This window comes from Phytophthora cinnamomi (genome assembly GCF_018691715.1).
Source record: "Phytophthora cinnamomi strain GKB4 chromosome Unknown Contig128, whole genome shotgun sequence".
NCBI lineage: Eukaryota > Oomycota > Peronosporomycetes > Peronosporales > Peronosporaceae > Phytophthora > Phytophthora cinnamomi.
Window position 1 is genome coordinate 1 of NW_027151061.1, and position 108,889 is coordinate 108,889.

Below are 108,889 nucleotides of genomic sequence, written 5' to 3' on the forward strand. Positions count from 1 at the left end.
GGCGGCGCTGAGAGTCGTCGCCAAGCTGGGCCGCCAGAGAATTCGTCGAGGTTCGTCGAGGTCAGTGTGACATATCTGATTACGTCATCACTGATTACGCCACTGGATTCTGGACGCCTGACCTGACGACTGGTCGCCACTGGATTTTCCGTTGTCACATGAGGGTCCCGAGTTGCCGAATCAGGTCTGAATGCGAATGGTCGCGGAGGCGTCTGGGCGGATGTTGCACGAAGGTCGCGCAACTGTCCAGTCAGAAACGTCTGGACATTCTTGGCCGCCTCTCGCTCCTGGGCCCGCCCCGCGCGCATGTCTTCTAGCTCGCGCTGCAAGGACTCCATCATGGCTGCCACGCGCTGCGCTTCTTCGGCCTGACATGCCTCCGTCTGGGCACGATACTGTGCCAAGAGTGCATCCGCTCGCTCACGTTCCAGACGCGCGGCTTCCAGTCGAGCGGCTTCCCGGGTCTCCGCTTCGCGGCGTGTCCAAGTGTCGTCGGCCGGGCTCTGGGTGAACTCCACCTTCGCAGGTGTGTCCCGAGCCGGCGGTCCGAACCTCCGAGCGACTTCCAAGTCCAGCTTGGTGTTCAGCTTCTCGAGCGCGGAGTCCTGGTGCCTCTCCATTCGGGCGACCGCCTCCTGCACCTGGAACATGGCGTTCAAGGCGACTTGCGTGCTTCCAGAACTGGCTGAATCATGGGATCGTCCCGAGCGGTACGAACGTTCAGACTGGGAGCGTCGGCTGGACCTGCGGCGTCGGCTATCATCGTCGCTGCTGGAACTCTCGGATGGCGACGGACTTCGACGCTTGGAGCGACGTCGGAATGCCTTCGACCCCTGTCCCCGGGCGTGCGATCGTTCGGACTCCGACATAACGACATCGTCCTGATCCACGCGAACCGGGTTCGGGGGAGAGCTTCCTGGGTGACGTAAATGGCCATCGCGGATTCGACCGGAGCCACTCCACCAAGCGTCTGGGCAGTCATCGCCATCGGAACGGCCGGCATGTGCGATCCAGCGTCCTGCCCCCAGTTCAGTCCCGAAGACCTGAACGAGCTGTCCCTCGAGGCTCGCAATCCGGACGAGGCGCTAGCAAGCGACTCGTCCGAGCAACTTGACGTCACGAAGAGGCTTGACGATGCTCGAGACTCCGACTTCACCGAGGCATCCGGACCGGACGTCACACTGCCAGGTCGAGCGCCTTCCAGACTTCAGAAAGCGGACGACGACACAGACTGCGGGGACTCAGGCGTCGGGATGGACGACGGAGGTGCGAGCGCCGGCACACGTTGGACGCGCTTGGGTCCAGGCTCACCGCGGGGCTCCTCGGACTTCGCGGCGTCTGAAGTCCAGACACCTTGAGCATCTGGATGTAGCCGCGTCCCAGCAACTCGACTTCGTGGTCGGTCACCTCCGCGTCAAGCTCCGGTACAGCCGAGTCTGGACGCGATCGTTCGGGGCGAGCCATCTGCGCCTGGACTTCGGATGCCTTGGTCATCAGCTGCTTCAGCTCGGCCATCTCGATGGACAGCAACAGGAGCATCTCTTCGACGACGTGACGGACCAAGTCCGGGTGCGCCTGGTTAGCTCGTGTCCGGAACCAGCCAGGAACCAAGTTCAGAAAACTGAAGCCGGACTCGAACAGTTGCGTCTGAAGGACCGCAACACACTCGCGTGGGGAGAAGAGTCCGACCGGAATCGCCGCAGCCGTCCAGTTTCGGGTGACCCCAAACGTCCGACGTGTCAGCTCCATCTCGGCGATCCAAGCGTCCGCCTCCACGGCCATCGACGTCCGCTTCCGTAAGTACTCAGAGGTAGTCAGGACATATAAGCCGTTGAATCCAAATGAACTTGAGGCCATTCGTACTCGATGTTCGGAGGAACACTTCTTTCGGAGACGTCCCTCTCCCATCGTCGCACTTGGTCAGCCACATACGCCTTCACTTGATCTTCCGATGGAGACACCGGTGTCGGTCGGACTTGAGTCGGCATTCGGGCAGAAGCCGTTGCGGAGGACTTCGGCGAAGACACTTCTGTGTCCTCGAGCACTTGGTCTTCCTGAACCGTAGACAGGTGAACTTCCTTCTTGACCGCCGGTTCGACCTTCACCAGCTGCACTTCGTCGTCCGGCTCGGAGTCGACTTCGACAACTTCGACGTCGTCAGCCGGACCTTCCAAAGGCTTCTTCGTTCCAACGTATTGGACTTCGTCGTCGACGTCCGAAGCCTCGACCTCATGTTCCGGTTGGGGGGAGTCCGAAACTCGACCACCCACCGGGGGCTCAACCACACCGGCGCCTCCCGCAGACGCCTTGGCGGACATATCCGGAGCGGACTTGTCCTCGTCGTCCGGACTCAGCTTCGAGTCCGCCGACATGGAAGTGTCAGCATCTTCCAGAGCCGACTCCTGGTCGCCGTTCTTGGACACTTGGTGCGCGTCTAGAACAGCGGGTCCAGAAGTAGTCTCGTCTGGAGCCGACGCTTCCTTCGCTTTTTTTTGGCAGCCTTGCGTTTTGCCGCGTTAGCCTTCCGGGCGTCACGTTCGACGTCTTCCAGAGGCCGATGCGGCTCGACTCCCAAGTTCGCGACTCGGCGCGACTGCCGGCTTGGTTCAGACTCCGCCGACTGCCGTCGCCCTTCCTTCTTCCTGCTTCCACTTCCAGCCATATCAACCACGGTTAGAAGATCGTTAGCAGTCAACACCCTAGATCTCAATCAATATAATATAAAAAACAAACTCGGTGAAATTCCACGGACTACCAAATCCGGGCACGCGCACCAGCTGTGGCGAGGCGGGTGAGCGCCTTTACCGCCCAGGTGTATAGCACGATGCCACGGGGCCGCCCGTCCGGAGAATTACTCCTCCTTCCAGATTTCCCAATGGGGTCAGACTCCGAAATCAACACTTGGTGCTCCAAACGGAGGTGGCGTGTGACCTTGTGAATCCCTGTAGGTGTCGTTTATCTTCGATAGAACGAACTTCACCTGGTGAGTTGTCGTCACAATGATAAGGTCTTGGGTGTAGAGCGCTTACGTTACTTCAAACGTAGGTCTCCACGACTGGGGTTGAGATCACAAGCAGATCCTTCCAGCCAAACCTTCAAAATCAGAGAGTTAATATGCAAATATACAAATATACAGCCGCTACTTATTCTATGGGGGTCCTTGAGCGGGGGGACCGTACCCGGTCTACTGGAGTTTCTTCCGGACCACCGGTCGAGTCCAAAAGCACCCTTCACTCACGCGCACCAGCTCCCGCAAGGAGATAATTAGCTCCAGGCGGAAGACTTTCCAAACGTTCAACTCCCAAAAGGAGAGCAACCTCCGGTCAGACAATATACAATCCTATCACACAGTAGTCAATCAATCGGATCTAGGGGTGACTACACACAACCTCCTAGAAACGCAGTTAATATGAAATGGGACCTCCGAACGAAGGACCAACAACTGGAATATGAAATAGGACAGGTCACTTCGGAGCGCGCGTCGCCCGATCACCGCCTAACTTGGTCTTAGCCTTTGGGAGAGTTCCACGGCGGTATTCGCGGTCACGACGCATCCAAACGCAGGTCTCGTAGCTTAGGGCCGCCGGCAGGGTTAATCCCTCCGGTCGAGGCTTGTTCCTCTCGCTTACTTGACAGCACACCTCATCCCTGGGGAAGCACTTGCGCCCTTCTTGGCAAATTGAACTCTCTGATTATCTTTTCTTAGGCTTCTGTATCCACTGTTCTCTCTGGAATCAGCTCTTTTATCTTGGTTTCACTATAGTCGGGGCGTGGCGTAATCACGTCGCATGTCGATCAGGTCATGGATAGGGCAGGAGTCTGATCCGTGCATAACACATCATGGTCGGTCGTCTTGGTCGGTCGTTAACATCTTGGTCGGAGTATACTTGAAACTTGGAAGGCCTTTCTGGGTACAAATCAGGCAGGGACAGGGCGCGACCGGTCGCCCATCGAAGATCTTCGTCCGGAGCCTGGCGTCTGGAATCCTGCGTCCGGGGTCCGGAGACCAATGAGTCTGGAGTTTGACTTGACGTTACTATGGCGGGAGTCTGGACGATCTTGAGCAATCTTCTTCGGCTCTCTGTCTGGACTTGCTTGAGTCTTCTTTCTCGCTTGTGTCTTCGCTCTTCTCTTGTGCTCTTCCGTCGCATGTCTTACGGGCCTGTCGCTGGCCGGGTCACTGAGCAGAGACTTGGGTAAATTTTCTGGAGCCGCTTCGTGTCAGAATACTCTACAAGCTATGCCTCTCGGGCGCTAACGACTGACATAATCCAGCCCGCGCAGGGACTTACCGGACTGTAGTGGCTCTAACTTGACTCACTACTTTAGCTTACACGTTGCGATACGTGTATGACGAAGCGTAAGTACTTCGTAATTACTTGAGTTAATTATATTTGAATACACAAATATAATTTAAATCAGATAAGACTCCAAGTGACTTAGATTAGGTAAAGTGAGAACTGTATTGTTTGTAAGTTGATCTTCCTCCTAAATCTGCTAAAACTGTTTATCATCTATGAAAGGGGTTGACAGCGGCTGGCTGTCAGAGTCCCGCTAATATGCACGTCTCTAATTGGTAGAAAGATGCTGCTTTCTACCAATAGGATCTTTGGGTAGGTGTGGACCACTCATTGTGGTGGCCCACTTCAATGTATCCATTGGTGTGTCTTACACTAAGGTGAGGAAGTATCCAAAACTTTTAACAGATAACCTATCTGTTAAATTCACAAGTGGCTTGCAGCCACTTGTACGTGTAACCCCGTTACACCATCCCCCCTTAAGGTTAGACGCGCGGGGTCTCCGCACATCAATCTTCTGAATTGATCATTCGTCAATTCTCCGCGTTTGGAGAAGAAATCCGCGCTCATTCAACGATGAGCGCGCCCCAGAAGAAGAACCCGAAGGCGGTGGAGAGTCATCTCTCCATCGATGACTACTTCGAGCGCCAGAAGGCGAAGTATGGCGACGTCGTCGACTTCGACGACGACGATGAAGATATGGAGGGCGAGGAGGACTCGCCCTCAAAGCGTAAAGACTAAGTGTCGAGCGAATCGCTCGACCCTCACGCCAAGAACATTCGCCCGCGTGAAGGGGACGAATCGGACGCTTCGAGCTCGAAGCGTTCGCGAACTGAAAGTGGTACCCCACTCGCTTCCGCTGGGGCTCTCAGTACTCCGCGCTGGGTTCCCTGCGCGCTGTGCCTGCAGCGCGCGATCCATGGATGCCGTCCACGTCCGAGATCGCGGATCGGTATGGGAACTCGGTACCTCCGAATGAGGTGCCGCTGTACGTATGCAGCGCCATCAAAGATGACGTTGTGGCTGCCGAGCTGCACTTTGAAGCGGAAAAGCATCAAAGGCGCGATTACTACATCGGACGCTTTCATGAGCTCCGATGGTTTCAAAGCAAGAAGACCTCTTCTCGCAGCAAAGTGCCCGAATGGCAGGCACTTTGTCAAAGCTGGAATGCATTTGTTGAGAACTTCAACAAGAGGCCGAGTGCTTACCGTGATCGGATTAAGCAAGCGCGTGATCGCTTCGAGACGTACTCGAAGCGTGGAAAGCTGGAGCAACTTCATGTTGCTGCTGAGGAGGCGAATGTGCCGTGCGCTGTGCCCGAGGGCTTTCAGTGCACGAAGTGCTTCCCAGGCGCGGTCCGCTTGAGCGACCTCGACCTGAACGGGTACACGTCGTTCCGTGTGCCCGAGAGTCTCAAAGAGCTCCGTGCTAAATTCTTAGCACGTGAGGGTTCGGGCGCTAGTGATGACCGCAGCGCTCGCACTACTTCCGCTGTGCCAGCGCGTACTGCTCCTCGTACGCCCTCACCATTTCCTGAACGTCCTCCAGCAAGACATTCCGCGGCTCCCATGTATCTTGATGGGGAGGAAATCCTCTCCAACGAATACGAAAACGAGCCCCTTGAGGGTTCGTTTTCGGGATACTATGGTCAACAATCCGCTCAACAATCCAGTGGGTTGAGCCGCGGGCGTCACGGATCGGCGGTGGCGGTGGTGGGAACACGCCCCGGGTATGATCGGCCCCAGTACGCGTCTCTCCACGACCGGGTGACCGCCGTGGAGCGTTTGCAGGGCGCTGAGTTCGCCGCCCTGAAGCAGGAGCCGGCGAACCAGAAAGCCCAAGTCGCGGCGGTCTCGCAGACCGCCTCGAATATCCAGGTCGAGTTGGGGGCCCCGATGAAGGGGTTGCTCCAGCGCGTCCGCGTGCTGGAGGAGAGGTTGCTCGTCGCCGAGGCCAAGTCCTCCGCTTCTGCCTCGGCTCCTGCCGAGGCTTCGGGTCAGCCGAGCTAAATGGCTCGTGCTGCAGGTATGGCTTGAACCGCCCGACAAAAAATGTCGGGTGGAGGCGCATGCTAGACGGTATGTCTAGCGTGCAAGCGTTGCCGTGCCGTGCCAACACAGTGAACGGCCCGATGAAGCGCGGAGCAAGCTTGCTTGCCCCGAAATCCGAAACTGCATGTTTAGGCAGGTTTTGAGTAGCTAACAAAACCAATGAACTAACTTTGAATTCATTTGTGTTGCCTCTGCCCACATTGTCTGCGTTCAGCTTCTGTTGATCAACAGAAGCTGCTATTGCATCTTGGACAAATCGAATTACGGCTTGTCTTTTGGTAAGGAAGTTGATTGCATCCGAGCTGAAGTCATTCAGCTCGCTCTCCGCTAGAGGCCCGGCCTCTGCGTGGTTCTTCGCGGTGTCTGCGCCCTGCGCAGACCCGTGGTCGTTGTCCTTGTTGTTGGAGGAGTCTGCCTCATGTGGTTTGTTCGTTGTTGCAGCTGACACTGGGCAAGTCTCAGCGGTTTTCTGCGGCTGCTGTGTTGGAGTCGTAGATCATCCCCCACTTAAAGTGGGAGCCATCACTCCGAGTAAACTCGGTAGACGTAGATGCCGCATGGCATTCACTTAGAACGGTGTATGCCCGGTCGAGGCAGGCACTGAGTTGTTGATGGCAAACTCTGCCATCGATAAGCACTCGCTCCAGTATTGGAACGAGTGAGCGTAGCTCTTCAAAATATCGACGAGCACGCGATTCACGCGCTCGGTTTGACCGTCCGTCTGCGGATGATCCGCAGTCGACAATGAAAGTTGGCTCCCAAGAAGTGTAAACACTTCTTGCCACAGGTGCGCTGTGAAGCGCGAGTCTCTGTCCGACACGATGTCGGTCGGCATGCCATGGTGTTTGAACACCATGTCGACGAACAGACGGGCCGTCTGCTTCGCGGTCACCTCTGCCAGCACCGCAGCAAGATGTACCATCTTGCTGGAGCGGTCGACGAAGACCACAACAACGGTATTCCCTCCGCTGTCCGGGGGGAAGACCAAAGATGAAGTCCAAAGACATGGACTTCAAACACTTCCGACGGAGTCGGTAGTGATTGTAACGGAGCCTGCGCGAATGGCGCAGGCTTTACGCGTTGGCACACCTCGCAAGCACGGACGTACTTGCGCACGCACTTATACTGGTGGTGCCAGTAGAAGTCGCGCGTGAGAAGGACGTATGTCTTCACGTCCGAGATGTCCCGCAGACGGGGCATCGTGATGATCCTGAGGCGCAGGTCATGGTGTTTGGCACGACAACGCGGTCCGCGTTGTCGTCGACTGCATTATTAAGAAGCAGTCCGTCGTGCACCCGATATCGGTGTGCACGCACACGAAGGTGTTTGGGCAACATCTGACGAGCCTTGTCAGAAGGTGTTGTGCCATAGGCCAGCAAGAGTTTCGCGTCCGCGTTGTGCGCGTACAGGGCCATCGCTCTCTGCTCCGCTGTCGCGACCGAAGTGCACGAGCGTGCGCTTCTTCCAGTCTATCACCGGATCATGCCGTGCACGCCACGGCATGCCCATTACCACGTCGAACTTATCGTCCAGGTCCTGGACGATAAAGTGTTCAACAAACACCCGTTGTTTGTACGAGAAGCGCACGTTCACGACGCGCTTCTCGGTCTTCACGATGGCGCCAGTTGCCAATCGCACTTCCAGAAGACTTCGAGGTACCTTTACCTCCTCGAAGTCAAGTATCGGCAGGCTCCGTAGTCGAACAAAGTTGTTCGACGTGCCTGAATCTACCAATGTTCTAAGAGAGTCACTCGCTCTCTTCGACGTTACCTTCAAGATGACCAGGTTCGGCCTGTCATCGTGCTTCTTGCAGCAAGATCTGGTCTCACTGGGGGCTGCAGTCCTCAGTGTCGCGTGCCCGATGTCGGCACGCGTGACTGCATCACCAGCAGGGCACTTCGCGCCTACTGGATGTTCACGTTTTTTTTGTTTGTTCGCGGCGATGCCTAGCATCGCCACGACAGCCTCGTCCAGGGGGCATGGGAGCTGTGCACTCTCTGGCAAAGTGACCGATCCTTCCGCAACGGAAGCATCGCACATTACTTAGGTGCTGCTGATGACCAACAACCGTTGCATTCGAGAGGTCCATTGGTTCCGGACCTCCCGTGCTCACTACCGGGCGCGGTTGCGACCTCGGCACGTTCGCATGTAGTTTAGCCTGCCGCAGGCTAAACGCTTCTTGCATTGCGAGAGTAATCGCAGGTTCGAGAGTACTCGGGTACTCTCGGAAGAGATAGGTCTTCACGGGCCCATCGCTTAGTCCCTTCATGAACGTGACGACCTTAGTCGCCTCGTCTATCGGGTTGGTCACGATGTTCGAGACCAAGTACCGTGCACGCTGCGCGTAAGCATGGACGTCATGCTTACCCTGCTGTAGGTCGAGGAACTCTGCCCTCGACCGGAACTCGTTTTGCGGAGGCTCAAACGCTTGTCTGCGCGCCTCTTTGAATACTTCATACGTGCTCAAGCACGTAGGATCAGAGAGTCGGCGTCCATACGCCCAACTTCTTGCGCGTCCGCCAAGGCAGGGCATGGCGAACGCGAGCTTCGACAGCGGGTCGACGATGCGTCGAGCCGCTATGGCTGTGTCGAGCTCGACAAGCCACCGGAGGAGAGGCTCGCCCTCTCTTCCCACATAATTGCTTACGCTCAATTTTAATGATTGAGCACGCGGTGCAGTCTCTGACGACGCCGTCACTGAGGAATCAGCATCACGCTGCTCCTTCATGATGAATCCTAGAGCAACACCATGTTGCTCCGTCGGCGATAGCGTACGCAGCATCGTAGCTACCGCCGCTTCTCCAATGACTGTTGACAGTCGTTGGAGGGCTTCCCACTCTGGGTCAGACGGGCGGGGGCAGTCGGCGCGTGCAACATGCGTTGCAGGCGTGTTGGAGCTCTCCACGGGCACCTCCGTGCTCATGTGGTTCTCGGCTTCGTGTTGGTACACCTCATACGAACGTCAAGTAGCCAGTCGTTGGACGGACTACAAAGTGCTACTAGGTGTAGTGGGTATAACTTGACTCACTACTTTTGCTTACACGTCGCGCTACATGTATGAGGAAGCGTAAGTACTTCGTAATTACTTGAGTTAATTATATTTGAATACACAAATATAATTTAAATCAGATAAGACTCCAAGTGACTTAGATTAGGTAAAATGAGAACTGTATTGTTTGTAAATTGATCTTCCTCCTAAATCTGCTAAAACTGTTTGTCATCTATGAAAGGGGTTGACGGCGGCTGGCTGTCAGAGCCCCGCCAATATGCACGTCTCTAATTAGTAGAAAGATGCTGCTTTCTACCAATAGGATCTGTGGGTGGGTGTGGATCACTCATTGTGGTGGCCCACTTCAATGTATCAATTGGTGTGACTTACACCAATGTGAGGAAGTATCTAAAACTTTTAACAGATATCTTATCTGTTAAATCCACAAGTGGCTTGTAGCCACTTGTACGTGTAACCCCGTTACAGGACCGTGTACGCTTGTCTTGGACTTCGAAGATTCTGCTCTGTTTGTGTGTTATCTCTCCGAAGAGCCACTAGGGCTCTATCGATCTATACAAATATCTAATGAAATGAGGGGGTTTCCAATCTCAACGGACCCCTCACTGAGTCCCGATGTAACTATCTTGAGATCCTCGCTGACTTCGGTACTCGGCGAGAATTACCGTGACAGCTCCCACTCTGAGACACCTGGCAAGACGTACCGTGGTCGCTCTGACGCTGCAACACTGGACCGCTCTGACTTGTTCGCTCGCCCAGGCTGCTGCCGCCGGACGTCGGTGTCGGGTCACATACTGGTCACCGAATTTTGATGCGGCACTACACCACACGATCTTGTTCAATCCGTTCGAAACCATTTACCCTTTCAGTTAGAACGGTGTGTCGAACCTGATGAATCTCACGTCCGACCCACCAGTGAACTTAGCAACGGATCTCACACTGCTACAACAATCTATTTCTTGTAAACGAAAGATTTACACGAGCACCGCCCGAATTTGATATTCCCAGCATGTCTTTAATGTGTGTTTGGTGGTACTGGTGCTGTGGCGACCCATCTGGACAAGTTGGGCCGTACCGCATTTTTCAATGGTGCGACCTCACCACCAGTAAGAAGCGAATAACATTATCGAACTATCGCTGTATGATGATCGACGTACAAGACAAAATACCCAGAAGTTCCTGGATAGCAACACCTAGCGTTCAACAAGCACGCGAGGTGCTTCAGGGTGTGATGGTAGAGCTTCCGATCAGCGATGTCACACCAAAAAATCGTCAAAGGCTCAATGATCAGCTCAAATGGTCTAGTACCGTGAATGAAATCCGACAACATCGCCGCAGATTAAGTCGCGACACATAGTTTAGCAACAGCTTTACTCAATATGTAGACAGGGGTGAATCGAATTAGGCTTACCTATCGAGACCATTTTGCTGCTTGGTTGTGCTAGACGCCGTATATGCATTTCTACCAGCGCGGATTGCTAACATCGTAACCTCGTTGAGGTTATGCAGGTGCCATGGACAAGGATGTCGATGTTCGTCCTTGACTCCCTGCTGTCACGCGCACCGCTTACTCAATTCAGTAGCGTTTAATCTGATGCTGCTCGTCAAGCAGCATTAGAGCAGTGCTCGTGCCCGCTTCGTTTGCGTAGTGTCTGTAACAGAGCTCGCAACGGGTACCTGAGAGTAGGGTACCCGACCGACCCGACCCGCCTGAAAGCATTACGGACGGGTACGGGTACCCAATTGAAATTGCGGGCGGGTTAAATATATTTTTTTATATTTATTTATTATTATTGATACTTCGGGTACGGGTAGGGTTGTCGCACTTTTCCAACTCACTATTAGCGATCTGGAAGAGTGTATCATATCCCAGTAGCAATCGGCCGTTCGGGAAGTGCTCAGAACGTAAAATACAGGTACGAACACACCAGATGCGCGATCATGTACCATGAACACGACGCATTGCGCGTAGCCACTCGGAACACAACGAAACGTCCCATCGACGAATAGCGTCGTGCCATGGTAGCGTAAGAGTGCCACCAAGGCAGGGTGCGCCGAACCTAGAAGACGCGTAGGCTTAGTCAGGTCGTCACGGTTCGGTGTAATACAGTGAAATTGGAAAAACGTAACTGCCTCGTTGAGCGCTAGCGAAAGCGGTGGGATCTCGATAGAGCCGTGTACGTTGCCCGAATAATGCTGGTTTCTTGCATGGTGCACGCGCCGTATTACTTGCTGCTCCGACAGGCCACGCACGACATCAGGATTGTCCGCTGAGTAGAAGCGGCGCTGGAGCTCCTCCCAGACTCGACGCACAGGCCATGCAACATGCTCAATCGCTAATAGGTCAGTTTGTGCCTTCACTTCAGCTTCTACGTTGGCGGCGGAGCTAGCTACAACTGTCTCGCTGCAAGTATGCGTTCGGACGCACGAGTAGCCCATTGATGTAATCGTAAACTCCATTTTGCCACAGCAGCCCGCTCGATACTTAGAACACCGATAAACTATCTTCCTCGAAGAAGCCCAAGCGCGAGTGTACTTGTACCCCTTGAAGAAACACGTCGTACGCTCAGCACGTCTCGAGGCGCTGCTGCCGGTGAGTTCAGCTGGCCGGGCCGCTTGCCCGTCGCCATCTTCAGGTACTTTTGCTATGTTTTCAGCTCGAGAGGCACCCTCGCTATCCACCACCGCGGCCCCCACCTCCTCGTCCTTCCCGACCGCACTAGCACCTTCCTCCATGTCACGTGAGCCCTTTGACGCAACTTCCTGACTGATTCAGCACCCAGCACTGCCTGCCCTAAGCCACTCTCCATCCCTAGTTTACCGATCCCACACCCGATCATCAGTGCGACATCCGTCGGATCATAAAATCGATCAGTTCCGTATACGACCCGTTTGGGAGGTAACCACTCGCATCACTCCGAGCTGCTGGTGGCGTCACGTTATTCACCCCACCGCTCCTGGCGCCACCCTGTCCCATAGCCGGGTTCTGCTGTGCAGCTGACGATCCAGTTGACCACGAAGGTGCTGCTGGAGGTGGCTGCTTCGGTGTTTGTGCCCGTGTGGCTGGTGTTGGTGAAGGCTGAGTTGCTCCTTGAGGCATGCGATGAGCGTCTTGAGCTACTTGTTGCACTCGGTTCAGTCCTTCTGCGAGCTGACTCATAGTTTGCACCAAGCCCGCGACCGTCTGGTTTAACGCGGCGATGTCCGTGCTGATCCCGGTGCTCAGATTGCTGATAGTCGCATTGATATTGTTGCCAAAGGCACGAATACCGTCGTGGGTCTCGTCCAGCCTTGCTTCCAGGCGGTCGATCCTCACATGTTCGGCGCTGCGCTGAGTACCATCCAGCTGCTGCCGTTCCGGGGCGGTGTCACTCCGCAACACTCTGCGCGCGGTGTTTCTTGCTTGCATCGTCTCAAGTTCTACTATGTCGCACTTTTCCAACTCACTATCAGTGAGCTGGAAGAGTGTATGGTAGCACTTGAACAGAGGAAGTCATTTGTTGTTGTTTGTAGAGATGCCCGAGCTCACGTCTTGAAAGCACTCCGATGATTACTGCTAAGGTGTCCGAGATTTGCTCTCGAGATCACCAAGATGAGAGCCCACCTTACTTGGCCAGAGCAGGTTGACTTTATTCTCTGTTGATACCGGAATGAGCCTACCGCTCATTCACTGCTTCATACTCTAACTCTGTTTTTACATGCATTCCTAGGTCTCGATGGGTTCACTGTGCTGGTTGCTCGTAAAGAGCACCGACCCTTCGGCTGACTGCGGGTAGTGTTGCTGAAACCGCACCATCTTGACGCTACTGTAATATTTACAGTAACAAGCCTTGTGTGGTATTTCGATCAGCTCGCGAGATACCACGAGAATATCGTGACAAGGGTACCTGATCTTCACGGAAGAACCTACAGGACGGGTGCGGATGCCCGATACCAGATCAACACACCAGTCGGACGGGTAGGGTGATTCGTGAACCTCTGTTTGTGAGTACTGTAATACGGGGTGGTATTGAGTTTCGTGTTTACGGCAGCTATCTGACGCCAACAAATTCGTGAGAACTCTGGATTGTTGCTCAGAATAACAGTGGTTGTATCGAAAAGTCGCCAGGAGTAAAACGAATTCGTGTGCGCACAAACGCACAAGAAACGCAAAAGTTTTCGTACAAAATGGACGTCAGACGCCATCGAATTCAAGAGAATCATTAATAGTTAGTCGGGCATAAAAAATAAAGTGACTGCATTTTTTACTAGTTACTTTTTGCACGTCGGGTTGTCGCTAGTAACTTGTTGAAAATGATGAAGTAACTAGTCGAAACATTATTGTCGCACAATATTGAAAGTGACTATTTTAAATATGCACTGGAATGTATTGTGGGAGCCTAAGAGCTCATTCAACATATCGAACCTGTCAGTACTGAATGATTTTCGCAGTGTGTGACTAGCATAGCGCGATCGATGTGCTATGTAGAAAACGACTTGAGGCAGAGCAATACCTACGCGGAAGAACTCAAACTTGAGTTCAAGGCACCGTCATACACATCGTCGGTGCTAAAGTAGGTGGCCTGGTACTCGATTGGGAGCGTCAGATTGAACGCAGGCATTTCTTCAATGCACGACTTGTCCAGACCTTTCAAGCTGCCTTTGTTAGTAACAAACGAAGCCAGAATCTTCGTGCCGCAAGTCGGCGTCCAACCTTCACTTGAATCGAGCTGAGTCGACATTACGACACAGTGAACTGAACTGTTAAAAGTAACGAGCTCCTTGTTGTCTCCATCAAGAGCTTCTAGCAAATATTCGGCGTATTCGTCCGGTGTTTGAGCGTCCAGTTTGCTACTTAGAAGCAGAACGCTTGCGTGGCTGGGGATCTTAGCGGACTTGTTCCAGTACTCATCGTGCTCGTAGATGATGCCGTTTGCCGCATAGTTACCGTGATTGAATTCATTGCAAGCCGTCGACTTTTCTTTGGAGAAGGCGCAATACAGCGGAGACAACCAAAATGCGGTAGTGGATAGAAGAGCGCTGTTAAAACGTTTTTCCATCTCGGCCTTCGAGGGCTGCGGAGTCTCATACATCTCCGAGAAAGCGATGAGATTTAAGAGAAGCGGAGAGTAAAAGGCGTCGTCTTGCGTGGCTGCACCAGCGTTGAAGTTATTGATGAATTGACTGAGAACGTCGACGTCCATGGCCTCGCAGCGTTTCAGGCGGTAAACAATGGGGGGAATTAATTTTCGCATCTCCGGGTCCGTCAGCAATGTGCCAAGCGTAATCGAAAGTGTTGCCGAAGGAGGGAACTCGCCGAAATTCTTGACGCTGTTCAGAAGAGTTGCACACGTCGAGTTTGGATCTTTGGCAAAGTCTGTCTTCAAGCCTCGAAGTGTCTTCGGCAACGTGTTGGGCTTCTTGAAGCGACTGCTGCAGATAGCGTCCTGCGAGCACAGCTCCAGGAAGCGGTCGCCCACTACACCAAAGTCAACATCACGCTTAGACATAGACATAAATTTGTCCGCGGATGACCCCGACGAAGTCGCAATGCCGTCCAAAACGTATCCGGTAACGTGAGGAGGGTTCAGGTGGATCAAACGTTCCACCAGCACCGTTCCATAACTGGTGCCGTACACAATGGTACTGGCGCCGTTTGTGTACTTCGAGATGAAGCTCACCAAATCTGTGGCGGCACTTGTCGTCGAGAACGAGGCAAGACTGCCGTACTCGTTTTCTAGTTCTTGAGCACAGGCGGGAACTTCCGATAGATCGATATCTCTACCGCTTGGAGAACCGCTAGTAGTAACTTGCGCTGCTACGCAGTCCAGAAATGTGCTGCGCCCGGTTCCACGATAGTCCATCGTGTACACGTTTACTGTCCCATCGAGGTAAGTGTACAAATCAAGCATCGATGATTCCACTGGAATCGATAGCCACACCATAATAAAATTAGAATATGGCGGAGCGTGCACGCCAAGAACCGAGAGGTAAAACTAAGGATATGCTGAAAGCTTTTACTTACAGGAAGAGGAGGAATATCCGGGTCCTCCCTGTAGGAACCAGACATTCGTAGCGATTTTGGGATTACCATTGGTGGCCACCACCCGCTTCACGAAGATGTCGATCATCGGGTCGGCGAACTGTGGCGTCTCGCAAACGCCGGGGTAACACAGCGGCGCTTTGAACGTAGCACACTCCGAGTCATGTCCACTTGAGCTACCTTCATCGGAGAAGGTGTAGTCAGAGCACTTGTACCAGCCATTCAACCGGGTCTTGGCGGTAGTTTTGGTTGCTGCCGAGGTCCGCGAGAGTATCGCCGCCAATGCGAATAGTTGATAAAAGCGCATTTGCCACTTCACTGGAAATTTTGGAAATGCCGAACAATAAATTCGTGCCGTATAGGAATAGTGCAATACATACATGCGTAACGTAGGTTATCATCCTGCTGTTACTATGTTGCTCATCGTTGAACCTCCGTTGCCAATGAATCCTTGGCGGAGCTTTGAACTTTGACTGAACTGTACTACATCTGTGTAGACTAGAGTATTATACTTCGTACCTACTGTTCACGCATTACAAATTACATAAACAGTACTTATACTTCACAGGCCTCTCAAAATTAGGCAGAAATACCTACCTACCTAATTTGACCTCGATTAGGCATTTTGGGAAAAGTCTGAATAGGTAGTGCTTAAGTAGTTCGATACAAATGGTTCAAAACCCAAGTTAAGCAAGCAGGTGGTATACTTTATTCAAGTGAATTGTCATTGTCTTAGCTACGTGGACTCCTAGCGACGCGGTCAGCTAGATCGAGCAAAGAGAAGTACTGCAGCGACTGGAGTTGGCCTTCCATTGCATAGTTGGTTAGAGCTGTTCTCTGCGGGTTCTTGACTTGCTTCAAGGCGCTGAACTCACTCTCAACTGAGTGAGTGCCAGGTGATATCGCCGCCACTCCAGCGACGAATGCGAACAGTAACGTGTAATTGCCCTCGCAGTCCACATCTGCAACATGTGTGTGAGAATGTTGTCGCGCCTGGAAGATGAGAACGACTTGATATTTGTGGTCTTGGGGGGCGTTTTTTTTTCTCAGTCAGCCTCGTAAATGCAGTGCGCTCTTAACCAGGTGAAATTTCGCGGCCAAACGCTTGACAGAATTAGCACCATGCCTCGGTAATTTCACCATCAACAACACTTGCACTCAAAGGCAGAAGGCCAAGCTCAGCCTCGTATTTGGGGATCCATTTTTGTCGTTGCTGCAGAGGGGTGATTATAGTTTGCACAAGGGCAGTGTTGACACAGCGGTTTGCACTAGTGACTTTAGGATGTGGTGCGTTCTGTTGGTCTCCACGAGCAACCCTTCTTAGACCCTCGCCTTTATCCTTTTGTCTTCCACATTCGTGCTAGAAGGTGGAGAGCGCCGAAAGGTGGAATGCACAGGCAACGACGCGAATAGACTGGGAGCTAAGGTGGTTTCAGGCATGTCCCCAATGAGGTATTTTGAAAAAATAGGATTAGGCATTTTGCACTTTCCCTTCACACACTACCTAATTTTGAGAGGCCTGTTGTCTATATGTATTAATACCAATGGTACTATCACGACGTCCCCTCAAACGACCGTCGCTTTTCAATACCCTGCGATTTCTGCTAGTGTTTATGCAGAATTAATAGAGTCTGGTTACCAGAAAGTTCCCTCTTGATTTGATACCTGTGTAATCACTATTGCAATTGTACCCTAAACCACGCGGCCATACTGTAGCACTGAATATGAATGTTCTGTATCGATTAAGTGTCACATTGTCGAAATCATACGATGGGCTCGCTAGTGTTAGGAAGCTGCAACATAATACGCTGTCCTGCATTGTTTATGACTACATACCATCTCTGAACAGTGTTAGCAGCTGGTTTTTGCAACCACTGGTTTTTCCAACACTGCTCTGAATCTGTACAGTTTGTCTGGATGTGACATAAGCATATTACTACATATTATATAGTACATATTAGTAACACTGCTCTGAATCACTTGATACATGTACAGTTTGTCTGGATGTGACATAAACATATTACTAGATAATATGTACTACATAATAAATAGTACATGTATCAAGTGATTCAGAGCAGTGTTACTATATGATATGTATAATATTATATAATAATATATTATATTATACATATCATATGTGTATGCTCAGATGTACCTAGATTTCTGCTTCGGCTGGAATTTTACTGAACCCTGGCTATTAATAGGGTGGTTTTGAAAAGGGCAAAATGAAGAGCACTGTTCATTTCAAAGTGACATTGTAACTTAAAGTCCGTACTCGCGGCCAGCTACTCACTTCACGAGAGTGGCTACGTGCTCCCCGTCTTAGAAAGGGCAGAGGTCAGTTCAAACGCCCCCAAAACCATTTTTTCTATCAATCCACTGTCGAGGAGTTCGCCTGTAGTTCCGGCCTGGGACCTTATCGGCCTGCAATTCCTCAGCCCCCAGAAAGTGGAGATCCTTACGCACCCGTAAGTGATCTCTACGTTTGCTCAGGTGCCTGCAACGCGCGAGAAACCCATTATTCTGGAGGGTACCAGTATTGGTGAACCAGGCCCGTGATTTCTCCAATTCAAAAATCAAACAAATCGAAAAGTACAACAAGTGAAATTGTATGCATCTCTGTTACTAAATGTCGCAAGACGGAGCTCGGCTCACTTCACGGCCACTCGTTGTTGAATGCAACTGTTAGTTGACGGGTCGTCCCGTAAGTCATCCCGTAAGTCGTCCCGTAAGCCGTAATAGTATCATAGGTTACCCCATAGCTGCTGCTGCGGACATGTATTATTGCTGGATAAAAGGTTTGACGGTCCTATACTGCCTACTGTATCAGTTTGACAGGCGAAGGATGACCTCGTCAGGGGATCTTCATACAGCTGGGGGGAGGGGGGCTCCTGTTTTTGAGCTACCGGACGGGCTTACCCCTTATTTTTGAACTGCCAGATGACCTACCCCCCCCCTATTTTTGGTCTGCCCCCCCTCCCCCCTCAGATTTTGATTCGGGCTGCGCCCCTGGACCTCGTCTACGTCGCGTTTCTAGCTAAGGCGAGGTTATTTCGCTTGGCTTAATAATACACTGGTTTTCTTGGCCGTACGTAATGCTCATGATGGTTGGCGCGTTCGCCTTGCTGTCATTGACTGTATTGGAGCGGGTTTGGGGCGCAAGTCGAAGAGCTTCGCCACCCACGCTGTCAGCTCCACTTGCGTTATGGACGGACAGGCCGCGGATTTTTTTGTATGATGGCTCTCTTGTAACCAATTTAAAGCCAGCCACCCATCGTGCCTTTCGGACTTAGTCTGCTTTAAAGTGAGCGCCAATGCATTGCGAGCGCGAGTGAGCAGTCATCCGGACCTACCATTTTTGAGGAATTATCTGAAGTGAGTGGAAGTCCACTCACTCGTTTCCTGGACGGGAGTTCTGTTCCTTAACCAATGGCCACCATTTGGTGCTGTGAAATTTCACACTACCGCAGTTTAGGGCTTAATGGAGTATTAATGGTCACTGGCTTAGCTATGGGAAAACAAGACGAAGCTTGACTGCCCTTGGTTCTAGATGCAGCCGATTTGACCGCAGCACGATCGTTCGGGCTACTTGACGATGCTGCACCCGTGAATACGACTGACTCGAAGTCTTCTCTGTACGGTGTTGCTCACAACAAAACATACGGAACATTAGTGAAGACGAATTTGAATCACAACAAGCTATTCAACAACGATGCGAGGATTTTGCAAGTTCGTGCGGCTTTCAGCTGATTGTACATGGCAGCAGCTAAGCAAACGCCAAATATACGTGCAAGCTCCTACACGGACAGCAATTTTTCGATCCCTATATTAACGAGGAACGTGTGCAATGCCATTTTTCCTAAACACATTGATTTGTACGAGAAATTACCGGAAAAAAGCCTGCTCTTCATGGTTTTTCTCCACCGCTCTTATTTTCCGATACGTTTGCGTTTTCTAGCTGAGCTCATTTGCATATTCTAGCTGAGCTAGCCATTAAAGTGCAGCGTGGTAGCGAGCAATATCCCGTTTGCTCGGAAACATGGTTTGCAACCAAAGGAGGGGGGGGTCAGAGAACCTCTATTTTGTTAGGAATTAACTATAGAGTCCTGGAATTTCTGTAGGCTTTGCCTAATTGATGCGTTATCCGGTGGCCATCTTGGGCTAGATTCTCGAATACAACGCCGACTTAATGTTTCCTTAAGCCTTGGAGGTAAGCTGTTGAACTCATACATCCCTGGGGTAATTGTACCTCGTCGCGACAGTTTGATTAAGTTCGCCGGGCCTGACACCTCTTGAATTCTGGTTGTTTCCCACATATATGAGTTGAACTTGTTGAAAATGCTTGGATCATCTGGGCGTTGGGTCGCCGGTGCAGCACCTTGAATCATGACATGTACTGTGCTGGAGAGTGTGATTTGACGGAGCTTCTGCAGGGCTACTTGAAGGATTTCTCCTATCCACTCCTGAGTCGAACAGTAAACACGTCGTTCTTGTATTCCAATGACTTCGATTGTGATCCTGTTCACTTGGCTGGGTCCTAGGAGTATCCAGGCCCCCGATATTCATTCGGCTGTTTTACTATGTGATATTGAATGATCCATGTTTGTAGAAATATCGCTTGCTGCAAAGGTGACACTCCCTTGAATACACTGTAGCATTGGGCAAGTCTAAATCCTTGATTATAGGTTGCCGTATTGGATGTCCACGCCAGAATTACGGCTGTTGTCTGAAAGTCTGCTGCGTTCCACACTATTTTTTCGGCTTCTTTCTGATGTATCTGGACATTTTCAAAGATTTCCTTGTTACGTATTCTCCATAACATGCATTGTTTGCTTGTCGTCCAAATACGCCACAGAGTTTGCATCGCCTCGGTAAGCTCATGTGACCATTCAGAGATTGAGCTTCTTGCAGCTGCCAAAAAGTCTGGAGTGGTTGATGGGGTCGATCTATCTGCTGTAAAGCTTCGCAACTCGGTCATCTCCTGATGCGTTGGATGGTAGTCAAGCCATGATGGAATCCAAGCTAGCCAAACGCCTTGCGCTCTTGTACAATCCCAGAGGATGTGTTCGATAGTCTCCGGTGATGTTGTGCAGTGTTCATACGAACAACGTCGATTACTGGGCCATCCGGCATGAAAGAAGTTCAAAGTTCTAGTGCAAATTCTGTAGATCGTCCATCGCTGGTAGTCTGTCAAGATACCATCATGTTTCCAAATTGCGGCTGGGCTTTGTCGCTGTGTAGCTTCTATCCATGGGGTTTTTCTGCGGCATCTTTCATTCGATTGAGGATATGTTGTACAGAGAATTTGGGTTTTCGCCGAAGGCGTTTAGCTCGGATTTTTCGGATAGTTTGACGTAGATTTCGTGCCAAGGTTTTTGGCGGGGCCGCCCATGGTGTTGAATACAGACTTGGGTTGTCTTGGAAGGCAATCCCGCTAGTTCTTTCGACATACAGCAGCGTTGCAAAATCTTCATCAAATCGAGTGTCATGGTTTCGCTCTGTGATTTTCCATGTCCATCCATCGTTGTATTGACTAAGTTTAAAAGCTTCTTCTCGTGGTACTGTGAGAGAAAATGCCGTCACCTTATGATACCACGTTGATACCCATTGATACTCTTTTTTCAAAGTGGGGAGATACCATGGGGTTACTGGATTTGGCAGTTGGGACCAAACCTTATCGGGAATACTCGAAAATATGCTTGCACACCACTTCCGTATTTGACGATGGTGCTGTATCTTGAATAGGCGGAAGCGAATAGGCGGAATCAGAATAAATTCGCCAGGTCCTAAGCTTGATATTTGGAGATGTAATAATGAGCATGGATATATCAGCGGAAAATCTCTCGCTTGCAGTGGTTTTCCTTTGTGATCAACAACACACCCATTGTCGCACCAGCTTCCTGCTCGTAGAAACCCGACAGTCCCGCCTTCCGGTTCCCCTGGAGTAGGTGCCTGTAGCGCACATTGGAGAGATCCGCTGTGATGCCAATAGCAGATCATAGTATCTTTGTTGCTTGCGACTCTATCAGCAGTTCCTGAAGATGGATAAAGTTGCAGCCGTTCTGTTTGATCTGCCCAAACCTCATATCGTCCCAGTTCTTGGACAGTTGTTCTTGTTCCTTTATTCCTTTTTCTTGGACAAGAACGTATCCGATTCCTCAACGTAGGTGTAAATATACAGCAGTCAGGCGAGTTGATTTGGTCGGGATGAGCAAGGGAGTGCCACGCCGCTGTGTAGCTATCTGGTGTAGATTGCATCCAATATTCTGCCTGATTCATACGTGTGATTTGGAGCGCCAATTCGATGTTTTATAGACCCAAACCGCCTTGTTCTTCAGGAGCAAATACCAATCCGGGGGCTAACTTATTTCGAGCTTGTTCCTCTCCAATTGTTCCTTTCCAAATGAATCGTTTCTGTAGCTGTTCTAATTGGCGAAGCATTTTTGAAGTGATCAAAATGTGCTGGCCTGTAAATTGGATCACTGGCAGTACTATCGTGTTAAATAAAACCACTCGTTGTTTAACAGAATTGGTTACTTGTGTTGCCACTTGCAGTCGTTTTTTAATGTTTTCCACTCGAAGCTCCCAATTTAGGTCAGTAGTATCTTTTACTCCGAAATGGTACCCCAATATTCGTGTTGTAGCCGTTTGAGCCAATACTGGATATCCGTGACATTTAGTCTGATGCCAAGCTGTATTGAGCGGTATCAATATACTTTTGCTCGGACTTTCAACCCCGAGAGCTGACCAAAACGATTTAAAATTGCGTTGACAGGTGCTAATTCTCTCGTTGCCGAAAGAAATATTGTACTGTCATCTACAAATCCGCTGAATATATGTCGTCTTCCTCCTGATCCCGGAATTTCCACTCCTTTGATTGCAGGATGTGCTTGGATTGCTCGCCCTAGAAAATCAACAGCAAGGACGAAAAGTAAAGGTGCTAACGGACAACCCTGTCGTATGCCGGAGTTCACAGCCCATTTACTTGATTCTTCTCCATTTACTAAATAGCTAGCCATGGTTCCATTGTGAAGATTATGAAATACATCAAGCAATTGCTGGGGGAATCCATATTGCTCCAGCGCAGCCGCCATAAAGTTTCTGCATAGTGTGTCGTACGCCTTCTGGAGATCAACACAAAGAATCGCAGGGGAATCTGCCCAATCAGTAGTAGGATCATCTATTACTGTTCGTAACAGCGCTTGAACCATTGTTACACTCCTTGTTAGTAATCTTCCCCTCACAAATCCCTGTTGCCCACTACTAATTATTCGTGGTTAGAAGGGGTGAATTCGATTAGCGTAAATTCTTCCCAATATCTTGTATGCTGTGTTCAACAGAGATATTGGTCTATAGTCCATTGCGCTTTTTGAATCACCTTTTTTTCGAAGCGGTACTACCACCGCATCCAGGAACGATTTCGGGACTGCGGCACCGTTCTGAATATCCTGGTAAACCGCTGTGAGGATTCCTACCAGTTCGTCTTCGAAATCCTTGAAGAAATCGTGAGATAGTCCTGAGGAGCCTCCGGATTTATCCCGTGGAAGCTGATCTATTGCGGTTAGAACTTCCTGATCTTCAATTGGTCTTGTCAATTTCGTTTGTTCCTCTGGCTGTAGTCGGTTTTGTTCAGGTACTTCGTGGAATTTTTTCAGAGCATCTTGAATGTTATCGGGACTAACTTTTGCATGAGATGCTCCTAATATATCGTTCCATTCTGATGCCATTCTTTCTGCTGTAGACATATTCTCAGTATAGAAGTGTCCCGGAGATGGATCAATCCCTGTTACGTATTGGTCCCGCTGCCAGTTAGCGTGTTTCTTGTAAAAATTCTTTAAATTAGAAGCAGTAGGTTGTATAGATCGACCAAAAGATCGACTACTCTGTCGTACTCGGCGATGCTGTGTTTTTAGTAGTATTTCAGTTCTTGTTGATGGTGGCGATCGGAGATTTGTCTGTAAACGGTCATAATAATGTTCGGTGTGTTCACGGTCCATACGGGCTACTTCACCAATCATTAACGAAAATTGCCTCGCAAAAGTATCCCAGGCTACGGCGGGACTACTTTGGCGCTGGAATTCAGTGGTCAAACTTTTTAGTCGCTTTTGTATTTGAGTTCGCACCCATTCTGGCCTCGAACTACTGAATGGATATCGCGTAACCCCTTTGCGTTTTCGACTCTGTGAATTTTGCATCGTTAGCCACAACCGGAGCTCCTGATGGTCGGAGTAGCCAACTGGTTCACGTGCTTCAACCCACTGCGCTGTTCCGGCAATATCACTGCTAACGTAGAACCGATCGATCCTGCTAGCTGAGCGCTTTCGCCAGTATGTGTAGTGAGTAAGGGGTCTAATGTAATGTATTGTCTTCATCTGCGTGAGATGAAAGTGTCACGGCATCCATCAAATTAAGATTATCAATTAGATGATTGAGTTCTTTGCTTTCACAGGCACCTAAACTCGGTAGTCCATCAACAAGACGATCCACCCGAGGATTTAGTACCGCATTGAAGTCCCCACCAAGTAATGTCGATATATTTGAGTCCATCCAATCGTTCAAGTCAGAGAAGAAATCATTTCTTTTGATTCTATTTGTCGGTGCGTATATGTTTGCTAAGCACCAATCATCAAATTGAACCGCAATTCTTCTGTCATTCCAATCATTCTGTTTCGATGGATGAATTCGTGCGGCAATGTGTGGTAGTAATAGTATCCCTACTCTTCCTGAGTTGGTTGCTGTAGTTGTCCAGTAACTAAGAGGATGAGGCGGTTGTTTTGCTCCACAAACGCGATTCCACATTTCGGTCATCTCTGCAATGTCTGCCTTCGTCTTCAAATGTGTGTCCTGAACAAAATAATTTCTGCGGGAGCTACGTCGGTGCGTAGTGGCCACCCGCGCAGCCATGCCTCCCGACGCTTGCTAATAAATCCTTGTAAATTTTGTGTAATAACCTGAAGTGCTGTTCTCCCTTTATTCCATTTCGCTTCAAATGTCCTGGAGTGTAAAACATTTCCGCAACGTTATGCAGGTCTGCATACAGATCCGGGTATAAGTCTGTTGCCGTCTTGGTTGACTGAGCTGGAATAATTATTGGATGTTCGGGGTTTGTTGCGGTGGGTCAATTGACCTATGCGCTAACATCGATTCCAAGCTAGCTAGGTCACCGTCGGAATCTTGCCCATATAATGCCTTTTTAGTCTGGGATCCTGTTTGAGTGCACCCTGCAAGATTTTGATCAAGGGTACTACCATGGCATTTGTAGGGAATGGCCTCCCACTGATTCTAGCTAGCTCAGGACCGTAAGCGATGGCTGCAATTATCAATCGAGTAAGGTGGGCTGCCTGAGCTTTTTTGCAGATCTTGAGTAGTTCATTTTTGTCAGCGTCATACTTTCGAAGCTTGATCCAGTAGTCTCGCCCATGAATATAGAAATCATTTATCATTTCGTCGCGTTCCGTCTTCAGATAATTAATCTCATTGCCTAGTTCAGTCTGTGCCAGTTCGTCATGTTGAGCAGTGCGAACCTCGATTAGGCCTTGAATTAGACAGTCGATTCGAAATCCTCTCGTCCAGTCTTGTAGAACGCTTGCATTTATTGAGCGAATAGTATATTCGGGTGAGTCTACTGCTTGCAAGCTTTGCAATAGTTTCACAGGGTGAGCTTTAACCGCATTCTTCCATGTGGTAGTGTTTGCTGGAAGACCCGGGAAATTCAGGATGCTTATCTGTTTCCAATCAGGTTCCAGCGCATTCCATTACTCCCGTTGGCTAATCTCCCCCCGCCGACCAGCAGAAGCCGTTTTCTGATGGCTTGTAAATCTTCCTCCTCTTGGAGTGGTTAAATCGTCTCAGTGTATATCTGGAGGGACTGGGTCGTGCTTTGCGTCGCTTCTTGCCATCTCCGGTGGGGGCGACCATGATGATTCTTGAGATTCATCCATTTCAACGTCGCTATCCCCTGGTGTGCTGGCGCTAGATATTCCGTTGGCATGAAGTTGTTGTTGCCAGTGTTGTAAAGTTTCAGCGTTGGCCCCCGTCATTGTTTCCAAAGCCTGTCTCTGTGACGTGTTATTCCAGTCAAGTTGTAGCAGTAACTTTCGTACTACTGGAGCAAGGCAAAACGCTCCCACATTCGAGAACTCTAGCGATTCTTTTGTTCGTGGTCCACCTGGTTCATTAATTTTCTTCGACTCTTGTCGACCACTCTCTGGAGGACCTGTCTGGTTTAAAACAGCAATTGGCTGGGCATCTGTGTTGCTCGTTGGTGCTTTAATGTTTTCTAGTGGGTTCAGCTGCGTCCTCGGTTTTACTTTCTTCTTCACCAAGTTCTGGGGGCATGTCGAGACATGATGACTCCTCCTCTGTCTGAGGTTGGTTAACCGGACGGTTTCCGAATTGTAGCCACTGGTAGTGCTCCGCACCATACTTTAGTACAATAGGCAGATGCTCTTTTCCTCTGGGATTTAGGCATTCTGCTTGAAGGCGTTCCAGTCACAACTGTGCCTCTGGTTCAGCGATCATTACTTCTTTAGCTGATTCCCAAATGAAGTTCGCTGTTTTAGCTGTGTACGGATCGAAGATCTGGTAGCTTGGCTTCGTAAGTCCATTCCGTGCTACTACTACAAAGATCGGTCGTTGTAGCAACTTGGCAGCTAGACGTAGCGTAAAATCAGAGCCCCAGAAGCTTCTAGCGATGAAAGCTGCACTCTTTGAGCTCGTTTGAGCTATATCTTCCATGTACTCCATCAGTAATTGCTTCGATTCCATTTCCGATAAGTTACTCGTATTTTTCATGCAAGCTAGTAATCGTAACTTACGTTCGTCGTGCTGGTACTCCTCGTCAAACCCATGCATCATAGCAATTTGCAAACCTTTCTTTAGTTTTGCGGTTAAGTTCTCGATAGCTTTCTGGTTTTCGGCTGTCGTGAAATCTGTGTTGAGTAGAGCCATGGCGATAGCGTAGTATTGGCAATTTCCTGTTCCTGGTGTGGCTACGTCCTTTAGACCACAGTATTCAATGACTTGGTGGCCTGTTGTCGTTGCCCATTCCAGGTCATCAATGACAAGATTGCGTAATTGTTCAGTGTCCTCCCACTTCGGTTCCGGGTTGCTGCGACTTATCGCTTCCATGATTAATCTCTGTTGTTTGGACAGTGCTGCTGGTCGACGAATTTGTCGAGGGCCACTATTTGTCGGCTTTGCAGCTTCCTTTTCTGGTCGACCTTGCGATTCCTGCTGGGATCCGTCTTCGCTGACTAGATCTATCACGTTCTGTTGATGGTTGTCTGTGGACACTTGCAGTTCTGATGATGACAAACTCTTGCTCTGTATGTGACTGTAGCTGGCATTACTGCGTTTTCCTCGCGACTTCGGTGTGATTCACGTTGAGATAGGCGCTGGTACCGCTCTTGGGACTTCCGCTTGAGATTCGTCTTGGTTTCCGTCGTTATTGTTCGTGGCTAGCGAAGTAATATGATGCTCAGTTACATCGCGGCGATGCTGTAGACTCGTCCACATACCTTCAAGCTCTTCAAAGCTAGTTATCGTTGATTTTTGCTTGATAAGTGTGGTGAGATCTTGTGCATTTACTGTAATGCAGTTTGCTGTAGATTTCCATTGATCTGTTGAAGCTCGGCATTGAACAACCGTGTGGCCAGGCTTACCGCAATTGTAGCACGGAGAAGCCGGACTGCTACCAACGTGATGGACTAATAGTTTGGTTCCCAGCCAGTTAATAAATCTGATCCCCTCCAAAAAGGGCGGGCATCCTGGGGATCGAAAGAAAATTTCCCACGCTCCGGTTTGTAGTGTCTGGCGTCCCGAGGTAGGTTCTTGATACGTCCTGAATTCTCCATCAAATCTCGATCGTAGAAATGCATCAACGGCTGCTTTATCTGTGAATCGCGAGATATTGAGTAGTTTGATTTTGTAGCGATCATGTTGACGTTCATTGGTGATACCATCTCTCCCTATCTGGATCGTCCAAACTCGTGCAGCGTTGTCACTTGGTGTTCCATCTCCAGAAGCGACTTCAGGGTGTAAATTTGTTAATACAAACCGCCTGCTTCGAAATGGGATGGACTTGTAAATTTTACCTTGATCTCACTTTCTTTCAAAGAAATACCATCCAGTAGAGTTCGCCTACTGTCGAAAATGGATGTAGCAAGACCCTTGAGTCGTCGCAGCCATATTTGCGCCGTACCATCGTGCTGCACCACTTCTAACTTGAAGAGCCGGATCAGACCTCGAAGTTCTTCTTGTTGGAGAATGGGATAATGCGATTTTTCTTCTGACAGCTCCTTTTGGTCTTGTTGCTTGAACGCCATCGTGAACATTTGCTGCATGACTTGATTGCGTGTGTGTTCTTCTTGCTCATTCATCTGTTCACCTTGATCAAATGTTCTCTCCATCTCGACCACCAGTTCACTGAAGGGGCTTGTTTCTCTGGTATCCCTTCCGGGTTCTGGCTCTTGTTCTCGGAGGGCTCAGCTTCCGGCTCGATTTCTCCAACTGGTGGTGGTGTAGCTGGTGGTTGTCGCTCCGTTGATTCAATTGCCTCCTGATGCATTGTCTTCACAACCTCTTCTTGTCCACTCTGATCTTCAACCTTCTCTGGTTCCTTTGGTAGCTTTGTCGCCGTTGTTTTGTCTTGGTGGAGGGCGCCAGGGTCCGGTGGGTGATTTCGGGCCTCCATGGTGCACTGAGATGGCAAGATCGTAGTGCTCCCAATTGAAAACCTTATAGTTTAACAAAGCTTAAACTTCAAGGGTCGCTCGAATGCTGCTCCTTTTGGTGTCGGTTGGCTAGGTGGTGTACTGCCACGCACCACAGGTTGATTCTTGTGCGGCTGGTCGGTCTGCGCGACTGGTCGCAAAAACGGAAGTGGTTTGCAACCAAAGGAATTCCAAGCTTCTTTCGCGCATAGTAGCTTTTGCTCGCAACGCGGCGAGACTCCTTCCGGGTAGCAGCACGAGCGACGACGGAGCGACGATCATGCTTAACTTCTTTGCAAGACGCTTTTTGAGGCCCTGCGACGTCTTTAACTTGCGCCGGCCCGTGCCGCTGGCCTTCTTGGTGCCAACTACGGCGCCAAGCTGCGTAAAAAGCTATACCAGGTCTGCGACGTTTGAGAATATTGATATTTAACCTAGTCCTACAAAAATGAGTGCTTCTTGCGCGAGCTGAACTCCCACTCACTTAAGATAATTCCTCACCATTTTCCGCCGAATACCTTTATAAAATGATTTTCGGATTTATATAATGTGGAACAGGTTATAGGCATACCCCCGTGTCGGAAGTGACCGCGCTGACTGTATTCTCAAACTGATCACCAAGATTGGTGCTTCAACTAGACGTCGTAGCCAGGGATTCCTTGAACCTTCACATCCATGTCTCAACCAATCACCTTCCTCGTCCACGCGAATAGCTATTCTGAATGGAGGCAACCGATATTAGTGCTGCGATTCTATCATTACTTCGTTGCACTACAACGGAGCACTGTGCGGGGACTTCGATTCCCGCACTGGTCCTGCTTTGCCACGACTTTCAAAGAAGTCGTCGATCGCTTTTACTTGTTCTCGCGGCAGTGGCCACTGCCGCGTGACACAGTACTTCGTGCCCGGCACGAGATCAATCTCGTGCTGAATGCCCTTATCCTGCGGAAGCTCCGCAGGAATCTCTTCCGGGAGTACGTCTTTGTACTCCCTCAACAGTTCGTAATAGGGACTCGACTTTAACGAGTCCCAACCTTGTTCCTCGAAGCGCTCTCGCTTCGTCTTCGCACTGAGAGTGTCTTCACTCTCAGTGGTACTTCCCATGAAGAGCTGTCTCAGCTCTTCGCTCTCGCTCTCAGTTCTTTCGCTGTTCGAAAGAACGCAGACCTGCTCGATGCGTCCATCGTGCAAGTCGCGCGTGAAGCGCTTCCAGCTCATGGCTGGAAGCGAAGTCACCTCCGACGCCGTCGTCGGAGGATTAGCGAGTTCCATCACACGATACTGGAATCCAGTATCGGCGCGCGTCAAGACGCTTAGCGTCTCGACATCCGGCGTCACCGCCTTAGTCTGCCCAGCAGACTGCTCTTGTTGCGTCTCGGTCCCGGACCGAGACTTGCGCAGCGTTCTCCGCATGCGCTGTCTTCTTGTTGTGTGGAGCCGGGCTCCGCACAGTTGTTCTTTTGGTCCAGGCCCGGCCGTGGACACTTGTTCGCCGGCGGACCCTGTCCGCGGGCGCGCGGTATCAAGCCCGGCTTGACCGCGTGTTCCTTCGTGCAGCTCGGGTGCACGGTAATGTGTCCTTTCGCCGGCAGACCCTGTCCGCGGGCGCGCGGTATCAAGCCCGGCTTGATCGCATGCCGCTTCGTCGTGCAGCCCGGCTGCACGACAGCATACAAATTGCGCCAGTGCGGTACGTTTGCAATCGTCCGCACTGTTTGCAGCGTCAACTCCCGGAGTCAACACGCCATCGCCACCTCGACGCTATTCACTGGCGGAGCCCCTCATGACCGAGGGTGCGTCGGCTCCCGGAGCCGACGCGTCGTTGTCGACCTGACCTCTTCGGGTCAGGGACTGTTCCTTACACACTTGAACGCGAGTGTTGGTTCCCAGAACCGACACATCCTCATCTTCCGACGTCGGCAGCATTGCCGACGTGGGTCTCACTTGTGCGCGCACTTCTTGGGCACTCCGGGACAGCAGCATTAAGCGCTGTCTCGACTGGTGAGCCGCGCGCACCTGCTGGTGCGTGCGCTGCGGTAACGGGGCCATCGCTCTATGTTCCGCTGTCGCGGTCGAAGCGCACGATCGTGCGCTTCTTCCAGTCTATCACCGGATCATGCCGTGCAAGCCACGGCATGCCCATCACCACGTCGAACTTATCGTCCAGGTCCAGGACGATAATAAGTGTTCGACAAACACCCGTTGTTTGTACGAGAAGCGCACGTTCACGACGCGCTTCTCGGTCTTCACGATGGCACCTGTTGCCAGTCGTACCTCCAGAAGACTTCGAGGTACATTTACCTCCTCGAAGTCAAGACTAGGCAGGCTCCGCAGTCGAACAAAGTTGTTCGACGTGCCCGAATCTACCAAAGCGCGAAGAGAGTCGCTCGCTCTCTTCGACGTTACCTTCAAGATTACCAGGTTCGGCCTGTCATCTTGTTTCTTGCAGCGAGATCTGGTCTCACTGGGGGCTGCAGTCCTCAGTGTCACGTGCCGACATTGCGCGACTGCATTACCAGTAGGGCGCCCTGCGCCTACTTCACCAGTCAATATCAAAAGTGCACTTCTGTGACGTACAGAAGTACGCGAGTGGCACAGAGAGGCATCTATGGTCCGAATATCTGAATGCAAACACGGAGAGTAGCCGTGAAGTATCATACGATGAGTACTATCTACGTGCAGCATGGTCGTGCAGGTGCTTCGGCTTTGCACACCAGGTATTACGGATTTTCCGGAGACAAGACGTGAAATGAAAAGGCCTCGGAACTATCGGAACTATCATCAAGAAGTGAGATCGCACCAGTGCTCCCTGGACATCCATCCGGTTGGGAGTCACATCAAATAATCACGTCGAGATCTTGCATCGATGTTAGATCCAGAGTGTCGTATAGGTTAGCATTTCTGTTGAATGAAGAGGCGCACAGCGCGCACCCCGCTCGTAGAATGTCGAGTGATTGAATAATGAAAGAAAAACCTCGTTAAGTTGTTAATGTTTATATTAGCAAGTACGAGAGGATAATGTTCAGATCGCCAGCTGCGATCTGGATAGTACAGGCAGAGAGCTGCCTGCTATCCATAGTGCGATGACGACAAGAGGCCGAGGAGTGAGCTGTCGAGGACGCAGTCCGAAGACGAGCTCACTTCCTCTTTTGCCTCCAGGTACCGGGTACGGACCTAGAGTAGTAGGCATAGGAATATGAGGTTAAGAGTAATATATTGTTGAGAGTTACCTACAGTATTCTGTTCATTTTAACCGTTTCAAATCTTTCTCACTGGATCTATCAACTTCTTGGGAAAATTTTGTCTCCAATTTTTCACGAAATCAATCACTTGTTGGTCCTTTTGTGAAGGTCGCACTATATTCCCGCAAAAACCATGGTATGTATGACATCGAAAAGCTGGGCAGCGGTTGATTTAATGCCTGAACTAAGTTGTTGCACTATATAATTCTTCATTACAGTTATCACGTTCTTCGGCGGTGGGCTAGCAGACGCGTCGTTGTCTCCAGCATGGGTGTGCTGCTCCGAAATTTCGCAAGCCCCAGACGAAAGGCACATCTTGAACTTGTGGCTGCATGGACAGGTGGGATATGAAACCTCTTCAGACTCGGATTTTTCGTCATCATTGGACATCGTAACCGTCATGTAGCTAGGTGGACGCTCATATTGTATACAGATGCTACAATGGAATAGTCTCCGGCTAACAAATGGTCCATCGCTCTTCTCTCTCTCTCTCTCTCTCTCTCTCTCTAGTAACCCACGAATCCCTAACGCTACTTACAAGTTTAGCGGAGATGTAGTTTACCTGATAGTTGTTCATATATTTCAGTGATGGTTACGCTTTTGTGTGGATGGTCCGCTTCCGTTCAACTTCCTACTTATGCAGTGGACAGGCTTACACATAAATACGTGATGCAACATCTTTTTTGGGTGTTCAAGCACCTTCTAGCCCAAGCTGTTTTTTTTACCTGTTTTGTATTCACCCAAGATGTTACTCGTGCAGCATTTTAAAGTCGCGCAACACCATTTTTTTTTTACTATAGTCTCGCATAAGTTCAACAACCGGCTGTGTACAACAATGACATAACCATTTCGCCAAATCGTTTATCTTATTTTACAGCCAGCATGTACAAGGCATATCTACAGCATCACAACGATGTAGATACACCGTGATAGCGAGTTTTGGATTAAAGGTCATATGTTTTTATCAAGAGACTGGACAAGGACAGCTAATAGAGTGTAAAGCAGGCAATTTGCACGGAACCTAGCACAAATGCGACAACGCATCAAATGGATGCAATCATAAACTGCACACATTGTAGCCTGGAGCTGTCACCACAATACGATTTTGCGCATTGCTTTCATACAGACGTACATTATACACTACCCTGATCGTATACCCCCCCCCAAATCGGTTTTCTTGACTTGCAAAATGTAAATAAGTGCTCTAGCCAATTTATAATTCCCTCTCAAAACACCATTTGTTCCCCATCGCGTATTCAGTGGTCGGCAGTATCAAGGCAGATCAAGTCTCATTCTCAATTATGCACAACATTTTCTCGTCATTATCTACACCGTCTCGTTGGGGTTTATAAGCGCTCCACTTGCCCCTACTTTTCGATTCCAGACGTCGCATAGGCGACGTGATTTGACAGTATGGTGCCATATCTGGTAGCATACATGGTTATTTCCAAGGAACACATATCGCCACTCAGCTTAAACATATAAAGGCTGCAAATACGAGTAGGAGACTACCGTTTGTTCTTACTCTTACACGAATCGATGTAGCTATAGTAGCGTACTGCTCTACTTTAACCGTACCTATACAGTTTATGTTGGATGTACTGGTCCGGTGAACCCAAGTCCTGTGCATTTTCAGGAGGGCCTGGGTTACCCATCTAATCCGCCCATAATTTAACCTGTTGTACGTACAACACGTTTCTTGGTGTATGTACAACGTGTGGGCGTTGGGGGACTAGCGGTGCCAAATTGCTCCGCTCCCTTGGGATTCATGTCGAGGCCAACACCGCTGAAGGGGGGGGGGGGGCTATCTCACAAAGAAAATACAAATGTGATAGACCTGGCATGGAGATTTCGAGGCTGAACGTGTCGGAGCTGCGGGCGTCATGCCTTCGACTACAGACGATATCTGGTGCGTACTCCGGTACGCTGATATCGTGCCGTCCCCCGGAGTGTTCGGCTGTGTGGTCGTGGTGGAATATATAACTGGTACAGGTTTTATTTGCGAGAGGTTTTCTGCGCCACCGATACGTTCGAAGGGAGGCGATTTCGAGAATGGCAGACGCACGCTCTGCTATGGTGTTCTAAAACACGGACACGATTGAGTTGATCAACAGGTTGGATTTAGGGAAATCACGCCCACCATACACTGACACGAGACACCAAAGACGCAACCAGCCCCTAAGATCTTTGGCGGCGATAGCCACCGACCATCGACCATGCAGATGATCGATGTCAGGTCCTTGGGCGGATGCAGTGCTCCCCCCAAGTGCAACCGGCTTTGACAGGTAAAAATAAAAAACTAAAAAATAAAGAGCTTTTGACAAATAAAAATAAAAATAAACTAAAAGATAATGAGTGGCTATCTCCTTAGGGGTAGGTGTGACTACATTCGAGCGCTATATAGTATGGAGGACGGCGTCCCTCCGTGGTTGGAGTGAATCGTAGATAGCATTTTGTCAAAAAGTCAGTCAACATTTTGCAGCAGCCATGGAGTCACCATATCTACTAGTGGAGCGGGAGGAAAGCGCAAACACAACTCTAGATAGCTGTCAAGCTGCCCGTCCGACAAATACTACTCGCGCGTACGCGCCGAAACAAAGGGAGTTCAAGGCTTGGTGCGATCGCAAAGGCTTCCACGAAACTACACGTTACCAGGTCACAGCATCCAAGATGCATCTTTTCTTCAAGAGGAAGTTGTAGATCGCCAAGTTCGTGTCAAAAAGTCTACTCGCAGAGTCAGCGTAGCTACAGTTGAAATGTATGTAACGCTCTGTCGGATTTGTACAACAACCAGCACAGCAGGGGAGCAAACGCACACCCGCACACCCGCAACAGCCTCATTAAGGCTCTCCTGACTTCGTTGAAGCGCGAGAAACACGAAAAGAACAAGCGTGAGTACGTTGATCGCGGTATTGGGTCTCTATTAGATGGTTACTGCACGACTAACGATCTCGTGGCAATCTCTCCCTGTCACATGAACTTGAATACTGGTAGAGACTTACGAAATCGCCTCAGCCATTTCTTGTGTCATGCCTGCCTTCTGCGAGGCGAGTCTGCGCGTAACATGGAATTACCTGATCTTTTCAATGTGGAGTTGGAGCACGAGAGCTTCACAGAATGCAGAGCGCACGTGATGATTATGGAACAAGGTAAAACGAATCAATTTGGCCACCGCGAGTTTGGCTCTTGCATTCGACACAACAATGTCGAGGTTTGTCCTATCGGAGCTCTCGCTTTGTATTTTTTCTATCAATGGTGTGTGCAAATGGAAGCGATACCAGACGTTCTGATCCTACAAAATTGGTATGATATTAAGGTGCTCAAGTCAGGAAAAGAAACAAACAAAGCGCTGTCTTACCGGGCTCATTACGACGCAACCGTGAAGGCTTTCACCGCTCTGGGCTTGCACTCTAAAGCAAAGACCCATGCGGCGCGAGGGTCTGGGTCCAGAATGGCTGAGCTGGCAGGGGCGTCAGAATCTCAAATTAGACGTTTAGGCAGATGGAATGCAACAGCGATGGAGGGATGTTACCTGACTGCACTGCCTCGAGAAGCAATGCGTTCGTTGGCTGGTTTTCGCCTGATCGCCGCGCATTTTTCTTGGAGCGGGCAGCACTCACTTCGCCCGATAGCCTTCAGCGCGAAGTATTTCCTTTTGTGGAATATTACATGACAGCCTACAACCAACAATCAGCACCGCACGTTGCCACAGGGGGGGGTTCTTAACTTGTTACTGTACCTTCGGGTTGTCCTCTTGCAAGACTCTGTGCTACTGCGCGAGCTTCATCCCGCTCACAAAGTCTGGTCGCACTCTCTGTTCAGCTCCGGCGGCTTTAAAGAATTCGCCGAGGAATTGAAAACCAAAATGCTAGACGATCAGTCGCCGCAAGTGAAGCAATTACACGAAGTGTTACCGGACTTGATGGATCATCTGAAACAACAGCAGCAGCAAGTGATATCACACATCGATAACAAGGTCAGTGAACTTCAAACGTCAGTGGTGCATGTTAAAGAAATGTTCACACAAATTACCTCCGGCTCTGCGTCTGTCCGTCTGAGCGTCGACTGGGGAGCTTCTAGCAGTGCACAAGATCGTTCTGGCTGTACAGCGGATTCGACAGAAACGCATCCGCGTCGCACACCACTTCCAGCTTCGTACAAGCTCCTCAGATCCATCAAGACTGTGCACCAAGTGTGGCAGGAATGGGAGGTCGGAATAAATGGGGGCCCTGCCGTGCGTAAACTTGAAGAGCAACTTGGATCGAGCTGGCGCAGCAACGCAGCCGAAAAGCGATTCTTTTTCCGCAGAAAACGTATAATTGACCGAGTTATCCTGATGGCACAACAGCAACACGTCACTTATGAGCAAGCAGTATGCATGCTGGAGAATCACAGAACACAATCGCACTTAACGTTGAACGCATTGAGCGAGAGTCTAAAAGGTAGAGAGACCTAGGCCACACATATACTGTAGCGTTAGTACACTTGTCGCCGAACTATATTCACGCTCAATGGAGACTTACATGCTCATCTGCACCGCTGCGCGCGAGGCCATCATCTCCTCGTCGCCACAGCCTCTCCTCCTGGCCCGCTGGTGCCGGTCTGCACCGCCGCGCGCGAGGCCATCACCTCCTCGTCGCCGCAGCCTCTCCTCCTGGCCCGCTGGTGCCGGCCTGCACCGCCGCGCGCGGGGCTCTTCGTCGCCTCCCGTCTTTTTCGCGAATGACAATATTGGGGTTAAAAATGTGCTAAATTTTAAGATAGCAGCTGTTATTCAGAGGGTGACACTTCTGATAACTGAGTTATCAGAGAGACGGCACGGCGACGGGACGGGGACGAGGAGGGGGACGGCGCGCTCTTTCACTTCCGATAATTAGGGGTTATCTACCCTGGCTTAGTGTGGGTCTCGGTCCCGGACCTAAGATGATTTGTAATGCGGAAAAGACGCGGGGCAAATATCTTTTTTCAGAAATTTTATCCAATCGAGGGGAGATTCATAGTAAGCCGAACAGATTCTCCTTAACTCAAACAGATTCACCTTAACTCGAACAGATTCATATTAACTCGAACAGACGAAAAAGAAAGCAAACTACCGTGGTTTCATGTCCTCGTGAAGTCGCTGGTGGAGAAGAGCGCGATACTGCTCGGCCTTCGTCGCATTAAACCTACCGCGGGTTGTCCAGGACGTGATGTCATCCACAATGGATGCAGGCACAAACTCAGAAATCAAACTTGCAATAGTGTCCATGTAGTGCAAGAGAAAGATACCGCAATCAAGCGAATTAGTTTGCTGCGACTTTGTCTTGTACGCGTAGGTTGTAGCTTCAAATCCTGCAACAGGGAGGTTTGTATTATAAGCCAAGCGGCGACTGAGAAACCACTTGAATACCTGAAAAACGTAATCAGAATTGTGTTTGCCTTTCAGAGAATCAACATGATACATCTTACAATGCCCATTTTCTGCTGCATTCTCAACAATTAGAAAACTCCAGTGATTTCTGCCTGAAAGCGGGATGAGAACATATCGATATGCAGACCAATCAAAACCCTCCATCAACGACTTGAGCACAGTTGCTTTTTTTTTTGCCGCGTCCCCGAAAAGTAAATGCCAGTTCCATTTCAGCGAATACAGCAGTTCCAAGCGCGCAAACAATGCCTGGTTTATTCATCATATACCTGTAGATGAAATAGTCAATTGCGTTTCCAGTAGTCGCCGTACTATTCAGAAGACTATCGGAGTCGTCCATGAATACATGTAGCGTAATCTTTGTCTGTGGATCTGTCCACACAACAAGTGGGGCGTAGCTCGGATAACGCGTTCGAAAAAAACGTTGCATTGTAGCACTTTGCGTATTTTGTTTTGCGATAGCAGCCGCAATACCACTCTTTTGAATACCCACATCACTGTCCAGCATCTCCACGTCGCTCTCACTGTCGGCCGCTGGCGGCCGACTTCCAGGCTCATCAGCTTGATCAATTTTCCTGCTACCACTAGTTTCGTCAGGTTCACATTCACTGCTATCACTGTCATCACTGTCACCACTGCAAACACTGTCACCACCACCCTTAGCAGCGTCACTGCTACCCTCAGCACTGTCACTACTGCCTGTCAGTGTACGTGTTCTGGTCTCTGCAGCCTCCACATCCTCTGTATTCTCAGCAGCCGTTGCGTCTGCAGCAGCCTTTCCAGCTGCTTTTGTTTCCTTGACCCGCGCTGCAACAATAGCCTTGTATCTCACAACAAATCGTTGAACCCATGTCTTTTGGCCGCTGTCAGACTTGGCTCTCACAAACTCCTCAATTCCACGGCAGTACTTCTGCAAGTCGATGTTGCTGCACTTTTCGTCATGATTTATACAGTTCTCATAGTACTCCAGCACGCGTAGTTCGTAAGGGGCTAATCGGTGTGGACGCCCCGCTCTCTTCTTGCGCTTTCTTTGAGCAACGTCAGCAGGAATTTCTTGGTCCAGCAGATGCCAAAACTTTTTTTTTTCATCCGTGCAGTGATCCTTTGGGGACATTCAACTCCTCAGACGCCACTTTGAGACTCCATTCAGGGTGTTGTTTCCACCGCTGTAGCTTGGCTATCTTCTCCTCCAGCGTGAGGTTATTGCAGGAGCGCACCATCGTCGGCCTTGGAGGTATATGTCGGCTGGAGGGGGGAATCCGAAGTGATGGATGAGAGGAGATCAACTGGCTATTTGACGTATGATGAGTTTGAGGTTTTTGCATCGTTCGAGTTAAGGTGAATCCGTTCGAGTTAAGGTGAATTTGTTCGAGTGAAAGAAGTCTTCCCAATGCCGGGTACGACATATTGGGCATCACGGTCGTCGTGAAAGTGTTGTCCCGAGCTCTACTGATAGCTCTTCCGCGTGCACAGAAACCCAATTAAGAGATTTGCGCTGTTGTACACGTACAGCTTCAATAGTGGAGATTGCTGAGCTCACGGCTTCCTCTAGTGATACCTCCTGTTCGGAACGCAAACTCCTTGCCTTAGCTTGAATAAGATTAATAATGCGTCTCCGGCGATTAAAAAAACGTCGCTCTTCACTACTGCACCATTTTGCCCCGTACTGATCCTCGAGGGATCTCACGGATACTCCACCGCCGAGACCTTGATCCCATTCTTTCCACACGTCAGAGATAGTGTTAATCCCGCGGCTCATTTTATAAACGGTGGAAGCGTTGATGGACGGTTCAACATTCGGTGTTTCTGAAGCAGATACACCCAGACTACTTAAGATTGGATATGTTGAAACGTGTTGGGATACATCCTGCTGGACTAGCTTGGTTTGTACTGTAGCTGTTCCAGCTGTAAGCGGTGATATGGCCTTCGATAAGCTAGACATGTTGCTCTCCACTGCTAACACAGAACGACGAATACTTTCTAGGGAAAGCTTCACGTCTTGGTGCACTCCATCTAGTTTTGCTTTCAGAAGCGGCATTGCACGTTCTAGTTGCTGTTCGCTAGGGTCCTCAATATGATGAAGAGTCCAAATAGCTGTTGATCGGAAACCCTTAAATTCGGCAGACTTGAAAATCGCGTGATTCCACACGGGATGGCGAGGAAACACATTCATCACCAATACGGCATCTTGCAGAATCACAGTTCTCAAGTATTCCAGCAGTTCCAAGAATCCACCAGCAGCAAGGGTTTGTTCACACGTTCCATTGGCGAGCTTTTCTTTCCATTCCTCCACAAGCGGGAATATTTGACGCTCCAGATTCTCTGGTGGTTCCATCGATGCACGAGCAATAAAAAGCTACTCTCCCTGGCTCAAAGCCAGCCAAAGATCGCATTGTTTCTCGTGGTAACGATGTCAAATAACACTTTTCCATAGCTTGAGTGTTCCAGCGGCCTAACCTTCTGATCTGAGCTTCACTAGCACCACCGAGATCTGCCATTCTGGAACCAGAGCCTCTACCAACATGAGTTTTCGTACGGCATCTTAGCCCAATATGCGAAAGAGCTACAGCTACAGCATCGAAATGAACTTTGTAAGACATCTCAGTAGATGGATTCTGTTTTGTTTTCAGCAGCTTCACAGGAAACCACTCCTTGGACTCCGAAAAATTAGGAAAAGGCTCCTGTTCACAATGCCATCGCAAAAACAAATAAAAACCAAGATGCCCGTGGGGGCAAATTTGAACATTCGTATTTCGAATGCACGCACCGACTTCAGTCCGCCCAACCTGGTTTGTCTTCCCCTGCTTCATAATCATAACCAACGCTCGACATGGACTATACCCCTCATTTTCAAGTCGAATCGAATGCAAGTCAGCTAGCTCCATTTTCCTCGCGCACTCTCCACGCATGAGTGCGTAATGAGAAAGCAAAAACGTCAACAGATTTCTTAAGTTCGTACCATAATCTCGTCGCATCGTCCAAAAGTACGTCGAGATACACTGAATCTGTTCGTTAGTAGTATAGGCATCCAAAAGCGTATCGGAACCCCGGTCAGCAAAAGCTTTGCGCTTTCTGTCTTCTTCAGTAAACTCCGCCATCTTTAGGAGAGCTCGCACTGCATCGTCGCGTGGAGAAGGGTGACTGTTGACCTTAGCGAGGTTTTGTTGCCGCCATAAATCAACCATCGCGGCAACATAACTTGTGACAGTAGCCTTACCGACCACTGCGTTTGTAGTGCCATTTTCTTCTGTGCTAGATTGCTGTTGCCCCCGCCTGTTCGATTTGTGTCTTTTTGGTCTACCAATTACACATTCTTTCAGAAAAAGATGCAGCTTCGGCCCTGTAACTGTGTATCGGGTGAGATCGCTGAAAGCAGCCCCCTGATCGTCGCACCACTTCACGAACTCGTTCTGCTTGCTCTTGTAAGCCCTTACTATGTTCGTAGGTCGAATCACCGACGCCTGCTGGTACGTTTGGAGGACAGACTCGTCGAGGCGAACGTTCATGCGGGACTCTTCCTGCGACATAGCCTCTGCCATGGTTGGTGCTTGCTGGAAGTTCGCCGACTGACTTTTTTGGCCCTCTGGCAGGTAGTTCTGGCTGGAATTCTACCAATAGCTAACTGAAAGCCCTGAATTAAAATATCGTCTCTATCTAACTACCGAGCCGATTAATAACACCCGTTTATGTGCGACCTCTCTGGCAGTAGGTGACGGTCCCGGACCGGCCCCCAGTTGTGATAATGAGTTTCAACTTTACAGTTTTAATGTACCATAATCAAGGTACATATGTCGATTCGTTCATTTTCGAGATCCCCAATTGAAGACCATGGCGACCGCAGGCCAACGTCGCGTATTCAAGCACGACGGTGCGATGCCTTGTCCTTGCTGTAGTATCCACGCACAATGTCACTATTTTTCCGGTGCAGGTCGCGTCATCTATGAGTGGGAGCAGTCGATGGAGGAGGTGAACGTCTTCATCAAGCCCCCTCCAGGCGTCACGGCGCAACAAATTCAGTGCGACATCGCCATCAACCACGTCACGCTTGGGTTGCGTGGCGTCACGGACAAGTTCCTCAATGTACAGCTGCCTTACTGTATACTGCTAATTTCCCCTAGTGTCGTAATCTGACTTGCAACGCTGTGTGACGCTTCCCAGCACGACCTCGCTAGCCCCGTCGTGATCGCGGAGAGCTACTGGATGCTCGGTGAGTTTACCTTTTACATTTCTGCTGACTAGGGAGAGAGAATTGGAAGTATTGGCTATTGTGCTGATATGGTTCATGCATGCATCCAGACTCTGGAGAGCTGAACATCAATTTGCAGAAAATGAAGAAGGGGTTTATCTGGCCTAGTGTCTTCATCGGTCACGGAGAGGTTCGTGGCGTACTGGTCTGCATTTGATTTGTTGCTATTAGAGCTGTGCTGACGCAGTCAGTGCTCTGCTACAGATGGATCCGATGCAGCAAGAAGCTACCAAGCAGCAGATGATGCTGGAGCGGTTCCAAGAGGAAAATCCTGGGTTTGACTTCTCCAACGCCGAGTTTAATGGCGCTGCACCCGATCCGCGCACTTTCATGGGTGGCGTGAAGTATGCGTGAGTTTTACTTCATCGCTACAGTAGAACCACTCGTGCTTTTTGCATGAGCAAGGCAATGCACGATTGAGACGTTCAACAAATAGTTATCATAGTTTTTCAACAGTCGAGGTAGAAACCGCCTTCGGGCGGCGCTTCGACCTGCAGAATCATAAAGCTTGGTTTGAGAACAACTAAAATCCGTCATTGACTGTGGCGATGCCAGTAGGCGACAAGAAGGCTGATGGAAATCCGTCCAGTGCTGGCGGGAATGGCAGTGGTGCTTCGAGAGTGGGTCGACCGATCCGCAGCGGTAGCGAGCCCAGCAGCTCGAGCCAATCTCGCCAAAATTCTAGCTTGGTTTTCGGATCGAGTACCGCTTCGGGTAGCGCAGCCAGTGGGTCGAAGGGAAAAGGTGGTACATCCAACAGTAGTGGCGGCACAACGAGCAGCAGCAATAGTGTGATGCGCTTCAAGACTACGTTTCGCAATACCATCTACGACACGTTGCTGCGTCGAGGATGGAAAGAGACAACTGAGAACGACTGGGATTTTTATTGGGCTGATCGCGAGTACATTTATGATTTACTGGACACCGTACACCTGGAAAACACGCAACGAGTGAACCACTACCGTAACGGACGAGAGGTAATCATGCCCAGGAACAAATCTGATGCTATTCGCGATCAGGTAGGCTTACTTGAGTGGTGTGTCTACAGTTATGCCGTAAGGACCTCCTCATCAAGAACCTCAAGCGTGCTAAGAGACAAATGGACAAGAAAGCGAGGTATTGGTGTTTCTCATCTCGGCAAAAAAAACAAAACACTGGTGACAACCTGACACGAACGATATACGTACCTTAGGTCAGAAGATGCAGCGCTGAGTGAACTTGACACAGTTCTAGGATCGTACGACTTCTTTCCTGTTACGTACATTCTCCCGGGCGAGTACGCTATCTTTGTGGAGGAGTTCAAGCGCAACCAGGGAGTCTGGATTATGAAACCCATTGGCAAGTACGTAACGTCACGGGAGATAGATTCACGTCACTATGGTGTTCATAACTGAGATTGCATTGTTCGCTTGTGGTAACCTAGAGCGCAGGGCAAAGGTATCTTTCTGTTTACGAAGCTGAGCCAGATTAGCGACTGGCGAACAGACTTCCGCTGGCGACCTGAAAACCAACAGGTTGAGACCTACGTGGTGCAACGCTACATATCCAACCCTTACCTGGTAGGCGGCAAGAAGTTTGACTTGCGTCTCTACGCGCTTGTGCCGTCCTTCTACCCGCTCGAGATTTACCTCTTCCGTGGTGGCTTCGCGCGCTTCACCAATTCGCGCTACTCGAACAATCACAGTGACATTGCCAACTCTTTCATCCACCCTCACGAACGTTGCTGTTCAGAAAACCTCGGAGAATTACAACAAGAAGGTACGATGATTTATAGTTAACTACAGATTGGTTTACTTGCTTTACGTTGGGTCGCTCTGTATTTATTCGGTAGCACGGTGGAAAATGGGATCTGCGAAACTTGAAGCTGTACATGATGTCGAAGCACGGCCCTGAGCGCATTAACAAGCTCTTCTATGAAATTCAACTCGTGATCATTAAGTCGCTGCTAAGGTAATTGTTTAGTGATCAAATATGACCTTTTCTGCCTCTAACCACCTCGTGCATCTTGAAGCGTTGAAAAAATCATCATGAACGATAAGCACTGCTTCGAGCTGTACGGGTATGACGTCATGATCGACGAAAACCTCAAGCCGTGGCTACTGGAGGTGAACGCTTCGCCATCAGTAAGTACCAATGTACTACCTATATTTGTTGACCAGTTTAACTGACAAATGTAGAGTTTCTGCTTGGTTCGTTCGTGCAGCTTTCGGCCAACACGTCATCAGACTATCAATTAAAGTGTGGCATGCTGAATGATATGCTCGACATCATCGATCTTGAGAATAAGTACGTGATTGAGTACTTCGATCATGCAGAAAATTGCAGAGTTTTTGACAGCTTTGCTCTAGAAAACCTGACGGTGTCGTTCGTGAGCACGTCGGGGGCTTTGACCTCGTGTATCGTGACGGAAATGTTGTCAAGAAGAGCGAAAGTTGCATGTACACGACATTCCTAGGCGCGGACTGGCAGCAAACTCCAGCAACGCGATCGGGCACAGGCAGTACGCAATCGTGATTTCCTGATAGGACAGCTAGCACGGTCTAAGCGCTAATGGTGGCTGCAGTTAAGGATTTCTATCGAGTTGCTACACAAAATGGAAGAGAACGCTGTCTTTTATCCTTTGCTTCCTCTCCCTTGGAACAAAGCGGCATGTATTGGCATCGCCATTTGTCTGTACCTCGTTGACTGGGTCAGTTAGGGGTTGTGTTGAATTCGTTTGGTCTGGTTGGCGCTGCACTCAATAGAAGTTCAGCTGACTATCAGAGCAGCTACATAGCTCGGCTGCGTATGTGTGGTGGTGTCGGGGGACTTACTTGGTGAAGATACTCACAATAACAAACAAAGGGGGAGGGGGAGGAGGAGGAAGGACAGGGCCTCGAAACGCACTCTCGCTCACTCACTCCGTTGCTCACCATCAAAAATGAACTCCAAGGCGCCGTCGTCAGCAGTCGCTGCTTGGACCGGCTGATCAGGGCTAGATGCCTGCGGAATTAGGCTCCTCGTCGTGGTGCTGGTGCGCCACCACGATGCGTTCACCGAAACGCCGCTGTGCCATCGCTTTGAGCCTGTCTCGGACGTTCGCAGCCGTGACCACGATCCTCCGGCTCCGGTGCAGGTCCGACTCGTGCACAAATACAATGTCAGACTTGCCGGCGGGCTGCGGGTCGTGCAGGCGCACCGTGTAGATCGCATCCGCCGGTCGCAGTCCGATAACTACACCTGAGCCAAACTTGGTCTGCACGTCCGTGCCCTCCAGCGCCTTGGGGTAGAAATCAATCATGTCAGCGTTAAGGAAAGCAATGGCGCCCCACACCAGCTGCACCTGCGCGGTGGCACGCTGCGGGTCGACAGAAAGGATGTGTCCGGCGCCGAACTTGGTGATCACAGGCTGCCCCTGGTGGTATTTGCTCGCCACGAACGTGTACGACGTGGTCGCAATGTTCTTGAGCAGCGTCAAGCCCGCCACACCGGTCGTCGAGCTGGCGCTGGACAGCCTGGAGCGCGTGCGTCTCGACTCCCAGTCGGCGCTGCTGCCTTCCGACAACCCGCGCGGACGATGCGGCTCGGACGCGCGCTCATTGTAGCTGTTGTCTGCCCTACGGACATCTGAAGATCGAAGCTGCAGTTCGTATTCACCGAGACCGCCACCTGCTCGAAGGCGCAGCGTGTACAGCTGCTCACGGACGTCGAACTTCAACACGCGGCCGGAGCCCGACGGCGTGTCGACCCGCTCACCGATGAGCGCGGGGACCACCTGCACGTTCTCGAGTTCCTGTGCACGGAGGAAGAGCAGCCCGGACGCCTGCAGTTCGATCGCAGCGACGCCGTCCTCGTCTCTGATCGCGATGATCTTGCCGAGGCCGAAGCGCGTGGCCACGCGCGCACCAGCGCGCTTGTGGACGTGCAGGTGTAGCGGCTCCGCGGCGGCGTCCACGCTGCGCGAGTGCGGCTTCCTGGGCGTAGCACCGGGCGTCTTGGGGCGCGGCTTGACCAGGAAGAGCTTGGAGGAGGTCGTGAGCCCCGCGCGCGCGATGGAGTAGACAGCCTGCAGCGCCGGGCGGCCGCTCTCGGCGTCGCTCTCGCTCTCGGGCTGCGTGTCCAGGCGCGGCTTGCGCGGCACCGAGGCGGGGCACGACTGCTCGCGGCGCAGGAAGGGCGCGCCGCACTGGCTGGACTCGGCGCTCTCGGTCTCGGACACGTCGTCGCTGGAGTCGTCCATCTCGGACGTGGCCGTGGGCGCGCGGCGCGGCTTGGGCCGCTTGGCCGCGGGCTTCCAGGCCAGCATGTCGGACAGGGACGCCAGCATGGCTGTCGACGACTTTGACTGTGCTCTGCTTGCTGCTGGACGCGCGCAATGCCGAAGTGCGGCCGGGGGATGCAGCAGGAAGATGGAGAATGCGCCCGAGTCCACTGGCCGCCGCCGCGTCTGCAGCGGCGACCCGGCTCTGCGGCGAGAAGGTGGGAACAAAAGGCAGAGAAAAGGAGCTCGCGACCAGCGCCGCGCCGCGATGGGGAGTGGAGGCGCACCGAGCGTTACTGCCGCGCGCGGACGGGCGGGCAAGTGGAGCAACACGGTGTTATTAGCGTTATTAGCCCTGCGGATGACCAGGGCACGCGACTCGGAGCGCAGGACGATCGCATCGCGTCGAGCGGAGACTAAGCGGAGCTGAGCTGGTCCCAGCGCATTGGCATTTTTCGCGAGGAAGGCCGTTACGGCCGCCACGTTGGCCCGCGCCCCTTGGGCCCTCGGCATACTGGGGCCCAGTCAAACACTGATCTGGACGTAGCCCTAGCCACGCAAAAGATCCACTCAACTGCCTCCGCATCAATTGCTGTTGCCCCTTGCTGCGGCCTGCAGCCTGTAGCTGACCAAGGGCATTAATTGTACATGTATTGCTCGACGTCGAGCAGCATTTTCAGGCGGCCATAAACTTCGGTTTCTTCCTGCGCAGCTAGGCAGGCAGCCGCCGACGGCTGCTTCTGGTTACGCCGCGCCTGCTCCAGAGGCGCCTGCGTATGCACGTCTGCTCCTCGTGCGCAAGCGGCGCAAGAACGCTCCGGTGTGGCCTCAGCCAGGCAGCCTCGATTGCCGCCGCCCGGCAGACGAGAGCACCTTCGCCGTGCATGGCGTGCGGCTGGCGGTGGCGACAGTTGCTGGCGAGCGGCTCCGCGACGCCCCGACGCGAACGACTCAAGAACACGGAGCCATTACACAGCCGAGCGCCGTTGCTGCTTCGCGGCACGCCACTGCATACAATCCAGCCGCTGCCGATGGTGCAGCCATGTTCGTTGTCGCCTGCGTCAGCGACGCGACTGGCGTGCGGTACGCGAAAGAGCACCGAGTGGTTCGCACGTACTTACTGATGTCGCACTTTGCCGAATTCATCATGTTCAATCTCATGAAAACAGCCACTCACAGCGCTCCAATTTCTGCACCTTCACTCACTGATCAGAATGCATGCAATCCCTCTGTACAAGAGCCTATTGGCCCTTGTAGAAGGGGGCAGGCCTGCATCTGCGCGCTGCAACGCACCCACACACATCAACCACCAGGGCTCGAGCCTTCCGCCTGCTTATCCTACTACGCTGAGGTCTTTTGGCCCAAGCTCCTCTCCTCCTTTTAATCCCAATATTATTATTCTGATAACGCTCGCCCAACGATGAGCTCTGGAGGACGCGCGTGGGGGCGACCGGGTCGGGGCGCTGGCGCCGTGGCGGCCGCCGCGTCGCCCGTGGCCGTCAAGCTGCACGACGTGATGGACGAGGAGCTGGCGGCCAAGCTGCAGCGCGAGGAGCAGGAGCAGTGGGAGCGCGAGATGGAGGGCCGCTTCGGTGGCGACGACCGCCAGACCGGCTGGTGCTTCGTGGAGGTGCCGAGCTCTAGCTCGGGCCACGGCGTCATGAGCGTCATCCAACAGGAGGTGACGGTGGAGGACGCACGCGAGGACGACGACGACCCGGACTACACCTTTGCGCTGGAGCTGCAGGCACAGGAGGCCGAGGAGTACGACCGCATGCGGCGCCAGGAGGCCTCCTCCATGGAGCGCATCCGCGTCGTCCAGCAGGAGGACCCCAAGCGCGAGGAGGTCCGGCAGACGCTGCAACGGTACTATGACCGGGAAGCCCACCGTGAGCTTGATCGGGACGAGCCCGTCGAGGTGCATACGGTGCATCATCACGGCACTGGCGTGCCGGTGACCCACTCGGTTGCTCCAGTTGCAGCTGCAGCCGTTGCTGCGGCGAAACCGACCTTGTCGGTTGACCGTCCTCGACTCCGAGACCCGGACGTCTACCACGACGTGTACATGGACGGATCCGGGTGGCGAGTGCCGAAGAAGTCGTTCAACGCGCTGAACTCGGCCATGAAGCACTCGGACAGGAAGAGCCGCCACCGGTCCAAGAACTCGTCGTCGTCGTCGAGTGGTGGCGCACCGACCCACCGCATCTGAATGATGTCGGCGAGGACGACGCTACTGCTAGTATTGCTGCTGAGCGTCGGCAGCAGGTGTTGTCCCGTATCAACCAGCTCCGTTCGAAGGAGCAGTCTTCGACGAGAGGCCCGGCCATCTCGTCCCCAGCACACAGGTAATATTAGTCTATTAAGTCGTTCTCGCCCGGCGCGAGGTGTCCACGCGGAAGCGCCACGCCCTTTTCGAGCCGTTCCCAGTCAGCCAGCCAGCAGTCATTGTCCGATAGTAACACGCGTGCCGTTCAAGTTGAACCGACCATGACAAGCATGGCCTTCTGTTCTGTCGCCCTGCACAAGCGCATACGCCAAGCTATTCGGTAGGGCTTGGAGTGCTGCCACCAACCAGGAGCTCATTTCCCCCTTGGGACCCGACCAAGCCTCCTGCTTGACGCCACGTCCCTCTCCCCCTCGTCCACCGCCGGAGCTGAATTGAGCTGAGCTGAGCCTCTTCGCGACCGTGCGGAGCTGACGCTGATGATCCGCACGTCTGCGCCGCCGGCGTCGTCGCCCGCGCCCGGAGACGACCACGACGACTGGGAGAACGCGGCCGACTCGGCGTCCATCGCCGCTCGCAGCAGCAACGCGCCCGGCTCCATCTCCATTGCAGCGCGACCGCAATCCTCTGGAGACTTGGACGGCGCCACGCGTGCCATGCAGGGCCTGCGCATCCTGCAGCCGCCTGCAGCGACCGACGACGGCGGGAACTACCCGCAGCAGCAGCAGTTCAATGGCAGCGCCCCCGTTGGCACTGCAACGGCCAGCGCCCATGGTCCGTTGGACCCGGTGCTGGTCGCAGGACTGGAGAACGCGCGCGAGCGCATGACGCTGCTCAAGTTCGAGGACCAGATCGTGCGCTTCCTCAAGAACCCGCGAGAGCCGCACCTCAACTTCCCGCCGCTGTCCTCGTACCACCGGCTGATCGTACATCGCCTGGCTCAGCGCTGCGGACTCGAGCACCAGACGGCGGATTACAATCCGTACGAGAACAGCTCGGCGCGCGTGGTGACGCTGTTCAAGACGCCGCAGTCGGCGGTGCCCCGAGTGCTGCTGATCGACCTGTCGGCGGACAGACAGACGCCCCCGGTCACGCCGGCGTCTGCCCCCAGGATTATGATGCGGAAGCGCAGTGCGCCACGACCTGGCGCCAATGGTGGACGTGGAAACGGCGCGGATAAAGCCACGCCGACCTTGCAGGACCGGGAGCGGGCGTACGCCGAGGCACGAGCACGAATTTTTGGAGAAGATAACGATAACTCGGCGGCTGATTCAGGCTCATCGCCATCTCCGCCGTTGCATGACGGGAATGGACACGGTTCTGGACCGGGCAATAACAATGCTAGACTTGGAAGTCGGCAAGCAGCTGGACCCGATGGCAGCAGAGGCTTCGACCGAGGTCGAGGCGCTGTCGCTGCCGGTGGAAACGGCAATGCGACTCAATCCAGGGACTCGCGTTCGCCTAAGGAAAGACCGGGAGGTAATGATGGCGCTGACAGTAATGAGTACTCGCGATCGTCCCAACCGAGTGCCCCGAACGCAGCGAACTGGAAAGAAAGCAAGGTGTTGTGGCGCAACCGCGAACAGGAAATGAATGACCCAGATTTTACGCGCAACCACGACGCCTTCCGCCCACGCTCCAGTGGCGGTGCATCTAGTGGAAGCGGAAGCGGAGGAGAATCTCCATACCACGGCAACCGCTATGGTGGTGGGCGATTTGGACACAGCGAGTACCAATCCCAACAGTACGACCGATCTTATGACCGGTCCTACGGCTACCAGCACCAGCAAAGTGGCAGTGCGCCGCCTCCTCCACCGCCACCGATGCCCATGGCCGGACGTGCCCGCTATCACGTTGGCGGACCCGATTTCAACAATAGAGTAGACACCAACCCGTACCAGAGGTCCCCACACCAGCAGTACCATCCGCAGCATCAATTCCAGCAACACCAGCTGAACCCGCCGCCCTCCATGATAATGGGACGTGGTGGGTACGGGTACCCTTCACCCCAAGGCCGTCCGTCGGCGCGGCAGGGGAACTGGGTGCCGCCGACAGCCAACACTCGGGCAGTGGGCAGTGGCAGCGGTGGATTCATCGAGGACGACTTCCCACCGCTCGGCAAGTAACACGCCTAACAACAATAAAACGACACAATTACATCCATCAGCCAACTTGCTTTTCATTCCATGGTTATACTGTAATAGAGTCTCGTAGACATCGATGAAAGGTAGAACCAGTGATATACTTTCGTTATCATCGATCGAGTTCGACCTGTTATTGCGTGCCAATAAATAACGGGTGTGGGCGCCACTTTACGTAATGTCCTGGTGACAGTGATCCCCATGGGCTGGTTACGTCAGTGGACCACACGCCGAGGTCTATCGTTGCTTGACGTTGACGTCGACGTCGTCGGCAAGAGGTTTGCCGCTACCGCCACCGCCACCGAGGCGTAAAGCTACACCGAATCGAGCACAAAACCGAGGTTAGTTTTCATGTCGTCGTGCTACTGCATAGCAGTATCCTTATGCACCTTGTCGTCGCTGGAGCTTTTTGTCTCGAAGTTTCTTTTTTCTCGCAAGCTCCTATTCAACAGAGATGACCACAACGTGTTAGTGGTTTGCTGTTTCGCTGCGGTCTCGCAGGTATCTTCATCAACGTACCTTCTTCGTTTGCCACATCGTGAAGTACTTCTTTATGGTGGCATCGTCGTTCTCTTTCTTCTGAGAAAGCCATGGTCTCGTTCTAGTAGCAGCATACCACAACAGTAAACATTGTTAGTGCATCAGTATTGCTACACCTGGGGCGCCACCGCAATCCATACCCATCCATAATCTTGCGCAACTTCCTTTTGGCTTCATTTGTCTGCCCCACACAAGTGCGGAGTTGAAGCTGCAGTGTACGAATCTCCTGCGAAACCTCATCATCCCTGGGACTGGACACGCCAAGCTCAGCAATTTCTTTTTCGCTTCCTTCTAACAACCCGATATCACGAAGGACGCGCGTGAGGCCTTTAGGCTTCCATGACTCCAGATCGACTGAGTGTAGTAAAGAAGTCGACAGTGTAACTTCATATGATCCTGTCGAGTCACTCGTATGCTTGTCTTCATCGTCCGGCTGTGCAGCATCTACCGTAGAACCCTTGTTCTCTTTCGATGACGAAGGAGTATCTACTGAGCACAGCGAAGCTACGAGCCTCTGTGTCACCAACGCGTGATGGACAAACACGTTAGTTGGAGGACCAGACCACAAAGCTAAAATATGTGCTAACCTCCTTGAAAAGGTCGTCCAGATCCTGTGGGGCGGACTTGCTCAGGCTGAAATTATCCTGGAGTCGTTCGAAGTCTAGGCCCGCTAGCATCTTGTCTGTTCCTTCTTCACTTGATTCTAGTCTTTCTGAATATGCATTTGGATCTGCATGCGCATGTATCAAGCAAAAAAAATCGTCAGCAAAGACTCCCAGAGTGATCAGCACCGCAGCCCAGAAAAGCGTTCGCGATCGAGCGATACGCGCTTTTCGCCGTTCTGGTTTACCTTCTAGCAGCAACGCCTGCTCCATATCTTCCGGTGTGATCGTCTTAAAGAACGAGTACGCATACAAATATTTCCACAGCCCCGTCGACGTGCACGGTGTATCTGCATCAACGCAAAACCATCGTCAACCTCACCACCAGAAACACCTTCGCCCCAATTTCAGACCACGCACCCGAATTAAGGTCGTCCTCCACCATCGCCGGGGTTGGTGGTACCGATTCACTTTTGACAATGCCATTAAACTTGCCCGCGACTGCAGCCGCTCCGGCTGCGCAATGTCTCCGCCCGTCGACCCCGACGGCCGGTTGCGTTGGGGCTGCACCCTGCGCGTCCTCCACGACTGTGATCAAGTGGGGCGGGAACATGTTGGGGCTCTTGCTGTCCAGGTAGTCCGTGATGGCCAGCAGCTGGCTGTCCAGCTGAGCCAACTGCTTGTCCACATTGGCGCGACCTCGCTGCGTCCATTACGACCCCACACACAGACCCGTCCACATCAGCCACAACTTTGTCGGTTAAATCACTCCGCAACGCAATGAATGTAGTATAACGGCTCAACCGCGTTGCATTAAGCAATGCAGTGCAATGACGCTGCCACGTACCTTGAGCTCCTGGACGACCTTGATGAGCGAGTTCTTGCCGCTGGTCACGAGTCCGTCGGCCGAGCTGCAGGCCTGCTTCGTGGCTGGGAACTGCTCGTGCTGTAGCCACGGCACGTGCAGCGGTGCGATTTCCCGCCGCGTGGCGGTCGGTCGGTTCATGCGTGGGCAGGAAAGCGAGGCGGCGCTGCGGTCGGGCGGGCAGGTAGGTGTCCACGGTGTCGCCTGGTGCGCATACAGGCGATAGTGTAACAGGACGAACGACGGGCGTACCGTGCATGCTCCCCAGAAGTACGAGTAAATGCGTGTGCACCACATGAAAGTCTTGACGATTGGCAGAAACCGTGTATGAGACGCAGTGATTGGGTGGAAAATCGTTTTGGCGCGAATCCATCACATGGACGGCAGGGCAGTACCGTGGGGAGGCCAGTAAAGAGCAATTCACTCTCCTCGCCTTTTGATCAGCAAGAGGCGCAACTGCGACCCGACCCGACCTGACCTGACCTGATCTGTCCGGCATGGCGCGCGGCAAGGCGGACCGGGCGCTGACCGTGGGCAAGAAGCTGGAGATCATCGAGGAGGCGGACCGCACGGGGCTCATCGCCGCCACGGCGCAGAAGTACGGCGTCAAGACGGGCCAGATCCGCGACTGGAAGAAGAACATCGACCGCCTGCGCGCCACAGACCCGTCGCGGCTCGTGTGCGCCAGCACCATCCAGCGCGGCCACCTGGTGTTCAACGAGACGTACGCGCAGTACTGGGTGGGCTACAACAAGTTCTGCAGCAACCACACCAACTACAACGACCTCAAGAACGCGCTGCGCGTCACGCACAAGGACGTGCTGCGCGAGGGCATCAGTACGTCCATCTGCCTGTTGATGCATTGATACAGTGAGTTGTCTTCGTGACGCTAACGTAGTTCTATTGACCGTGAGCAGATGGGTTCAACTACCCGGCGATGGTAGACCCCGGAGCCACGCATGCGCTCCAGTTCCCCGAGAACAGTACGTCGGAGTCAGTTGGACAATATTTGGGGGCGAAGTGCTAGTTGTTGTGCTGACTGTGCTGATGTGCTGTTGCTTGGCAGGCGGGTTCTACACGACGGAGGAGGTGAAGACGCTCTACTCGAAGGACATGACGACGCTGCGCGACCAGCTGTGCGAGTTCTTCGGCCAGAAGCCCTTCCCCACCAAGTACCTGTACTTCGTCACTAGGTTAGACTTCGTCAAGCCGGACCCGAACGACTCGGCGGATGAGGAGGAGAATACTGGGAAAAACGGAGACAAGCAGGCGGACAAGGCTGTGGGTGTGGAGGACTTCATCTCGTTCTACGTCGCCATCTGCGGCAACGGGTCGGTCATGGTACCCATGTCGGTCTTCCCGCCCGTGGAGGAGTGGCACTGGGAACGCAAGAAACCGATCAAGCTGCGTCATGCGCACAGCATGCACCGCACTAAGATGCACGACCCGAGCGAGGCACTGCAGTTTTTCTCGGTGGTACGTTGAGTGTCAAGGCAGTTTTACTTGGCGATAGTGACTAACTTTGTGTATCAATGTGCATGTAGACGTGGAAAAAGTTTTACGAGGAGGAGGCCAAGTACAGTGACAAGTTTGCGTTTATGCTGGACTACACTATTGAGGAATTCCGGGCTCCCGAATTCATGGACGGCCTGAAGCAGCTGGAGGGCTACAACAAGTACTGGACGACCTTGTACACTGTGCGCAACCCTCTACGTCTCTCGCACTTCGAGGAGGCTTTGTCGACTTTCGTGATGGAGGAGTGGCGCACTATTCTCCAGATGAAGAAATCCAGCCAGCCGAACGACTACCGGAAGTGTGTTGCCTTTTGGTTCTACTCCGCCTGGGAGTTCTTCGCGGGTGACAACGCTCGTGCTGCGTTCCGAAGCTGCAACATGTACCTTGAGGACAAGGCTGCATGGGGTGGTAACACTGCCGAAAACTTGGTCTGAGTGAGCCAAAAGGAACGCACACTATCTTCTCTTGTATTCTGTGCGCAAGCTCTGCATTTTGATCGGCATAACTGTACTGTGTTTGTCAGAGAAAATGCACTCGGTTGTTTCCTGCTTCGCGTCGATCATTCTCCTTTTCATCCCCTTCATCTTCTTCTCCATCATTTTCGTTGTCGCCATCCTCTTCTTCTGCAATGAAATCCATAGCCACATCGGCATCAGAAGCATCTTCTTCCTCTTCGTGAGGAGCAACTTCACCTGTCTTATCTTCGTCCTCCAAGGCTGGGAAGTATTCCTTTGCGAGCATTGCAAGGCGTTGGGCAGCCCATTGCGACTCAACGTCTTTGCTATTTTTGTTTGTGGTGACAAAGTCAAGGTTTTCATAGGACAGCTTGCCAAATTGAACCGAACTTGAGAGGTCCAGCGTCTTCAGCTCGTCTGAGGCGCTAGCGTTGGCGTCTACTTCGACTACTAGCTTCTGACCGAGATAAGTCTTCGTCGAATCTGGGATCGAGTTCCATTGGAGAAGTTTTTGAATGCTGGTGCGGTACATGAGGGACAGTGAGCGCAATGTCTCACCCGCGCCCAGGATATGATACTTCTTTCGGTCGGCACCGATGCCATCACGAGTTTGCCAGTACCACAGGAACAATTTACCATCAGCTGACATGCTCATTAGCCGTGTACGATCAAACTGAATATCTAGCACACTGTCTTGGTGTCCGTGCAAAGTCTGGATTAGATTTCCGGTGGCAAAGTCAATCACGCAAATTTGCCCACTACCCGACCCACTAACAATTCGAGTGGCATCAAACTGAAGGCACGTCACTTCAACATCTCGATGTACATCGCAGATTCGGAGTAGCTTGTTGTCTGCGTCCAGGTTCCAAATCACGATTCGACCAGCGCTGTCTCCACTTACAATCTCGTTCGCCACGCGCCTAACACATGTGATGGGAACAAGATGGCCATTGAAGTATTCGTCGCCCCGGCGTTCTGCCTCGAGGCACCAGACTAATGTCACTTTCCTGCGTGTAGTGTATTGCGACGCCTCTCCGAGCTCCCAAACCTTAATCTTGTTGTCAGCAGCTCCCGTTGTAAGCGCGGAATTGGCACTCTGGATGGACAAAGTTGTCACAGTACGGTCATGAGCTGAGATAATATGGCCGATTGTTGCCAATGTTTCGACGTCGAACACGAATACATCGCAGTCAGAACATCCACAAGCAAGCCACTGTGTATCAGCTACGACGCTTACGACGGCAGCATCAAAATCTGTTAGTATACGCACTAGCGAACATGAAAACCCGCCGATTGTCTCGTTCTTCACGTCCCAAACACCCAGAGAAGCATCTACAGATCCAGTGTAAATGCGATGCCCAATATAATACACACACAATATTTGAGCTTGATGACCAGTGGGGTCGCCAAGATGATTTTTGTTCGGATCACCTACTGCCTGCGCCAAGCAGGCTCCAGACAGGAAGTCAAACAGGAAGCCATTCACCCCAGCCGATGCAAAGCAAGTTGTAACTCCGTGGCTCGCAGTTCCAACCACGTTTTTCAGAGCTTCGTTTGTTGCGTTGAAACTGAAGCTACGCATTCTCTCTTTGGACAAAACTTTGCGCATGAGTGCACCCGTCTCCACCGCCAACTCCTCTTCAAGACCTTTAACTTCATCTTTAGCATTGCTAATACGAATTTTTGCGTTAGTGATTTCTCTTCCAATCTGCTCCTCACCAACTTTTACACTTCCCATCAGCTTGGCAAGCTTCTTCTTGAAATCTTCGAGATCGTAGCGAGCATCAGAACCGTTAATTATTGTTGAATCGACTTGAGAGGAGTCGCTGGCAAGAGCTCGCTTGAGATCATCTTCTCCCTTTGCCAGCAACGCTTTCTTCTCAGCTAGTAACTTCTCTAACCTCGCCACTAGTTTAATTTCCTCTCGAATGTCAAACTTCCGTTGAATGCGTTCTCTTCTTAGTCGCGGAACAATGGGGCCTACTCTCTCAAGTGTAATCTGACAAGATGATTCAGCCCCTGCCCCAACCAATCGCTGCTGAAGCTTATTTATCTTCTGTGCTGCCGAAGACAGCTTATTTGAGAGGACAAACTCGATCTCGTCTGCGTGGTGCTTGTTAATTTCGATCATTTCTCTGTCCTCGAGTCTCTCATATACGTGCTGTAGCCCACGATAGCACGATAATTCACCTTGCGCGTCACGAACAGCTTCAAACAATAGCAAAGCTCGTTTATAACTATCGATGCTCATTCGAAGGGATCGAAGCACGTGCTGTGTGTCTGCAATGCGGAGAACCGCACATCCTTCTTCGTAGCGCAACCCTGTTCGGTTGGCTATGGTTAAGGCGTGATTAAATATTGTTAATGCTTGCTCGTAATTCTCGAGGCGGAATGTAGCTTCGCCAATCTTCAGCTGCAACTTCACATTTTGCGCGTCATCCATCTGTTGCATCCACTTTTCGCTGTAAAACACAATATTATAAAGCTGAAGAGCTCCCTCATAGTCTTGCAAATTCATCTTAGCATCACCTTCCAGTAGATACGGAAAATATTTTTTGCCTCGTTCTCGAGCCTTTTCAAGGTCAAGGTCATCGTTAGAAGCTGGATTTTCGGCTTCTGCCGCTTCTTGCTGCTCCTTTGTCCAGCGAATATGCTGTAACGAATCATCTGTAACTCGAAGCTGTTGCAGCAGTTGCTGAGCCTCTAGCATAAGGTCATCACGCCCGAGAGCCGCGTTTAGTAGTCCAATACTCCCGATTCCATATATCTCATCAACGCCAGCGTTGGAACGCGTCAAGAATTTAGCGACTTCTCTCCATCGCTGGATTGCACTTTTCAAACGATGATTGACAAGTCGGTCAATTGCCGTACGCATTGTTCTTCTTGTTTCTAATACTTCTTGTCTATTCGCGACAAAGGCGGCAAAAGCACGGTACAGGAGTCCGCCGCGAAGTTTTGCCAATGTGGCTGCAGTACTTGAGGAGTTAACAACATTCTCTGGATTGCTTTCGAACGTCTCCAGCGCTTCTTCTCTATCCCTTAGTCGCTTCAGTAATGTATCTCGCCGTTTGGTATCTGCGCGTAGGTAGTTTTCTACCTTCACAATTTCGGCCTTAGTATCTAGAATGTAGAGCTGATCGATTTCGATCTCATCCTCCAGTGCAACGACAAGCTCCTTCGTGAAGAAACGTTGAAGCCCATTTTCAAACACGTCCGAGTCCATTTGCTGCCCCTTGAACATTCTTGCACGTTCAAGTTCAGCTTGCTTTTCGACAATGCGAGCATCTGCGGCTCGAATCAGCGCCACCAAATCAATTTGCCGATCTTTGCACCATTGTACATTGTACTCGGCTTTCTTGAGATCATTTCTAATCTCAGCAATACGAAAATGAAATTGCCGTCGACGCTCGGCCACTTTTTCGTCATCCGTGAGATCATCATATTTCTTTCGACCACTGATTTGCTGGATGGATTGAGGTTGTTGCTCTTGATCATCCATCCCTTCACTTTCACCCATACCAGGACCGAATCGGCTTACGATAGCCTCTACTTTTGCTTCTAGTTGTGGGTGCATCGAAACAATAAACCGAGAGACTTGTTCGATGTAGTGATGTCTCTCATACCGTTGCATAAATCCACTTAAAAACTGGGAATCCACCGTGCGTGAGCGCGAGTTCACAGCAGCCTGTAACTCGTCAAGCAATTTATGTTCATTTCCCGGAGCTGTTCAGTCAAACATTACAGTCAGCACGTAATCACATAAATGTAAATACTCCTCGAATCCTTACCTATGGTGAAAATGGACTTGATAGCTTCGGTATAGTCGCTGGGAATTCCATCATCATTCACAGCACGAACTTGAAAGTTGAGATGTTCAACACCACTCAATAAATTCGTAATTGTCAGTGTGGTACTGGTGGAATTTGTCCTTATTCGACGAGGCTTGTACTCAATCTCGGAGACATCAAGCCAGGCTTTACCCCGATCATCCACGTTATCCAGCTTTATTACAGCCTCGGAAAATATTACTTCATAGTCCTGAATCAGCTTCCCACCGTCATCTAGTGGCTCCATCCAAGTAAGTGTGATGCTTGTCGCAGTAACAACTCCGACGCATAGGAATAATGGAATTGTCGGGGGCGCAGTGGGCTCTGTTCGAATGATATCAACTTTGTTGCTATGTTCACTCTTTCCTGCTACTGTAATTGCGCAGATAGAAAACTCGCCGTATTCCTGGTCTGCGCATAGGTTAGTCAGCCGGAACTGACTACATGGAACAGGCTTCTGTAGACACCATCGCGATAGCAGTAGTTTCAGCTGAGGCCCAAGCTGCCGTTGAATGTCGCCACGTTCTATCTTCGAGTGGCAAACTGAGTACGTCAATTCGTAGTCGATAATGGCATTTGACCCAGTAAAGATCGGGAGATCCCACGCAATCGTCACCGCATTGTGCGAAATATCTTTCGTTTCTACACGAAGACTCCGTGGTGGCTGAGACACAAACCTCGTAACTACCTGTGTACCAGGAGCTGCAGAAGATTTATGAATCACCGGAAGTAACCTCGAATTTCCACTCTGCAGTTCCAAGCTGTGAACCATTTGATTCGTCATTACAACAGGCTGCAACGCAGGGAGAGAAGAACCCAAACAATTTTCCTCATGGGTTGGCAGCATCCCAGGAAGGTAGTGGCGTCCACAATGCCGACACGGCTTGGACTGTAGTTGCTGCTGCCTGATCTCTTCTTGGTTCACCAACTTTGTCTTGGCAAAAGTTTTCTCATCCGACGAATCGTGCAGCATCTTGGTCATTCTTAACACCCGTCGTTGGAGTTCATCCAGCTCTTCTGTCTTCTCTCTAATCTGCAGCTGAGTTACACCAATTCCTTTGCGTAGTTTCCTGTCGTTAATTAAAATAAAGTGAATACTTTTATCGACAAAGAAGTACATGACTGTCATTTCAAAGTCTCTGTTTTACCGGACATTCTTCTCTACGACGAATTGCTGGTCGCAGTACGTTAATGCCGTGTTATGCAGCGACTGCATGTCGATCAGTTGCATTCGGATCTCGTGCGCCTCGTGCTTTGCGTAGAAAAGTTGCGGGAGACTGAGCGGCTGCGCGAGCGGCAACGAGTTCAAGATGGCAGCACCAGTGTGGCGACGATTGGCCACACGGCGCCGCAGCTCTCTCGCACGGCTATCGGCATCACCTCCAGCTGCGGACACGCCACCTTCCTCCATTAGAGCGAAAGGCGCGGGCTGCGACTGTTGCAACCTTCGAGTAACACAACTTCAACTTCCCAGACCATCACTCCAGTGCAGAAGTTGAAGTTGCTGCGGTTGCATTCGATTCCACATTTTACGACTTACCTAGCATCGCAGTGCAAGTGTAGACATACTAAGACACTACCTAATACTAAGTATATGCAGAACACTGAGGTTGTTCTAGACAATAGCAAGGAAAATTGTTCGCAGCTACGTGAGCTGAGTAGGATGCCCAACGCCTCCTCAATGAGGGCTTGATCTCATAATTCGTTGTATTGGTTTAGAAAGCTGGGCAAGGGCTTGCCTAAGCTCCAACCCAGGCAATCTGGCCTCGACGTTCCTGAACTGTGAAACGGAACGCGATTGCGCCTACGAGACGAGCGCCGGTATATATAGCAGGCGGGGAGGGCGAGGTGGTTTGCTAGCCTGAGTTTTGAGCGATCTGGACGGGGGCAGGGGAGCTCGGAGTAGACAGAATGGCGGACGTGTTGAGCGGTAGCCAGCCCCCTGGGCTGGGCTTGGAGATGGACATGACTAGTAACACCTTTGGGTCTCCAGACGTCAGGGCTCTAGAGACAGATGCAGTCAACCAAACATCGGAGTCAACCATAACGCCGCCGGTAGAAATGCTGCTCGAGGCGGCACTTCGAAGCGGGATTAACACCATCCTCGACGAGACTGCAGACGATGAGGACGAGTTGGTGTGCGTTCGAGAGATCTGCCAGGAAACGCTGGCCAGAATGGACCGCGTGACTGCAGAAAACAGTCTCGCTCACCGACAGGAATACAATCCCACACCAATAGAAGCCGTCGAAGATGGGGCCGACGCTGTGAATGATAAGGCCGCTGCAGCCATTTCTCCTCCAAAAAGTCCTCAAGAACGTTTGATGGCACTCGTACCCAATGCGATGGAGAAGAGTAAATCCAAATTGACTCGACGTCCGAGCCTTAGCTACGACAGGTAACATTTTCTCTTATGCCACTTGTTGCAAATCCAGTACTAACTAGTATGCTATTGATTTAGCAATCCTTCCCCTGAGATGCCACGGTGGAAGATAATCGATGGAAACGAAGAACCTATCACTGATCTCACTGTGATATTCAGAGGTGACCCCGTTCCTGACGGGTTTTTAAAGGTTTGCTCGCAATGTATTCTCTCTCGTTCTGCCAGTGGCATGTTTCTTATTGCACCCACGGTACTCATTTTCTGCAGTTGGAACGTTCCCAAAGTGGCCAGCGAGCAGATCTGAACAAAGGAGGGCGAGGGACTTTTGTGTACCTCTGCCACAGCAAAGACCAGTCTTCCGGAAAATCTCCGATAAGCGAGATAATCGCTATATTCCCTGAAAGAGGCGAATTCGTTCCGAGCGACTACGAGGTAGTCCGAAGGCGTGGCGTTCCCGCGAACATTAACACAGTAAGTAAGGACTTCATGCGCTATCATCGCGATATACCTAAATGTTACCGCTTCCGGTTGAAACAGGGAACGCAAGGCGAGAAGATCTATCTCTGCTTCAAGCGGTCCGCCACATCAGCAATCGTTGACTTGGTTGTCCTATTCCCGAGGAAAAATGAGAGCCTACCGTATGGGTAAGGTTTCTTGATAATATGTCAGAGATATGAGGCTGTACTGTGTCTGACAGTGCGACGTATTCAGGTACATGAAGGTCGATAAATCCCCTCTTGGGCACGTCGCGGATCTCAACTCGACTTCCGGAGGCACAGAAGTATTTCTCGGCTACAAGAAAAAGGTAGCCGATGAAGGTATTCCGAGTTCAAGAGCTCAATTTGACTTACTTATTTCTTGATGACTAGCAGGCGGCCTCCTTAAGTGACCTGCACAAGCTGTGGTTGTTTGCTTCAGTTACACCGACTGAAGTACTTGGGCGCGGGAAGCAACGAAGTGCTCGCTCCCCGCCACCTCCAACGACGCCAGGTAAATTGAAGCAGCTACGATCTGCATTTTCATTGAAGGCGACAGAAGTGCGAGAACAAGAGCTACTTGCTCCAAGTTCCCCGCTGCCTACTGTACCAACCGATCCACCGCTGCCAAGAGGTAGATCTACTTTCCTATGCTGGCATCAACTTTCTTGTTTTTAGTCTGAATGGTTCATTTTGTGTTTAGCAAAACTTATAGGCTGGAAGGAGACAATGGAGTACTATATGTATCCGATCCTGTTGGCGTGCTACACTCGCCAGGGAAGCGCTGCTGAGGCAGCTGTAGCGGGACTCTCTCACTGTCTTGATGAGGGCGTATTCGACAGTCATGGCTCAGAGCTCTGCCGTCTTGAGGTGGTTATCGACGCAGTCACCTCGATATGCCAGCAAGGAATCAAGTCTCGTTTTGAGCCCGCACTTCAATTCTTCCAAAAGGTAATGGACGAGAGTGAGGTCAATGGGTATGAAAAATATCTAACCTTGCGCCTGTTTCTCAATGCTATTAAGGTCATTCGAAAGTGCACCAAAGGGTTTGACCCCCCTGTACTTCATGCAATTCTGAAGGCTCTCACGTTTATTGGAGACTTCGACAGTTCCCTTGCCAAGTCCTTTGAGGATGAACTGGTCTCTAAGATCATGTGTGCTTACGAAGCCACTTTGATCAGCGCAAAACCCACTGTTGAGGAAACCATAGGCTTGAAACTTGAGCAGTCGTCAGATGCTCTTACTCGGGAGTTGGTTGTGGATCTCATTGACGATATTAGCACTGGTGCGGAAATTGCGACCATCACCGACAACATGTTGGGCGTATTCAAGGTAAGGTTGAGCAAGGAAGGCAGTGACGACCGGAAACAAATACTGATAATGATTTTGTTTGTGGATGCAGAGCCACCTGTCAATTCAATCCACCAAGTTTTGTAACGACATATCTGATGCGATGATTAACTATGCCAGCTCTGTGGTGAGTAAACTTCATCTAGCGCTACCCTTTAACTACCATCGCCTGACGTATCTCCTCCTACCAGGCTGAGAAAAATGCTTTGCAGTTAGTCGTGACGTTCAGTAAAGCTGTCAACCGCAAATTTGTAGGGCTTGGTGAGACGGCTGCCGAAAGCGACCAATGCTCAAGTGTAAGCTCTCTTCGGGCCCTCAACCAGACACTCTTGGCAGCAGGAACGAGAGCCCGAGAGCAGCGAGTATTTGGTCAGGTAGTTCGAAGATTTGTGTTGTCAACGCTTAACTCCACCGTGCTTACATGGCTGCCAGACGTGTTTCGAGCAAACTTGACGCTAGCATCAACGCTATGGAACCACTACCGACGATATCTCAAAGTGGAGCTAGCACTTATGTTTGAGCATGTCCTTCTGCGAATTCTAAAAGCCCCAGCACCCTGTGCGAAGAATCACCAGATGGAAATTATGCACGAAATGACCATGTGGCTACAGCTTCCGCACAACGTCGTGGAGATTTTCCTCAACTTCGATTTGGATCGGATCCAGCAGTGGAAAATATTTGAGCACTTGTGCTCGACGTTAGGTTCGATTGGCGAGGGCAGCCAGGGGGGACACATTGGCAATGCTGACGATGGGGATGACTCCGCCCTAGAGCTGCAAAATCTGGCAATCAGCACAATCCTTGCCATGGCGCGCAGCATTATGGACGCCAGTGGTCATGCCCACCTCATCAGTCGAGACCAGCGCACACGTATGCTTTCGATGGATAATGGCGGCTGGGAACAAGATGAGTCGGGTGAAGAAGCATCGCCCATGAAGGATGCATCGGTTTCAACAGCAAACGGGGATGTAGTCTCTGATCAAGCTAGCCAACCTAACTCTCCAACAGAGGTGAAAACTCACCCCGGGTTGAAGCGCCAGTCCAGTCGTAAGTACGGCGGTAATATTTCGATTCGGATGCGAAATGAGCTCCAGAAACACAATCAGCAGCTTCTGAAGCGCGCAATGGAAATATCGTCGTCTAAAAGCCTGAAAAAGGCATTGGAGTATTTAGTCGCGATGAATTTTATCAAGGACTCGCCACGAAGCATAACTTCGTTCCTCCGGATATACCACGATTTCTTTGACGAGACTGAAATTGGAGATTACTTGGGTGAGGGTGATGAAGATGTTAAAGTTCAGATTCGGCTGACTTATGTACGAGCGATTTCATTCAAGGGTATGACGCTTGTAGAGTCTCTGCGGCACTTCCTAACCAACGGGGGGTTCCGTCTCCCGGGGGAAGCTCAAAAGATCGAGCGTATGGTTGAGGCTTTCGCGCAGTGCTACTGGGACGACTCACCATCAGCTTTTTCTTCTGCTGATACCGCAATGATCATTGCGTATTCCATTATCATGCTGAATACAGATTTGCATAACCCACAAGTGAAGAAGAACAAAATGTCAAAGGAACAATTTGTGAAGAACAACAGAGGTATCGATAACGGCAAGGACCTTCCGAAGAGATTTCTTGAGGAGATATACGATGACATTGCGCACAATCCAATGCATATCAAGGGTAGTCGAGTTATTCCGAAAGCCTCGCGTGAAGCTAGCGTTACAGCCGCAGATCTGGAAAACGAAAAGTTTCGCGGTGGTATCGCCAAGGCTGTGGCCCAATCGGAAGAGCTTATGAAGGATCTATCTCACGCTTACAACACCTTCCAATTTGTTGGCGTTGATACGCCGATCAGCCCGGATCTGATCAAAATCTTGTTCGAGCGTGTGTGGTTTTCCTTGCTCACTCTCTCGACATCCATCCTGTGTGACAACCAGTCAGATTCGTCTACGAGAATGCAGTGTCTCGAACTCTTACGATATTGCATCTCCACATGCTTGTTCTTGAACATGCCGGTCGAGCGTCAGGCATTTTGCGGTTTGCTTCGGAAGCTGCAGGATTCGTTAGATGGAAGACACCAGGAGGATGGTGACGAAGACCCTGTTGACAACAGTAATGCTATCCCGGACGACAAGAAATACGAGTGGGCCCGAGCTATCGAAGAAGCGGCGGCGAGTGACGATCCGTGGAAGGCAATGGGGGATATCCATCTGCTCGTGAACGATATGAAGGAGACGATTCAAGTTCGCCAGACGTCAGAAAAGCTGCATTCAGTCATCCAGCGTATTCACCGAGCGCACTTCTACCTCAAAAACTCGACAACCTTCATCCACGAGGGCGATCTAACGAAGAAGTGTCGATCACGCAACCAACTATATCGATTCTTCCTGTTCAACGATCAACTCCTGTATGCTGACAAGAGTATGACCGGGAGATGGAGCCCGCACAACTCGTTACGTCTCAAACTTACGCGCGTTTCCAACATCCCCGACGGTGTCATGTCGAAGCATGCTTTCCAGATCCAAAACCCGATCAAGTCGTTCGTGGTGTTCGCGGACAGTGCAAGCTCGAAGGCGGAGTGGATGCGACTGATTGACGATGCTATCGCAGAGGCATCCAAGAAAATCAATCGCACAGCACGCCGCATCTCGACCCACGGCTTGGGTGACACTCGACCGTCCTCGCTTGTATCTGCCGCCTCAACCGCGTCGTCAGCGATGAAAGTGTTCATGCGGTTCAGCTCACCTATGACCTCTCCGACAACCGAGCGAGACGGCAGTCTCGACAGCGAATCCCCCGTGAAACCAGGTGCACCAAACACGCCATCCACAACAGTTGACCCTCCTGAAGATGGTCTCCACAACGAAGGCGAACTGATCTCCAGTTCACCCAGAATCGATGAATCTTGCCAACCCACGCTAGAAGTCGACTCGAATGAAGAGCGACAACACGCTTCCGACACTATCGCGGTCGAGGTCGACGCGGCTTTGGAATAAAATGCTATCCGCTGAACGATGATGCAGCTATGGAGTAGCCATGGATACAGGTAGGTAAGACTACCAGCAGACGTAGAGCAGACAAAATACTACTAGTACTAGTAGTAGGCAAACAGTGTTTGCCAACACACAAGAAGTAGTAACATCAATCACGAGATACTTGGAATTAATGTCTCGGGTCAGTTTTCGAGTGCGGGTGGCTCTGAATCTGCCACCGATGCTCGCGCAGCTCAACTACACACTAGCCGCGAGCAGAATAAATGGAAACACGTAGGTAGGATGAATAAAAAAACGACTGAAGCGGCCGACTGACGGCGGCACGGGGATCGACGGGGGTATTTGTACTCCTCTGTGCAAGCTCTCGGCTCGGTCTGAACGGTATCAAACCAAGCTAAGAGCTTGCACAGAAACCCTCGATGTCAAAGAGGAACGGGGCCGCGCCAACGTTGATCACGGCTTGGTCGCCAAAGGCGTGGAGCGACACGGCAGCAGCATAATCTCCGGGCAGCACCGTCGTCGGCGCCGCTCCGACCATCTCACCGTTCAGGGTGAAGAAGACCTGGTGCTTGTCGGCGTCCAGCCCGCAGCCGACCGTGAACGTGGCGGGGGTCTGCTCCTCTTCCTGGTTTCCGGCCTGAGCCGAAGCTCGGCCCCACGACGGGCCAAAGGCGTTCCACTCGCCACCATACGGCTTGGCGCCGTCGTTGAACACGAAGTCGCCGTCATTGCCGTGGTAGCCGTAGGACACGCCCTTCCAGCCCACGTGCTCTCCGGAGCCGAAGCCGTAGGCGTTCCGGGTCGCCGCGTCGGAGACGGACGCGAGACCCACGCTTCCGCAGCCTTTGAGGCTCACCTCGTAGTATGATATGGTCTTGTGCAGGGCGCGCGCGCAGGACAGCACGGGCAGCTTCTTGGCGCCGCGCACCGAGTCCACCGCGCCCTTGTCGAAGTTGCGCAGCATCGAGTTGTTGACCACGTGGTACTTGCCGTCGGGCAAGTGGGTCACGCTGCTGCGCGTCGACAGCTCGTGGGCGGCGTCCGTGGGGCGACCCGCGCACAGCACGAGCTGGTCGCGGTAGGGCAGCGTCACGTACGTCTCGGGCAGCATGTTGCTGCGCCACTGGCGACTGTACAGGCCCGTGAGCAGCGTCTCCGAGGTCGAGACGACGTCGTGGAAGGCCGTGCACACCTGCGCGGCGGCCTGCAGCTCCGGCAGCGAGAGGAACTCGAAGCACAGCTCCAGCGCCGCCAGCTCCAGCGCCTCGCCGTCGCGCGTGTGGCGACGCTTGAGGCGCAGCGCGGCGAGCAGCTCGGCGACGTCGGCGCTGTTCTGTGAGCGCCGCAGGTCGCTCCAGCGCAGGCTCGCGTGCGCGCGAGCGGCGGCCGGCTGCGTGCTGCGCTTAGCCACGGCGGCGTACGACTCGTAGGCCACGCAGCAGTCGTCGGCGTCCAGGTCCGAGCCGGCGTCCTCCGACTCGTCGTCGCTCGAGTTGCTGGCGGTGGAGCACGAGCTGGCGATGCTGCCGCGGCGGCGCGCGAGGCGGCGGCCCGACGGCTTCTTGGTCAGCACCACGAACGAGTTGAGGTGCGGCAGGCGCGACGACATGGCCGGCACGGTGGGGGACGGCAGCGACGACGACAGCGACGGCGACAGCATCTTGTTGAAGTTTATGGGTGTGTGTTATGTGTGGGTGGGTGGGGAAACCGGTCTACTGTAGCTACTGCAACGTCTAGTACAGTACTAGTAGTGAGTAAAGCTTGGGTGGATGTGGGTAGAGCGCTCGCTTCCGGTGCTCTGGTCTTGGGGTGCGCGCAAGTGATCCGGTCACTCCACGGACAATGCGATAATGAGCGGCTGAAAGGCTTGACTGCTGCTGCGCGTGCACGCGCCCGGCCATAGAAACACGGAACCGTGACCTGCGAGAGATTATACGCCGCGGTCTCTTCAACATACGTACCGGGCGAAACCCGACGTTTCCATGCGCCTACTGTGCGATCGCCGGGCAGATTGTTTTCAGTTTTTTTATTACCATGTAATAACTGACGAACGCCGCGGTACCGATCCGTGGACGCTAGGCTGTGAGGCTTGCTCGAGTCATCCGCGGGTCCACCTTCGGCTTCGATCCAGCATGGCTTTCGCAGACGCCGTCATTCTGCATCATGCGGCTTGCCCTCAACGCCGCCTTCATCGCGGGCTTCGTCGACGTGGACTTGCCCGACCCTGCGACCACGGAGCTAGAGGCTATCCCGACGTCTATACCCTGCGTTTTCCTGTGGTCTGCGGTAGATCGCCTGGCCCACGACGAGGAGACGCGCGCCTACGCTGCATTACTGTCTACTGGCAGCCGGAAGAGGAAAAGGGCCCACCAGTGTAGCCACGCGTCACGATGTCTCCAAAGGTAATCGATACGATTGCAATCCTCCGCCGTCGAGCCCTCGCTGTGGTGCAGTCGAGCTCGTGGCTCGATCGTGCCGTTATGCTACACATGCAGGCAGCATGACGCGTCTGCCGTGTGGTCCGTTTCCTCGATTGCTGGAGCGCTAAAGTGTAAAATTACAAAAACTCAGGCGCAATTTACAGTTTTCGATACTTTTCTCTTTGCAGCTTCTATGTTTAAAGAAACCTGTGAGACTTAATGTTGCGTGGTGTTGAAGTTGCATTAGGAGGGATGCGTCGCGTATCTGAGCCCGTGTTCTTTTCGCGCCAGCACGACCAGTAGCGCCAGCACCCGCGGCGCGGACTGCGGCTGACTTGGGCTTTGCATGCGCGAGCAAAGCCACCTTCAAAGCCCCGCGACCACTCGCTCGCGCGTTAAACGCGTGGCACCCATCGGTGTCCATTCACGAAGCAGCACCGAGCCATTTCTATGTCAGTCCGTGATGGATACTTTTCGCCATGTTGAACTTGCCTGCAACTGCAACTACTTGTCCGCCATGCCGTACTGCGTGAGCAGCGGCACCACGGACGGCTTGCGGCCGCGGAAGGCCTCGAAGACCTGCTCCGGGTGCTGCCCGCCACCGCGCGCCAGAATCGTGTTGCGGAACCGGCGACCCACGCGCGCTGCGGCCTCAGGGCTCTCCTTGGCCGCCTCCTCGAAGGCGCCGTAGGCGTCGCACGACAAGATCTCGGCCCACTTGTAGCTGCGTACAGTTTACACGAGTCAGTCGGGTGTCCTTGCGTCAAGACAATGAGCAGTTAACGCATACCTGTAGTAGCCGGCGGCGTAGCCTCCCGCGAAAATGTGCGCGAACGAGCATAGGAATCTGTCCTCCTCCAGCGGCTGCAGCACGGCGTACTCGCCCAGCAGACGCTGCTGCGCTGCGAACAGCGGTTCCTGCGTCGGCGCGTAGTGCGAGTGCAGGTACATGTCCAGCGCGCCGAAGCCCAGCTGGCGAAGCATGCCCGTGGCAACCATGTAGTTGCGCGCCGCCTTGAGCTTCTCAAAGAGCTCATCGGGCAGCGGCTCCCCGGTCGTGTAGTGCCCACTGATCGCCGCGATCGTGTCTGTCGGATACAAACATGATAGGTGAGCTCCTCACATGTCCACTAGCGACATGATGGACATACCGCGGTTAAACGGACCTTTGTCGTAGCAGAAGTTCTCCATCATCTGCGACGGGATCTCCACGGCGTCCCATTCGATGCCGTTAATACCTGCCACGTCACCGTACTCCATCTGCGTGAGCATGTGCTGCAGGCCGTGGCCGAACTCGTGGAAGATCGTCTCCACCTCGCGGAACGTCATGAGGCTCGGCGTCTCGCCCACGGGCGGCGACTGGTTGCAGATGATGTAGGCGACCGGAATACGCTTGCCACCCTTCTCCTTGGGGCCAAGCAGACGGCTGCGGTCCACGCACGTGTTCATCCAAGCGCCACCGTTCTTCTCCCTCGGGCGCGAGTACGGGTCCAGGAAGAACTGGGCGATCACCTCCTTGTCGCCCTCAGCGCTGCGCACATTGAAGAAGCGCACATCCGAGTTCCACACGTCGGCCTGGCCGTCCGCGGCCTCAATGGTCACGCCAAACAGCCGAGAAGTGAGCGAGAAGAGACCGTCCAGCACCTGGACACCGGTAAAATAAATGATAATGAGTCATCTGAAATAAAGGACCGGATTCCAAGTAGGCAGGGACGTACGCGCTCGAGCGGGAAGTACGGCTTGATTTCCTCATCAGTGAACAGATACTTTTCCGCTTTCAGCTTCTCCGACCTGTTGAAACGAAGGAAAATCATAGCGACTTAGCAACGGCGTCGCCCTTCACAAGAACCAATCATACAGCACGTACCAGTATCCGAGATCCCAGGGAGCCAGCGGCTCCGTTTGCCCGTGCTCCTTCGCATACTCAGCCACCGTTTTCACTTCATCGTGAGCGATAGCAACGCACTTTTCGCGCAGGTCACGGTGCATCTTCTCGACCTCCTCAACACTCGGCGCCATCTTCTTTGAGATGCTCACCTCGGCATACGAGTTGAATCCGAGCAGCTTCGCAATCTGCTGGCGGATCTCAAGCAGCTCAACGATGACACACTCGTTATCGAAAGACTCGCCGCTCGCGCGAGTCGCATACGCACGGTACAAAGTTTCACGCAGCGATCGATTCGCCGAGTATTTCATGAACTGCACGTACGACGGGGGGTCCAGCGTCACACGCCACGGTCCATTCTCGGGAGTGGCCTCCGAGTGCCCGTCGTCACGAGCACTCTGCGCAAACATCTGCAGCAGCGACGGCGGCAGTCCTTCCAGCTCGTCCGTATCAGTCACAGTGATGGAGTATGCCTTCGTAGCGTCTAGCAAGTTCGACGAGAACTTGGTGCTCTGCAGATATCAACGACCCAGCACAGATAAGTCACCCACCGCGTCCAAACATACAGCACACTGCCTTGAAACGGCGTCTTTTTCTACCAGCTCGGCAGCGCGCAGCTTGAGCTTGTTGAACTTTTCCTTCTCCTCGCCCTGCAGTCCGACTCCGCTGAGCGTGGCGCTTCTGAGGCTGAGCTCGATGATCCGTTGCTGCGCCAGCTCGAGCTTGGCCCACTCCTCGCTCTCACGCACGGCCAGGAACGCGTCGTAGAGCGTCTTGCTCTGCGATGCCACCGTGACCGTCTCAATCACCAGCTGCTGCAGCTTGTCGTGCACGGCGCGCAGCTCCTCCGAGTTGCGCACGCTCATGAGGTGCCCCACGATGCCCCACATACGGCCCAGCGCGTCTCCCTGCACCTCCAGCGGGTCCACCACGTCCGCGAACTGCACATTCTTGCCCGAGTCCTGTAGCTTCCTCTCCAGCTCGCGCAGGTCGCGCGTGTAGTCGGCGGCGGCGGCGGTGACCGCCGGCTCGATCTCCGCCAACTGGAGGCGCTCGAAGGGCGGCAGCTGGCGCTCGCGCACGCACACCTCCAGTGAGTTGGCAGACGCAGAGGCGAAGCGCCGCCAGAACAGCGCGGGGCGGCGAAAGGCGGCGGCCGGCGACGCCGCGCGCAGGGGACGCACACAGCGGAGCAGCATCATGATGGACGGCGATGGCAATTGCCAGCCTCAAATGTCGATGATGGATAGCAGCCCTAACCGCTATATACGTGTACCGTATCCTTGGTACACTAGCTGATGTGGTGTAGACAACAGATTGTTGCTGCTACATGTACAGACGAGGGCGTGAATAAGGAACGCCTGATATATAACAACTTTCAAGTGGTATGAGCCAATTAGAGGGCATAAATTGCCATTGATGTGGACAAAATACTTGATTTAGTTAATTATGCCACTAATCTGTGTCCGGATCACGTATAAGCCGGCGTGGCGCCAACAAGATTTGATGGTGTCGGCGTCCAGCGCATTCCACGCGTTGCTGCACCACGTGACTGCGTCCGATGTCTCGATTACAAAGGGGTACAGCTCGCAGCACAGTCTCCAGACTGCCCCTTCGCCGCAGTCTTGCAGTACACGCCGCTTGATCCACGCGATCACACCTTGGTCCATGGGTTGGATCGCAGGAGTCCAGGGCCACCATAGACGCCCGCGGCACCTTCTTGCGGCAGCGAAAGTCGACCGCAATGCGCTTGAGCGAGCTCTCGTTGTCCAGGATCCTCTTGACGGACGATTTGCCCGGCGCCTTGTCCAGCGCAAACTTCTCCCGAGCGCATTCTCCTAGCGTCGCGAGGCTCCACGTTGGCTCGCGGGTGCGCATTGCACAGAGGGCTGCTTGGTGAGGCGCATTCTCCGTGCTTGCCGCTCCACCTTGTTCGTGACAAATTCGAATTTCCCGCCCAGCAGAGGCCCAGCTGGCCAATTGCGATGGCCAATGTCAGTGCTTCAAGCTCTTCCCTCTACAATTGCATAACATTAGGTTTTGGGGGTTATAGGATGACACCCGTTCCTTATTCACGCCCTCGTCTGTACTGTATATCAAGGTGTTTGGTTATCCGGATGGAGAGACTCGACTGCGGGCGCCTGCTGCTACGGAATCTGTCAGCTGGGTGTCTTGCACCCTCTCGGTCAAGGGTTTTACCCGTTGCAAGTCGGCCTTTGCTGGCATCGCCTTTTCGCTGCGGGGCGGTGGCGACGGCGCCACCTGCGACTGGCGACATTCGTGACGGCGAGGCTGCGCGTGGTGTCCAGACAGAAAAAAATGTTCGTACCGTTCGAGGTGCTCAAAGTAAATACAAGGCAGAGGCGATGCTGAGTAACGGTTCTGGTCGGAGCCATGACCGTGCCAACTGGAATGCGGCCTTCCTCAGGCGACCTTGTCCGATACTTTAGTGGAGCACTTCAATGGCAGGCCTGAAAAGGCTGTTGAGTGCATGGTGGCAATCGTCCGTCACCGGATCCTTCTCTCCCTCTACAGTCCCATAAGCTGCGACTAACCAGCATCACTAGGCATTTTATCCAGCGGAGAGCGGATTTCGCTAGTAGGGGATTCACGAACACTGCACGCCCAATGTCGTTCGCATCGATCGTTCGTGCTGGTGTGCTTGCGTCCGCGCTAATGGCCACCTTAACTCAAGGATACTCACTTTCCGGGACCAGTGACGCTTCGACAGCGGAGGAGAGTACCGGGCTCACCGCCGTCGAAGAGGACCGCATTTTTGGCGGATCCGAGGCGGACGCATCCAAGTTCCCGTTCATTGTGAGTCTGCGCCAAAACAACGCGGCAGGCAGCACTTACTGCGGCGGTGCGCTCGTTGCCCCCCCAGCATGTGGTGACGGCTGCCCACTGCGTGAAGACTGATAGAGCCACCATTTACGCATCGATCGGAACTGCATTTGCATCGGGATCGACTGACGGGGAGCAGGTGAAGGTGGTCAAGGGATACCGCCACCCCAAGTACAACAAGTCCGCGCACCTGTACGACGTTGGCGTTCTTAGGCTTGAAAAACCGGTTTCTACAAAAATTATCGGGCTGAGCGCTGCTGACGGATCGGATAACAAGGTTGGTACAGTTGCCACAGTGAGAGGATGGGGCCTCACCGAAAACGGCTCGCAAAGCCTCATGATGGAGGAAGTGAACATAAACATCATTTCAAACGCCGAGTGCAACAAAGAGTACAGCAATCGAATCACCGAAGGTATGCTGTGCGCAGGTGACGGGAATGGCAAGGACTCGTGCAACGGCGACTCCGGAGGCCCGCTCATTGCCAACAACGTGCTCGTTGGCATAGTCAGCTGGGGAGGCAAGTGCGGAATGAAAGCTGGTGTGTACACTCGTGTATCGTACGTGCTCGACTACATCAAAAGTATCGTCACTGGTGGTTCTGGCAGCAATTTTGCTCCAAATGCGTCAGGGTCCGCCGATGAGGGTCGAGGCACGGAAGACCCTGTCACCGACGCCCCAGCTACAGAAACCCCCACGACCATGACGCTCACACCTGTGCCCACTACCGTAGTGCCGACGACCGAGGCCCCGACGACACCACCGACAACTGAAGCCCCAACACCAGCCGCAACGACAGTGTATCCTGTTACTGACGCTCCTGCCACGGGCGAACAGGAGACTGAAAGCCCTAGCACGAACCAAGAGGATCAATCGGAGACTTCAAACTCGGCAGAGCAAAGTGAGACCTCCACGGATTCGGCTGAGCAAAGCGTGCTGGCGCCTGCTGCTACCGATGATCCGACGTGGAACCCGCCCGCCTCAGGTAAGAAGACCGCGAGCGGCAAAGAGTGCTTTTCACAGTTTTGAGCAAAATGATGAAGACGTCCAGCGCAGAAGATGAGGAAGGAGATTTGAGTGCGTTGGTTTTTCCGGTCGTATCGTACGCTCGGCGAGCGAGTATGTTTGTGGGTCAAAAGATGTGGTGGCGCCATGACTGTGGTTGTGTACCTGTAAGGCTGTCTGGTTGTACAACTGTCACTAATCCATGAAATATTACAATTCACTTGTGACTTCATGTTCAGTGAAGTGGACATCATTGGGCTAGTCTATGTGGAATGTACAGTGAGCAATTTGAGGTTGGGTTAGTTTTTGTCACTGTGCTCTCTCATTGTAAAATGACAATTGCACAAGATCTCTAGAATTGTTTGTAGAGACTTTTGTTGTTGTTGTTGTTGTGTGTTAATATCGTACAAGGGCGACTATGGTTATGCTGGACGCTCTCCACCACCATCTCGACGCGCTCGCTATCCGGTCTAGAAGTCAGCTCCATTCGCACACGAAATACCACGGAGCATCGGTGGTGCTAGCCGCATAGAGCGATGTGATTCGAGCATAAGGACGAATGGTGCCAGCAACTGAATTGAGGTATGGGGCAGCAGTCTGTTACCCCACCAACTGTAGCTGCCCAGCCCAATGCTACGAAAACAGCGGTCGTGCGACTCGCATCAGGCTGGCCTGCTGGTGTACACATATACTGGCAAGAAACAGGCCTGTGCTGTTCGAATGGGATGTGAAGCGATCATTTCGGCTCATTCCACTTCAACGCGGTGCAACGCAGTGCCTACATGTGGTCGCGCCTTTGCGAAGCTGCCACTTTGGCTTTCACCTCTTTAGCCTCAAGCTGTTCGAAAGACCAGCTAAGCTACGTTAATAACTTGCGTGCTTAGTAAGTGAGACTGAGTGAGGATGAAGGTCCTGCAGATTCTTGCGCTGGCCTCGACCGTCTCGTCGGCGGCCTACGGCTACTCGTTTTCGGAGACCATGAACACAAAGACCCCCGCTACCAATGACGTGGAGAACACAGGGCTTACCACGAACGAGGAGAACCGCATTTACGGCGGTTCGGAGGCCAACATCGACGACTACCCGTACGCCACCAGTCTGCGCTTCGAGCTGCTCGACGAAACCTTCTGCGGTGGCACGCTGATCGCCCCGCAGTACATTCTGACTGCCGGGCACTGCATCAAGACCCAGTTGGACACCATCATCGCCCACCTTGGGTCGGAGCTTGGCGCGGGCTCCGGTTCCGGCAAGGGCGAGGCGATCAAGGTCATTGAAGGCTACCAGCACCCTATGTACAACCAGCAGAAGCACCTGTATGACGTGGGTCTCCTGAAGTTGGAGAAGCCGTCGAAGCAGAAGACGGCCACGCTCTGTAAGGCGGACGGTTCGGACAACCCGGTTGGTACCGAGGCGACAGTGCTCGGATGGGGACTAACTCAGGATGGATCGGAGAGCCGCACGCTAGAGGAGGTGAACGTCGCGGTCATCTCGAATGCCGAGTGCAACAAGCAGTACAACAACCGAATCACGGAGGGGATGATGTGTGCCGGGAATGGTGGCGGCAAGGACTCGTGCAACGGAGACTCGGGCGGCCCGCTGGTTACCAGCGACGACACCTTGATTGGATTCGTGAGTTGGGGCGGCAAGTGCGGCGTCCACGCTGGCGTGTACACTCGTCTGACTTTCGTCATGGACTACATTAACGACATCCTGAACGGCGGCACTGGTAGCAACTTCACGGATAGTACGGCCGGCTCCGGATCGACTACACAGACGACTTCGCTGGCTTCGTCCACTGCAGGATCAACGGCGACTACTGCGTCGACTACTTCGAGCTCGACCTCTGATTCATCGCCCGCTACCAGTTCCGGTTCATCGGTCAGCCAAAGCTCCAGCATTAGCTCATCGACTACGCAAAGCTCCAGCGCTGGTCCACCTTCTACTGAAAACTCAGCAACGGATTCGTCGGTCGCTCAGGCTTCCACCGCTGGTTCATCGACGGCTCAAACTTCTAACGCTGGTTCATCAACGATCGACACTTCCAGTACCGAGTCGTCGGGCACTGACGCCTCATCGACGGGCGATACCTCGCTTACTTCTAGCGCTAGCGCGGAATCTCCGTCTACTGAAGCCTCCTCAACCGATGACACGCTGCTTTCTTCTAGGTCTAGTTCCGGATCGCCGACGTCTACTGCTGGTTCGTCGACAACCGAGAGTTCCAGCGACTCATCGGTGACGCAGAACTCGTCGGCGGACACTCCTGCTGTGACTCCTGCTGCCACGTCGAGCATTGATGTGGGTGCTTCGGCGTCAACTACGAGCTCTTCATCCCAATTGACCCCGTCCACCTCTGGTTGCAAGGTTCGTCGCCATCGTCGACGCTTGAGTATTCATATCGATGAGGAGGAAGTTGAGAAGGAGTTGAAGACTGCCACAAAGGTCAAAGCGAAGGCTGAGCAAAAGCGTTGATTTTCGCGGCCGTATCGTACGCTCGACGAACGAGTATGTTTGTGGGTCAATGGATGTGGTGGTGCCGTGACTGTGGTTGGATCCGGGTAAGGTCTGTCTGAACAATAGCGAGGTTGTGCAACTGCCACAAATCCATGAAATATTACAATTCGTTTCTGACCTCATTGTATTAATACTGAACACTATTATTAATAAGCTCATCACTTGGCCATTCTATGTGGAAAGTTACAGTGAGATACTCGAGGTTTGGGTTAGTTTCTGTCACTGTGCTCTCTCATTGTAAAATGACAATTGCACAAGGTCTCTAATAGAAACTCGTTGTTGTTGTTGTTGTGTGTGTTTATATCGTCCATGTAGGCACTGCGGTGCACCGCGTTGAAGTGGAATGAGCCGAAATAATCGCTTCACATCCCGTTCGAACAACGCAGGCTTGTTTCTTGCAATATATGTGTCCCAGTGGGCGGCCTGCCTGATGTTTTCGTAGCATTGGGCTGGGCAGCTACAGTTGGTGGGGTAACAGACTGCTGCCGTACAACAACCGAATCACGGAGGGGATGATGTGTGCCGGGAATGGTGGCGGCAAGGACTCGTGCAACGGAGACTCGGGCGGCCCGCTGGTTACCAGCGACGACACCTTGATTGGATTCGTGAGTTGGGGCGGCAAGTGCGGCGTCCACGCTGGCGTGTACACTCGTCTGACTTTCGTCATGGACTACATTAACGACATCCTGAACGGCGGCACTGGTAGCAACTTCACGGATAGTACGGCCGGCTCCGGATCGACTACACAGACGACTTCGCTGGCTTCGTCCACTGCAGGATCAACGGCGACTACTGCGTCGACTACTTCGAGCTCGACCTCTGATTCATCGCCCGCTACCAGTTCCGGTTCATCGGTCAGCCAAAGCTCCAGCATTAGCTCATCGACTACGCAAAGCTCCAGCGCTGGTCCACCTTCTACTGAAAACTCAGCAACGGATTCGTCGGTCGCTCAGGCTTCCACCGCTGGTTCATCGACGGCTCAAACTTCTAACGCTGGTTCATCAACGATCGACACTTCCAGTACCGAGTCGTCGGGCACTGACGCCTCATCGACGGGCGATACCTCGCTTACTTCTAGCGCTAGCGCGGAATCTCCGTCTACTGAAGCCTCCTCAACCGATGACACGCTGCTTTCTTCTAGGTCTAGTTCCGGATCGCCGACGTCTACTGCTGGTTCGTCGACAACCGAGAGTTCCAGCGACTCATCGGTGACGCAGAACTCGTCGGCGGACACTCCTGCTGTGACTCCTGCTGCCACGTCGAGCATTGATGTGGGTGCTTCGGCGTCAACTACGAGCTCTTCATCCCAATTGACCCCGTCCACCTCTGGTTGCAAGGTTCGTCGCCATCGTCGACGCTTGAGTATTCATATCGATGAGGAGGAAGTTGAGAAGGAGTTGAAGACTGCCACAAAGGTCAAAGCGAAGGCTGAGCAAAAGCGTTGATTTTCGCGGCCGTATCGTACGCTCGACGAACGAGTATGTTTGTGGGTCAATGGATGTGGTGGTGCCGTGACTGTGGTTGGATCCGGGTAAGGTCTGTCTGAACAATAGCGAGGTTGTGCAACTGCCACAAATCCATGAAATATTACAATTCGTTTCTGACCTCATTGTATTAATACTGAACACTATTATTAATAAGCTCATCACTTGGCCATTCTATGTGGAAAGTTACAGTGAGATACTCGAGGTTTGGGTTAGTTTCTGTCACTGTGCTCTCTCATTGTAAAATGACAATTGCACAAGGTCTCTAATAGAAACTCGTTGTTGTTGTTGTTGTGTGTGTTTATATCGTCCATGTAGGCACTGCGGTGCACCGCGTTGAAGTGGAATGAGCCGAAATAATCGCTTCACATCCCGTTCGAACAACGCAGGCTTGTTTCTTGCAATATATGTGTCCCAGTGGGCGGCCTGCCTGATGTTTTCGTAGCATTGGGCTGGGCAGCTACAGTTGGTGGGGTAACAGACTGCTGCCCCATACCTCAATTCAGTTGCTGGCACCATCCGTCCTTATGCTCGAATCACATCGCTCTATGCGGCTAGCACCACCGATGCTACGTGATATTTCGTGTGCGAATGGAGCTGACTTCTAGACCGGATAGTGCGTCGAGATGGTGATGGAGAGCGTCCAGCATAACCATAGCCGCCCCTGGTCGCGCCTTTGTGAAGCTGCCACTTTGGCTTTCTCCACTTTAGCTTCAGGCTGTTCGAAGGACCAGCTGAGCTACGCTGATCACTCGCGTGCTTAGGAAGTGAGACTGAGTGAGGATGAAGGTCCTGCAGATTCTTGCGCTGGCCTCGACCGTCTCGTCGGCGGCCTACGGCTACTCGTTTTCGGAGACCATGAACACAAAGACCTCCGCTACCAATGACGTGGAGAACACAGGGCTTACCACGAACGAGGAGAACCGCATTTACGGCGGTTCGGAGGCCAACATCGACGACTACCCGTACGCCACCAGTCTGCGCTTCGAGCTGCTCGACGAAACCTTCTGCGGTGGCACGCTGATCGCCCCGCAGTACATTCTGACTGCCGGGCACTGCATCAAGACCCAGACGAACACCATCATCGCCCACCTTGGGTCGGAGCTTGGCGCGGGCTCCGGTTCCGGCAAGGGCGAGGCGATCAAGGTCATTGAAGGCTACCAGCACCCTATGTACAACCAGCAGAAGCACCTGTATGACGTGGGTCTCCTGAAGTTGGAGAAGCCGTCGAAGCAGAAGACGGCCACGCTCTGTAAGGCGGACGGTTCGGACAACCCGGTTGGTACCGAGGCGACAGTGCTCGGATGGGGGCTAACACAAGATGGATCGAAGAGCCTCACTCTCCAAGAAGTGAACGTCGCGGTCATCTCGAATGCCGAGTGCAACAAGCAGTACAACAACCGAATCACGGAGGGGATGATGTGTGCCGGGAATGGTGGCGGCAAGGACTCGTGCAACGGAGACTCGGGCGGCCCGCTGGTTACCAGCGACGACACCTTGATTGGATTCGTGAGTTGGGGCGGCAAGTGCGGCGTCCACGCTGGTGTGTACACTCGTCTGACTTTCTTCATGGACTACATTAACGACATCCTGAACGGCGGCACTGGTAGCAACTTCACGGATAGTACGGCCGGCTCCGGATCGACTACACAGACGACTTCGCTGGCTTCGTCCACTGCAGGATCAACGGCGACTACTGCGTCGACTACTTCGAGCTCGACCTCTGATTCATCGCCCGCTACCAGTTCCGGTTCATCGGTCAGCCAAAGCTCCAGCATTAGCTCATCGACTACGCAAAGCTCCAGCGCTGGTCCACCTTCTACTGAAAACTCAGCAACGGATTCGTCGGTCGCTCAGGCTTCCACCGCTGGTTCATCGACGGCTCAAACTTCTAACGCTGGTTCATCAACGATCGACACTTCCAGTACCGAGTCGTCGGGCACTGACGCCTCATCGACGGGCGATACCTCGCTTACTTCTAGCGCTAGCGCGGAATCTCCGTCTACTGAAGCCTCCTCAACCGATGACACGCTGCTTTCTTCTAGGTCTAGTTCCGGATCGCCGACGTCTACTGCTGGTTCGTCGACAACCGAGAGTTCCAGCGACTCATCGGTGACGCAGAACTCGTCGGCGGACACTCCTGCTGTGACTCCTGCTGCCACGTCGAGCACTGATGTGGGTGCTTCGGCGTCAACTACGAGCTCTTCATCCCAATTGACCCCGTCCACCTCTGGTTGCAAGGTTCGTCGCCATCGTCGACGCTTGAGTATTCATATCGATGAGGAGGAAGTTGAGAAGGAGTTGAAGACTGCCAAAAAGGTCAAAGCGAAGGCTGAGCAAAAGGAGGAGGAGGCCGAGGAGGAAGAGGATGATGCCCTGGACAACAGTGATGCGGAAGAGCTGTTGGACGCCGAAGATGCCAAGGCGTCTGCTGAGAAGGAAGAGTTGGAGGCTGAAGAGCAGATTGAGGAGCTGGAGGAGGAAGAAGAAGAGGTCGTAGAGGAGAAGCTGAAGAAGATCGAGGAGGAGGACAATGATGACGACGAGAAAGAAGAGGATAAGACTCCTTCCAAGAAGGGGAAAAAGTCGAAGTCGAAGGACATTGCGGATTCGGACTCGGACTCAGGTAGCGACGAGGAGTTGGAGGAGGAGCTGGAAGAGGCTATCGAGGAGGCAGTGGAAGAGGAGGAAGAGGAGGAGAAGGAGGAGAAGCAGACCAAGGCGAAGTTAGCTAAGACGAAGAAGGCGAAATCGAAGTCGAAAGCTAAGGAGAGTGAAGATGAAGATGATGACGAGGGCAAGCGCCGACGCTTGACTGATATTGAGGTGGAGGAAGAGGAAGTTGAGGAGGACTTGAAGGCTGCTAAGAAGGCTAAAACAAAGGCTGACGAAGATGAGAAGAAAGCCGAGAAGGAGGAGGATGAAGCACTGGACAACAGTGACGCGGACGCGGTAATGGATGCTGAGGATGACAAGAAGGCTGCCGAGAAAGAGGAGTTGGAGGCTGAAGAGCAGATCGAAGTGGCCGAAGAAGAGGAAGAAGATGTCGAAAAAGACGAACTGGAGAAGGTGAAACAGGAAGAAGACGATGATGATGACGAGAAAGAAGAGGAGGATAAGACTCCTTCCAAGAAGGGGAAAAAATCGAAGTCGAAGGACATTGCGGATTCGGACTCGGACTCAGGTAACGACGAGGAGTTGGAGGAGGAGCTGGAAGAGGCTATCGAGGAGGCAGAGGAAGAGGAGGAAGAGGAGGAGAAGGAGGAGAAGCAGACCAAGGCGAAGTTAGCTAAGACGAAGAAGGCGAAATCGAAGTCGAAAGCTAAGGAGAGTGAAGATGAGAATGACGAGCGCAAGCGCCGACGCTTGACTGATATTGACGTGGAGAAAAAAGAAGTTAAGGCGGACTTGAAGGCTGCTAAGAAGGCTAAAGCAAAGGCTGATGCAGATGAGAAGCAGGCCGAGGAGGACGAGGAAGAAGCGCTGGACAACAGTGACGCGAACGCGCTAAGGGATGCTGAGGATGACAAGGAGGCCGCCGAGGAGGAGGAGTTCGATGCTGAAGAGCAGATCGAAGTGGCCGAAGAAGAGGCGGAAGATGTCGAAAAAGACGAACTGGAGAAGGTGAAACAGGAAGAAGACGATGATGATGACGAGAAAGAAGAGGAGGATAAGACTCCTTCCAAGAAGGGGAAAAAATCGAAGTCGAAGGACATTGCGGATTCGGACTCGGACTCAGGTAACGACGAGGAGTTGGAGGAGGAGCTGGAAGAGGCTATCGAGGAGGCAGAGGAAGAGGAGGAAGAGGAGGAGAAGGAGGAGAAGCAGACCAAGGCGAAGTTAGCTAAGACGAAGAAGGCGAAATCGAAGTCGAAAGCTAAGGAGAGTGAAGATGAGGATGACGAGGGCAAGCGCCGACGCTTGACTGATATTGACGTGGAGAAAAAAGAAGTTAAGGCGGACTTGAAGGCTGCTAAGAAGGCTAAAGCAAAGGCTGATGCAGATGAGAAGCAGGCCGAGGAGGACGAGGAAGAAGCGCTGGACAACAGTGACGCGAACGCGCTAAGGGATGCTGAGGATGACAAGGAGGCCGCCGAGGAGGAGGAGTTCGATGCTGAAGAGCAGATCGAAGTGGCCGAAGAAGAGGCGGAAGATGTCGAAAAAGACGAACTGGAGAAGGTGAAACAGGAAGAAGACGATGATGATGACGAGAAAGAAGAGGAGGATAAGACTCCTTCCAAGAAGGGGAAAAAATCGAAGTCGAAGGACATTGCGGATTCGGACTCGGATTCAGGTAACGACGAGGAGTTGGAGGAGGAGCTGGAAGAGGCTATCGAGGAGGCAGAGGAAGAGGAGGAAGAGGAGGAGAAGGAGGAGAAGCAGACCAAGGCGAAGTTAGCTAAGACGAAGAAGGCGAAATCGAAGTCGAAAGCTAAGGAGAGTGAAGATGAAGATGATGACGAGCGTAAGCGCCGACGTCTGTCTTCTGTCAACGAGGAGGAAGTTGAACATGACATGGAGGCTGCAAAGAAAGCTAAGGCCGCGGCTGAAGAGAAGGAAAAGGAGGCCGAGTTGGACGAAGAGGATGCGCTAGACAACAGTGACGCGGACGCGCTACTGGACGCTGAGGATGCCAAGGATGTTGCCCAGAAGGAGGAGTTGGAAGCTGAAGAAGAGATCATGGAGGATGAAAAAGAAGAGGAGGAGAATGAAAAGGAGGAGCTCAAGAAAATGAAGGACGAGGAGGACGGTGAAGAGGAAGAGGAGGAAGAGGAGGACACTCCAGCAAAATCATCCAAGAAGGGCAAGAAGGCGAAGTCGAACTCGAAGACCGTCTTGGACTCGGACTCGGGCAGTGACGAAGAATTCGAGGAGGAGCTGGAAAAGGCTATTGAGGAAGTGGCCGAAGAAGAGAAGAAGGAGGATGAGGATGAGAAGCAAACCGAGGCGCAGTTGGCCAAGAAGAAGAAGGAGACATCCAAGTCGAAATCCAAGTCCAAGACTAAGGACATTGATGATGATGATGATGATGATGATGGCTCCAAGGAGACCAAGGAAGACCAGGAGGAGGAATCTGAGAGCGGTGACGACAGCGACAGCGGTAGCGGCGACAACGACGACGACGACGACGACGACAAAAAATGAGTCTCGCGCTCAGTTTGTTTTCAATGTGTAGGAACCAAGTTACACGAATATGTGCCTTTTTGACCAGCTTCTTACTTTAAAGTAAACAGTAAATAGACTCGCTTGTACAGATTAACTTCAGCACCTCGCATTGAGGTCGAACATCAATGATGTTGCCGAAAATTGTCGTGGTTCAGTACTTCCCATCATGAACTTATCCCGCTGTTTTCCAGCTGCGCTGGATGGTGGCGCGATGGCGTTTCGACAACACTCTCGCTCTGCTAGCACCACAACACAAATATCCCAAGATTTGAACACCTTACCGCGCTAACGTGCATCGACAGGTTGCTTTCCAACTGCAGGGGTCACTTCATCTTTTCTCCTCGCACTGTTCGAAAAACTGTAGCTAAACGAGGTCTCTGGGCAATGAAGCTCTTACAGGTGTGTGCGTTCGTCTCGACGTTGGCGACGCTGTCGGCATCCGCGAACGGCTACTCGTTTTCCGACTTCGTGGGCACCAAGAAAGCTGCAGCAAAGGAAACACCTAAGAAGGAGAGTACCGGCTTGACTGCGGACGAGGAGAACCGCATTTTCGGTGGCGCCGACGCTGACATCGACAACTACCCGTACGTGGCGAGTGTCCGCATTCATGGCGTGACAGTCTGTGCTGCCACGCTGATCGCCCCGCAGTACCTCGTCACGACGGCTCACTGCATCAAGACGGACGAGGTTGCCATGACTGCGTCGTTCGACACCGAGTACAGCTTTGGGGAGGATGGCGAGCTGGTGAAGATCGTCAAGGGTTTCAAGCACCCCCTCTACAACAAAAAGAAGCACCTGTACGACGTGGGCTTGTTCAAGCTGGAGAAGCCGTCCATGCAGAAGATCGCGGCTTTGCCTGCCGCGGACGGATCGGACGAGGAGGTCGGTACGATGGCCACCGTTCTCGGTTGGGGCCAGACTGAGGAAAGCTCCAACAGCTTCACACTTCAGCAGGCGGACCTTCCTATCATCTCGAACGCGGACTGCGGCAAGTACAGCTCGTACAAGAACCAACTGACGGAAGGCATGATGTGCGCTGGCAACGGCAAAGGCAAGGGCTCGTGCCGTGGTGATGCGGGTGGCCCTCTCATTGCCGATGACGCTCTCGTGGGCTTCGTGAGCTGGGCTGGTGAAAAGTGCGGCAAGGAACCTGGTGTGTACACTCGCGTGTCGTCCGTGCTGGATTACATCAATGACATTGTTGCCGGTGGAGACGGCAAAAAGTTTGGTCCGGCCGGAAAGACTTCTGCTGTCAAGAACTCGGCCACGAAGGCTTCTGCTGCTAAAACTACCAAGACCTCGAGTACCGATGCATCTACAGGCTCTACGGCGGCTCAGAAGAGCCCCTCAACGATAGGACTAACTTTTTCGTTTGACGGATCCTCGGCGGAGCAGAAGACTCCCGCTACTAAGGCTTCGAAAACCACTGTTGCGCCGACTACCGACTCAGGCTCCGCCGCGGTCCTGCAACAACAGTCTGCGTAGACACTTAAGCTAAACAATTTTGCGTTGGAATAACATCGTATGCTATATGCACAAAACTGCTTCGTTGCCAAAACTTACTGCTCGCAATGGTTTCACGGTGCTGCCGTCGCCTTTAGCTTGGAGAAGAGCGCTACGACAACCTTTAGTCAGAGCCTTACGCCTCCTTTCAACAAACAAGTAATGTATCAACTCTCTAGCAGACTCATGCAGACCTACTCAGGTCATCGACACCTCTGGCAAAAAATTCCGACAACTGTAGCTTGGCCTTGTTTGCCAACCTCACCACTACCTTGGTACCTCCGGATCATTGCAGCCAAGCTCGACGGGTGGATACAAACTTCCGCGATGGCTCGACCATTTGATCAGCCTGGCGCCTCAGCAATTTCCGACGACAGACAAAATGTTTGTGTCTCGCCGTTTCCTCGAGCAAAGGTAGCGGATCCATCGTGCCAAGTTTCTGTCGCTGACACTACTGCCGTGCCACAACTATTCTTTATCTTGTTCTTTAGCGAATTTATCCTCGGGATGGTGCTATAGAGTCCCGTGACTACGATTATCCACTACTGTACTCGTGAGTTTCCGCCACTTTGATTTTCCTTCTTCACGCACAAGCTCATTCCTAGGCTAACCGAAACAAAGCTCTTGCCTTGACTCGCGAAAGCATGGAGTTTTCGCGGATCGGAGCCTGCGTCTCGACATTGATGATTCTATCGAGGGTAACATGCGGCTACGAGTTCTCCGGTGACATGCGTACACCGAGACCGTCCAGTTTCGATTCCGAGCCAAACGCCGACACGGGTCTACCCACAAATGAAGAGAACCGAATTTACGGTGGTTCGGAAGAGGACGTAAGGGAATTTGCCAATTTAGTGCATTAGAAGCATATTAGTGCACTAATAGAAATGACCAATCACGCCAAAAACCTACGAGCTCTGGTATATTACTGGATGAAATATTCGAAACCGTAAAACCTGCCATTATGTATACAGCTCCTGTTGGCTAACTCTCGACCATCCGATTTGTCTCGTCTGCTTTTGCAGTTAGTACTAGTGGCATGAGCTTATCTATTTGACTATCACTACCAACTTGCCTCGCCCCGAGAATCATGACCAAGAAGCGCGGAGACTACACCAAAAGCAAGCTAAACTCTACCGCACGCTAATTAAGTGGGTAGGCAAGCGCAAGAAAGGCGAATCGATGGAGTCTCAGTGACGTTGCTCTCAACCACGCCTGACAGCTGAGGCAGAGCAAAACCTTTGTGAGTGGATAATGGGGCGACAGCTTATCGGGAAGCCGGCCATGCGTGGGGAAATCAATTGCACACACAGATGAGCAGATAATCGTACCTTTATAACAGTGCGGAGAATTAACGTGTCCGAGGGGACTCGAACCCGCGACAACCCTGCTCCCCGTAGGGCCCTCATCAAGCCAGCGGCGTTAACCGACTGAGCTGTCAGCACTGTCGAAATGACAAATTATTTCCAAGATACATATCCTTTCAATACTGATGTGTTTGCGTTTTTATCGTGTATTATAGGTTACCTAACCACTGAACGAAAGAAACACTGTCCCAGTTTGAGAATTGCTGGTTCATACAAATACTAAGATAAAAAGGAGCACTAAACTGGCAATCAGCAGGAAATAGGCCATTCACTACAGTCCATCCAAACTACCCAATAAGAGCCTCTCCATACCAGAATTACTCTGTGAAAGAGAGTAAACAAACACCTGTCTGGGCATGCATATTGCACACTGAAACTCATAGTAGACTCTCGGCTACCGCACCTTGACTGATGCCCTTTGAAAAGTGCACTAAATTGGCAAATTCCCTTACACCAATATCCATTCATCGCAAGTCTGCGCTTCGATCCTCACGGGAAAACCTTCTGTGGTGGCACGCTGATTGCGCTGCAGACATTCCCACGGCTGGACACTGCATCAAGACAGACAAGGGACAAATATACGCTTCTCTCGGATCAGAGTTTGGATCGGGCGCAGGTTCTGGTTGCAGCGAGTTGGTTAAAGTGGCTATGAGATTTCGTCACCCCTTGTACAATAACGGGAAACACTTGTACGACGTCGGGTTGCTGAAGCTCAAGAGTCTTGAGTCTTGAGTCAAGAATCCCTCGACTCAGAAGGTAGCACCACTGTGTGCACGTAATGGTTCCGACAATAAGGTTGGTACAGTGGCCACGGTCCTCGGGTGGGGCTGACGGAAGATCGCGTGGGAAGCTTTACACTTCAGGAAGTGATCGTGGTAATCATATCAAACCCAGAATGCAACAAGGAATATGGCAATCGTATCACGCAGGAAATGATGTGTGCTGGAAGCGGTGAAGGTAGGGATTCATGCAATGGCGATTCTGGCGGCCCACTCCTGGCCAATAATGTGGTAGTGGGCCTTGTGAGTTGGGGAGGAAAGTGTGGAGCGAAGGCGGGTGTCTGTCTACACTCGGTCAACATACGTGATGAACTACATCCGTGGCGTTTTGAATGGGAGCACCGACATCATTTTCCCAGCAAGTGCATTCAACGCTATGTCCCTTTAAGGAACATAGCGTTAAGGGACTCCCTTACACAGTTGGTGCTTCCTGGGCCATCAGCTGCAAAGGATATGAAGGCTACTAAATCTAATGCAAAAGGTGTTGCGAAGGATACCCCCGCAGCTGAGGCATCCATCCCTTCGTCAGGCTTAGCAGTGGGTTGTCGACGCAGACTATAACGCTAACAGAAGCACCTGAACCTATTTCCCAGCTTTCACCTAATGGCTTCAGTGGACCTAGCAGAGGATGCAGTGTTCGACGACGGCGTTAGATATGAATTCGCGACCGAGACCTGCCAGAATCGTCCGTTGAGGCCCTGGTCCAAGTGAAGAACGTGTTCCAAGCTGGGCAATTGCAAGCCTTTCAATTGGCTAACAGTTTTGGTACACTGTACTCATTTGGACCAAGAACACAACTTCCTGGAACGCCAACACGACGATTGCCAGCCAGAGAATTTTTGTGCTAGCAATATGGATAGTGAAACTGCTGCAATATGTGCAATTGTTATTACCTGTGCCGCTGCTGCTACCACCTCGGTTGCGGACCAGTGCAGCCTTCGTGGGATTTAACGTACACCTCAACATTTAGCTCGACGACCTTCGAGCAAACTTTGCGTGCCAAACATACACACTGGCACAAGAAGCTGTGGTGTAGCAAGGCTTCATTTCTGTTCATGTACAGAGCAATCTACAGTGTAACCACTCGCCATCCCGCCCCCAACGCCAAGCACAAGCTAATCAAGGGTGTCGCCTTGACGATAATGTACAAAGCTCAGGGCGGCACAATGGATGGTAGCCGTGGTGGTTTGCGGTGCACACTTGGACCAGCCACAGCACTTGTGCCAGTCGTGACCAAGAATCTCAACTATTCACAAAAAAAAAAACCTCGTTTCACTTGGACCAAGCTCAGTGAGCCTGAGGCTCAGGCGTGAAGAACGTGTGCCCTCAGGCCCTGGTCCAAGTGAAGGTGTCTAGGACAAGTTGTGAGTAAAGTGGGGTACCCATTTCGTGGAACTGCATGTATTGACGAAACTACCTAACTAAAAGGAATGGTTGTCGGAGCGTGAGAAGCAACTACATGTACACTATCCGCATATTGTAAGATGGCTGTGTAGCTACTACGTACTAACATCTACACAGTGATCTTTCCATCGTGTTGACCTGAATAAGCGGAAGTTGTGGACGTTCAATCAAACCGAGCATGCGTGCGCGTACGAACACGCAAGCTGAGACGGATCCTTTTAAAGGCGGACTGGAAACTCTTCCAGTTTACTGCAAGCCGCGCCGTTGACAAAGAGACAGTGTACAGTACATTGCCGAGTGCACAACCTGAACATTTGAGCGCGAAACTGGGAGCTGCATTGACTTCACAGTTGGAAGCCCAGCATGCGAAACGGGTTTACATATTGACGGATGTTACGGAGCAGCAACATGCTATTGACATACGGCACGCGGCACAACTGTTCCCATCTTCATCTTACTCCTGCGATGTGATGAAACCTGCTGTTCTCCGGGACTGCCTGGCAGTGCCTGGGCTGGGATCGGCTAGCCGGTGGCACGAAGGCGTCTCTGTTTGCTCAAAAGTACGCTTCTTGTCCCCACCCACCGATCCCGACGAATGCTCTTGCTCATATTAGCTAGCGCCACAGCGCTCTCCCGTGCTTCCGGCTTGACGGATAGCCGATTGCGATGTGGTCACCAACGCGGACAATCTGCTGGTCATTTCGGCTTTTCCTCGATAGACTGGTACGGTGTTCAAAGGGAGACTGGGGTCTACATTTTCCTGAAGGATGAAGGTCGTGTATGTTGGCGCCCTCGCTACAACACTGGTGTCGTTGTCGACGTTCACGCACGGTTACTCTTTTTCTGACGTCGCAAAGGAGGACACTACTAAAGTTGAGAGCACCGGTCTGACCACCAACGAAGAAAACCGCATCTACGGCGGGTCCGAGGCGAACATCGCAAAGTACCCGTTCCTCGTTAGTATTCGCGATGCGTTCTGGGATATGAACATGTGCGGTGGCACGCTGATCGCGCCCCAGTACGTCCTTACGGCTGGTCACTGCATCAAGACCGACGAGATAGACATGACCGTCACCTTCGGCACGAACGAAAGTGATGGTTCCGGGCTGACGGTGCCGATTATTGAAGGCTTCCGCCACCCGCTATACAAGAAGAAGCAGCACCTGTACGATGTGGGTCTGCTGAAGCTGAAGAAGCCGGTGAAGCGCAAAATGGCGAAGCTCTGCGCTGCCGACGGCTCCGACAACAAGGTCGGCACTATGGGCACTGTCCTTGGCTGGGGAAAGACTGAGACTAGTGGCGAACTGGGCAGCCCTATCCTGAAGCAGCTTACCATCCCGGTCATCTCGAATGCTGAGTGCGCCAAGTTTAAGAAGTACGTTGGCCGTGTCACGGAGGGCATGCTGTGTGCTGGAACCGGCGAAGGTGAGGACACGTGCAACGGCGATTCTGGTGGCCCTCTTCTCGTCGATGACGAAATCATTATCGGTTGCGTGAGCTGGGGCAGCAAGTGCGGTGAACAGGCTGGTATCTACACTCGTCTGACATACGTCATGGACTACATCAAGGACATTCTGGCTGGCGGCGATGGCAGCAAGTTCAACGTGACCTCGTCGTCCTCCGGTTCAATGGAGGTATCGCTTCCGTTGTCTGCGGAGGGCTCGTCGTCGGATGCCACGACCAAGGAAGCGTCCGAGTCGGGATCAGCGGAAGACACGAAGACCCCGGCGACAAAGGCGACCAAGAAGCCAGCAACTAAGGCCACCAAGACACCCGTTGTCGAGGACGGCTCCGAGAGCGGCAGCGATGGCAGCGATGAGGAGGCTGCCAGCGGCAGTGGCGAAATTCCAGCCTGGTTGCTTAAGTACTTTGAGGGCAGTGGCAGCGCCGTTGACCTGTCGTGGCTGTTCGGCAGTGGTTCCGACTTGGGCAGTGCCTCAGACATCGGCAGCGAGTCGAGTAGCGCCTCTGAGGACTCTGGCAGCGAAGACCCTGTCCTGGTGAAGGGCAAGACCACCAAGGCTACTAAGGCCACGACGGCTACCAAGGCTCCGGTTGTGGAGGACTCGGAGGATTCGCCATACCAGCAAACTTCCGTCGAGGACGAGTCGGCTTCGACGTTGGGATCAGAGTCTGAGTCGGCGCCTGACGACGTCGCTCACCAGAGCGAGCAGAGTGAGCCCACGACCAGCAAGCTGAAGTAAGACATTCCCGAACCAAAACACAGGATTCATGTATACATCCGAGTTGCGCTCATGTCCACGCCTCGCCAAAACTAGCGTTGAAACCGTAATTAGTCTCACCGCATTCTAGCGACACTAATTACTGTTTGAGGTGTTATTACCAAAACAGTGTACCTCGCATTGAGGAAGTAAGCTTGTAACTGCGTACAAAACCTACTACTACTACTAGTATTGTTAGACTTGGTTTCGAACCGCTTTCTTGGTGTTAAAAAATAGCATTTTTTCAGAAAGAATTGAGGAAATGGCAAGTTAGTTGTTAAGCATTTCATTTGTGAGGTACGGTACTATGTATTTGTATAGAACAAACAAAGCCTCTGTAATTTGTATACTATAATTGCTCTGTGTTCAAATATAGTCTCACTTATACTAATTTGTGAGCAAAATATAAAACACACCACACACGTATCGGTGATTCCTTTGCTTTCGTAGGTATTAATACCGACTAACCTACGTTATCACCACGTATATGTTATGGATGAATATGGCAATCTATCTGACTACACCCAACGTTTGTATGTACAGTCAAACCTGTTTATATGAGGCCCCGTTGGTGGCCATCTACAACAATGACTCATATAAAATGGACTCAGTTAAAAACAATTATGTGGTGCACGTAAAGAAATCGCGCATAATTCGCTGCCGCTTTGCCTTCACCGTAGTCTCTCGAACCAAAGCGGTAACGGTCTTGTAAAGTTCTTCGTTCTCTATCAGTCTGCTCTCCGCATTGAAGCAGAAATGCAGACAGCTCCATGCAGTGTCTCAGAGCGATGGCAGGTTGAATTGTGGGTTCCTGGTCCTCCTCCTCCTCCTCCTGCTCGTCCTGCGAAACTGCATCACTTCCTGCTGCTTCGTCCACTGTCACATCTGGCTCGTGCGCAGGCACGTCCTCGTCCGCTGCCAGATACTCACTAGCGCTCACAGCGCCCTCCCACTTCGATAAAATCGCTGTCAACTCCTCCATCATACCGCCTCAATATAATTCGTGTCAGCGCGGACCCTTCCCAGCATCGTTCCGCCCAAAATGCGAGTTTTAACCCAGCAATTTGTAACAGGTGCGAGGAGACATTGCGAGGAAAGGGGGCTTGCGTTGGGCGTTGGGCGTTGAGCAGTGGGGGCATTGAAGAGTGTGTGGTCGTGAACAGTGAGAATCAAATAAACAGGTTAGACCTAATTTGGTCCTCCAACATGTGACTCATATGCCTTGTATACATATAAACAGCGGGTATACAAAAACTAAGTAAAATATTTGGTAGCAACAAAGCTTGCATCAAATAAATGGTAAGGCTCAAATAGGGAGGATCATATAAACAGGTTTGACTGTATATAAACAGCCAGTGATGTCCACTGTGAGAATAATTGTCCAGTCATTTTAGAGGAATCACCCCAAATAGCCAATATAAATCAATAGGGTTAGGTAAGTCCTGTAAGCCAGCCATTCCGACGTATCAGGTATTCCACCTTGGAAAATATGTGTATTGGCATTCAAATATTAAGTCAGCTACGTATCACTTGCATATTTTGCTTTTATTCGACGGGAAGCATGGGGTTAGAAGAACTCGAGCCCAGCAACACTAAGCGCGCCAAGACGACGGCTGTCGCAACATTTCAGAAGTTCCTGAGGTCTGAGAATGTAAAGTGATGCATATGTGCGTACTTGTATCGAGCGTGATGATACTGGAAATGTTTTGTATCCGTAATGGATAAGTTTGGCATGTATCTTGCATTTACCGAGGACAAAAAAGGCGAACCGTTGGCTCGAAACACTTCGATGCAATACTACCAGCAAGCTAAACTATGGTTACTCGAACAATTCCCTCAGCACCGTCCTAAATTTGAGGCACGGTTGCTTAATATGGGAAAACCCTTGACAACTTTTGCATGAAGAGAGATGGTGCTGGTTTTATCGCTAATACACCACCCTGATCAAAGAGCGATCTGAAAGGAATGCTTGTGTATTTGTATGTTTATGCAAGTTGTTCAAGCGACTACCAAGACGCTGCCTTACTCTGCCTATTGTGGTACCTGGTTGGCCGCGCATCCGACCTCGCGCTTCTCCGCAAACCGAACGTGTCGGTAGACGCTGGTGACTTGCTTTTCCTTCTTTGCATACGCACGAAGAGCAGGGCCACTCGCTGTTTCCCGACCCGGATTACAGCACGTGCCCGCTGCTGGCCATGACCCTGGCGCTCCTCATCCAGGCTGCACCATCGCCTGACGCCATCGACAACTTGCCTCAACAACCAAGCCTGATCGCCATCGAACTGTCTCCAGACGTACCGCTCTTGGAGGTGCTGGTCCATCCAACAACGACGCTTGGACTTGCCGCACCGAAGACCGCCGGCCTGGACACAACCCCGACCATCTACACCCACGTCAACCGCGTCCTCGACCGCTTCGCCAAACCCGCCGGCGTGGTTGCTGCCTTAACTTCGCACTCGTTTCGCCGGGGCGGGACACAGCACGCGAACGCCTCCAGGAGTTTGACAGCTTACTGGATCTTCGACCGCGACGCCTGGAACATGACAACAACAAACATGGGGTTTAACCACATCTTCAATACCAGCAAACAAGACCACAAGGTCAGCAAGATACTCAGCGGCCAGGACGGGACGCAAATATGTCGCTCCAGCAACTGAAAGCGTTCGACTCTCTGACACGCACGAAGATCGACTTGGCTCAGCGGCTTCTGTTTGCGACTTACCAAGACCTTGAAACTGCAAGTCAAAGCATCAATCAGCTCGTCCTCGATGCACTTACCGCCTGTGTGCTTCCACACTATCCTGGGCTGAAGGAACACAATCCAGAAGCTCCGACGATCAAGCGAGTCGAAGCATGCGTTCTTCACAGCGGCAGCTCTATCGCGGATCTCCTCGCCTGGTCGGCTCAATTGACAACCCGGCCCGCGAGCTGTGGCAACAAAGATAACACAACCAAGCAACAACACAACCAAGCTAACAACCCAATCGAGGAGACCGAAGCACAGAAGATCATCCGACACCAAACCGGTGTCATTAACCACTTTATCGAGCACTCGCAACGGCAAGACGCACGCATGGATGCGTTTAAGGCTAAGCTATACCGCGATCCTGTCCAAGCGAAACAAGCCCGAAAGCACATATGCAGACGTGAGCAAGCCAAAGAAGAAACCGTGTCGCGCGTCAGCAACTCACCTGCACGCAACGTGGTTCACATGATATGCGCAGGAGCCGCGGATGTGACAGCCGCCGATTTCCAAGCAGCAGAAATCCGACGCGAAACTGCTGGTGGCTTTCATGAAGTTCTTTTTGGAGGACAGATTCGTGTTGGACTCGACCGCACTGGACTTCCGCGACCGCGTTCTGGACTTGGGCACGCGCGCGGAAGAAGCCGACCTGCGTTTTCTCGCCTCGTGTGGATCCGGCGCTGTTCTCAAGCACCAAGGTGCACTCCATCGCTCAGGCGACCTGAACGCGAAGGCTGAGCGCCACCAGCGTCTGATTCATACCACTGCAATCCGCGACCGTGCTCCCGGATACACGCAAGACGTACCAGAAGTAGTTAGTCTGTAAATACACCTCCGACAACCGTACCCGAGGTGCGTGCACAGCAAAGTACCAGCTCAGTTAAAACGATAAGTAACATGCAAACAACAATCGCTTTCATACCGAAAGATAATTAGATTTATCACATTTACCGCTGCCACTATCAATTCAAATATCATAAAGCGTCAAGCGCTCTTCAACGCATTCATAAAATATGCAAAGGTGGGAATCGAACCCACATCCACCATTTCGGGAGCTCTTCCGTTGAGCTACTTTAGAAGGGGTTAGCACACCTCAACTTATTCGCGAAGTCTCGGTCACCATCTGATAAGTCCGAGGTTGTCTCGTTGAGACTCGTTTATATTAGATAATTGTATAGAGACATAGGACTAGCCATGAGATGACGCGTAGAGGTCCTCAGGACCACTGAATACTCAGAAAATAAAGAGCAGTCTTCCCCCAAAGTCAACAAGTGTCAAGTCCGACGGTAAGTGTAGCTAGCTTATTGTAGTGCCTGGACACGCTCGGCTGCGTGGGGACGCCTGTTGGGGGACTTAAGGTTACCTGGCCGAGAGTTCGCCTAGGCCAGGCCAAGAGTTGGTGTGGCCGGAGGCTGGAGCGACTTTATATAGTGGTTCACTATATATTTGTGGGACGTGAGTGTCCTCGAGTGTATTTACCTACAGACCGAGGATTCCCTCGGTCACCCCTGTATTAGGCCTTACCAGCCGGTACACTTTATTCTGAGGGACTGCACGGGGTTGCGCGAGAGCGCTATATTGCATCCTAGCCCTCGCTCGTGGCTAAGTGGTGCAGGTTCTGGGTTGACCGAAGATAACCTTGCCGCACAGAAGTGCTTGCAACCACCCGGTGTAAGGGATCGTTCCTGGTCTTCAAGTACTGATCCAACACCCGTTGATCCTATTGGGAAGGCGGGCGTTGTTAGTGAACCTCGCATCGAACGGTAGCGAGGATTTCAGTGGATTTACATCACCACAGTGGGCTTGACGGGCACATTCGCTTCATGAAGCTAAGTTATCCAACGAACTAAATCCAGCTCCTCCTCTGGTGTTCCAGACTGCCTATAATGTCGGCAACGATACGCTCACAAGGTAACGCGTTAACGCTGTTTTGGTTTTGCGCCCGGCGTTAAGACTGGATGTAACCTTTTCGACTATTATCGCAGCCAGGTAGCTAAGGGTAAGTTCGCCACCCCACCCTATGAAAACGCCGAAAGCAAGAACGCCAAATATGATGACGTAGAAGCTTTGAAACCCTTCTTTACTGGACTAATGGTGAAGTCGTGCGGTTCGATTTCGGCACCAGAAGACGAAGGAGGGTGCCCTACTGTGCTACTATACAACAAAGGCGTACCGGTTGCTCCCGTCCTACTTCACGTGGAGTATGATGCACAATTGGTACATCAAGTGGGCACCGGGCGCGCGCGTCACAATCAAAGAACCCTCCTTGTCTGCGTTTCGAACTGTGATGGAGCGAATCTCTCCTGACATCCGTATTAGGACATTGCGGTGGGCAGGCCAAAACCAATCACGCACTACAATTCCTGGTCGTTTTAATTCACACCGACGCCCTCCAGAGTGCGGCTCTTCTCAAGGGGCATACCAAAAACCATTACGACCGCCACTTTGTCTACATCAAACGTCACTACGCCAAGCGGGACAAGTGGGTAATGAACGACGTTGAAAGGGTGGTTAGAAAATCAGCAACAGGCAATCACTGCATCAACCATGAAGGCTCTCACCACACCTTTCAGGAGTTCAAAGGGACGCTAGAAAAACGATATAGAAAGGTGCATAGCATTCAGGCCTACCTGATAACTGATATGAATACAGAGGAACCGGGAGTGGTCAAATGCCAGAAACGACCAAACAGCGAGCCAGATTTGCAGGCATTAGCAAGGCAAGATGTTACCAAAGAACTCAGCAGTGAAGAAGTCGGCGAGCTCTGGTCTAGCGTTGAGAAGCTTGATCAGTCTACTCTCAATAAAAAAAAGTACACGATATCTACAAGGAAATTATCCAATGTGTACACCAGACCTACGCGACGATCCACTCTACATTATTCGTGACGCTGAAGACCAGGCTGATATTGCGGCCACCAAGCGATCTCTCCGCCAGAAGACCACGCAGAATAAGAAGCGACCTGTTCCCAAGACAGTTGAGCCACGAAAGAAGAGAAGCGCGATAAATGACCCTTAGTTCCTCGTCGGAAATGTTTAAGGCAAAACAATTCCAGTCGTAACGCCACAATTGTGTTATGTGTGCACCACATTACGGATTTTTTCACTGTGGTTTTTCAGCACATAATTTTAGTTTTGAGGTGATCCTAGCTCGTTTTCAATCAAATGGTGTGTAGAATCGGAATCTACGCGTAAAAAACACCTTAATCACCGTAAAAGCAACAAAACATACTTTGAATTTTGGGCATGCTCGCTTCGCGCCAAACGGCACCCTGCCCGACACGCAGGTCGTATGGGGTCGGTTGGTAGCTCAAAATGAAGGTAAGACAGAGGGTTAGGTGACTAAGTAAAAAATAGGAATCCGTACTTAGGCGTTGAATAAAGACCGAAAATATTCTGCGTTGTCTCATGTGCTAATTTAGGGTGCACGAAGGTCCTCCCCGCGCGGGCTCTGATTGGTTATATCGCTGCTGTATGCCATACCAAAAAACATCCGACCGTCGACCTTTCCGACCAATTGGTGTGACACACAAGCACATGTACTAAAATTATTATGCCTATAAAACCAATAAATAGTCTCTGTAAAAACACGTAAAAATGTAATTACGCAAAGTGTTCATGGTACGGTGTGGTTCTGCAGCGCGCACACAGTCATTAACGAACGGACCACCAAGAGATATCTTCATGTGCCGAAGTGACCACCCTGGACGGTGAATCGAGGGGGCCGTGCCGCGCATTGGCTCGGCGAAGAGGGACTGTCGCTCACACGAAGAACTGTGTTGAGTTAATCTCCCCTTCTGGCACGCAGACGAGTATCCCGGTGTACGACCAGGGCTACACCACGAAGCCCGACTGTACCAAAATAATGGTACGTGATGAATGCGAATCCTCGGCCGGGATTTTATTAGGACCGCCGAGGCTCCTGCTCGCTTCACCGAGGAAAGTGTATGTCGCCACCAGCGTTCGGTAGTAGTGAGAATTTTGGGTTAGTAGTGATAGTACTACTACTAACGGACTCTGATCCAATATCACTACTACTACTATAGTAGAACGGCTTTGGTGTCAGTAGCATCACTACTAATTATCATTACTAATTAGCACTGTGTACCCACTTTGACGTCTACCACAACTTTCGCTTGCTTTCCTCCATGCGCCTCAGTTCCTGAAGGTTGTGGCGCAATATTAGTTGCCGTTGCGCTTGCTCGTTGTCAGTCCTTGTCCTTAGTGGCCTCGTAATGAAGAGTCCTGTCGAGAAAACGCGTTCTTGAAACGCAGTCGAGCAAGCCCGCCGTAGCCAGACACGAGCGAGTTTAGCAATAGACGGACATTTTTTTCGCCTACCTCGGCGAACCAACGGCACACATCAATGCTTCCACACAACTGCTTAACGTTCCACACCCGGACGTTTCGCTTCCTATCTCGCACACTCAGCTTGGATAGCACCCGCTGATATTCGTCTTTGCTTGGATACTGCCCTTTGGACACTTCATCCCACTCTACTCGATCGCTGAACCACGCATCCAGCAGTGCATCTGCCTTTGCATTTAGAGTCGCACCCGCTATACTCTCTTCCACGGCATGCCGACTCTTGCCATGTCTTCGTCTTCGCACACAGCAGGCAAATGTGCGTGAACGTCTTGCCCCTATAGGCGTAGGCTTCTCTAAGCGGTGTAGCACACTCCAAACCGAATCAGTCCCTTTCTTAGGCGATTTGTGAACGATGTGATTTTGAATGTCACCCGTCAATGCTTCTTCGTTCTCAGCGTCTCCTTGCGCGAGATCTATCACGGTGGCGTCGCTTGAACACGAGATACCGGATGTGCTGCTTGGCATGAGCTCCTGGGAATCACTGCCAGTATCGAAGAATCTGCTCACACACAAACGACCACAGAAACTGCATTCAGAAAGTGTTAGGGGAAACAGATCATACGCGTCGATATCACCACAGCATTGTTACCGTTTTGAGAGGTCGACATCTGGCTTCGTGCAGAGCTCATTGCTGCACAAGTGATGTCACAAACAGAGCCAGGAGATGTCTTCGCTGTCTCGCTCCAATGACAGTCAATCTTACCGCACTTCATGCGTGTGTTGCTTGAGCCGCAAAACGAGAAATGAGCGACGGAGCGAGTGGGGGAGGCCGCGAAGCCACTAATTTTCGCGCCCTTCGCATATCTCACATGGGTTGAGGTTAGGGGAACTATAGTAGTGCTAACTAGTACTACTAATGATATTTTTCTCTCTACTATTCAATTAACACTCCTAATCGGCCAAACCACCAGTACTATAGCATAGCACTACTAACGCTACTATTCCAGGGTCTACTACCGAACCCTGGTCGCCACGCACAGTCGCGTGCATTCCTTCACCGCGACGCTCCGAACCAAGTTCGGGTCGCTGTCGCCCGGTTGACCCGGGCCAATTGTGGGCGGTTCGCATCCTCACACCTCTTCAAACGCACGAGGCCGCCGCAGCAGCCGGCTTCTCACCGTTTAAGGCATCGTGGAGTTGGCAACACCACTTCAAGACCGGACACTGACTTTCTCTGCGCTGCAAAACGCGTCAAGGTCAAATCCCCCTCCCTTCCCCCGACCTACTCGAAACTGCTCGGAAGTTTGCAGAGGAGGTGAGGCAGAAACCAGTCGAGATCGGAGCGACCTGCATTTATAATGCAGACCAAACAGGTACGTTTTTTATTCGTTGACTAATGAATTGGCTTTCGCGATGACAAGTTGACTTTCATGCTGATAAATATGATTTTTAGCTGTACTTTTTTTAGTACTTTCCTAAACAGACACTAGCTAAGATTCGAAGCAAAACTGTATGGGTGCGATGCGGGGGGGGGGGGGGGGGCAAGTCAAAAGATTGAGCAACTGCGATACTTCTCGGAAACACTATCCGCACCGATTATTCGCCATTCGTCGTGTTCAATACGCGTTCATCGACAAACACAGGAAAACGAGACGCAACGCCGCGGTTTCAGCGCGTCAATGTGGAAGAAACGAACGAAGAGAGGCTAGAATGCTAGTATACACCAACACAAATGTTCGCAATATCTTGCATCCAAGTTTGTTTTTAATTCTAACCTTTCTTGTAAATGGTTTGGTTTGTACAGGGTGGTGGAATAATGAATTAACACTTGACACTTTGAAATTTCATTTTGGTGCCCGTCAGAACATGTCAGAGGCGATCCTGCTGCTACTCGACGACTTCTCAGGTCACTGGACCAAAGAAGTCACCGAGTATACAAAAGAAAGCAACGTGGCGGTAATGAAGGTGCCCCCAAATGAAACTTCGGGCTACCAGCCTTCCGTCGCAACCTGGGATGGTGCGCGGACGAAATCTGTGGATTCAACATTTGATAGAATATCTACTGGCAGGAGCTGCTTTCAAACTAAAAGCCCCCGATCGGGAGCTGTTATGCAGTTGGATTCACGAAACGTAGTCTGACGTGCACGCATCTACAATTTTAGCAGCTTCAGAAAATGCGGTTTATTGAGCGGCCAGATGCAAATGAGGAAGAAGAAAACCCCGCTCCAGCGACTACCGAGATCCATAAAACGGTGGAGATATAGTGGACGTAGTGCTTAGTGTTGGATGTCAAGATAAGACTGTAAGTGCTTTCAGCCTGGACGATGATTCTGACGATATGCTCCTAGATGTAGCTGAGGTTAACACCGAATAGACTCCATTTGATTCCTCCCTGCATTCAATCGTACGGTGCCGATAGACAGGACATCAAATATCTGGTCTATGTTCGTGCACTAAAGGGTATATGATAACATAGGTTAGTCGGTAACATGCAGGGCTTAGAGATAAATCGTCGGTGGCTGACCCCGACGTTTTATCAGAAATAACCTATTCCGTGCCGCCCTTTCACTGGGCTTCACTATGCGGGTGGGTGACATTGGTATCTTCCACGAAATCGTCAACTGTCACCTTCATTTTTGTGACAAAGGATGGGATATGAACTGTAGAAACCCATAAAATGACATTTGACATGACAATAATTATATGAAGGCATAAGATGTAAAATATATTTTGTATTTCAGTGCGCACCTTTTGAGTTTGAGTGTTGACTTTGAGAATGACGCCGTGCAATAGTGTAGAAGTTTATTGTTTACAAAAGCGGCAATGTCAACACGGCTACGTTAAGTGACTACCGAAGCCGTATCAAGGACCTTTATCGAGTAAAACGCATGACACTTCCACCAGAGTATGGAAATGGCGTGAAACAACTTGTTTTCTGGGAGGAAGCGACATGAGGCTGAAAATGATCAGACCAAAACTCCTAAGACATCCCGAAAGCAGCCTCCGACCTATTCGCTGCACATCAAATTATGTACGGAGACCATCAAGATCAGCGGCGGTGGTTTCGTTCACCTCCTTTTGACTTCGCAATGAAATATGATGTGCAGATCCATGTCAGTGCAGACATTGCACACAATATATTTTGTCAAAAGACGATAGCGTCGGATTCATTTTTGTAAAGACCAAAACTTATTAGGAAGGCTCGATAAACGAGATCGATGGCGGCGGTGGTGAGGTCGATCTCGACGTAGGCTACATCGAAGGGCCAAAGGCTGATCATGATATTGAGCAAGACGAATTTCCAGCAGGTCGGGAATCCGAGCAAAACGGGTATGGAGCTGATTGAGCCGCTGAAACCGAGGAATCCGGGGGCGAGGCTGCGTCAGCTTCAACCGACGAAACGGACCGGCTGCCTTGGCCCGATCCCGATCCAATGACGTCGCCATCAATCCTCTTCGCCTGCCCTAGCGTCTAGCGCCTCTCAACATTCTGGGGGATCACGATCGCGATCCACTTTTCCTCGATGCTCGCGAAGTTTATCCCGGTCCAGTAGGGAGTCCCCCCCCACCAGGATCTCCTCCCGGATCACCTCCGCGACCTCTCGGGGTACAGCCACTGATTACACCGCTGCTCCGGATCGGCAAATCGATTCTCGGGTTCGATCCCCGGGGGATCACTCCAATTACCGTCGTGAGCTTGCGTCAGCTCACCGCCTTGATACGGTCCATCAGCTCGAGACCCCGACTGGATACTTCTCCATCGGATCCAAGGTGTGCTCCAGCCGGCTCCTGCCACCGGTTATCGGATGACTTGATCACGGGCGCGAACATCACGGCCTGGTTGGTTGATCCGCCATGACAGCTCCTGGCTAACCCCGAGGTGCCGTTGACCTTCAATTTGGACTTGCACCGGGGCCAACACCGGATCAGGCCGGATTGCCACCGAATGCTTGACATTCGAGCGACAGAATATCCAGGTCTTCTGGGAGACGTCTCACTATCTCCCGATCACTCGGCCCCAGCGTCGGTAGGAACTCGCGGTGGATCGATACCACCCCGATCGCCGTTAGAGGCAGATCAACTTAGGTGAGCGATGGCACCGTCTGCCGAGCGACCTGCTACCGATGATCCGAGACAAATCACCCGACATCGATCTACTTCTGAATCCATTCTTCCTCCACCTCCCGACTACGCACGATTCAGTGGCCTGGTATCCAGGATCTGTCTCCGCGCGGCCAGCGCCAGTCGTCCGATCAAGCACCAAGGCGAACCAGTCGACCTGAAAGTCGCTATGGTCGTGGACGGCACCTGTGACATATCGCGCAATTATTGTTGTGGTTGCCATCAGGACCATCCTGCTCGGTCGACCCCCGATTCCAGCAGCAGACCAACCCCCAAGCTCGCGCGCCATAGCCTGATTCCGTCTTTGTCCGCCACGATCGACTCCGATCCCGTGTTCCCGGCTATCACCTTCCTAGTTTTGGCTTCCCGGGAGTCCATCGGTTTATCGATTGCCCCAAGTAATTTCATTCAGTGACGTACGCTTCGTTTACCCTCTTGCTCTCATATATTCCTTCTGTCACGGCCCTCTCTGACATAGGTTTACTCCATCATCACCAGGTGCTTCCTTCTTCGCACGTATAGATTCTATCCTCCGATCTACGGTATTCCCACACACTCCTCATTCATCATGTGGTATCGGGAAATGAAGCCGAGCCAAAACCCAAAGGGCGGGACGAGGGGCGAAGAAGACTCGAGGCGCCGGCGCTAACTGGCAAGTCACAACCCATCGTCAGTCATTGGACTAAACTCCCCGATCGCTGATTGGCCTAAATAGGCCGGTGACGATGACTCGTCGACGGTCCCAAGTCAAGAGCGGGCGGTTGCAGCTCGCTAAGTACGGTGCGAACCTACTGGCAAGATCCGAACCTATGAGTCATCGGCGCCTGTCCCGAGTCGTCGGTGGCGTTGCAGCGGCCGTTTGAGTCGTCGGTAACGCCGCCACGTCGCAGAGAAAGCGCCGAAGAATCGTGAGTTACAACTGGCGGTCCAAAAACGGACGCGTTTATACTTGATATTTGTATTGATCGATAGGAAACTTAAGAGAAGACAAGATAAGCCTTCGGGCAACAATAACAGAACAGCTTTTCCTCCCAACCACGCAAGGGCGACACCGGTGCCTGCAGTGAACGACCTGCAGCTCAAGGTAAACCTGGTAGGTAGGATTATGACTGTCGGTGGGCACATCTACTAGTGTAGCGTGTGTTCATCCCTGGCAGGGCCAAGAGTTAGTGGCCGGTGTATTGGTAGCGACGAGTCGTCGCCAGGAACTGGAGGAGCGAGAGCGCACTCCGTTTATTTCTTCCCGCCGGAGTATAGCTCCGGCACCCTCGTATCACGCCGTAAAAGGCCGGGACCCTTCCTTCTGAGGTCCTGCGAGGTATATTTTGTGTGTGAGAGCGTGCTAGCCTTTGCTCGTGGCTAGTGACGCTGAGTCTTCCGTCGGTCGACTAGCGAAAGCTCGGTGCACAGAGGAAACATCAACCCGGTGCAAGGGAAGTTCCTGGGCCTTCAGGTTCTAACCCTAACAAGCCCATTGAGTCTTCGGTGACTCGGTGGATGTTGTTGGTGGGGAAAGTGTGTCATATATAATTTAGCGCGTGTTCCTACACGACAACTGGTACCGCGACCCGGGATTGGTGCGACCTTCTGTGTTTCGTGCTACTGCAGGTCGATCGACTTTACGAGCAACCAAGAAGAAGAAGAACAAGAACAAGAAAAAGAAGAAAAAAAGACGAAGAGAGAAGAAAATGGCGAAAGGATCACTTTCAGCGGTACCAGCAACTCCAATGAAGACTGGCGGAACGCGTGGCGACGACTCGACAGCGGCCCTGATCACGCCGCACCTCGACCCGATTGCTGAGCGGACCGTCAGCTTCGACGACTCGATGACTGGATCCGACGCCAAGGACGAAGAAATGGATGAAGACTACGACGATTACCTGGAGGAGAAGGCGCCTGCGCCAGCGGTGGTGACACCCGAGACTCCGGAAGATGCAGTGCTGTCTGCGGGACGCAGTGCGGGCACGCGTTCGTTGTCGCGAAACCTCGCGGTTGAGCTTGACGATGACACGCGCGCCGTGACGCGCAACCTCGCGGATGAACTGGATGATGTGGATGGTCCAGGGCCAGCGTATGACGACTTGGAAGACTTTGAAGACGCCGCCGACGACTCGAGGTCACCGGTCCTGACGACTAAAGTGACCGAGCAAACCTCCGGTAACCGGCCGCCACTCAACGGTGACACGCCGGCGGCCAACAAGGTTCTCGGTCGACTTTATGAAGAGATGAAGAAGAGCGACTGGGGTGAGCTATTCGAGCCCATGATGACTCGCCAAGCGGTGTGGGCCGATTTGTGTCACGAGTTGGCTCGCCCAGTGAGCCCCATAACGATCGAACAAGTGGTGAAGGAAACCGAACGATTTCTGAAAGCATTGGGGCTTCGACCTCTGGAGCATCCTTCACCGTCGACTCTGGAGTGCTGGGTGCCGGCCGAAGCGGGTGCGGAGCTCTGGAAATGGAGAAGCGACTCCGCACACGCCTTCGGTGTGAACTCGTTCACTCTGGACGACTCGCGGAAGACTCGTGCGGCTCGCGAAGTGGTCGACCCGGCTAGCGTACCGCTACCAACGACTCCGAAGAGGGCAATCCGCGAAAACCCCAGCCGAAAACCCACCGGAGGGGTGTTTAGCGCGTCAGGGGAGCGATCCCCGTTCTTTCAAGACTCCCACATGGTGACTCCACCACCTACAGGCTACTCAGACCGCGCTGGACGTACCACCGATGACTCAAAATCGGCAAGGGGCACGAAAAGCAGTTCAGGACGGAGCAGGATCCGCCGCAGCGGGCCCACCGACGACTCGTCGGATGAAGAAGCGGACTTTACCGGCGATGGAGGAGCGCAGATGGGCGGGTACCTGCGCCAAATCCGTGAAGTGACCGACTTCGAGTTGCTTAACGCGACTCCGAGGATTGAGGTGACAACGCATCGCCCACTGGGGCAGATCAAGGCGTTCTCGGGCACCAGGAACAAGAGCGAGAACTCGATGCAATGGCTTCGCGCCTTTGTCTACGAGATGAAAGGAACGCGAGCATCGCCCAAGGAATGGTGCATGCCGTTCGAGCTGAGGCTTCGGGACGGCGCTCTGCATTGGTACCGACAACTGCCCAAGAAGACCAAGCGAACATGGAGCCTCCTAAGTGAGGCCTTCATCAAATACTATTGCTCCCAGTTCAACCAGTCAGCGGGGACTTGCTACTACTCAGCCAAGTGCGAAGACAAGGAACATGTTTGCGACTACCTAAACCGGCTCAATGGCTATGCCAGGAACGCCGGAATTCGGTGTGAGAGCAACGGCCGCAAAGCACGCGACCACGTCAAGCGGTTCCGCGAGACTTGTGGTGACCGAGGACTCGAACGGGGCCTGTGCCACCTGCGCATCTCAGATTTACATGAGTTGAAAGAGATGATCCAAGCGATACTGAAAATTGACGTGCGCAATTCGCCCCGCGAGTCGTCGCTGCCTCACTCTCGAGATCGGGATGCCTCCCGACGACGTGATGACAGACGTCGAGATGATTCGCGCCGCCACGAGCGCTCGGAAGACACTCACCGACGTGATGACCGCCGCCGCGACGACTCGCGAGATGCTTACAACCGTCGCGACCGTCGCGAACGAGATTATGAGCGTCGTCGCGATGACTCACGCAATATGCTTCGCGTGAGCCTAGCCGAAGCATCTGTCGCTGACATTGTCGCCGAACTTCATGGACGGGACACGCGGGATACGCGGAGCGAGCTACAGCAACAACGCCACAGATATGATGGTGACAGCAACAGCGAAGATGGAAGTGAACACGGCAGCGACGACTCACAACGTTGCGGCGAAGACCGGGGTGATAGCTATTCGTCAGACGGATGCGACCACTACCTTGCGGCAGCCAATGACAACGAACGACGAGTTGCCGCTGAAGGTACGTCCGCCCGGTCCGCCAACCGACAACCCTGGGGTGACTCAGCGGGGCACAGCCAAGGCCGGGACAATCGGTTCCAGAACCGCGGTTACCGCGCCGAGAAACCTCGCCAGTATGGGCCGTGCGCAGCCTGCGGGGGCCTCTATCACTCGGCGCACTGCTGCCGACATCGGTGCAAGCTGTTCAACCAAGTGCACGACGCCGGAAAATGTGAAGTGTTCCAAGAAATCACCAAGATCATCAAGTCCAAGGTGGACAAGAAAGACCTCACACCCGAGCTCCAAGAACTACTCTTTTCGGACCATTTAAACTAGGCAGCCCGCCAACTACGACTGGGTTGGTCCCAATCGGGCTGCCACAGTTAGCCGAGCCCGCAATTGAAGCCGAGTGCATCTTTGCATTTGTGGGCGAGTGCGAATGGACGAAGACTGAGCAAGACAACGACATGAAAACGACGGAATTGGAAAAGGAGAGAGACGATTGCCTCGGTGGAGGTGTATTGTATAAAGAAGACGATAAGGAAGAGGTGGGAGATACCGCCGAAGACTGGCTGACAAGCGCAATACAAGAAGACTCGCGCCGACGACTCGTTCCAGAAGTGCGACGCTTAGCTGGAGAACGGATGGGATGGTGGTCGGCGCAGAAATTTGACAAGCGCGTAAGGATGCGGACACTGGTGAACGGAACCGTGGGCGACTCGCGCACGAGGATATTGCTGAACACTGTGGCAAATGTCAGTGTCATCTCGGAGAAACTTGCCAAGCGACTGAAACTCCGCGAAGTAGTGGGGCATGGACGTTGCATGGATGTACAAGGGATCACCAAGGGAAAGATGATGACGACTCGCCGAGCGAAGGTTAAAGTCACCCTTGGATGGGAACGCGTTTATGGTTTTGAAGTCTGGATAATGGTCACTGCGCCGGGGTAGAAGTGGTGCTTGGCACCGACTTTATGATCCCGGCCGGTATCCGACTGGACCTCCTAAACGCGACGGCAAAGCTTCCCGACGAAGTAATGATCCCGCTGATCAAGACTCAAAACATGATGGGCGAGGCCGAAGGAAGCCACGTCACGTACGGTCCGACGGAACCAATGCAACTACCGGGCCACGAATGGGACGAGTTCAAACTACAGCGGCGACAACCCGAGCCGACGACTCACGTACCTTGGATTCGCCGAACTGAGACATTCATCCCGACTGTCACCAGGTTCTACAGGGGACGTCCGGTCAGGATTCGACTTACCAACGCCACGGATAGGCTGGCGAGTTGTCCGGGGCACTTCCCGCTGATAGTCTGGGTTCCGATCGGGTCGCTACCGAAGACTGAAGGCTACGTGCGGCTAGATTCCGCAAAGTACAAGGAGTGGCAGGTATTCGCATACGCTGCCGCACGAGACAAGACACTACTCAAGTGGGAGGCTGAACTCTACCAACAATGGTTGGCCAAGCAACCTCCAGCGGTGGAACGAGTGAGTTACCCGACACCTAAGGGTATCCTGCAGTGACTTGACGAAGTCTCAGCCGAGAAACCACCCGTCAACAGTGAACGTGACAGTGCCGACGACTCGTCGGTGACGGATGACTCAGATTGGATAGCGGAGGAACATCACCGACGACTCGACGCTACTGCCGGCGACTCGACGGGGGTGACGACGACAGACGATGAGGCCATGACTCCAGAAGCAGCTGGACGAGGACTGGAGACTGCTGTGTCGACGGTGCGCCGCGACGAAGACCAAGGACTAGAGTGCAGTCCGAAGAGGCATCCACCGATGACTCAGACTGCATCCAGCCGAGACGCCGGAGACATTTCAACGACTCTCGACCAGACGTTCATAGCAGTAATACGTGTACTGGCCACGGAAGGTACCGTCGACAGAAACGACGAGATGACTGAGCACCCCGCGGCGGACATCGAACTGGAGGACTACGCGCATGAATTAGCATTCCTCCCCGACTTATCGGAAATGGCGCCGACAACACTCGACTACTCGGCGGTGAACGTCAAGAATCCCGAGTTGTCGGCAGACCAGCAAGGGAAGCTAATCGAAGTACTCCGACGACATGAAAGTATCATGATTGCAAGCGGGAATGCACTCCCGCCGCCAGCATATGGCGTTGTCTGTGACATAGATATGCAGGGGCACGCGCCGATCAAACAACGGTCCCGACGGATCCCGTTCAGGCATCTCAAGAAATTGTACGAACTACTCAAGGGACTGCTCAAGGCAGGGCTCATCGCGTTCTCGGACAGCCCGTAGGCCTCGCCAATCGTCATCGTCCTCAAGAAGAATGGCCAAGATATCCGCCTCTGCATCGACTACAAGACGGTCAACGCGGTAACGGCGATCCTGGAGTACGCCATGCCACTCGTGGACGACTTGCTCACGGACCTGGAAACTTACCTGTAGTTCTGCTCGCTCGATGCGGCCAGTGGATTCTGGGCCATCCTGATGACTCTACGTGCGCGCAAGATTTCGGCATTTGTGTGTCCTCTGGGGTACTTCGAGTGGCTACGAATGCCTTTCGGCCTCAAGAATGCGCCGATGATCTACCAACGGATGATAGATAACGCGTTGTGGGGATTTGTGCAACCGAAGGGCGGCTGGAACGCCTTTGCAGCACAGATGAAGGCCGCCGAAGACTCGGCAGAGCACTGCCGACGACTCGAGTTGTCCCCTCGCCTACCATGCACTACAGCGACGACTCGAACCAAGTTTGCAGCCGCCCGCGATGACTCGAACCAAGTTTGCAGCCGCCCGCGATGACTCGAAGACGGCTGAACCCATTACTCGGCTCATTAACAGCCCAGAAGCCGATATGTTTACGACCAACGAAGCTGACGAGTCGTCGCTGGTGCCTGTGTTCGACCGGCGATCTTTCGTGGACGATATCTGTTTCGGTGGCGAAGACTTCGACAGTTGTTTGGCGACGCTGGATCGGCTTCTCAGTCGTTTTGAAGAATGCCGGATCAACGTCAGCTTTACCAAGAGTATTTTCGTGCAAGGACGCTGTCCCATGAATTGTCAAAAGACGGCATTCGCCCGATCCGAAGAAGCTGGACGCGATCACTAAGCTGTCTTTCCCACGAACGAAGAAGGGAATGCAGTCTTTCCTAGGCGCACTGAATTATTACAGCCGCTTCACCCAAGACTTCGCTGTCTACGGCGCGGCGCTGTACCAGCTCAAAGAAGACGATTTCGCACCAGAGGGTGACCTCACAGTTGCCCGCCGGAGCTTCCAAGCTCTCCAAGACAAGGTTGCGGCAGCGCCGATACTCCGCCACTTCGACCTCACCAAGGAAGTGCACGTCATGCAGTTCGCAAATGAGTGGGCACTGAGCTCCACGCTGCTACAGCTGCATGATGACAAGTTGCACCATGTTCGTTTCTGCGGACGTGTTTTGAAGGACGCAGAAATGAACTATCATGCGGCGGAGAAAGAGGTGCTAGCACTGTTGCTACTACTGAAGACGTGCTACACCCAGTTGGCGGGACGAACAACACGAGTCTACACTCACTTCTCCACATTGGAGTGGATTACCAAGTCGAAGTCACTCTTTGGGAGAGCTGTACAATTCGCGGTATTGCTCTCCCGTGGCACCTGATCGTCCAGCGAGTCAAGGAGAAGGACTGTGCCTTCACCCAGTTGCTCCAGTCGACAGTGACCAACTTCGTGGATCTCGATGACTCACTGGAACTGGTTGCCCCGCCGACTAAGGGCTCACCGACGACTCGCATGGACCCAAATTTGCTTTATGCACGCCTACCGACGACTCATACAGGCTTCGTGGTCTCTTTCGATGGGTCAGCGAAGACTGAGAAGTACGGTGGTTACGGCAGTTGTTCATGGATCTTTTGGAGCCTTCCGGAGTGGAAAATACTTATTGCAGCGAACGCTTACCTCGAGAAAACCACAGTCAACATCGCCGAGTACACCGGCATGAACAACGGCGTTCTCGCCGCGATCGAACACGGCGCCGAAGACTTAGTGGTCGTGGAAGACTCGAGACTCGCGATCCAGCAATCCCTAGGGGTGATAGCTTGCCGGAAGGAATCACTGATGGCACAGCTGAACCATCACAAGGAGATCACGGCACCATTGCGGTCAATCAAATACCTGCACGTGGTACGCGAATACAATGCTGCCGCGGACTCGTTGGCAACAGAAGCCTTGGAGTCAAAAGTTTCCAAGGTCATTTTGAGTGAAAACCGGAAAGCAGAGTTGGCCGGACTCAATCGGATACAAGAAGTGATCTACGAGTCGGCGCCGCAAGGATCAGAAGCACAAAACCTGGTTCCAGGAGGCTCTATTCAAATTCTGAGCGGCGTCTCAACCGTGAAACGCAAGACATTTGCTGATTTCGTACGTCCAGAACCTGGAATGCTACTGGCGATGACTCGAGCGCAGACCAAGAGCAAGAAAAAACATGTTCGATTCACACACGACAAGCCGAAGCCACCGCCGAAGACTCGACCTAACCGGAAACCTCCTGAGATTCAACCCCCAGAAACGACTCAAGCTCCACCAGCAGCTCCTAACGCACAAGACATTGATCCTGTGGAAGTCCAAAAAGAGAGACGACGACGCATAGGTGCCGCACAAGACGAAGAATTACAATGGGCTAA

At 52.3% G+C, this 108,889-nt stretch overlaps 15 protein-coding genes across 16 annotated transcripts; 9 read left to right on the forward strand and 6 right to left on the reverse strand.

The window, feature by feature from the left end:
• Positions 1-13,849: 13,849 nt before the first annotated feature.
• On the reverse strand, positions 13,850-15,466 carry IUM83_15438 (Serine protease family S33; the record flags this gene model as incomplete). Its single annotated transcript, XM_067940253.1, has 2 exons — positions 13,850-15,258; positions 15,361-15,466. 2 exons carry the CDS (start codon positions 15,464-15,466, stop codon positions 13,850-13,852), a joined length of 1,515 nt encoding a protein of 504 aa, XP_067780160.1.
• Positions 15,467-40,568: 25,102 nt separating this feature from the next.
• On the forward strand, positions 40,569-41,340 carry IUM83_15439 (putative tubulin polyglutamylase; the record flags this gene model as incomplete). Its single annotated transcript, XM_067940254.1, has 5 exons — positions 40,569-40,608; positions 40,669-40,820; positions 40,899-40,947; positions 41,037-41,116; positions 41,191-41,340. 5 exons carry the CDS (start codon positions 40,569-40,571, stop codon positions 41,338-41,340), a joined length of 471 nt encoding a protein of 156 aa, XP_067780159.1.
• A 440-nt stretch (positions 41,341-41,780) lies between these two features.
• IUM83_15440 (putative tubulin polyglutamylase) lies at positions 41,781-42,879 on the forward strand (the record flags this gene model as incomplete). 2 transcript variants are annotated; one of them, XM_067940256.1, is made up of 5 exons in its annotated part: positions 41,781-41,963; positions 42,035-42,102; positions 42,179-42,328; positions 42,410-42,744; positions 42,818-42,879. In XM_067940256.1, the coding sequence occupies 5 exons, from the start codon at positions 41,781-41,783 to the stop codon at positions 42,877-42,879; spliced, it is 798 nt and encodes a 265-aa protein (XP_067780167.1). The 2 variants fall into 2 exon arrangements, with proteins under 2 accessions (XP_067780167.1, XP_067780168.1); XM_067940255.1 differs by lacking the exon at positions 42,818-42,879 and having other exon boundaries at positions 42,410-42,764.
• Positions 42,880-42,928: 49 nt separating this feature from the next.
• IUM83_15441 (putative tubulin polyglutamylase) lies at positions 42,929-43,500 on the forward strand (the record flags this gene model as incomplete). Its single annotated transcript, XM_067940257.1, has 4 exons — positions 42,929-42,936; positions 42,998-43,109; positions 43,190-43,272; positions 43,335-43,500. 4 exons carry the CDS (start codon positions 42,929-42,931, stop codon positions 43,498-43,500), a joined length of 369 nt encoding a protein of 122 aa, XP_067780169.1.
• A 460-nt stretch (positions 43,501-43,960) lies between these two features.
• Positions 43,961-45,292, reverse strand: IUM83_15442 (Ubiquitin carboxyl-terminal hydrolase isozyme L3; the record flags this gene model as incomplete). Its single annotated transcript, XM_067940258.1, has 1 exon — positions 43,961-45,292. The coding sequence occupies one exon, from the start codon at positions 45,290-45,292 to the stop codon at positions 43,961-43,963; it is 1,332 nt and encodes a 443-aa protein (XP_067780170.1).
• A 1,354-nt stretch (positions 45,293-46,646) lies between these two features.
• On the forward strand, positions 46,647-47,435 carry IUM83_15443 (Purine nucleoside phosphorylase; the record flags this gene model as incomplete). Its single annotated transcript, XM_067940259.1, has 1 exon — positions 46,647-47,435. One exon carries the CDS (start codon positions 46,647-46,649, stop codon positions 47,433-47,435), a length of 789 nt encoding a protein of 262 aa, XP_067780230.1.
• A 494-nt stretch (positions 47,436-47,929) lies between these two features.
• On the forward strand, positions 47,930-49,576 carry IUM83_15444 (mRNA-binding protein Encore; the record flags this gene model as incomplete). The annotated part of the gene is made up of 1 exon (XM_067940260.1): positions 47,930-49,576. The coding sequence occupies one exon, from the start codon at positions 47,930-47,932 to the stop codon at positions 49,574-49,576; it is 1,647 nt and encodes a 548-aa protein (XP_067780228.1).
• Positions 49,577-49,828: 252 nt separating this feature from the next.
• IUM83_15445 (uncharacterized protein) lies at positions 49,829-51,739 on the reverse strand (the record flags this gene model as incomplete). The annotated part of the gene is made up of 8 exons (XM_067940261.1): positions 49,829-49,905; positions 49,981-50,032; positions 50,111-50,192; positions 50,272-50,645; positions 50,719-50,861; positions 50,982-51,083; positions 51,154-51,436; positions 51,581-51,739. 8 exons carry the CDS (start codon positions 51,737-51,739, stop codon positions 49,829-49,831), a joined length of 1,272 nt encoding a protein of 423 aa, XP_067780165.1.
• Positions 51,740-52,095: 356 nt separating this feature from the next.
• IUM83_15446 (putative oxidoreductase C2F3.05c) lies at positions 52,096-53,547 on the forward strand (the record flags this gene model as incomplete). The annotated part of the gene is made up of 4 exons (XM_067940262.1): positions 52,096-52,435; positions 52,516-52,581; positions 52,665-53,074; positions 53,143-53,547. The coding sequence occupies 4 exons, from the start codon at positions 52,096-52,098 to the stop codon at positions 53,545-53,547; spliced, it is 1,221 nt and encodes a 406-aa protein (XP_067780166.1).
• An 85-nt stretch (positions 53,548-53,632) lies between these two features.
• On the reverse strand, positions 53,633-58,806 carry IUM83_15447 (Beta-TrCP (transducin repeats containing)/Slimb protein; the record flags this gene model as incomplete). Its single annotated transcript, XM_067940263.1, has 5 exons — positions 53,633-54,280; positions 56,666-57,291; positions 57,357-57,394; positions 58,325-58,465; positions 58,544-58,806. The coding sequence occupies 5 exons, from the start codon at positions 58,804-58,806 to the stop codon at positions 53,633-53,635; spliced, it is 1,716 nt and encodes a 571-aa protein (XP_067780229.1).
• Positions 58,807-59,306: 500 nt separating this feature from the next.
• IUM83_15448 (Brefeldin A-inhibited guanine nucleotide-exchange protein) lies at positions 59,307-64,595 on the forward strand (the record flags this gene model as incomplete). Its single annotated transcript, XM_067940264.1, has 11 exons — positions 59,307-59,791; positions 59,855-59,966; positions 60,044-60,247; positions 60,314-60,420; positions 60,488-60,581; positions 60,649-60,886; positions 60,956-61,203; positions 61,276-61,584; positions 61,655-61,729; positions 61,794-61,863; positions 62,035-64,595. The coding sequence occupies 11 exons, from the start codon at positions 59,307-59,309 to the stop codon at positions 64,593-64,595; spliced, it is 4,503 nt and encodes a 1,500-aa protein (XP_067780226.1).
• A 391-nt stretch (positions 64,596-64,986) lies between these two features.
• IUM83_15449 (SPRY domain-containing protein) lies at positions 64,987-66,201 on the reverse strand (the record flags this gene model as incomplete). The annotated part of the gene is made up of 1 exon (XM_067940265.1): positions 64,987-66,201. One exon carries the CDS (start codon positions 66,199-66,201, stop codon positions 64,987-64,989), a length of 1,215 nt encoding a protein of 404 aa, XP_067780227.1.
• A 1,315-nt stretch (positions 66,202-67,516) lies between these two features.
• Positions 67,517-70,096, reverse strand: IUM83_15450 (oligopeptidase A; the record flags this gene model as incomplete). Its single annotated transcript, XM_067940266.1, has 6 exons — positions 67,517-67,736; positions 67,803-68,100; positions 68,179-68,656; positions 68,731-68,803; positions 68,880-69,409; positions 69,497-70,096. The coding sequence occupies 6 exons, from the start codon at positions 70,094-70,096 to the stop codon at positions 67,517-67,519; spliced, it is 2,199 nt and encodes a 732-aa protein (XP_067780196.1).
• Positions 70,097-72,441: 2,345 nt separating this feature from the next.
• On the forward strand, positions 72,442-81,884 carry IUM83_15451 (uncharacterized protein; the record flags this gene model as incomplete). Its single annotated transcript, XM_067940267.1, has 2 exons — positions 72,442-72,724; positions 79,030-81,884. 2 exons carry the CDS (start codon positions 72,442-72,444, stop codon positions 81,882-81,884), a joined length of 3,138 nt encoding a protein of 1,045 aa, XP_067780211.1.
• A 6,624-nt stretch (positions 81,885-88,508) lies between these two features.
• Positions 88,509-89,159, forward strand: IUM83_15452 (Serine protease family S01A; the record flags this gene model as incomplete). The annotated part of the gene is made up of 1 exon (XM_067940268.1): positions 88,509-89,159. One exon carries the CDS (start codon positions 88,509-88,511, stop codon positions 89,157-89,159), a length of 651 nt encoding a protein of 216 aa, XP_067780210.1.
• Between the last annotated feature and the right edge of the window lie 19,730 nt (positions 89,160-108,889).